The 142628-nt window shown below is 42.5% G+C and overlaps 6 protein-coding genes across 10 annotated transcripts in view; 3 read left to right on the top strand and 3 right to left on the bottom strand.

Annotated features, from left to right (window-relative positions):
• Positions 1–2389, bottom strand: part of FSTL1 (follistatin like 1) — a 22102-nt gene extending 19713 nt beyond the window's left edge. The window contains exons 1-2 of the mRNA XM_033173056.1: positions 2154–2389; positions 1985–2050 (exon numbers count right to left, since the gene is read on the bottom strand). Coding sequence (XP_033028947.1) covers positions 1985–2050; positions 2154–2372 — 285 coding nt within the window. The 5' untranslated portion in view covers positions 2373–2389. The remainder of the gene's footprint in view (positions 1–1984; positions 2051–2153) is intronic.
• Positions 2390–11658: 9269 nt separating this feature from the next.
• NDUFB4 (NADH:ubiquinone oxidoreductase subunit B4) lies at positions 11659–15777 on the top strand. Its single transcript, XM_033173804.1, has 3 exons — positions 11659–11897; positions 13815–13961; positions 15628–15777. Exons 1-3 carry the CDS (start codon positions 11706–11708, stop codon positions 15688–15690), a joined length of 402 nt encoding a protein of 133 aa, XP_033029695.1. The 5' UTR covers positions 11659–11705; the 3' UTR covers positions 15691–15777.
• A 2542-nt stretch (positions 15778–18319) lies between these two features.
• On the bottom strand, positions 18320–39837 carry HGD (homogentisate 1,2-dioxygenase). Its single transcript, XM_033173481.1, has 14 exons — positions 39645–39837; positions 34419–34490; positions 32844–32932; positions 31616–31721; positions 31040–31099; positions 29663–29754; positions 27201–27235; positions 26811–26890; positions 25857–25956; positions 23931–24055; positions 22465–22569; positions 22044–22170; positions 20302–20483; positions 18320–18756 (listed from the first exon to the last, which is right to left on the bottom strand). Exons 1-14 carry the CDS (start codon positions 39666–39668, stop codon positions 18616–18618), a joined length of 1338 nt encoding a protein of 445 aa, XP_033029372.1. The 5' UTR covers positions 39669–39837; the 3' UTR covers positions 18320–18615.
• A 3428-nt stretch (positions 39838–43265) lies between these two features.
• RABL3 (RAB, member of RAS oncogene family like 3) lies at positions 43266–54625 on the bottom strand. Of its 2 annotated transcripts, XM_033173552.1 has the most exons (8): positions 54529–54625; positions 53964–54055; positions 51906–52035; positions 50697–50811; positions 50319–50469; positions 48516–48587; positions 44995–45033; positions 43266–44026 (listed from the first exon to the last, which is right to left on the bottom strand). In XM_033173552.1, the coding sequence occupies exons 1-8, from the start codon at positions 54572–54574 to the stop codon at positions 43961–43963; spliced, it is 711 nt and encodes a 236-aa protein (XP_033029443.1). In that variant the 5' UTR covers positions 54575–54625; the 3' UTR covers positions 43266–43960. The 2 variants fall into 2 exon arrangements, with proteins under 2 accessions (XP_033029443.1, XP_033029444.1); XM_033173553.1 differs by lacking the exons at positions 43266–44026; positions 44995–45033 and having other exon boundaries at positions 48559–48662.
• A 217-nt stretch (positions 54626–54842) lies between these two features.
• On the top strand, positions 54843–63945 carry GTF2E1 (general transcription factor IIE subunit 1). Of its 3 annotated transcripts, none has more exons than XM_033173053.1 (6): positions 54845–54931; positions 55557–55723; positions 56663–57117; positions 57491–57692; positions 59863–60104; positions 62317–63945. In XM_033173053.1, the coding sequence occupies exons 3-6, from the start codon at positions 56670–56672 to the stop codon at positions 62745–62747; spliced, it is 1323 nt and encodes a 440-aa protein (XP_033028944.1). In that variant the 5' UTR covers positions 54845–54931; positions 55557–55723; positions 56663–56669; the 3' UTR covers positions 62748–63945. The 3 variants fall into 3 exon arrangements, with proteins under 3 accessions (XP_033028943.1, XP_033028944.1, XP_033028942.1); XM_033173051.1 differs by having other exon boundaries at positions 55557–55808; XM_033173052.1 differs by lacking the exon at positions 55557–55723 and having other exon boundaries at positions 54843–54931.
• Positions 63946–73869: 9924 nt separating this feature from the next.
• Positions 73870–140767, top strand: STXBP5L (syntaxin binding protein 5 like). 2 transcript variants are annotated; one of them, XM_033173002.1, is made up of 27 exons: positions 73870–74067; positions 84564–84661; positions 88071–88152; positions 93601–93701; positions 97610–97744; positions 98360–98423; positions 102385–102468; positions 104024–104147; positions 105760–105838; positions 106433–106587; positions 107686–107758; positions 108467–108614; positions 110585–110652; positions 111950–111990; positions 113711–113925; positions 114793–114965; positions 117231–117356; positions 118716–118867; positions 125459–125530; positions 131907–131975; positions 132383–132553; positions 133596–133835; positions 135629–135989; positions 137503–137668; positions 137821–137932; positions 139097–139317; positions 140118–140767. In XM_033173002.1, exons 1-27 carry the CDS (start codon positions 73885–73887, stop codon positions 140157–140159), a joined length of 3555 nt encoding a protein of 1184 aa, XP_033028893.1. In that variant the 5' UTR covers positions 73870–73884; the 3' UTR covers positions 140160–140767. The 2 variants fall into 2 exon arrangements, with proteins under 2 accessions (XP_033028893.1, XP_033028894.1); XM_033173003.1 differs by lacking the exon at positions 125459–125530.
• Positions 140768–142628: the final 1861 nt, after the last annotated feature.

The raw sequence follows: 142628 nt of genomic DNA, 5'->3' as shown, positions 1-142628 counted from the left end.
AGGGTGCAGGTTCCCCACCCCTCTTTTAGAAACCGTACACTTTTAGTCAGACTCTGATAACCTCTTTTTTTACAGGCTCCTCTCCTGCTGTTTTCTCTGGTCTCAGGGCGTAGTTTGAAAGCACATGAGTCAACCTCCTTGCTGAAGCTAAGCAAGTGTGCCAGGACAGAAGACTCTCTGGGAGCGACATGCCCATTGCTTTGAGTCCCACGATGGAAGAACAGCCAGAAGCAAATGTCATAGACAATTCTGTGTTTTTCATGTATCATTTTTCAAGTCATGTTTTAAAATATTCTGCCAGGCACTTGGAGAAGCTTTCACTTGAGAGTGGGGTAGAATATGGGGGTGGGGGAGTGGAAGCTGAGGAAAGGCTGCATTAGGGGTCATCCCTGGGGATACATTGCCCTGCAGTAAAAGCGCATGTTTTCCTCCACTTAAATAAGTTTGCATGTTGTTGTTGTTTTGCAGGGGGGACAGGACAAATATTACAATGACAACCTAAGTACCCAGCTTTCCCTTATCCAAAGCAAACTAAACTTGGTAGCAGCACCCTTGAACATACCATCGCTTAGAACTGGGGAGCCATATTTTGGTACCTTCTTCCGAAAGCCTTTATTTTTGTTACCGGTCCAGAGCCGAAATCACCATCTGCAGCTAATCTATAAGAAAGGGGCAGCAGGCAGCCCACTAGGGACCTCCGATCTCCATAATGCATATTCTGTCCTTTTTGCCCGCTAGCCCACAGCAGCTTGAGTTTATTTTCTTTAAATCACTTCCACATTTCCCAGCCGTAATCATCAAATATTTTGCCTCTGACCTCATTTTCAGGGAGGCTGCAACTCTGGGGATTCAGACACCATTCCTTCATTCCTGGTCAAACAAAACGTTTGGCTTTTGAAAGAGAGAAGAGTCTCAGGGAAAATACTTGTGGAGAAGCAGATGGTCCTCTAGCAGGGCTTGCAAAAAAAAATTTAAAAGCAGGGAGGTGGTGGCACCGCCAAGGCTTTCTGAGGAGACCTTTGAGACCTCATTTCGCTCACGAGGTCTCACCATGAAGCTGAGGATTGCTTCCCCCCAAAGGAAATAAGAAAAGCTGTTTCTTAAAAGAAAGGAAACCCATCTTCTCTTCTACATGGAAACATAACTACAGTGGTACCCTGGTTCTCAAGTTTGAATACCCCTGGTACTCAAACAACTTGGAACCCAAACACTGCAAACCCGGAAGTGTTCCGGTTTGCAAACATTTTTCAGAAGTCGAACGTGCTCCTTTTTGAGTGTTATGCTCCGGATTCGAGTGTCACGCTCCCAATTCGAGTACCACACTTCCAATCTGAGTGTTATACTGAGGTCTGTCTGGTTTTGCTATTTGTTTTACGTTTTCGTTGCTGCAGGCTCTCTCTTTTTGTTTTTGTCACTGTGTGGAACCCAGTTCAGCTACTGAATGATTGATTGCCTGACTGCAAGTACATCGTTTATTGCTTTCATTTTATGGATCCATGCTCTCGTCAGATAGCAAAATTCATGTTCAATTGCTGTTTTAGGGGTTGTTTTCCAAAGTCTGGAACGGATTAATCCGTTTTGCATTCCTTTATATGGGAAAGCGTTCCTTGGTTTTGGAACGCTTTGGATTCTGAACGGACTTCCAGAACGGATTAAGTTTGAGAACCAAAGTACCACTTTTGCAAAGTTGTTGCTTGCTGGAAAAATTCCTCCCGAGTACAGTACTGTGTCCGATTTTCTCCCACCCGCCTCCAGCCCTTCCCGCTTTTGTTTCTCCTCAGGAAGGCGGGCATGCGCTGCTGGGAGCCGGGCGCCTTTCCCGAAAACCGGCCTCTGGAATTCAAACCCCCCTCCTTTCCTCCCCAGACCCAGCGAAGTTCTTTCTGCCCGAAACGGTCCTCGGGGCGCCGGCTTGGCCGCGCCGAGAAGGCGGCCTCTCCCTCCTTCACTCCCTCCCTCCCTCCCGCCTCGCATCTCCTCCTACCTCCGCCCGGAGCCCCAAGACGGTCCCCGCCAGGACGGCGACGGCGAGGCTCTTCCACAGCTGCAACTGAAAGAGAGAAAGAGAGAGAGAAGAGAGAAGCTTAGTCTGCGCCGGAGGATGAGGGCAAACTTGCCTCGCAGCCTCCTGTCTCCCACAGGCCTCCCCTCACCATCTTTGCTCGTTCCTTTTCGGGCGACCCGCCGGAGTTGTGAAGGGGAAAAGGCGGCGGGCTGCTTGCTTGCTCCTTTTCCTCTCTCCCTCTGCGGGCTTGGGAAGGCGGCGGCCGCGGATGCTGAAGGGAAACGCAGCTCCTCCCCGTCTCCCCTCGCAGCTCCCCTCCTTCTTTTTCGCCTTCTCTTTCTTTCTTTCCGTCTTCCCTTCCCTCCATCCCGCCCACCGCCCCATCATCGCAGGCCAGGGAGGGAGGGAGGGAGGGTCGTCTGTGGCGCTGGCTGGCGGGACGCGGTGGGGAGGGCCGGCCGAAGAAGGGAGCGCTCGTCTGGCTCCAGGCGCGGAACCGGCAGCTCAGGCGGGAGAGAGGCGAGCTGAGCCGGGATGGGGGACCACAGGCGCCGCCGTGCTGCTCCGAGCCAAGTGGCCGGGGGGGGGGGGAGGAGAGATGGGAAGGCCTGGGGGGAACACCAGAAAAATTGAAAGAACAAAACAGATTCCCCCATTTTTTCCCCAAAGCCAGTTTTTTTCAGAAAAATTGAAAAAAAAAAGTGTGTGGAATATTCAAACTATATCAAACTGGTTTTGTTTTTTTTCAATTTGTCCAGGAAAAAACCCTGGTTTCCCCCCAACTTGTACGGGGGTTTCCCCAGCAACTTTGGTGGGAAGCATCTAAAATCCTGATGGACCCCCCCTATGACATATAATTCTTATTATTCAAAAAGTGAACTCCTATTCCAGGGGTCAACAACCTTTTTCTGCCATGGGCCAGTCCACCGTCCATTTTCAAAATAAATATGAACAAATTCCTATGCCCCACAAATAATCCAGAGATGCATTTTAAATAAAAGCACACATTCTACTCATGTAAAAACATGCTGATTCCCGGACCATCTGTGGGCCGGATTGAGAAGGTGATTGGGCCACATCCGGCCCACGGGCCTTAGGTTGCCTACTCCTGTCCTCCTCACTTGGAGGAAGCCTAAAAGGCCATTAACTTGATCTAAACATTCTCGAATTGATCGAGTATTTTTAAAAGATTGGAGTAAATTCTTAATTTATTTAAAAGACCACTGTAAACAGTTAAAATCAGTGGCAGGGATGTAATGACAGTTGTAATGTGGAATTAACTATGGTAACTATGGTTATATAATAGATGGACAATGGCAAAAGATGCAGAAAATTTAATCTTAAGTATGGAACTCAGGAGGGAGGGAAGGAGGTCCGAAGGTTCAAAAGAACCTTTTGTTTTAATGTTGGAAACGGTTGAAGTTAAAATGTATAAAATTGTGAAAAAACAATAAAAAATAAACATTCTCAAATTGCCCCCCTGAAAAATCAAATTGCCCCCCCCCCCGGGGGGGTGCGCTCCACATTGGGAACCATGGGTGGGAAGGAACTGCAGCAGGTCTGATTTGACCCATTCAGACCAGATTCCTGCAGATGATAGGCCTCTCTTATGCTCCCTTAAGCTGCCCGCAAAACTGAGGGGTTCCTCTTTTATAAGGGCCCGCACAAGGCATTTTGGCACCTGAGTCAAACCAGAAAAGGGCACCCCCTCCACACTGGGAAAGAAGGGGTGAGTGGAGATCAGGGGAGCCAACTGGAATAACATATTGAGGGGGCCAGGTAAGTTCCACCCTGCATAATCAATTGCATGATGCTGTGTGCACATGCCATCAATGCTCATCAGCTTTGGGGGGTCCTGGTCCCCTCAAATATTTTATTGGGAATGAGACCTCGGCCGAGGAGTTGGCTCCCATGGTGAAGATCTAAATCAGGAACAAGAGGAGGGGGAAATAAAGTTACACATCGGGATCTGCAGCCCCTGTGGATCCTGCCACCTGAAGCAGTCACCTCACTTTGTCTTTAAAAAGGTAAAGGACCCCCGGACATAAATCCTGGCTACACCCATGCATAAAACCATAGAATTCAAAGGGACCTCAAAGTTGATTCAGCACATTCCCAATCTACCAGTGTAGCATCCATGACTGGTGACCAGTCTCTGCTGAGAAACCTCTGTTAACAGACCAGTCTCTGCTGAGAAACCTCTGTTAACAGAGAGTGTGAAACGTTCCACCATTGAACACTTGTGGCCATCTGGAATTTTTCCTCATGCGTAATCTAAACCCCTTTCCCCTTCAATTTGAACCCATTGGTTTAGGTCCTAGAAAACAAATTTATTCCATTGTCTATGTGACAACCCTTCAGATATTTGAAGACAGCTATCATGCCAACTCTCATCCACTTCTTTTTCAGGGCAAACATACCAAGCTCCTTCAACTTTTCCTCATAATACTTGGGTCCCCATGCCCCTCACTATCTTTATCATCATCCTCTGGACAGGTTCCTGTTGTCTATCATTTTTAATCCATAGTGCCCAGAAGTGGAAACAATATTTCAAGTGAGGTCTAAGCAAAGTAGAATAGATTGGTACCATAACTGCTTGAAGACGAAAGAGCTTAGAAAATAAAAGAAAGAGTGGTGGACTTATTGATGCTTCCCTTCAAAAGGGAATTCAGACAGAAAAAAAGGAAATGGGGACACATTTTGAAGCAGGCTTCCTCAGCCTCGGTCCTCCAGATGTTTTTGGCCTACAACTCCCATGATCCCTAGCTAGCAGGACCAGTGGTCAGGGTTGATGGGAATTGTAGTCTCAAAACATCTGGAGGGCCGAGGTTCAGGAAGCCTGTGAAGGCTGGACATTGTTTGGTTTTGTGCAAAAAATAATAATAATAATCTTGATTTTAGAGGCACTGCAGAGACTATTGGCAATCCCGACATGGAGATTTTTCTAAATCTCATTTAATTGATTAGCCATTATGATAGCAAAGTTAAAAACCATTTATTAAATCATAAAACTTGGCTGTAAACTTTCACGTAAAATACAATATGACTTTTTAAAATAGTTGATGGAAAATGTTTGTGCTGAGATGATTTCTAGGAGAGAGAGAAAGCAAAGTATTATTCATTACTATTTTATTGCACTCCAGACATTTCTCACCATGAGCAAATATATTGGATTACCAGGTATGTCCATACTGATGCGGGAAACATTTTGATCAAGGGAAGTTTTGTAGAGTTTAACTGAAACAAAAGGGAAAACGGGAAGTTGGTTTAGTGGATGAAATCATGAACAAATTTAAACAAGACAGCATCGATATTAAAAATGCCTGAGGACAATGATAAAATAAACAGCAAAATATGTCTTTCATATACTTTCAAGCCCTTATATTAAAATGAAACACCTAATTCTGACCCTGAAATATATCTCATGGCTTTGATGTGCCTGGGACAAAAGTGATTTACAAATCAGCGGTACTTCGGTAACTACCGGTAACTCATACTAAGGGCATGCCAACAGTTACCTTCCTTCTGCTCTTTCCAGGCACAACCTGCAATTTAAAGTTCTGTGTTCTCCATAGGTTTGCCTGCAAAAACCCTCTCTTTAAAGCTCAATTGGAACAAATGTCAATCTGCAGAAAACCCAAATTGACATTTGCTCTGATTCAGCTTTAAAGGAGTGGGTTTTTGCAGAGAAAGCTTGGGGCAGCAACTAAAAGGATTCCATTGCTTTAAAGGACTACATTGTTACTCTTCCTTTACTAAATACAGTGTATAGAGTTTTGTTACTCTTCCTTTACTAAATACAGTGTATAGAGTTTTGTTCAATGGGCCAGCACTACATGGGAATTACTAGGGAAGAATCTCACCATCGTTTATACCACGGCAACCGTGTTGTTAGTGACAGACATGAAATGCATCTTTTATCATGGAATATTTCACTCTGTATATGTTCAGCTGTATGTCTTTTTAAGCATTACCCTTTTTCACATGGTAGCTTTAGGGCCAACATAAAGGTAAAGGGTAAAGGGACCCCTGACCATTAGGTCCAGTTATGTCCGACTCTGGGGTTGCGGGGCTCATCTCACTTTGTTGGCCAAGGGAGCCGGCGTACAGCTTCCGGGTCATGTGCCCAGCACGACTAAGCCACTTCTGGTGAACCAGAGCAGTGCACAGAAACGTCATTTACCTTCCCGCCGGAGTGGTACCTATTTATCTACAGTGGTGCCCCGCTAGATGAAAATAATTCGTTCTACGAATTTTTTCGTCTAGCGGTTTTTTCGTCTAGCGAAGCGGCAATGACAGCTGCGCTCCGCTAAACGGGAAAAAAGACGAAAATTTTTCGTCTTGCGAAGCAGCCCCATAGACTTTTTCGTCTTGTGGGGCAGCTTCCGCTAGACGAATTCCGTTCGTCTAGCGAGTTTTTCGTCTAGCGAGGCATTCGTCTAGCGGGGCACCACTGTACTTGCATTTTGACATGCTTTCAAACTATTAGGTTGGCAGGAGCAGGGACTGAACAATGGAAGCTCACCCCATCACGGGGATTCGAACCACCGACCTTCCAATCAGCAAGCCCTAGGCTCAGTGGTTTAACCCACAGCGCCACCTGCGTCTCATCATGTTACCAACATATCATAGCCAACATATTAGCTACCAATTCAATGTGTATAGTAGGAGTCTGAGAAAATTGTGTCGTCGTCCCCAATGTATCATTCTGATGTATCATTCTAATACTCTGGATTATGTTATGTTTTAATAGATTATGTTTTAATAAGGATGAGAGTGTTGGAGATATGTGCAAATGTGTATGGTAAATCCGGTCTTTGGGTGTTTGATTTTCGTTGTTGTGTATACTGTGTATATACGGACAATGACAATAAATCTTATCTTATCTTATCTTATCTTAAATTATCAACACTACAACAGTGTGTCATATATTAGATGGTATAAATGAATACAACACCATGTTGGTGTTAACTAAAGATAAAACTAAATATCCAAAAATGCATCACTCATTTCCGTATGCTGCTTTAACACAGTAAACTTTTATACAGATCTAAAAGGTGTCAAAATTAGTAGCTGCAAACTTGTTTCTTGCATGTGATTTTTTTTTTTAAGCATAAAAGATTTCAGAAAATGGCTCTTAAATACATCGTCATCAGTTGTAATGTCAAGGATATTCAAGAACAAGAAAATTCTATAATGGAGTCGAGATATACTTTTGTGTTGCTGGCCTCTGTTTTGAGATTGTACAAGGTTGTGTGCAAAAGCTAAGTCTGTCAAAACTCTTACTGTAGCAGTTTCAAGCTTTTTGCTAGGTAAACTAGATAAAGCACTTATTACACAGCAGGGCAACACTAAAAAAAGGAAAAAAGAACCAGATATATGATGGGTACACAATAGCATAAGCATCACTTGAACAGGTGTAAAACTGTATGAATATACATTTCAACTACTGTATTGTGCAAAAATAATAATTACTGGTTGCATTTTGGGAGGGGCTGTAGGATTTTAGTTGGTGCCTGATGTGAAAATCTTGAAAATAGAATTGCAGTAGAGACAGGGATGCAACAAGACAGATTTCATGTCTCTGAAATGGTTGCACTTTTCTGCAAGCAATCATGGCTAAAGAGAGGAGAACATGTTCTGAAAACAATGCAGCGGTTTGTATTACAGTATATGAACACATCTTCATGGTTCACTGCAAACAAGACGAACTCAACAGCAAGGTCAGCTGAGTGTCCAGGGAAGGGTGGAGATCAGATTAATCTTCCAGGGAGTAAGTCTATGATCTCATCTAATTAGCACACAATATCCCCCCCCCTATAAATCCTACTCACTGGGGAATGGGTAGTGCTGTTTATCTCATACTCCGGTTTGAGCCAACTGTGTTATTAGCTTTTGGCTGCTGCTACACGGTCTCCTCTTGAGCTCACCTTCTGAGCTCGCATTAAGGAGTCCTGCCTGCTTTAATCAGTGTCAGAATTATCTGTCCTCCAACGTAGATCCCAATGTCATCTCGAGCAGCACAACCTCGAGGAAGGCCTATTTTTAACCTCATGATAACTCTGCATTTCTCAGCGAGAAATCCAATCAGAAAGCAACTGTATGTGAAACAGAGGCCCTTGAAAAGATTTCTCATGGTACCAGGAAGGGAAAGAAAGAATTGTCCAATAACCAACCCAGAGTGTATGAAACACCATCCAATGGGGTTATTTATTAGATTTATATACCACCTTTTCCTTCCAAGGAGCTCAAGGTGGAGTAGATGGTTCTCCTCCTACCCATTTTATCCTCACATAACCCTGTGAGGATGCTTAGGCTAAGAGGTTGTGACTGGCCCAAGGTCACCCTGTGATTTGAGCCAGTGTGGTGTAGTGGTTAAGAGTGGTAGACTCGTAATCTGGGTGACCTTGGGCTAGTCACACTTCTTTGAAGTCTCTCAGCCCCACTCACCTCACAGAGTGTTTGTTGTGGGGGAGCAAGGGAAAAGAGAATGTTAGCCGCTTTGAGACTCCTTCAGGTAGTGATAAAGTGGGATATCAAATGCAAACTCTTCTTCTACTACTACTGGTCTCAATCTATCCATTCTTCTTTGGCAATCACTCGTAGCTGAGTAAGATTGTCTTCCATGAGCACAGTCTTAACAGTGAGTCCATAAGTGACTGTGGAGGCCAATCGTGGACCCACACGTCCTTTCACAGTGGGGACATAGGTTTCCGGGTGGGAGTTGATCACAGTGAGGGTTTTCTAAGCATGCCTTCTTCTTAGCTCATTTTTCCCTTTCGCCCTGAGTTCAAGTGTCTTCAAAGCCCATGACACCTTTGGTAAAGGCTGTTCTCCAATTGGGGCTCTCGCAGGCAAGTGTTTCCCAGTTGTCAGTGTTTATACTACATTTTTAAAGATTTGCCTTGAGAGAGTCTTTCAGCCTCTTTTGTTGACCACCAGCATTACACTTTCCATTTTTAAGTTTGGAATAGAGGAGTTGCTTTGGAAGATGACAATCAGGCATGCGCACAACATGACCAGTCCAACAAAGTTGATGTTGAAGAATCATTGCTTCGACACTGGTGATCTTTGCTTCTTCCAGTACACTGGCATTAGTTTGCCTGTCTTCCCAAGGGATTTGTAAAGAAATTTGGAGACACCCTTGATGGAATCTTTCAAGGAGTTGGAGATGGCATTTACAAGTGGTCCACGTTTCACAAGCATAAGCTATTCATTACGCCACATTGGCTCACAATGATTTGAATTTATGTTCACCTGCTCTTTCAGTGGTACAAGTTCTGCAAGGTTCATGGGGCATTGCTAGCAGGTGGCTGGGATTTGCACGCAGGGAAACTGGGCCCATGGCACACTACATCCATTCCCCGCCCGTGGCACATCCCAGTTTTAGCCATACCACTGGCTGCAGCTCAATAGTATAGGACCTTTCTACACAGAAGGTCCAGGTTCAATCCCTGGCCTATCCAGGTAAGGCTGGGAATGTCCCTAATCTGATACCCTGGTTTATGTATCTCTGCCTGTGTGTGACCTACTTATGCTCCTCCTGCTTCAATCCTCTTCTGGTCCTGGGAGACAGTGAAGCAGTAGAGGTGAGGGTAGGAGGAGGAGCAGGTGTGGAAGCACCTGACTCTGCACCTGTTTGGCTAATCTCTCCCTCCTGCATGCATTATTCACTCTCTGATCCTGCAGCTTCTCCTGCCTCTGATTCTCGTCTCTTGGCTGTTCCAGGCTCACCCAGATCACGGGTCCCCTCTTCTAAGTCAGTCCTCAACCCCCCTTCTCCCAGTGTCCACTCCTCAGTGTCCAGCCAGTCCCTGACACCCTTCCACAGCACATCAACAGCAGTATATAAATACTTGCCAGGGAGCCAATCATTCAGAGGAAAGGTCACACGGCTGTCTCTATCTCTGTGACCTCATGTTGCACCTCCTTAGAGCACACAAGGGGGAATATTTGGTGGTGATAACTATGGGAAAAAGGTACTTGGCACAATGAGATAAGCACAAATATAGGAAGAGCACATTGCTAATACTTATAGTTTCCAAAAAAAACAACAACCTTGCAGCAGGGCTGGGGAACCTATGGATCTCCAGATCGTTCTAGACTTGCACTCCCATTATTTGCAACCAGCTGGGGATGATGAAGGTTGCAGTCCCACAACATCTGGAGGCGATGTTGAGAGAAGAGGAGATGTGAGAGAAGTTTATAAAATTAAGCCCGGCATGAAGAAAGTAGATAGGGAAATTTTTTCTCCCCCATAACAGTAGAACTCATGGACATTCAATGAAGCTGGATGTTGGAAGATCCAGGAAAGATGAAAGAAATGGATGAGGACAGGACTCTTGTTGGCATCAATAAATTAAGCTGGGTAGGTATTTTCAAATATCAAAATACAATTATGGAGACAGCTTCATCTGGTGACATTCTGCATTACTTGTGTGCAGCACCTGATTTACTTTTGGGCTCTAACCCCTCTCTCACCTGCAAAAAGAGGACAAACATTTGCATATGACTTAAAGTGTACACAAACTTTATACAATTCTGAGTCTTTTTTGCAAGTGTGCAGATGGCTCAAGTCATGTGCACAAGAATTTGTTTATCTGTGGGTGTGGCCATTTCCCCTTTATCCTTCTCCTGATGGAAAGTTAATTTCTACACAATGCTGAACTGCTCTAACAGGGTCATGCAGAAGAGGCTTCGGTGTGATCTTGGCAGAAGCTGTCATCCTACCACCCGGGGGGTGGGGGTGGGGGTGGAACGGAGCACCACCCTACTGGATCCCACTGCCTCAAGCGGCTGCTTCAGTCTTCCTTGTGGTCGGGCCGGCCCTGCTTGGGATGCATGGAATCCACTTTAGACTGCTAGGAAAGTTAGTTCAGGCACTACCCTGCATGTCTGCAGGATTAAACACTGAAAGTGAAGAGCAGGACCGTGGTAGTTTCTCTCTAACAAAAGATTAATGTCTGTACATTTTGTCTTGTATCTCAAGTTCTACCACTGCTAGAAACTTACCCTCTTTTTAAAAAAAATTAAAATTAAAGCTGAGAATTGGGGGATTGTTGATTTTTTTGTGAGGGAGGGTGCAGCAGCAGTGAAGACAGATGCAAATAATTCCTCCAGTTCCTTTCTCTGCTATCTCCTTCTCCTTTTGCGCACCGTCATTCCTTATCAAGATCACTGCACAAAGACCACTTTCTGCCTCACCTATCTGAAATATTTACAGCTGACTGCTTTGCAGGGCTGTCGTAAGCTACCTCCCTCACCCTATAACATGGAATAGTATAGTGGAAATAACGGGCTTTGTTGGCATTAACAACTTGCAAAGAAGGGACAGTTTTTTTAGAGTGAATGTTTCATGAGAAATAAGCCCTGGATGTTTAGTTTATTTTATTTTAAGGGCACAAAACTCCTCTGATTATTCTGAGTGTAGGGGGTGTTGGGTGGAAAATAACCCAACCATAGAGAAATCTATTCTGAAACGAGCAAATCTCACTTTCTCAAAATGGCTTTTCCTCTGCTTTTTTAGGCTTTCGAACCCGGAAACCTCCCATGCAGGAAAACGAGGCCGCTCTCTCCCCTCCCTCCGTCCCTCCGATTTCTTATCTCTGTGGCAGAGGCGAGAGGCAGCGCTTCCGGGTCAAAGGGCCGGGGAGGCGGGGTTTTGTCCTGGGCTGCCCGTTCCATCCCAGCCGCTCTCAAGATGGCGGAGCCACCTTCATCCCGCTTCAAGTACAAGCCCGCACCCCTGTTCCCGCTCCCGCCGCAGTTGGACCCGGCCACTTATGACAATTCGCCGGAGAAGCGCGCCGCCGAGGCCGAGCGCATGGCCATCCGCTCCCGCCTCAAGCGCCACTACATGCTGGAGGTCAACAATCCCCACCGAACCATCATCGTGAGTGGCCGCGGGGGCAAGTGCGGGGCTCCTCCATCCGGGTTTGGGGGCCGTGGCGGCGGCGGCGGGCCAGGCAGCGCTTCCCTTTGAGTTTCCCAAACTTTGGGGTCTCCAACTGCGGTTAGACTACAACTCCCATCAGTCCTGACCGCTGGTCCTGGTAGCTAGGGACGATGGGAGTTGTAGTCCAACCGCAGCTGAAGACCCAAATTTGGGGAAGAACTGCTTTAGGGCCTTGGAGGCCCCTAAGCTCAGTTTAAAATGAACGCAAGAGAAGGGAACGGGGGGGGTGCGGTGGGGGGGGGAGAGGGGGTATTGCCTCTGGTGGGAAACACGCTGTGCCGTAGTTTGTCCACCTTTGGTATGCACCCTGCACTCTGCTCTCACCTGTGGCTCCTAGAAGCTGTCAGCATGCGACAGCGGCCACATCCTGGGAAACAGCTTTGACTGGCTGGCTAAACCAGGTGAGAGGAGCGATGGGTCTCAAACCCTCAGGGAGTAAGGGACTTTGGCTCCTGCGGATGGAGCAGACGAGACCAATAGTGAGTCCAGTGGTCAAATTGGTTTCTGCACGTGCTGTAAAGGGAAGTGAGGGGTAGATGGAGCTCATCCACCTGGGAAGAAAATCCATCTAGGAGAAGGAAAATTCTGATCCTAAAGTTCTGCTGTCTTGTGGGATATCTTCAGGAGAAAGAAAGGCTAAGGAGTGAGCCGTACACAAATCCAGAGTGGAGTCCCTAAGACGGTTGGTACGCCTCCTTCTAGCAACTCCTGCAGCCAAGCTGGCCCAAATATATTGCTCTGCTTTCCTTTTGACTACATCAATGATGCTGACAGTGAGGTCTTGTCATCTGGGCAGTCCAGGACCTCCATACACACTGCTCAGGCTTGAACCCTGGAGTGGACACTTTAGTGCTGCTAATGCAGCAGTTTGACTTCACCCCAGAGGTGCACTTCATTGTCTCTCGAGACAGATGGATGCTACACACGCACACATACACACACATTTAACATAACCAGAGGTAGGGCTGTAGCTTAGTGGCTGGGGACCTGCTATCCAAGCAAAGGGTCCCAGTGCGCAGCAAAAAAAAAAAACCCCAATCTGCTCACACATTTGCGGAGCTAAGTAGGGTCTGCTATGGTTTCATACTGGATGGGGGACTGCGTGTTGAGATTCCTGCATTGCTGGGGTTTGGACTAGATGACCATTGGGGGTCCGTCCCAACTCTACAATTCTGTGAATCCCCAGCATCTCCAGGACACCTGCCTGATGTTGCTGGGCTACAGCTCCCATCATCCCAGGGCTAGTGGTCAGAGATGATGGGAGTTGCAGTCCAGGTTGAGAAAGGCTGGCACATAAACAGGACTGAGCTAGATGGACCAATGGTCTGACTCGGTGTAAGGCAGTGTCCTATGTTCCTTTCTGTTATAATTCACAACATTCAAGCCTATAATTCCCACCTACCACCTGAGCCAGTGTTGTGTACTGGTTAAGAGTGGTAGACTCGTAATCGGGTGAACCGGGTTCGCGCCTCCGCTCCTCCACATGCAGCTGCTGGGTGACCTTGGGCTAGTCACACTTCTTTGAAGTCTCTCAGCCCCACTCACCTCACAGAGTGTTTGTTGTGGGGGAGGAAGGGAAAGGAGAATGTTAGCCGCTTTGAGACTCCTTCGGGCAGTGAAAAGCGGGATATCAAATCCAAACTCTTCTTCTTCTTCTTCTTCTGAAGGCTGAAGCAGCATAATGCGGGGGAAACCACCCCACTCTTACTATCTTCTCCATTTGCCTGTGGTGTGCACTTTGTGCCTAAGATGTACAGTGGATTACAAGTGTCAAGGTGAAAGCTGACATTACCTGGGTAGCGTTTGTTACAATGCACATTTGGGCAGATGTTCATTATCCTCTCTCTGCTTTAGGATGACCCTGCTGTGACTCGTTGGGTTTATGCCAGAATGTACAACCCCTATCCAAATTTCCGTGTCACCCCAAAAACTTCACTACTGGGAGCTGCTTTTGGACTAGGGCCCATTTTTTTCTGGTGGTATATCATCAAAACGGACAGGGTAAGGCTATAAGTATGTGATCTTAAACAACTGTATAGTATGAGATCCAGTAACTGGATTTACTAGTATAAATGGCTTGCTGCACAGGAACACTTTTTAGTTTCGTGAGAGGCATATCATAATGGGAAATATGCATTCTGCTTTATCACACCTTCCTCAGTCCCTTTCCCTTGTTATTTTTGTATCAATCTGGGGACTCTTGACAGTTGACAACAATTCTGATTTTTTTGGGCATCCAAAACACTGGTTTCCTTATTTCAGAAATGTTGTTCAATTAGCTTTTTTGTGGGAAAGCTCCTGATGTTCCTTTAGTGATGCACAAATAATGGTATAAATAAAAGGTGGCAGTTTATTGCAAAAAGAAAGTGGCTCAGGGGATTAAAAAACCCTGTAAACAGTTGAAATCAAAAACAAAGTCATCAACCTTGCTCATCCTTATAATTTTCATTGTGTAGCAATTGTTTTCCTGTTGCCATTTGTTATTTTTTAGTATTTCTTGCCTGCCATTGACCTTAAGATTCAGGGAACGCTACAACAAAGCAACAATAAAATTTACAATTGAAAAAAACCAAACACTTAATAAAGCACCAAAAACACAATGTAAAACGTAGACTAAAGGAAGTCCTTAACATAATATAACTCAGGTGTCAAAAGCAGATGAAGAAGCATGTCTTTAGCATATGACAAAAGCTGTACAATAATGATGCTAAACGTACCACTTTGGGGATGGAATTCCACAACTGGGAGGCTGCAACAGATCATGCTTTTTCCCGGGTCAGCACTGCCTGGACTTCTGATGGTGCAGAATTACCGAGGCGGCCCTCTCTGCTGATTTTAACATCAAAGAGGAGGAAACCTTTCAGAAATTTGGGGCCCAATTAGTTTAGGGCTTTAAACACTAAGGATAATAATATCCTTGAACTGAGTCCAGGAACAAATTGGGAACTAGTGCGGCTGCTTCAGAACAGGAGTTATATGAGTTCTAAATCAGGCGTAGGCAAACTTGGCCCTCCAGATGTTTTGGGACTACAACTCCCATCATCCCTGACCACTGGTCCTGTTAGCTAGGGATGGTGGGAGTTGTGGTCCCAAAACATCTGGAGGTCCGAGTTTGCCTATGCCTGTTCTAAATGGTACCCAGGAAGTAATCTGGCAGCTGCGTTTTGGAGCAGTTGGAGATTTCACACCATCTTCAAGGGCAGTCCCACGTAGAGTGCACTGCAGTAGTCCTGAAGGCGTCCCAAGGCCAGGTAATGAAGTGGCAATAGCTGGCTAATCAGCCATAGCTGAAAATAGTCACTGCTAACCACCAAGCCATCTAACCCTCCACTGATAACTGGATCCAGGAGTACCCTCAAGCTACAGCCTTCCTTTCAGAGGAGTGCAGCCTCTCCAAAACAGACCATCTCCCCAACTCTCGCATTCTAGAACTTAACAACACTTCTGACTTTCTTTAAATTGCCCTGAAATTTTTAAATTGAAAGCGGGTGTAAAAATATTTTAATAAAATAAAACGTTTACTCAGAAGTCTCATTACTTGGGCTTAGTATCAAGTAAGGGTTGCAGTCTTCTGCTAACTCTGTTGTCTTTGGGCATTACTTTTGTTGGAGGATTTATTTACCCTTGCTTAGATTGGTGATTTTTTTTCTGTTTTTGTTTTGCACAGGATAGAAAAGAAAAGCTCATACAGGAAGGCAAGTATGAGCGACCGTTCCCTATGGTGTATTAAGTGTACCTGTTTCTGAAGTGGCTTGTACTCTGTCTCTCACATATTTCAAAATAAATCTCAGTTTGAAACTGGTTTGTTTCCTTTGCATTTCACGTGCAACACCTACAATAAATCTTTTGTGTGTGTGCTGAAATTTATTGTGTCACTACAGCTTGCAATTCTGCTTTCAAAAGATGGGTTTTCAGATGTCTTCACATTTCCACAAATTACTGGCCAGGGTGGGGTGCAAAGGCCAGGGGCAGAGGAATATTGTTTGAACAAGTGAAGGGACAACTGGTGTGAGGCCTGGTTCTTAAATCTGATATTAGAGTTACCGCTACACAAGAGGCTACAGAATTCCATAACCTTCTGTTTTCACGATAATGAGGTGACCTCCTTCTTTACGCCTTCCGTGGAATCAGTTTGTGGAAATGTAGCTTTACCCATTTCTGATCTGAGACCTGAAATTAGGCTATTTTCTTCCCTTTGGTTTCAAAAGCATTTAGGTATGTCTGCTGTTAAGGTGTGGATTGTGCAATTGCTAATGTTTCAAGGATAAAATGGCTCCCATTCACTATTCACCAGGCTGCCACAGATTACAATAACCCCAACCAGTCTGGGAGTTGTAGCCCAACAACATCTGGAGGGTCACCGATTCCCACCCCCTGTTCTAGGCTAAATTACTGCCTTTGAAGGCTGTCCTCAAAACTGCAGTTAGTCCCAAATATAGCTGCTAGGATGCTACCTGGGATTGGGTGTTGGGTCACATCTCAGCGGTGCTGTAACAGGTAAATTGACTCCTAGTTCATTTTCTGATTCAAAATTCAAGTGCTGGTGATAGTTTTTAAATCCTTCTATGTCTGGGATGTGTGAAGGATCACCTCCATCCACATCAGCCTGCCCAAACATTTCCATCTTTAGAGGCCCCCAGGTGAGGTGGGGAGATAACAACAGGAGATATCCTGAGTAGTTGTGCCCCTAGAGAGGTTCACCTGGTGCCTGCTTGTCACCAGGTGCCAGGTTGTTTTTAATGGTAGCATATATTTTAATTAATGTTTCATTCTTGGTATAAAATCCATCATATTTTAAAAGTTTTTTTTGCTGTTAGTTTTAATTGTATTGTAAAGTTGCCCTAGAGCAAAATAAAAAAGAGACAACCGAGGGCACTTCCAGGGGGCCAAGTCAAACCACTGCATTAGCAGCACTGAAGTGTCCTCTCCAGGGCTCAAGCCTGAGCAGTTGTATGGGGGTCCTGGGCTGCCCAGATGACAAAACCCCACTGTCAGCATTCTAGATGCGGTCCAAAGGAAAGTAGAACAATATGTTTGGACCAGCTTGGCTGCAGGAGTTGCCAGAAGGAGGTATTCCAAGACACCATCCACCCGTCTTAAGAACTCCACTCCAGATTTGTGTAGGGCTCCATAGCCTTCTCTTCTGAAGAAATGTCTCCCTAGGTTGATGAGCCCCATCTGCCCCTCACTTCCATCTACAACATGTGCAGAAACTGCCAAAAATTGGATCCACTATTGGTTTCGCCCGCTCAATCCGCCATAGCCTGTTTTTGCATGCAAGGGAAGTCCATAACTCACCGAGGGTTTGAGACCCATCGGCTACCCTCACCTGGTTTAGGTGGCCAGTCAAAGCCATTTTCTGGAGTGTGGCCGCTGTCATATGCTGACAGCTTCTAGGAGCCACAGGTGAGAGCTGAGTGCAGGGTGGGCACCAAAGGTAGACAGACTACCCCACAAGGAGCACAATGTGTCCCCCACCAAGGTACCTACTACCCATCTACAGTATAAAAGGTAAAGGGACCCCTGACCATTAGGTCCAGTCGTGTCTGACTCCAGGGTTGTGGCGCTCATCTAGTGTTACTGGCCGAGGGAGCCGGCGTACAGCTTCCGGGTCATGTGGGAAACGCCGCTTACCTCCCCACCTGGAGCGGTACCTATTTATCTACTTGCACTTTGACGTGCTTTCAAACTGCTAGGTGGGCAGGAGCTGGGACTGAGCAACGGGAGCTCACCCCGTCACGGGGATTCGAACTGCCGACCTGATCAGCAAGCCCTAGGCTCTGGTTTAACCAACAGCGCCACTCGCGTCCCTTCACCTACAATATAACACCCCATAATGTTTATTATTTTTATTGTTTAATAAATAATAATTAGTAATGGTACAACAGCAGTTTAGCTTGTGCAGTGTGTTGAATATGATACAGGTGAAACTCGGAAAATTAGAATATGGATATGGAAAAGTCCATTTATGTAAGCAATTGTTTTCATTAGCTACTGGAGTTTAATATATATGAGATAGTCTCATGACATGCAAAGTGAGAGATGTCAAGCCTTTGCTTGTTATAATTGTGATGATTATGGCGCACAACTGATGAAAACCCCAAAGTTGAAATTGTTAATTTGGGGTTCTCATCAGCTGTACGCCATAATCATCACAATTATTACAAATAAAGGCTTGACATATCTCGCTTTGCATATCAGGAGTCTATCTCATATATAAGTTTCACCTTTTAAGTTGAATTACTGAAAGAAATGAACCTTTCCATGATATTCTAATTTTTTGAGTTTCATCTGTAGATCATGAGAAGGACTTGGGTGTCACTGTATGTCAGAAATCATCCATAAAGAAAGGCAAATTGCTAATATTCCTTTATTTTGGCTTAAGAGAGAGAGACTCAAAAACTATATTTCTGGTGCCAGAGAGACCAAGTACAAAATTATTTTGTTACACTGGGTTTTATATGATGGGCGGTTTTGGGGCGCTTTTCAACAAATATAAAGCTGCACTTGGCAAATCAAAATTTGTGGTAGTTCTTTTGTTTTACGCTTACAGGTCATTTGTCTTGTCAGCTGTCCATGAGTTAACTGCATGTAATATGGACCAAGGCATTGTTAACTGCTACACAGTTGCCTTCAGCTAAGCAGGAAAGAAAAATCAGAGTGACTGCGCATCACGATTCTTCGGATTGAAATGGCTCTTCAGGGTTTCCCAGCACTTGTAGTAGTTTTTATCTAGGCAGGTTTTCAGCCCCCATTTGGTGACAGCCAAGCTAAAAGAAGACTCAAACATGAAGGCCTGCAGGAAAAGTCACATAAAATGTTGAGAAAGAGAAAGTAGCCACAACCGATTAATTAAATGCAAACAGAAGTTGCTTTAACAAGATTTGAGAGAGAATCCGTTATACACACGAGACCTTAAATTGTATCTAGGTATTGACAAATCTAGCCTTTGACTACTCATGTTTACAGTTCTCAAAAGGTTGTCCAAATATAGAGATGAATATTCAGAACTGGGTTGACTCAGCCATTAGAAGTCTACTGAGAAGCTGAATTTTGCTTATCAGTAGAAACAACTAGACTTTGATATAGTTGTTTCTTGTTGCAATTATTTTTCAGTTCTATTGATCCCGACTTGATTTCAGGGATACATGAGTCACTGAAACACTATACCTTGATAACTGGAAATCCTTTTCACCACCCCGGCCAATCCAACTGCAAATAATATAAAAGCTGGGCATCTCATGATGCTGAATTTTAAGACTATTGCCATATTCAATTTGCGTAGTAAATTGGTAACAGGCACACAATTCTGCATATACTTTCAGTTACAGGTGGGTAGCCGTGTTGGTCTGCTATAGTCGAAACAAAATAGAAAATTCTTTCCAGTAGCACCTTAGAGACCAACTGAGTTTGTTCTTGGTATGAGCTTTCGTGTGCATGCACACGAAAGCTCATACCAAGAACAAACTCAGTTGGTCTCTAAGGTGCTACTGGAAAGAATTTTCTATTTTGTTTTCACATATACTTTGTCAGACTTGACAAATCTGAATTCTTAGAAAGCCTGAATTCTTTAAAAGCCCGAACTATTTACGAAAAGCAGCATGCCTTGGCAAGACCTCATACAGAGGCTCATACAGTTCATAAAACATCACGGATTATTCCTGTGCAAGTTAGTAAATGCATAATGCCCACAAGTGATTGCTGCTCTGCATAATCTACATCGCGTGGCTGCTGTGAAGAGAGCTTTGTTCACTACCTTGGGCTCCTTGGATGAGCCATGGAATATAAATGAAATAAAAAATGCAATATGTCTATAGTCTTGACATCTAACATATTCAAATTCCTTTGTAGTCTCAGGCTGCTTGGAAACCCTTTTTGCACCTCAGGTTTAAAAGGAAGAAGATGTCCCCCCCCCTTTTTTTCCATGTTGACTTGGGACACCCATTCATCATTGAAGCACCTTTGGGCTTCCTTAAGGCATTATTTTCATAGATTCAGCATTGTACAGTTGGAAGTGACCCCAAGGGTCATCAGCTCCTGCAATGCAAGAATCCCACCCACAGTCTTCCCTGGGTGGGCTCTTTGTTGCCTTCCTTTGGCAGCTTAAAAGCCACTTGACTAATACAGTTCATTCTCTGGCTAGCTAGACATTTTACTTCTCTCTCCCGGTCTTTTGACTGGTCAGAAGTTATTCCCCCTTGTGGATCATTTCCCGTGTAAAATAGGAGTGACTCTTGCTGCCCAAATGGGCAACTCTTACATTTTGCATCTCCACCCAGAGAGCAAGCTGGAAGAAAACCCCGTATTGCAGCTGCTAGGCTTCTATGTTTTACACTCCTACCATGGTTCCTTCTGCGATTCTCTCGGGCACCAGCTTGCTTGTGCTTGCCTTCTCAAAACAAGCACCATCTGGCCCATGGGGCGTCATCATACTGTGAAGAGTGGCACCTCCAGCAACAAATCCTTCTTCCTTTGCCTCATAAGTCCCTTTGATCAGGCCCATAAACTCACTCATGCAGTTCCCTGTGGAAATTAAAAAGGCGTAAATTCACAGCTGGTCTGCAATTTGGCCATCGTGGGAGTTGGTCAGCTATGTTGTAGAGGCTCAAGTCTGTCATAGAATTGGAGATATCTGAACCACATTACAGATGCTATGAGGGGTGGCGGTCCTTATCTGTCCATTATTAAATTAAGCTTTTCTAATTCTTTAATTCTTTAGAAAAAGAATTATAGAGATCTCAATTTCAACCACACATTGGGAAACTGTTTTAACTGCTATAACAAGGGTGTCTCTGGATCTTAAATTGAGGCTCATACAACAAAAAATAATATTTAGAATATACTGGACCCCATAATGTTTGTTTTAAAAAAGACTATCTAACTGTTGGGAGATGCAATAGGGATAATGCTTCTCTAAAGCATTTGTTTTTTTCATTGTCCTGTATTGAAAGATTTTTAGAAGGTAACTGAAACCATCAGCAGAACTGTACGGAACAACCTTACCTTTACATAGCAAAATATCCTCTTGAATTATATACCCAGCACATGGAACTTTACAAAAGGACAATATGAATGGACTCTCTGTGCCCTTACCACAGCAAAAAGACTGATACTGATGAATTGAAAAAATATATAAATGTGGCTCCCTTCTACGATTGGATTGAAGACTTATACAAACTCGCAACATATGAACAACTTGCATATAAATGCAGACTTGCCATAGACAAATTTAATGATTTTTGGAATCTATTCTTACAAATACTGTAATAGGTTAAGATCTGGTGAAGTACAATAACAACCTTAAAAAAAAAGCTTTTACAGTTGTTTTATAGAATGAATAAGCAGCAGGCCAGCTCTTCCTCTGTTGTACTTCCTTTCACGGTGGTTTAGAGGAGACTCTTTCTTTTATCCAGTCACCACTTATCCCCCTTTCCAGGTTCTGTTGAAGAGACAGCTAGGCTAGCAACTAAACTCTGCTAATGGAGGTCTTCTATCTGTTGTGCAGAACTGAAGCCTTTGTGGATATATCTGTCAGGGAACATGCTGAGGAGGGCTACACTGAGGAGGAATGGTGGGAGCCTCCCCCTGCTCCTGATCAGAATCCTGAATCCAGGAGCAGGAGGACAGTATAGATTTGGAATAGCGGTTTGCAGAGGTGCATAGTTCAGAAGGCAGAAGCTGGGAAGTACTGTGTGGGGAACAGCTAAGAGGAGAAGAACTGGAAGAGAGAGAGTTAACAGACTCACTGTCTCTGGAAAGCGTCCAGCCGCTTTGCCCAATGTCAAGGAGAGCAGATAAGGTGGCAGCACAGAAAGCACAATGGTTGTGAGAGCAGGTTGCAAGATGCGGGAGTGACAGTGGGGACTAGGGTAGAAGTGGGTGGAACCCTTAATTGGGAGCACCTTCACTCCTATGAATGGATTCTTTGTTCTCTCACTGTGATCATTAAAATTTATAACTGGTAAGAAACTCCTTTCGCTTTCTTCTGCTTATCTACTGCCAAAGGGGGCAAGGGGAGGAAGCCAAGTCCCTGAAGCCTACTGTAACAGTTTCACAGCAGAGCAGCGTAAGTGACAGACATACTGTGGTAATAAGGTGGACGGAAAGTATTGGTGGCCACTGCCCAGCGGGGTGGGAATATAACAAAGTCAGCAACTGCGACTCCTGGACGAGTTGACTTTGCCGTCAGGACAGTGAAAATAGAAGGATCCTGCAAACAGAAAGAAGATTGACAGGTTATTTAAACAGGACCAGGTGCTATATTGTATGAGACATGCAGGGCACACCTCCTAGACTACACCTCATTGATTCCAGTGTGAATTATATATTCCCGAGGTGGGGTTTTAGCCTCCAAATGTATTTATATTATTATTGCTACAGGACTACTCTCTCCCTTGATTCCAATCTTGCCTTTGACAGAAGGCTGGCTTTGGAAAGAAGTACCAAACAATAGAATGTCTCCTAAGGCGAGACTTCAAACTTACACAGGACGTCCAAAACTTACCGCATGGTCAAAAGCCACAGAATTAATGACCATGAAATTGCTGAGATTGTACTTGTATGGGGTGTAGTTCCCATGCCAGGCCACAACATTGAATGGAGAACAGCTCTATAAGATTAAGCAGAATGCAAGCACCTTTACTTGTGCAAAGTGTCTGGTATTTATGGAGGTTAGAGAATGTAACTGGTACAGTCTAAACACATTCCCCCCCTTAAATGTATATTTTATCTTTCTGTTACAAAATTGTACACACAGAAATTGTAAAACATGACATGACTGGGGGAAAATGGGTCACTAGGGGGGTAAAATACAAAACATATTATTTTGAATTAAATAATAACATGGTGATTACAGTAAACCAGCTCAAGAATCTCCACTATCTGCTCACTTGCAAACAGACAACCTCTGCCTGCTGCTACTCATCACTTCTCCTTTGTATTTGGGGCGGGGTCTTACCTGCATCCCTGATTCCTGCAATTTCTGACTGATCATCTTTGTCATGGGAGTAGGAACCTGATCATGGATTACGTGGTGGGCTGCTCACCCCCCAACAACCCGCTCCAAACTGAAGTCCATTGGAAGTTTCCTTTTTGGCTTCCCTTACCACCTAAACAGCCTGCCTTTAGAATCATAGAATCATAGAGTTGGAAGAGACCACAAGAGCCATCCAGTCCAACCCCCTGCCAAGCAGGAAACACCATCAAAGCATTCCTGACAGATGGCTGTCAAGCCTCTGCTTAAAGACCTCCAAAGAAGGAGACTCCACCACACTCCTTGGCAGCAAATTCCACTGCCGAACAGCTCTCACTGTCAGGAAGTTCTTCCTAATGTTTAGGTGGAATCTTCTTTCTTGTAGTTTGAATCCATTGCTCCATGTCCGCTTCTTTGGAGCAGCAGAAAGCAACCTTTCACCCTCCTCTATATGACATCCTTTTATATATTTGAACATGGCTATCATATCACCCCTTAACCTTCTCTTCTCCAGGCTAAACATACCCAGCTCCCTAAGCCGTTCCTCATAAGGCATTGTTTCCAGGCCTTTGACCATTTTGGTTGCCCTCCTCTGGACACGTTCCAGCTTGTCAGTATCCTTCTTGAACTGTGGTGTCCAGAACTGGACACAGTATTCCAGGTGAGGTCTGACCAGAGCAGAATATAGTGGTACTATTACTTCCCTTGATCTAGACGCTATACTCCTATTGATGCAGCCCAGAATTGCATTGGCTTTTTTAGTGCTCTTGTTCCCCTCACCTCGCCAAAACTCCCAAACATTGCAAATCTGCTTAACCAGATTCCTTTGCTCACTTTTGAACTTTTTAGCTTTGCCTCAGTGGTTATGCACGGAACTTGCATGGTTTAATCACAACAGAAGAAAGTCAGTGTGACGGACTGCATTTAACAGCTCAACCCTTAGAATGATATTGAATTAAATTCTTCATTTTCTAAACTGAAAACTGTAATGTCCTAACCTGCTGTGCTGTAAAGAGTTTCCCCTGGTACTTGCTGACAACTGTGTAGCCTTCAGCTACTTGGCGATCTTCATACCAGGCAACGGGCACAAGGAAATCTCGTGGGTTCGCCAAGCCATTGGCACCTGGGAAAGAATGGCACAATCAGGTCTTTGTAACAAATTGTATAACTTGGCACTGGGAATAAGATTCCAAATAATCTCCTGGACTTCCCTCCTCCCCTTTGTGGGTCGTATTGTTAATCATTTCCTCCTGCTCTTTTACATCTCCATCATGTCCAAAATTCATCATTAAACTACAAGTGTTATTCCAATCCTCCTAACAGTTTTAGCTGTTTACGATGATTTTTATGGTAAATTATAAATTTCCCCCATTCCTTATTAAAATGTTGGTCTTTCTGATTTTTCCAGTCATTTTTGCCATTTCAGCATAATCCATCAACTTAATCTGCCATTCTTCTCTGGTAGGGACTTTATCTTCTTTCCATCTCTGGGCCAATAACATCCACGCAGCACTGGGAATATCAGTCTATTCTTTGACAGCCTCAAAAAGAGCTTCTCTGTACTTGAGATGAAAACATTTTATGCTGTATTGCATATTTAGGTGTTACTGTAGAAAGGTTTTTTGCCAATGATTCTTGTGGAAAGTAGGGATTTCTAAGTAACAGAAAGACTTTCGTACCTTGCTTCAAAATGTGCATGTCCTCTAATAGCTGGGAACTATCTGGGAAATGTGAGCCAAGTCACATGCTTCATATTCCTAAACCCTGCAGCAAAACCTATTGGTAGCTCATAATGTTACCAGGTTATGTTGGTAGGATCTGGAAATATACCGGTAAATTGGCCTAGAAGACTCTTGAGGTCCCTTCCAATTTTATGATTCTATAATAATTGTAACTTTAAGAGGCTGGAATTCCAGAAGGCTGAACCATACCAGGGTGCAGGTCCACAGAATCTTAGCATTTGGTTTGTAACAGCAGCCACCAAGTGCTTCTTGGTCTTCATAAACTTTGAGTTGGCTCATCCACACTTTCTTTCGTCCCACTGCTTTCCTCCAGGGAAAACATCTCTTTAGCGCTCAATAAATGACAGTTTTGGCTTTCTCTGGACGGACCTTTGCTTCAATTGAGCACTAAAGAGTGGCTTTTCCCTGGGAAAGTGTGGGTCAAGTGGAAAACTGCTCAGACCCAGATTTCTAGCACAGGATAAGCGGAAGTGTAGATGAACCCTCTCTCTTGTTGCTTGTCTCCTGCATCTAATGTTCAGAGATATACCGTTTCTGAATATTCCACCAAACTACCATGCTGACAACAAATGAATTTAAATGCATGGATTTTGGTCTAAAACCCTTTTCAAAACCATCAAAGCTAATGCATATCACCACATCAGGTGCTATTGAATTATGCATTGGGTAAAGAAACATCTTTGTTTTGCTTGTCCTGGAATCTTCTGCCAACCAACTTCACTGAGTAACATGGCAAATTGTAGGCATTTGTACAAGCCTGAAATGTGGGGTGGGAATTCAACAGTACTGCTGCATGTGTGAACCAGCTTTCAATTATAGTAAATTAATACAAAATACAAAATAAAAAATTCCTTCCAGTAGCACCTTAGAGACCAACTAACTTTGTTTTTTTATTTTGTTTTTACTATGGCAGACCAACACGGCTACCTACCTGTAACTAGTAAATTAATATTTTACTATAATAAAAGATGGAGGAAGTATTATCTGAAACATCAATGTAGCTCTGAAATCCTTTTCCCTCTCTTCTCCCCAACCTCTGGGCCCCCCATTTTATATTGTTGTTACTAGTGTGAAGAAGAAATACAGTTTTTTTAAATTACTCTGTGTTTTGTGATGTTGTAATGATTCTAATAAAAAAGCATTATATTGTTATTGAAAGTAATAATAATAGTAAATAGTTACCAATAGGTCCCAAGTCTGGCAGCTCAAAATGTACCCCATATATCTCCAGGATATAGCCTCGAGTTTCTCCAAATACTTCTACACTGAACCGCATCCCTTGCTGGGAGACAAAGAACAACAACAACAAAAAAAAAAAACTATTAGGAAGCTCACCTCAGGATTATTGCTTCAGGCCATTAACTAATTGACCACACCAATGACTAAGGATGTGTCAATAGGACTTGGCCAACATTTGGATCACATTGTGTAGAAGCACAATGCAGCTTGCCTGACCTAGACTGATCCAAATAGCTAAATCACAAACATGGCACAGAAAATGTAGCTTTCTGCCCTAGGATGCCAGAATGCTTTTTAAAAAACCCATTGTGTTGCATTTTTTTGTTTCCAGTTACTGCATCATTCCAAAATGAGCCAAATATAATAATTTACCGAGGCAATCTGTAGAGGTGAGTCACTATAGTTTTCTTTAATGCATCATAAAATTTGGCAGAACAACTTTTAAAGAGAATGTGCTGATGTCAGAGCCGAAATAAGGGACAAGGGTAACAACATTTTCAATATTAATTGAATGAAATTTAAGATCTAGCAATGTCCAGGCTTCCTTCCTTCATAGAAACATGCCACAATTTCCCAGGGCAGATGTATTAGGATGTGGAACCTAATTCAGATGTGGACGCACACTGCAATGCTCATCTGGCCCATGCATGTCCCTCTCCAGGGCCTGCAGTCACATGCAGAAAAGGGCAGCTATTTCCAAAAACGAAGAATAGGCACCCATTGTACTGCATGCGGCCAGTATCAGTGGAGCAGCTGCACAGCTGTTGTGGTGACTCATATGTAGGAAAAGCAAAATACGAAGAGAACCTCAGGTGGCCAACGGCTGTGTGATAGGATCCTACAGGAGTCTTGCAGCACTAACAAGGGTGGGTGAGTGTTGTACTGTCCAGGGCTTACCTGAATAACACAGATCTCATTGGGCTCCACCAGCAGCTTGCCAAACTCTGTAGTGATGAGCAATTTGCCTTGCTGTGGTACTGGAGAAAAGAAGCACAAACATACAATATATGCTGTGGGACTGGAACACATTCCTATTCCCAGGCAACACTCCAAATGTACAGAGTTATTGTTATGTACCTGATCCTGCCTTAGGAGAGCCATTTGGAGTAGGTGGTTCTGTAATACTACAGAGAGCTATGATTCCATTGTTATCTACTTTCTCTCTGCAATCTTACCCTTTGCTCCCAGTCACCTCTGTGTCAATATTGCAGCATTAAATAAAACAGAGAGGGGAAAAAGAGTTGAGAAGAACAAATCAGAATGATAAAGGTCAGAGGGACAACTCACCAATCAGGAAGTCCCCATCGGAATTATAAAAACATCTATAGAGAAAAAAAAGGCAAGTAATTGCCGAGTGTTCAAAATTCAGGGTATCGACAACAGAATCTGCTCAGAAAATTCCACAATGCTGTGTGCACAGGTGTGGAAATAAATGTTGCTGGACTCTGGGTTGTTTTTCAGTGTCATTGTTTTCAGCTCAGAGGGATACACTGAGTACACTTCCATGACAGCCAGCGCCGAGAGGGTTAGGTTAGAATCGTAATCTTTGGCATCCTAGTTTTCTGTGTTCAGGGAACATGAGAGGTATTCCGGGTGTGAGGAATCATGTGAGGCCCCACTCTGAAGCAGCACAACTGGGTACAAGTTTACCAGCTCAATGTCTACCATTATGGGATGTCTTTATGAATCTTACCTAGTAAGTCGCTTACTAGAGAAGAGGTAGCGAATGTGGTGCTGCCCACAGATGTCTCTGAACTACAACTCCCATAAGCCCCTGCCAGCATAGCTAATGGTCAGGGATGAAGGGATGATAGAGGTTGTTGTAGTTCAACTACATTTGGAGGCATAGGTGCCAACTCCTAGGGGCCAAGGTCCCTTCACACACCCCCAATAAAATATTTGAGGGTGCCTGCCCCCTAAGCTAATGGGCATTGCCATTCAAAAGGTGTGTGTGCACCGCATCATGTGATCAATTATGTGGGGCGGGGCTTACCTGCCCCCCATATTTTATTCAAGTTGCCCCCCCAGCTTGGAGGGCAGAACACTGGCTACCCTTGTACTTAAAGACATAGTGATGTATGGAAGTGAGAGCTGGACCATAAAGAAGGCTGGTCGCTGAAGAATTGATGCTTTTGAATTATGGTGCTGGAGGAGACTCTTGAGAGTCCCATGGACTGCAAGAAGATCAAACCTATCCATTCTGAAGGAAATCAGTCCTGAGTGCTCACTGGAAGGACAGATCCTGAAGCTGAGGCTCCAGTACATTGGCCACTTCATGAGAAGACAAGAGAAGACTCCCTGGAAAAGACCCTGATATTGGGAAAGGTTGAGGGCACAAGGAGAAGGGGATGACAGAGGACAAGATGGTTGGACAGTGTTCTCGAAGCTACCAACATGAGTCTGACCAAACTGCGGGAGGCAGTGGAAGACAGGAGTGCCTGGCGTGCTCTGGTCCATGGGGTCACGAAGAGTCGGACACAACTAAACGACTAAACAACAACAACAAGCTCTGGTGCCACAAGCAGCATTCAAAATACATGCATGGAATAATGCATGGAATAGGATAAAGGGGAAAGAAAAGAGGGATAATCAAGGTCTTCAAATATTCAAATAAATATTTATAGCCTGCCCTTCACGACAAAAGCAATTCCATGGTGAGGTACAAGAAAAGCGAAAATGGCAATGTTTATAAAGAGAGGGGTTGATAAAAGCAGCATTAGCAGCAGAAACAGCAATGGCAAAAATCTATAAATCTAAATAAGTGTTGGAAATGTAAATAATAATAATAATAATAATAATAATAATAATAATAATAATAATAATAATAAATTTTTATTATTTATACCCCGCCCTTCCCCGCCAAACCGGGCTCAGGGCAGCTAACACCAATAAAATCACAACAAAAACATAAAACAATTCATTAAAATACAGATTAAAATACAATTTAAAATTAAATCTAAACTGCAGCCTCATTTTTAAGTAGCCCACCAAGAGAAAGAAGGTTATTTTTATCATATGTGGTGGTACTGTAGTAAGGTTAAAGCTTACTGGGAAATGATATATAATGAAATGAAAAGGATGTTTAAAATAACCTTTGTAAAAAAAAAACCCAGAAGCTTTTCTTTGGGAAATTATAGGGACAAAACTACCTAAAATGTAAAGAAACTTATTCATGTGTGCTACTACAGCAGCAAGAATGTTGCTTGCCCCAAAATGGAAAGAAGCAGAAGTCCTAGCAAAGGAAGAATGGATACAAAAAATGATGGAATATGCAGAAATGGCAAAACTTACTGGAAGAATAAGAAATCAAGATAACAAACTTTTTATAAAAGAATGGAAATGGTTTATTGAATATTTAGAGATAAATTATAAACAGATAAAAACATTGGCAGGATTATCGTAATAACCTGCAGTTTCATAAGAGTATATATTTAAAGAAGATTAATAAATGAGCAAATTAGGTTAATTTGTATAAGCAGAAGATATTAAAAATAAATTTAAGGAACCACAGAAAGAGGGGGAAGGGAGTCAAGTTTTGAAATGTCAAACATGATTGTAAAATTCGTGAACTATATAAAATTAGTGAAATGTATAAACTTGAAAAGCATAAATATTTCTTTTTAAAGAAACAGCAATGACAATACCGCAACCCACCCAATCAATTGCAGCACAAATTATAGCGAAACAATATTTAGTATTGGCCAAAACTGTGAAGGAAAACCTTCATTGCTCACGCATTGCTCACAGACCTGTTAATCATGGAGTTGTTACAGGTAAAGATGTGGATCGCAAGCCCTTCTCGAGACCTGGGTTCACCAGCGCCACACACAGTGTGCAATCCCTATGGAAAATAAGCACTTAACGTTAGCATAAATCACAGGTGCCTTGGATTAGTCTCATCCCATCCCCAAATTCTCTTCACCTTAGATAAACACTTTGCTATTGCTTTCAGTTTAAACAACTCTAACAACATTGAAATCCACTCATGATTGTGGGAATGTTGTGGATAGTAGGAGAGGATATATTGATTAAATATTATCCTTCCTCCCTCACGCTAGTGAGTCAAGTAGCAGAGCACATTTCCCTTATACACCAGGGAGCTAGTTTGCAGATTTGTTTGAATCTCTTTAGTTAAGCAATCCGGTCTGGCTTGCCCAGATTGGATTATTCCTGGTAAATCCCCTTTTAATCCCTCTCTAAAGAATAAAGACACAACAGTCTTTCTTTAAAAGTAACAATAAGTTTACTTACATTCAGTTCACAGCATGATCCCTGAAGGCAGGCTTTGGCTTGTAGTTACAGTTACAGAGAAAGGTGTGGATTCATCCCATATGGGGATTTATCCCATGTGCTGCTGGCTGAGAGCCAGCAGTGCAGTCCAAGAGAATCAAAAGGAGTCAAAAGAGCAAAAGAGGAAGATGGCTGCATGACTGGACCTTTTGTGGGGTCTCCCGGGGTCACGCCCACCTACCCGGTCACATGCAGGGAGAGGATGCTCCAGACCAGGTGTAACAGAAAGTTATACTGGCTGGAGTAACATCCCCCTGTCCGTGTCCACTCTAGGGAAACAAGAAATGCTGTATTTGACTGCTCCAATGGATTATATCCCACAATGAAGGCAATTAAAAGTGGTCACTCATTGAAGAGTTAGAAGAATACAGAGAAGTGTTTGATTTTTTTTTTTTTTTTAGGGAGGTAGGGAAGGTACATGTCAGTTTCAGAATTTCTCAGGACTAGGATGGGGGCTGGAGGATAGCATTATCCCAAGAACTCATACAGTTTCCCACAATTACATGTGAATTAAGAGACAATGGGGTTGATGTAGCCTGTGATGCCTCTGTTTTGGAAGCCCCTTGGGTTGTTTTTCTTTTTACATTGGCCTGTCCAGTTATTTCAGATAGACGGATAGAAAATGTTTGTGCATATTTCATTTACATAGAAGTATTACAGTATTTTTGTGTGTGCTCTTAATACCTACAAGCAGAGAGATTGAATACTCTTTCGTTAACAAAGTGTGGTTTGGAGCAGTTCATCTTACCTCAGTTTCCTCAGCTACAAAATGTACAGCACTATTCCTTGTTATAGTTTTCAGTTTTTAACTTACAGTTTAGTTTTTTTTAACTTACGGTGACAAAGTCCAGCTTTCTCTGAGAGGCCTTTGGGATCTCAAAAGGTTTCCATCGCAGCTAGAATGAAAGAGAGAAAAAAAAATTATTCTAAGAATAAATGATGATATCTTTAAAAGAACAAATGCTTTTTTTTAATGTAGGGGTCCCTAATTTTGCCCCATCCTTTTTTCTCAATAACACTCTTGGCCCACTAGGCTATACTGCCTCAAGTTTGACCTTGGCTCTTCCACGGGCACCTAGCTGAGCCCAACATTTTATAGTTCAAATCGGGGAAAATAAGAACAGTAAATGGACAAAAGCACAAAGATTCACAAAATGTTTAGGGTTATGCGTACCCCTGCATCCCCCCCCCCCCCGAAAAAAGCACTGGTTACGATTATTGTCTGTATAGAAGTGATCATGCTGAGGAGGGGTTTTAAATTCTCTTCCGGGAAACAAAGTTTGAGTTCACGTGTCCCTGGCTTATCAACTGTTGTCTTTGTGAAACATTGGCCTTCCTGTGAGAGGAGCCAAAGGTTTTGACTTTTAATGTTATCATTCTTCCTTGCACCGTTGCATGGCACCTGTGATTACCTGATTGGGTTCAGGCTCAGCTTCATCCCAGCTATGTGTCAGATAGCCCTGATGCACAGGCTGAAAGGGTTTGTGGCAAACAGAAGGCAGGATTCTATACAGCCAGCTAGAGAGGAAAACAAATTCAGAGAAGACATGGGCATTTGGCTGATTCAATGCCTCTGCAACATGCACTCCTCCAGTGCAGAATTTGACATTGTGCTTCGGACTGGGGAAGAACTGAACAGTCTCTGCTCCCATGAGTGAGATAGATTTTCTGGGCTGCAATTGCTGTGTGTGTTGAGAGGAGGCAGTAGCCTTCCACAGAGATCACCACCAGGCATTTCCAGGATGCTATTGCACTGTGATGAATGAGCATCAAAGAAAGAGTCTCTCTGGGAGGCAGGATACATTGAATCTGCATCACCGATGTGGCCATAGCTGTATCATTGTAAGCAGATTTCTTCCAGGGCATTCTACTCCTGCTTTCTTGCAGATGTGGACCTCTCTTTCAGGACTGATTAAGGGAGCAAGAGTTCTCAAAAGCTGTCCTATAAGCCTCTATTCTCTAATCCCTTACGGCAGTTGCTCAAAGGCACTCTCCGCAATTACAAGCTTGCATGTTCCAAGACTAAGTAAGCCCTTGTACTGGAAGCAGATCCCAGAGCAAAACATGGGGAGCCTCTGCATTGAAGCCAAGGAGTAGGTGTCCTATTGACACATTCCACAAGAACTTCTGCATGTGAAATTGAGAAGATCCATAGTTGAGAAGATCCATTTGGGGGTGCCAAATTTTGGCCTCAGGGGCCTCACTCACACAGTCAAACCTCAGTTGTAAAATGTAATCCATTCCGGAAGCCCGTTCGGTTTCCGAAATGTTCGACAACCGAGGTGCGGGTTCCGATTGGTTGCAGGAGCTTCCTGCACTTGAGCGGAAGCAGCATCAGATATTTGGCTTCTGAAAAATGTTTTTAAAAAACAGAGCATTTACTTTCAGGTTTTTGGCATTGGGGAGCCGAAACATTCCAAAATGGAGGCGTTCGGGATCCAAGGTTTGACTGTACTACCAAATATTACCGAAGTCTACTCCTAGTCTGTCACTACCAATACTAAAAAGCATCTGTGTCTGGAATAAAATTGCAGTGACTTGTAAGACACCATGCTGGGGCCAACAATATTTCACTATCTCCCCCTTGCTATACACATACACACACGTACATTAACTGATTTCCCCCAAATCCATGCATACCTTCTCCTGTTTGTGGGTCGTGGGCAGGTGAATGCTGACCCAGAAAGCTGCTCAGCATACAGACCATATGGGCAGATCTGAGGGCTATTCTAAACCAAAACAGACAAGAAGAGTTAAGTTCAGCTTGAATGCTTTCTTCGGAACCGTCAAATCAGAAAACCACGATCCTCCTGGGTTGGGGTGACAATGTTGAACTAAATCTTGTTGACTGGCTCCTTGGGTCAAGTTTGGAACTCCAGACATTACCATTTCCTACCACTCCCTGAGCACCAAAGCCTGGCTCAGTACGGAACACACAAGAAATACGGTTTCCAATCCAGAAGTTTACAATCAGGATAAAGAAAAGGAGTATAAAGTGAATTATACTTCATATCTAGACTGCCCCAGAATAATTGAAATATACAGTGGTACCTTGGTTTTCGAATGTAATCCATTCCAGAAGACCGTTCGACTTCCAAAACATTTGAAAACTGAAACTCAATAGCCGACAGCTAGGCTTTAGGGTCTTCCACTCAGTGGAAGCCACGTTTCCTGTTAGACTTCCGAGGCATGTTTGAAACCGAAGCAGTTACTTCGGGGTTTTCGGCGTTCGAAAACCAAAACATTTGACTTCTGAGACATTTGAAAACCGAGGTACCACTATAATCTGAAATAGGTTTTTACACTAGGCAGCCAGCAAACTCCCCATACTTCTGAGAGCACACATTGTACTATATATTATCCTTTGTAAATACGTTTGTTTGATTTTTGTCAGAAGTGTACATAGGGCTTGATGAAACAGGCCACCGCCAGAGGTGCATAAAAATTGCCTATCAGATTATGAAATGAATGCCATATATGTGTGGCACAGTGCTGCCACTGTCGCGACTAGACCAAACACAAGAGAAGCTTCCTGTCCTTCTCACACCACAGCACAAAGGCATGCGATTCTTTTTCGCCCTTCCTCTTCACCTCAACATCACTCACTCCTGGCGCTTCAGGTCCTTGGGTTATGTAAAATGTAGGAGTTTCTAATGTGGCTATTGCAGTAAAGTAAATTTTTTGGGGGGAGTGGGGGCACTGATTCAGCTCCTTGCTAAGGGCGCAAGGGATCCTAGGTGTGCCTCTGGTTTTCGTACATGGAGAGGGAATGTGGCTTGGGATATCTAATTATATGTTATGTACCAGATGTGTATTAGAACCATAGACTCATAGAGTTGGAACTTGGAAGGGACACCAAGGGTCATCTATTCCAACCACCTGCAAGGCAGGAATCTTAACTAAAGCATCCATGACAGGCGACCATCCAACCTCTGCTTAAAAACCTCCCATGAAAACCCCAACACTTAAAAAAAAGGCATGGAAGGGATGAATATGGATTGGAAAAACTGTCTCAAACTACAGTTTCTCTGCTTTAAACACAATCCCAGCCACTTTTTTCTCTGAGGGTGCAAAAATATCTATTTGCAAATAAATGGATGGGTTGGACCTCTAAGTAGTGCTGGAAATTATCATGGATGGCTGGGTCACCCCAGAGGCTGGCAGTGGCTCCCACTGTGAATAGCATTCTTCTCACATTTCAAATGTCACAAATACCTGTCCTTCTGGCAAGGCTCCAGGGCAGCGTGGATCTTCAGAGCTAAACTCATTACCAAATCCTGACATGTACTGCAAAACAAAAAGTAGTTTCACACAATGAAACCAGTGTCTATAAATAGATATGCTGCTTCCCTCCTCCAGCACAGACCCCCCGAGTGTCTCTGTTTTCCAGGGACAATCCCTGATTTAGAGAAGCCATCCTGGTTTCTGATATGATCCCAGAATTTCCCGCTTTTCTTTAGGATGTTCCTATTTTCATTGGAGAAGTGTTGGGGTGTGTGGAGTTATCTGATCCCCGAGCCGCCTGAAGGCAATCCTGTATAGGGAATTTTTTTTAAAGAAATGTTTAATGTTTAATAATGTTGGAAGCTGCCCAGAGTGGTTGGGGCAACCCAGTAAGGTGCATGGGGTATAAATAGTAAATTTATCATTATGGGATGGGATGTCCCTATTTCCATTGGAGAAATGTTGGAGGATATGCCCAGCAGACAGTCTTCAAAATGTGCTCTATGCATTTCCCATACACAACTTGTGACCCACCTGTAACAAACAGATCAGGTCTACTGGTTAAGTTAAAGGACCCCAGACGGTTAAGACCAGTCAAAGGCAACTATGGGGTTGCGGCACTCATCTTGCTTTCAGACCGAGGGAGCTGGTGTTTGTCCACAGACAACTTTCGGGTCATGCGGCCAGCATGACTAAACCGCTTCTGGTGCAATGGAACACCATGACAAAAACCAGAGTGCAAGGAAATGCCATTTACCTTCCCGCCACAGCAGTACCTATTTATCTACTTGCACTGGTGTGCTTTTGAACTGCTAGGTTGGCAGAAGCTGGGACAGAGCACGGGAGCTCACTCCATCGCAGGGATTCGAACTGCCGACCTTCCAATCGGCAAGCCCAAGAAGCTCAGTGGTTTAGACCACAGCGCCACCCGTGTAAGGACTGCTGGTGATCCACAACTGGCCCCCAATCCTACGAAAGTTTTCAAGTTTCTCAACAGATTTGCTACTACCTCCCACTATATTCTTAGAACTCACAAAGGATCTAAACTTCAGATTAAGGTGGGAGTTGATATTCCCTAGATAGCCACTGTGAGGCACATCTGCATCATTTTCCTCTTCCTTGCCCCAGGTCAGTGGTGAGGAATATCTCTTTTTCTGCTGGAGGGCTGTGTTTCCTCATGGACAATTTTCCAGGGGCCACACACCAGTAGTTGGCAAGGCCAGAGAGAAAAGTGGGAGGCACAATGGATGTGATTCTTACCTTTGTGCAACAGGTTACATTCCAACTGTGTAAAAGCTGGGAGGTTTGTACACCCCCCCCCAACCACATCTCTTGGTTCTCCAACCAGGCAAGCTTTTCAGAAAGGTTTCTGACTTTGTCACCTCTGAAGTAAACCCCACTGTTGCATAAATTTGCCATCTTAGTGGCCACGGGCAGGTTAATAATCAATGTTTAATTCTATACAATTCTGGGTTACAGGAGTCCTGTCAGTGAGTGTGGTGGGGTGAGGGAATTGATTATGGCTCCTCTAAGCCAGTGTTTTTCAACCACTGTTCCGCGGCACACTAGTGTGCCGCGAGATGTTGGCTGGTGTGCCGTGGGAAAATTACTTTATATATAGTCAATATAGGCAGAGAGTTAAATTTTTTACCATTTTCTAATGGTGGTGTGCCTCGTGATTTTTTTCATGAAACAAGTGTGCCTTTGCCCAAAAAAGGTTGAAAAACACTGCTCTAAGCTATGCAAAAATAAGAAAGAACCGTACTCACCATGCAAAATACAAGAATACAAAGAATCATTTTCCAGGTGCACTCGTCATCTATTTGAGTTTTTTTAAATGAAGACTTTTGTTATGCAACCCCGCCACTCTATAGTCTATGTAGACGCACAACAGCAGCACATGTCAAACACATCTTCATCATTTACTGGGGAAAAGAGCACTTGACCTTTCACATAATCATACTCATAGAATTGTAGGGTTGGAAGGGACATCAAGGGTCATCTAGTCCAACCCCCTGCAATGCAGGAATCTCAGTCAAGGCATCTATGAATAGATGGCCATCCAAGCTTTGCTTAAAAACCTCCAAGGAAGGAGAGTCCACAACCTCCTGAGGGAGTCCTTCCCACTGTCTAACAGCTCTTACTGTCAGGAAGTTCCTCCTGATGTTTAGCCGGAATCTCCTTTCTTGAAACTTGAAGCCATTGGTTCGAGTCCTACCCTCCAGAGCAGGAGAAAACAAACTTGCTCCATCTTCCATGTGACAGCCCTTGAGATATTTGAAGATGGCTCTTCAAGCCATCAGTATCGTATTTTTCGCTCCATAGGGCGCACCGGACCATAGGGCGCACCTCGTTTTTAGAGGAGGAAACAAGAAAAAAAAAATATTTTTTCTGGTTTTCCTCCTCTAAAAGCCCTGTTTTTTTGAGGATCAGCTCAAAGTTTTGCAGCTTTTTTTGCAAAGTGAAAAGCCCTGTTTTTTTAAGGTTCAGCTCAAAGTTTTGCAGCTTTTTTGCAAAGGGAAAAGCCCTGGTTTTTTAAGGATCAGCTCAAAGTTTTGCAGCTTTTTTTGCAAAGGGAAAAGCCCTGTTGTTGTTGTTGTTTTTTGAGGATCAGCTCAAAGTTTTGCAGCTTTTTTTGTAAAGGGGGAAAAGCAAAACTCATTTTGCAAAGGGAGGAAAGCAAAGAGGAAAAGACCCGTTTTTATGGGGTTCAACTCACATTTCTGCAGCTTCTTAAGAAAAGGGAGCCGTTTCTACAGTTTCCAGACAGATAATCTAATCAGCCAGTCACATGTCGCTGGGGAAACAAACAACCTCCCTCTGTAGCACATTCAACAATGGAGGCCTGGGCAAGGGGGCGGGGCTGAAAGGGAGCCAGGACTCTTATCTCTCTCCCTATCTCTTGCTGATCAGCTGCTGAGTGGGTTCCTTTCAACACCCCCTTTTCTCTTTGTAAAATAAAAAGCAGGATCTGCTTTTGGCCCCTGGGCAATTCGGCTCCAGGGACCACCATTCGCTCCATAGGATGCACAGATATTTCCCCTTACTTTTTAGGAGGAAAAAAGTGCATCTTATGGAGTGAAAAATACGGCACCTCTCTCAGGTCTGGTGTTGTTTTAGCAACCAATTTCCGCATTTGTCCAAAAGAAAAATGTCATGATTTCTAGTTTTTATTTTGCTTACTCATGTCATATTCGTACAGTGCTTAATGCAAATATATTTAAAAATTCACCTGGCAACATTTCATCTTTGGTTTGGCATTTTTCAAACAAAATTGGGAGATGAAAGTCTACCAGAGCATAAAAAATTAAACGATGTTCATTTATTCGAATGAGCTGAATATAAAGTTGAGTGCTCTCATTGGAAGCTCAGTTCTGGCCTACAAACCATGACCTTTCGTTGAAGAGATTAGACAGCAGGCATGGACAAATACTTTTGAAGTTGGATTTCATGAAGTGGAATATGATTAAAGTTGCTTCTCAAACGCTGCATAATGCATTTTCTGAAGGCCACCCTGGTGATGGCTGTCTTTGAAGAACTCCTGTTATTCTTTTACAAAATGTGGGAGGCATTCAGTGTGGGCCTACACATACAATGCAGGCTGCAAAGTTGAGAAAAATAAAAGGCTTTAGATATATAAACCATGTGTGTGTCTATCTCTGGTGCTAGAGCCACCCACAGTAGAAGCTCCATATTAATTCTACCTGTGTGTGGTGTCAAACTCCCCAAATATTTCCCCCCCTTTGGTGAAAAGGAAAGTATTTCAGCTGCAAAGGCTGTTTGTGATGCACCCTCCCTGCCTCCCAGTCCAACACATGCACACCATCTTCTCTGGAATAAGTAAAAGGTAAAGGTAAAGGTCCCTTGTATGGTTAAGTCCAGTCAAAGGCGACTATGGGGTTGCGGCACTCATCTCGCTTTCAGGCTGCTGGAGCCGGAGTTTGTCCACAGACACCTTTCTGGGTCATGTGGCCAGCATGACTAAACCGCTTCTGGTGCAACGGGACACCGTCACGGAAACCAGAGCGCATGGAAACGCTGTTTACCTTCACGCCACAGCGGTACCTATTTATCTACTTGCACGGGCGTGCTTTCGAGTGGCTAGGTTGACAGAAGCTGGAGAAAAGCAATGGGAGCTCAGTCCATCGCAGGGATTCGAACCACTGACCTTCCAGTCAGCAGCAAGCTGAAGATGCTCAGTGGTTTAGACCACAGCGCCACCCGCATGCATCCCCTTCTCTGGAATATTTCATACCCTCCAAGTGTTCTGATTTTCCAGGGACAGTCTTGGAATTATGATAGGATTGCCATATTTCAGGACACCCTGGTTGTTGAGCTTTATTTAGGAAGACCTCACAGAGTTACAATTCTTCCCGGCAAGCCTTAAACTACAGTGTCCAGAATTCTTTGAGGGGGAATATATGCTTTGAGTGTTCTTTAAAGGTATACTGTATCCTAGCCAGGCCAGGCGGCAAAGCAGGCAGCAGATTTCTGCTAGAGCTATTTTCATGGTGCAATTAAAAAAAAAAATCTTACAGCACAGCTGGAAAGTGCTTGTTCAGTCTGGAGACTTTAGAGTTAATTGAGAGTTATGCAAAAGCAAGACGGCGGTATCAGTACGATTGGCTGAAAGGGGAACATCCCCCCGAATACCAAGAGGACGTGTGCTGGGGGGGAAGGGATGTCAAATATGCATTTGGTAAAGAAAAGACAGTCTGGCTTGTGAAACTGATGGGAGTTGGGATCTGCAGTTAAAAGAAAAACCCACTTGCAACCCAGATTTAGACTGCCAAAATCAAAGTATGGGGAGAAAATGATTTAGTTAAATAGAACGACTGATGTTTAAAACTTTTCAGATCAGCAAAAATGGAAGGGACGTTTGAAAACTTGCAATTAAATGAACTGGTTAATAAAATAGTTGTCTCCTCTGTCCAAGCCAAACAGTATAAAGACCTGGCAGCAACATGCTTCCCCCACACACACCTGGATTTTAAAGCACATGAAAACATCTGGCTTCCATCCTGCACATTGAAAACGTTTGCAGCCAGGATTCCAAATGAGATTTAAACTTTTAAAGGGATTCCCACACCAGCTTGAAACAAAGTATTCTATAGACCTCCTAAGAAATCATATTTGTTATAAGGAAATTGGAAGGCAAGGAAATGTTTTAGCTCTTCCAGAGAGAGCTCTCGGCTCTCAGTGCCATGGCTGTCTTACCTTCAGCTCTGCAAATTTTTCCATGCTTCTTGTGTTAAAGGGGAGGTCACAAAAGCTAAGCCAGGTGTTTTGTCCAGTTGATAAGCCAGTAAGTTCCAGTGATGGAATATTCTTTACTTTCTTGCGGCGGTAGCTGAGGACAGTCTTGATCTGTGATCACAACAGATCTACCCTGCAAGTGAGACAGTCCAAGAGAAGTTTCAAACTAGTTACTCAACCAAGCCCGAGTTTAATAAGAAACAGGCTTCTCTGCTAGAGCAAAGGGAGGAATTGATCTTTGCAGATCAACAAACAAAAGGTGGAGAAAGAGGGGAGCGGAAGGGCAGCTTGTTCAGCAGTTTTTGTTCACTTTATTTTTCAGCTTACGTTAGCAAGGTACCAAGAAAATCTAAGTATGGATAGACATTTAATTTAAAATAGCAACAATGAATAAGGAATGTTTAGAATTATGACAAACATATGTACAAAAAAAGAATATCCCTTTTGAGCTATTGGCAAAATGCTTGGTTTTATATTGAAGGTAATTTTTGGGGGGCTCAGGGATATTGTGGTTGTGCCTCTTGTGAGACCATCGTTTTACATTTTCTTTAGCTGTTCCTTAAGAAAGTGTTGCGAGCCACTGTGAAATTGACCCTTTCTTCTATATTTAAGAGCAATCTATTCAGTACCTCATCTTTTTACAAAAAAGAGAAACCCAAACCCCAAACTCACTGCACAAATTATTGTTTAGGGTGGCAGTTCTGCGAGGGTACAGCGTGCCACACTGTTGTGGCAGGAGAGGCTAGCAAGTGTGGCAGGAAGATTCAAGGATAATCCAAGAAACATTTGAACATTTCAGGGTAGTATAGGATAGGATAGGGTCCAATTTTTGGTTTTTTTGTGGAATATGGATAGATACTGTTTCAAAATGAGAGCAAGAGAGCAAGGCTATTCTTTTATTATTATTACTATTATTATTTTGTTTTATATATTTAAGTTTATAATGTAATCACACCACAACACATCCAAAGTTACAAGATTCCCCCAAATCTCTAAACTCCCCACCTTCCCCTTCATGGGTTCTGTTGTTAAACTTTTCTACTGCATCTTTTAAAAAAAAATCCATTTTTTAAAAACTCTATTGTGTCCATATTTCTTGTTACAAGTGTAATTGCAATCCTGCTAATGTTTTCAACCGCTTACAGTGGTCTTCAAAGTAAGTTATAAATGTCTCCCATTCCTTATTAAAGTTTTGGTCTTCCTGGTTCCTGAGCTTTCTGGTCCGTTTTGCCATTTCGGCATAGTCCAACAACTTGATTTGCCATTCTTCTCTGGTAGGGACTTAATCATCTTTCCATCTCTGGGCTAACAACTTCTGTGTAGCTGTCATTGCATACATAAAAAGTCTTTTCTGTTCCCTTGGAATTTCAGCACCTACAATTCCTAACAGAAAAGCCTCTGTTTTTTTGTGTGTTTTTTTTTTTTTTGGTAAATGTTATTTTAAACTTTTTTTTCAATTCATTATATATCATTTCCCAGAATGCTTTTATTACCTTACACGTCCACCACATATGATAAAAGGTGCCTTCTTTTTCTTTACATTTCCAACAGATATTTGTACCTGCCTTATACATTTTTGCTAACTTACTAGGAGTTAAATACCAACAACAGTACATCATTTTCTTATAGCGTTCTTTCAACGTACAGCATGCTGTGAATTTCACATCAGTTCTCCATAACCACTCCCATGATGAGAGTTGAATATTATGCCCAAATCCCTCACCCAATGTATTATTACAGATTTAACCCGTTCATCCTTTGTCTACCATTCCAAAATCAATCTATTCATTTTCGACAAATTTAGTTTTAAATTTTAGTTTTAAATGGATACAGTTTCAAAATGAGAGCAAGAGCATTGGCTATTCTGACAGATATGGAAGATCAGAAAAGAGAAAGGGTTCTTTGTGTGGATAAGGAGATGAGAGTTTTATTTGTCTCAAGCTAGAACTAATGTAAATGAGATTACGAGGCAAAAGCAAGCTCACACCACTCATTGACTTTGTATGCATACTTAAAGTACATATGTAAGTGCAGGAGTCAGCAAACTTTTTCAGCAGGGGGCCAGTCCACTGTCCCTCAGACCTTGTGGGGGGCCAGTCTATATTTTGAAAAAGAAAATGAACAAATTCCTATGCCCCACAAATAACCCAGAGATGCAGTTTAAATAAAAGGACACATTCTACTCATGTAAAAACACGCTGATTCCTGGACTGTCCATGGGCTGGATTTTGAAGGCGATTGGGCCAGATGTGATCCCTCTGCCCAGAGGCTAGTTAATATTTTGGGAATGATTCGTGTTCTTTTGCAGCTGCATTGTTTTTTACTTTCTGGATGTCCCAATTGTCCCATGATGATATTATAAGGTACCTGTAGTTGTGTTCTACATTATAAATCAAGCACTGCTAGGGGCTGTTTCTTTTTGTTTTCCAGTGTATTTCTTAATTTAAAAACTTGGTGTGGTGCAAGCAGTTTTATTCTGAAAGTGTGGCTCAGAGGAAAAAAAGTCTGAGACCCCAAGATCTAGGGAGAAACGCTTTCCTCAAATTTGGGCTGAAAGAGCAATGTTGTGTCAACACAGCAAAACATGTTCCAGTCCTTAAAAAAAAAAATTATGAAAATACCAAATACATAAGACACACAATAAAACTCTTGTGAGGCATTTGTTTCTACAGCTGATGAAATTATATTTTATATGGGACAGTTTCCTTAATCCAACGCCCAATATCCAGCCAGAGGAGCACAATTCTGAATCATAAAAGTGCATGAGCATAATCTGAACCCAGGAGCATCCAATGTGACCGTGTTTCTGAATTAAAAGAGGAACTGATTGGTATTACTGTTCGTAATCAGTAACAGATGACGGGTTAAATCCTGCTCAGTTTGATCAAGCTTGCCCGTTCCCTCTTGTGAACAGATGCACAAAGCCAAAGGAAGCGGCAGGAGGGGGGAAAACAGGTCTGCTATCCTTCGCTGCATGCCTGTTTCTTGGAAGGTGTGTGCTGCAAAAACAAGCAGACTTTCCCCTCCTGCATCCCTGCATGATGAGGAAGTCCTGCTGTGGGGAGGGAAAAACCTGTTTTATGTAGACATGGGCTCCGATAGGGACTTCTCCATGGTGCAGTGCTGCAGGAAAAAATGGAGTCTGTGTGCTTTGCTGACCGTGGGTTTTTCCACCTACATTACTACACAACAAAGAAGTCGTGCCTCCCACAGTAAAAGGGAAAAGAATTACTGGTATTTAGAAAAAGCAGATCCTTGCAAAAGGGGTACTTTCACCTCTGCTCCCTGTGAATACATGCTGAGCATGAGTTAAATTCTACCCAGTTTTGCTGCATGCAGCTCCCAGGGGGAGTGTTTACCCAAGGATACTTCCCAGTGCAAAAGATACACAATGCATGCCATGGCTGAAAAGTGTTTCTGATGGACAGTGACTGGATTTAATAGGGCATTCTGATTATTAACTCATTTCTCAAGCTTCCCAGACACCTGCTCTAAGTATTCGAGTCCAGTACATAAAAGTATCTATTGTTCTTTGCTTAAATGCAAAAACTCAATTAAATATCCACCAGGTTTTTATTTTTATTTTTTAATTGTGCTTAGCAACATCATTTATTGTCAATGTAGGCTTTCCAAATCTCTTCCCGTTTCCCTCGCTTATTTTTTACATAACTCTTTACAGCTCATAGATATTTTGGGTAGGGAGTCCCTTAGCAACAGGATGAAATCAACGCCACAGCATCAGCAGGAGTATTGTTCAGTAAGCTGGAATGCTGATGTTTTCGTTGCTTATGAATCTTTGATCCTTAAATTATTTTTTAGAGTCCACCTCGGCACAACCATTCTGCTAGGGGTGGAAGCACAGGTTCATAAAACTTTCAGAACACAGAAAAAAATATGGGGTTTGCATTCAACCAAGTCATACTCAGAGGAGACCCGCGGAAATAAATAAACTTACCGGTAACTTGTTCACTTGACTTCAGTGGGCCTACTCTGAGTATCACTTGGAGGATACAACCCCATTTTATGGGGCAGCATATCCCACGGTGATGCTGCCTATCCAGTCAAATCATTGCACTATGTCCAAAAGATCTCGGGTTCTTTCCAGAGGTCTGGAAAGAGATCCTTCTGTGCATGCTCAGAAACACTTGCAGTGGAGCAGTCTTGGCGATTTATGTGCTCCAGAACTTGATTTTGTTAGCAAAAGGTATCTGCTGCAGTAAAAGGAATGTTGCAGTAAAAGCGTTCTTTTTCCACAGTCTCTAGTTGGCAAGTGACGGTCAGTCATAGTGAAGATTCTTTACAAAGCCGCCTCCAAATCTTTTTCTCTCTGGGAAGCTAGGAATCTGTCAGACAAAAATCTTTACATTAGAACTGGTTTATACCAGTGCTTTTCAACCAGTGTGCAGTGGCACCCTGGGGTGCCTTGAATGATGGTCAGGGGTGCTGTAGGCAACAATGGCCTCTGCCCCTCTTTCCTTCCCTCCCTCTTCTGATGCCCCTCTTGCATCTCTGCCTCTCAAAGCCTTGCAAGGCTGTTTGTTGCAGCAGCCCTGGCTATAAACTCCACAGGCGAATGGTGCCTCTGGGAGACGCTCTCTTGGGGGGGGGATGGGGGGAATCCAGAGACATGAGGCAGTAGCAGCGGCTGCCCGGAGGACTCCCAAGTAGAGGGGAGAGGAGGTTGAGGGAACACTCCATAAAGGAGGGTGCTCAAAAAGGGGTGAGGGGTTGCTGGTGCTGCAGGCAAGGGGTGACATAACTGGGCTCCTGAGCCTCACAGGGGTGCCGCAGAAAGAATGTAGTTGGTCAAAGGAGCTGTGGACTCAAAAAGGTTGAAAATCTCTGGTTTACACAATACTAGCTAAAGTACCTGGCATTGCCCAGTAATTCTTAGAAACAAAAAGAATACTGCCTTTTGCAATTTCAGCTGAATTTGGGGGAACCATATGAAGAATCCATTGTGTTGAGCTATTTCAATTGCTTTTGTTTGACGTGCTCGCTGCAAACAGCTGAAAATCTGTAAATTTTGATAATAACCCTGATTTGCAATGGGGGGGTTGAATAATTTCGACTGCAACTACCATAACCAGACATTACCTTCTGTAGATTTTTGGGACATACCTACTTGCTTTCCTTCCCAGCTCTTTGCTGAGGAGATTAAAAATTAAGCAAAGCAGAGGCTTTATCTCATTGGTGAGTTTTGCAATGACTTGGATTACATCAGTGCTTGTCCTTTTGACATCTCTTCCTATTTTTTCCCCCTTTGCCAAAGCTTCCAAAATGTTAACTGTTAAGGAGAGAGCACACATACCTGGTTACCATCTCGTAAGTAGTACCTCTTCTCTATGACCTGAAACAAAAATTAAAAAGGGAAGAGTGAGTGTCGTGCACTGGTTTATACAACAGATTTTGTGGCAGTCCAAGTGGTTTAAATAAGGATGTTTCCATATGGTCCCATTGCCCAGCCTGGCTGAGCACAATGAAATTCACACAACATTGCAGCCTGAAGCTGGTTACAATTAAGGAATTAAGGCAAAGGCTGAAGCAGCATGGCACTTTTTTTTTTTTAAAAAAAGAAAGACTTTTAAACACAGGCAGTAGAAGGGCTTCTCGATGAGAAGGTATTTTTCTCCCTCCAAAAGATTGCCCTGGATTTTTTCTGGGGCATTCTGGGGAGAACTTTAGAGAAAAGGCCAGTTTGATGTTGAAGTCAGGGTATCGGCATTAACTTTGCAGCTTCGACATTGTAAGCCAGCACACTGCCTCAAGAGGCTTGTGCCGAGAGGAGAAACAAGTCTCAAGGACTCCTGCATTCCTGCAGTGGTTGGGGAGAGTTAGCTTCCATGGGGGGAATGGATAGTTGGACTTCCTCCACCATCTGCTGGCTCCTGCTTCCTCTGGCAACACCATTGCCATCCAGCCAACATATCCACCTGAAGTGAGAGGCACTGTTCTTTTTTAATATAATTTTTATTAAATTTTATGTTTTACAATTTAAAATACTCATTTTAACATCCTTAAAATACCAATGACTTCCCTTCCTCTCTTTCCATAGTTCATTTTTCATATCCCTGCATATTTTACAAAAACTAAACCTTTCAGTATTCCATTATTGCATACATCAAACTTACCGGTATTTACACTGTTGAATTCATCTTAAGGCTGCCAGCATTTTCACGTGTACACAATTCCCCCCCATATATTCAATAAACATCTCCCAATCTTCTCTAAACATATGTTGTTCTCTTATTCTATATGTTAAGTCTGCAAGCTGTGCATATTCCATCATCTTAAGTTGCCATTCTTCTTTGGTTGGGACCTTGCTCATTTTCCATTTTTGGGATAATGAAACATGGGCCACAGTAGTGGCATACATAAATAACATTTTTTTTTTTTACTCCTGGGAATTTCTGTCTGAATTATCCCCCACAAAAAGGACTCTGGTTGTTTGTTTTTTTGGAAAAGTACTTTTAAACATTTCCCCCACAATTCATTATGGATTATTTCTCAATACTCTTTTACCCTTTTACAAGTCCACCACATGTGAAAGAATGTTCCCTCCACCTCTTATCTGATTCAGTCTTGTACATCTGAGCAAGCCTACTCAGAGTTAAATACCATCTGTAAATCATTTTCAAGAAGTTCTCCTTCAAAGAATAACACACTGTAAACTTCAAATCGCTTTTCCAGAGTTTTCCCCATAGGTTAAAGTCTATATTGCGTCCTATATCTATTGCCCAGTGTGTTATAAAGGCTTTGACAAGCTCGTCTTTTGTCAAGAAAAGAGAGGTGCTGTTCTGACAGACAGGCTGGCCCTCTCCATGGCAAGTAAAGGGACATCACGCCAACTTCAAGGAGCTGTTCGCATCCTGGGAGGACACCAGCACACCCAGGAATTGTGCAGTTATGGAGCTTTGAGGGCAGAGACTCAGAGGGCCTTCGTTTGCTGAAGGCAAGCAAGGCTGGTTCAATCCTAATATTAACAGAAATTCAGCCCTAGAAACCATTCTCTTTATCAGTCAGCAAAATTTGCAAACCAGCTTCTTATGACAACCTTTCACGTGAAGAAATGGCAGCACTAAGGAACCTCCAGATGAGAAGACATTAAGCCTGCTGACAATCGTGGTGTGGCTGTAGTACTTAATACTGCAGACTACATAGCAGAAGATAAAAGACAACGGAAGGAGCATGATGCTGCCAGAATAGTACGGGGAAAGCACCGAATGTGCTTTGCCTTTCTTAGTGCAGAAAGTATTGATCTGATGTGTAGAGATCTTTCCTATTCTACTTAATTCAAGAGAGTTCTGGAAGCTTCTCTGTGTGAAAGAAACTTCATGATGTTTGGGTTATTCCTCCTGAGAAGCTGAGTACAGCTGGTTTAAACCACTTCTCTTATCGAGCTTTTGGGAAGTTATATACAATGAATTTTAAAAAGTGTTCAAAAAACCTGAAGCCTTCCTCTTAGGCATTATGGCATCAGACATTCCAAGATGTATGCAACAACTGCAGCGAGAATGCTGATAACCAAAGGGTGGAAAGGAGAGAAAATACCACCAAAAGAGGAGTGGCAGGTTAAATTATTTGAGTATATGGAATTAGCGAATATGACAGAGAAGATCGGGGATCGGTCGACCCAAAAGTTTATCGTTGAATGGGACATTTATAGATTAAAAGAACATTGTCCCCACATCAAAGCTTTAGTACGTTTTGATTAGCTATTGCAATAACATAAGGCAAAAAGAACACAAACAACATTTAATATAGGTTAAGTTTATTGAAAAATAGATGCAATTAATAAGGAAACAAAGGACCCACGCTGAGGATGTCGGAAGTTGGTGGAGAAAGTAGTCTGCTTGTAATATTTTTGTGTCTTGATGTTGTATTTTTTTCTTTTTCAAGTTATGTTTTAATTGTTTGTATTGTTTATAAACTAATAAAGATTGAATTGAAAGCTAAACTAGTTCTCTTATCTCTTCTGTCAAGGTCATGCTGACTGTAATAGTGAGGCCAGAAGGAGCCTGGGTCATATTCTCTCTCTCTCTCTCTCTCTCTCTCCCTTTTCATTCTGGTGTGGTATTCCGTATATAGTGTTAAGGTTTAGACTTATTATAAGTTGTTGTAAGTTTAAATGAAATGTGCTGCAACTGGATTTCTTATGGACAGTGCTAATCCTGAATGTACTGGATTTGTGACCATTATGCTCATTTGCCTTCAGTAGCAGTAAAGCTCAGCTGAATGAAATGCTTCTTTGGGAATCCTGCAATGTGTTGTAAATTTTTACTCTGCTAACTATACATTGGAATCTGCTCTGGATCAATATTGAGTAGAATTTCAATGACACCTCATTGCCTTCTGTATATAGCTGTTGCATAGTCAGACAGGCAGAAAAATCTCAGAGCCTTAATTTAAAACCCAGAAATAGGCTGAATCAGAAATGGGTGACTTCTTGCCTGCAGCCTTCTTTTGCTTTCTGCTGTTCTCTTATCCTGCATTATTTCCTGGCGCTACCTGAACTCTTCATCTCCAGTCTTGTTAACCTGCCTATTTATCACTTGTCCAGTATGCCTGAACTGCTCTCACAGAATTCACCTCTCCCTGACCACGAATTTTTAGGTCCTCAACAGGTTGTCTCAGCCTGGCCTGCTCAGTTACTGTTCAACACTATTACTGTTCAAGCAGCTGTAAAGGAAATTCAGTGGCCTATGCAATTCACATCAAGTTACTCAAGGCTAATGCAATTCACATCAAGTTACTCAAGGCTAATGCTCTTCAATTTCTAGGCTGCAAAAATGAAAAAGCAATAGATATGCAGTACCTAAATGAAAGACTCACCTTGTCAAAGAATCTACTAAGCTTCACAGCGTTGGAGGAGCCTGCAGCCAGGTAGCGAGGGTTGGTGCAGTCCTGAAAACATCAACAGGTAACTTTCTCTTGAGAGTCAATGAAACCACAATCCTTAACAAGCACATAAGTTCTGAACTGCAAAACACAATCCTGTGCTCAATAGGGCTGGGCGATATATTGTCCAAAACATCACAATGTGAGGAAAACCGTGAAGCCAGCCAATGCCTCTACATAGCTCCATCCTTATTTCAGACATCATGATATATCGGTATATCACAATGTTTAGCTGGTGATATATCATGATGTTGAAAACCAAATATCGCCAGCCCTAGGGCTCAAACCGAAGCAATAGCTGTGTATTAAGAGTCAGTTCACACATGGAAATTTTTCTATGTGGACAATCAATTTCATGTAGAAAGACAGGAATAAACCAGTCATGCCCAAGCTTGGTATCCAACAATTATTTCTATTAGCCACTGAGAATATAACAGAAACGTCCTTGACCACCTGAAGAATGATGCTCACTTTCCACTGACCAAATGAAGCCTGCCTTGCCACTCACTCACAAAATTAATGAAAAGAACAGGTAACATTTTTTCTCCACAAGTTCATGTCCTTGAACATCTATATCCTGAATGAGGTAACTGTGCTCCTGAAGGACCAGGTGTGCAGCCTGGGAGTCATTTTGGACACACAGCTGTCCATGGAGGCGCAGGTCAATTCTGTGTCCAGGGCAGCTGTCTAGCAGCTCCATTTGGTACGCAGGCTGAGAACCTACCTGCCCGGGAACTGTCTCGCCAGAGTGGTGCATGCTCTGGTTATCTCCCGCTTAAACTACTGCAATGTGCTTTACGTGGCGCTACCTTTGTAGAAGATGAGATGGTTGGACAGTGTTCTTGAAGCGACTAGCATGAGTTTGGCCAAACTGCGGGAGGGAGTGAAAGATAGGCGTGGCTGGCGTACTCTGGTCCATGGGGTCACGAAGAGTCGGACACGACTGAACAACTGAACAACAACAACCTTTGAAGGTGACCCGGAAATTACAGTTAATCTAGAATGCGGCAGCTAGACTGGTGACTGGGAGTGGCTGCCGAGACCATATAACACCAGTCCTGAAAGACCTACATTGGCTTCCAGTACGTTTCTGAGCACAATTCAAAGAAGAAGAGAAGAAGAAGAGTTTGGATTTGATATCCCGCTTTTCACTGCCCGAAGGAGTCTCAAAGCGGCTAACATTCTCCTTTCCCTTCCTCCCCCACAACAAACACTCTGTGAGGTGAGTGGGGCTGAGAGACTTCAAAGAAATGTGACTAGCCCAAGGTCACCCAGCAGCTGCATGTGGAGGAGTGGAGACACGAACCCGGTTCCCCAGATTACGAGTCTACCACTCTTAACCACTACACCACACTGGCTCCCAGTGTTGGTGCTGCCCTTTAAAGCCCTAAATGGCTTCGGCCCAGTATACCTGAAGGAGCGTCTCCACCTTGATCGTTCAGCCAGGACACTGAGGTCCAGCTCCGAGGGTCTTCTGGTGGTTCCCTCCCTGAGAGAAGTGAGGTTACAGGGAACCGGGCAGAGGGCCTGCTTGGTAGTGGCCCTGTGGAACGCCCTCCCATCAGATGTCAAAGAAATAAACATGCATACTATTCTGGTTAACTCTGTAAAATTTGCATAACTGATCTGCAGATTGCATAAACACAATAAAATCTGATTTGAGAAAGGTATTCATGCCCTTTTTAATATTAAAAAATCTTAATCCAAACTGACAAAAATAAGGTAAAAAATACAAACCAGATTAATTTCTTCTGCACTGAAATCCTCAGCAAGGAAAGCAGTTCTGGTCAAGACATCACCGCGCTTCACTTCTGGGATCTGGTCCAGCTTGGTTCCTATGACAAGCAGCGGAATCTGGTTATCGGCAAACTGCTCACGGTCATAGTCCCTACACAACAAAAAGAGGATATGTGTGTCAGTAAACAATATTTTCCACTACTCATTAAAGACACTAACATTAACTGGGAGAGGACCACTGGTCCTGTTAAACAATAGAAAGATAAAGAGCAAGGGCCTGCTCCTCAACACACATTTTGGAAAGGGGGAGAGACACTCTCAACTTATCTCATCCCTCCATCACATTTACCATGATTGTCAGGTCCTCTGCACACTCACCCATTTGTCACCAGCACTCCTGATGGACCAACATCTCTGTTGAGAGCTTCCAAAGACCATCGATACAGGTTCTGGGAGGACTTCTTGTTGGTTAAGTCATGTACTAAAATTATGCCTAAATAAGTACAAGGCCACTCATAAATAAAATGACTTCTTCCAAACACCGTCTAAATTATGTCGAAAGACATTGCAGGTTGAGAACACAAGGCAAGGTTGAAAGAACCACACAACTAGTTTCACATACCCAAGGTAGTTTTGGTCTTTTTGTTACCTGTACAGCACCCTATGCAATTTGCTTTTGAAATCAAAGGGAGTCTCCAATTTACTATCCTTGATTATTCTCTTTTCTATTGTTCCAAGTCCTGTCCTATATTGGAGATATAACTGGGGATACATCCTTCCCTCACTTAATTCATTATGGACTACCTCTGAGAATTCCCTTTGATCAATGCAGGAATTTTGAAAGTCATTTTATTTAAGAGATGTTGCAACTTATGCAGATAAAATAAATCTTATACCACCCCTTTCCACCCCCAGCCAGATAGTTTCACTAGAACATTGCTACACATGTTGAGGACTCTAGTTCCTAAACAGGGAAAACAATACATGTTAACTATTTAATATATCCTTATCTGAAGAAGTGTGCATGCACACGAAAGCTCATACCAAGAACAAAATTAGTTGGTCTCTAAGGTGCTACTGGAAGGAATTTTTTTTTTTATTTTTTTTTTATTATACCCTTATAAGTGTTCTTCTCCTTCAGAGTTGGTGTTGCACATTTGGTTCTTTCCAACCATACAACTCCATGAACACAAATTATAAAAGGACTAGAGCTCTAAAGGGCCTAGTGCTAAAAGCACCCCGGTCTCTCAGTATGTGTGGTTTTGTATGCACTGAGGCAGAGGGTTGCCATAAATTTAATCTGTTTGCAAGCTTGTGTCAACCGGATTACAAGCACCATGAACACCTTTACACCCAGAAAATGATTTCAGAAAGCAATTTTAAGCAGATTTGCCAGAATGTACCTGTATATGGTTATCTACAAAAGTAAAACATTTTCATATCTAAATTCAGCCGAATAAGGAACCCTGCTTTAATATCAGAAACTCTCCCTTGCAGTACTTCTAGAATAGGTTCTGCATGAACCAAGTTAACAGGTGTTCTTATAGAATGAAAGTAATAGGAAACAAATCTTAATGTATACATTACCATTAACTGAGTTGTAGAACACAACACGTGTGCTTTTTACACTACTGGCACTGCCCACTGAACCACCAACATCCCATAATTCAATATAATAAGTCTTCTCTTCTGGGGTTCCTTCTTTGTAGTCATGAATCTGAAAATGAAAAACCAAGAGTGCCATGTATGTAGAACAAGGCAATACAGCAATACAGATTTCTACTTGAAGGCATATGGTTTGGTTTCAATCAATCAATCAATCAATCAATCTATTGTGCCTTTTGTAATGGTTTCGTCCATAAAAATAAATATAAGATTCATTTTCGTATTATCCTAACAACTACTTTATATAGGGCCATTAGCATGCATAGCACTTTGCCGCTCCTCCAAGGGGCTTCATGGAAAAGGTGGGTTTTGGAGAGGGGTTTAAGAGCATGAGAACTGACATGCTGGATCAAAATCTATTTGGTCCGACATTCAGCTTCCACTAGCAGCTAGCTACCAAAAGCTCAAGAACCAGGGGGCATGAAGATGACAGCTGTTCCATCTTTTTGCTCCAGAATTTGGCACTAAGATGCAAACTGATGCTTCAGATGTAAGTTCCATTTAGTTTTCCTGTCAAATAGCTGTTGATAGGCACCCCCATGACTTTTTCTAAACAAAAAAAAAAAATCATTTGAGGGGAAGGAGGCACTGGATCCATAGATCATGCGCTTGCTTCCATGGTTGCTTCTTCTAACATTTCTAGAGGACATAAGAAAGGAACTACTATAGGATCAGTTGAAAAAGCTGCAAGTTATCAGTATATGGGTGACATTTCATCCCATTCCTAGTCATCCAGATGTCTTAATTAACGGTCCAGTGGTTCCCAATTGGTGGTCCCTGTAACCCCCCCCCCACTGAGATGGTCCATGGCACCATTCTCCTAATAAAAACTACCACAGAGATCTCAAACTTTTCAAAAGTAGGGGGTCTATGGCTTAGCTGTTAAAAAACAGGGGACCCACAGTATTTAGCAAATTGGGAACCACTGTATTAGACAAAATATGTGAAGGAACACTACTTCTTTGAATACAGTCAGGGCAGTCTGTCAAAGGCAAGTTGAACTGCTCAGGGCTGTTCTTCAATCTCCTGCAAGATCTAGCATGTGGTCTGCCAAAATTTGGTGATTTGATGTATCAAAAGCCGCTGCAAGGCCACACCAGTTCAGCAGGGTACCATTACCTCAGCCTTCTATTTAACAAATTGCCTGGCTGGTATCCATAGGTGACCAGGAATTCCTTGCAAACATGTGACCAGGCTGGCAAAGAAGAGACAACTCTTTCCATTCCTCCTCCATCAGTCCACTTAGCAGCTGGTGGCAATTAGGGGAGACTTCATTTCCTCTGTCGCCAACACAAAACCATGGTCTACTAGCCTTTCAGCTGTTTAGAAAAAAAATTGGTGGGCCCATAACTTTTGTGGGCTTATTTATAAATCTGCATTGCTTTATCTACACCAGAGGCTTGATTGAAAATAGATCAAACTACTAATGTTTGCCTGCTTCAGAACTCAGCTTTCCTGCTCCCTACTGCAATAGCCTATTGTTTTACAATTCCCTTTGCATCCCAATTATGTTTTTACTTTGCCAATAAGCCTTCAGAACTTCCCTCATCTTTGAAGTGAAATATGTACCACCAAACAATGGGACGCGGGTGGCGCTGTGGTCTAAACCACAGAGCCTAGGGTTGCCGATCAGAAGGTCGGTGGTTCGAATCCCCATGACGGGGTGAACTCCCATTGCTCTGTCCCTGCTCCTCCCCACCTAGCAGTTCGAAAGCACATCAAAGTGCAAGTAGATAAATAGGTATGCTCTGGTGGGAAGGTAAATGGCGTTTCTGTGCGCTGCTCTGGTTCACCAGAAGCAGCTTAGTCATGCTGGCTACATGACCCGGAAGCTGTCTGTGGACAAACGCTGGCTCCCTTGGCCTATAGAGTGAGATAAACACCGCAACCGCAGAGTCATCTGCGACTGGACCTAATGGTCAGGGGTACCTTTACATTTACCTTTACCACCAAAAAATAGAAATTTATAGTTCCACCTACTCGGACATCAACAGAGCAGCCTACGGTCCAAGACGGGTTTCCCAACATCTGATTGTGACATAACAGGTGAACAAGCGATGACTTCCCCACACCTGCAAGAAAGGCAACAGCAAACTAAGCCTTCATAGTAAGTGAAACATCACTGCCTTTCTTGTAAATTTTCTGTGTAGTTTAAATTAAGGAGGAACAAGCAGATTTTGAAACTCCTAGTAGGATAGCCCTTAGAGCAGCCTTCCCCAACCCTGGGTATCCAGATGTCCTTTACCTTTTATACCTTTTACCTGCAGGGTGAGGACTAGAGATGGGAAGGACTGGAAAATAACCGGAAAAATTGGAGGAAAAGCCAGGTTTTTTCCAAATGGGAAAAAATCTGGTTTATTTCCACATTTCCTCGGTTTTTCCCCAGGCCTTCCCATCTCTAGTGAGGACTAAAGGAAGGTGATGTGCCCAACTCTGCTGCTTTTAATTCCCTTTTCTCATTCCTGCATGCATGAACCAGACCTCAGCTGGACAGACTGCCTAGGCTAGACCTCAGCTGCCCTCGTCCCCGTCCCCCCCAGCTCACCTGAATCACCCAACACCAGCACTTTCACCCTTTCCAAAGCAGCCATCTTCCCTTCTCGGAATAGTGACGCGCCCGCCAGCCAATAGCAGCTCCCGCTTCCGCTGTCAGTTTCTCTCTCAAGAGGTAGGAAAGCCCATCGCAGTTCGTCTCTTTCTCCCTATTGGCTGGCAGCTGCGCCGCTCGCCCCACCCAGCTTTCGCGTTCGTCATTGGCTCTCGGAGGGGGCGAGGCGGGAAGCTTCGCGTCACGGAGTGGGCGGGCCCCTCCGCAAGACTTGACCGTTACCTTACCTTTCGCCGGCGTCGCGCGGCAGTGACGCGGCTGCGGCGGCGACGGCCTGGCTCGCACACTTGGTGCGGCCTGGCGGCGGTGAAGAGACTTGCTTGTCCGGGGCTCCTCGCAGGTCAGTCGAAGCGGCCCTCGGAGGGGGGGAGGCCGAATCCCCGCAAGCCTTCCTCCCCACCCTGATGCAAGCTTATGACGTCCCACACACCGATTCTGCCCCCTCAGCCTCCGGGTTGTCCTTAGCAGCGGGAACATGTTGGTACCCTATCCAAACAAAAGATTGGAAGGCCTGGGGGAAAAAACCAGGAAAAATGGGGGGGGGCCAGGATTTTTCCGGGGAAAAACAGGGGGGGACTGGATTTTCCCCCAATTTTCCCGGTTTTTTCCAGGCCTTCCTATCTCTAATCCAGACCCCGCACAGCAACCCTGGGCGGCTCTCAACAGAACACCAGAAACACGACAAAACTTCAAACATTAAAAACTTCCCTAAACAGTTGCCATTTTTGTGAGGTTTTCTAGTTTCTCCACATGAAATTTAAAATCTCAAATGAGAAGACATGAAAGGTGGAGAAATCGTGAAGAGTATGCAGTAGAAGTAAATAATAGAATTATATCAAATTCCAGTATCTAATTTTGTGCCTGTTCAAGTAGAAATGGGGATCCCCCCACCCTGCAACTGATGAGTAAGTCCGTAGAAAATATAAAGCCAAAGTATAAACTTGTTGAACTTTATACTTTATTAGGCACTATATGAGGGGAATGGGGAAAAGATGAAGATTTATCAAAAGAAAATCAGAAGAAGATGGTTTGAAAGCCAGAGGAGTGTGGTATGATCAACAGTCCCCTGGAAGTTTGGTAAAAGGGCAGAGATGATGATGATTTGTCCAGGAGAAGATCCATGAATACCATAGTGAGAGCACTTCTAATGAAAACTAGATTGAAGAGGATCAGAGAGAATTGAATAACAAGCAGGAAAGGCAGTGTAGCTAGAAGAGGTGAGTATGACTGGAAATACTTGATTTAGCTGGGTAATGAGGAGATGTAGCTTAGGGTAAAAAAAAAAATAGATCAACTTTGTTCTCAAGTATGGAGGCAGGAAATACAGAGAGACAGATGAGATTCATATTAGATGTTATTAATCTTTTTCTACAAGATTGAAATATCTGGATGGGAGGAGTGGTTAAGGAAGGGTTGAGAAATAGAAAACGAGTCCAAACTAGAAATAAGTGATAGAGTAATGTAGCCTTGAATGTATGTAGATAACTCCATCTGCCCACAAAGCCAGTCAAGCAAGATTAACTTGAATGATGCGTCTGGCAAAAGGTTTAATAGATGTAAATAATAGGCTGTTGCTTATTTAGATAATTGGGCATTGCTGGCACTACTTTGTACTAAAAGGCAATTTCAACTTGAATTTGATCACAGCCAAATTAAGGCTGCTTACCTAGGAGGAAGTCCCATTGAACTCAGGCTGAGAAGACAACTACAGAGTTACATTGTAAGCCTGCAGATATTTCTGCCTTTTCATCTTAAAATCAAAAATTTCTGCAGATAAGGCAAAATTGCACCTAACTTTATCTTTGGGTGGAATATTCTTGAACATCCAGCACAAAGAAGCATAATTCAAAAACACTGGCCCCATTAAAGGTAGTGTAATTGTTTTTAAGATTCCATTTCTAGGTATGCATTTAAAACCCATCTGTGATGACTGGTGGTGTGTATCTACCATTTTATGGTAAAGCCGGTGCAATGGCAATACTGTTGCTAACCGGAAAGAGGAACACATAGTTGTGGTAATCAAAACTATTGGGTCATGGAGCTCATTCTTATAATTTCCTTCTGTTTGCAGACTTGATATGACAGACCCAGATGTTCTCACGGAAGTCCCAGCTGCTCTGAAGCGCCTTGCCAAGTATGTAGTACGTGGCTTCTATGGTACTGAACATTCTTTGGCCCTGGACATTCTAATTCGGAATCCATGTGTGAAAGAGGAGGACATGCTGGAATTGCTGAAGTTTGATCGGAAGCAGCTCCGAGCTGTTCTCAACACTCTGAAAGGTGATAAGTTCATCAAATGCAGGATGAGAGTGGAGACAGCCTCAGATGGCAAGACCACCCGGCACAACTTCTATTTTATCAATTACCGCCTGCTGGTCAATGTTGTGAAGTATAAACTAGACCACATGAGAAGGAGGATTGAGACAGATGAAAGAGATTCCACCAACCGAGCCTCCTTCAGATGCCCTATTTGCTTTAGCACCTTCACAGATTTAGAGGCAAACCAGTTGTTTGATCCCATGACAGGTAAGCTACAAGCATTCAGTTCATAAGCAACCCAATTGGGTTGGACAAATTATTTGGTGCTTTACCAGAGCATGTTGAAGCTAATTGGGAACAAACCACTTAACTTGTGATTGATCCATGTTAACAGATATTACCCTGGCAGTGGGGATATGTGGCTCGGAAGCATGGAAGTGTCTTACAGGCTTCATCTTGCCTATGTCTGGCTGAAGGAGATGAAAAAGCCTTCTGGAATTAAGTCTTAAATGCATTATTCCATTATCATTTTGCTTTTTTCTTTTGGTCTTCTGAGGGAAATGGTTTTAATAATAAATTATTCTACTTAAAATGCTGCTTAGTCGTATCTCTCTGACTTCATAGCAGCTTCTCTTCTTAGGAATTTTTCGCTGCACCTTTTGTGAGACTGAAGTGGAGGAAGATGAATCGGCAATGCCCAAAAAGGATGCACGAACGCTTGTGGCACGGTTTAACGAACAGATAGAACCTATCTATGCACTCCTCCGTGAGACTGAGGATGTTAACCTAGCCTACGAATTACTTGAACCTGAGCCTATGGAGATTCTCGCACTGAAACAGAGGTGGGCTTGGGGTACTGAACCTTCTGCACCTGGTACTGGTGTGTTGATATTCAAACATCATTTTGGTGTTGGATATGTTACGACTGCTCATGTGGTCCAGTCTTCCTTTGCACAACCTGTTGTGTGAAGAATCAGGGTACATTTAGTCTACAGCTAAGGGGAAAGGAGACAAACCGCTGAAGGAAGTAGAACACTCTAGTGTGGCACGTAAGGATTAGTTGCTTAGCAATATGTATTAACAATCACTTTGTTGTGACACTGGGATTGCTTAAGATCCTACAGTGAGAACACAACAGTCAAATTCCTATGGGAAGCTAATTTTTTAAGCAAGGCCTTAAGTTAGGATGGCTAACCTTTTTTTTTAGCTTGAGAGCAGCATTTACCCTTCACCAACCCTCCAGGGGAAAGTATGGCCTCCTCACACCCACAACACATTGCACACAACCCTCACCGTTCTCAGCAGATCAGCAGATTGCTTTCTTTCTGTTCACCAGTCTGGTGACTAAGGAGTGGACAATTACCATTCCCATTACTCTGATAAACTCCACCCAGCCCAGTTCTGTCTACCTTATTTGTTTATTTATTTCTGTTTCCACCACCTATGTTGGTGAGGCCTTGGGGAGTGAGAAAAAATTGCTGGGGGTGGGATGGGGCTGGATCATGCCCCTGAACTGAAGCTTAGTCTCCCTGCCCTAAGTGTTTGAAACTAGACTCTTCAGGAAAAAAGAACAACAAAAACATAACACTTGCTTTAACAATACAGCTTATATAAAGATGTCCATAATCCAATAACTTGTTCCAAGAAGAGATGCTAACCATTTGTCTTCTAATGTTATAATTTTTCTCAAGCTTATGCCCATTTGATTTATATGTAATAACTGCAAATATATTATGGCCTAATTCTTAGTTAAAAGTTCAGAATCCTGTTGGAAGATGATCCTGTCCACTTGTTACAGATTGCATTGCTGATATATTAAATTAGGCCTTATCCCTACACATGACACAAGACTAGGTGATAGAAGCCTGAGGTGAGGAAATGGATTGTACCAGACCTAATGTCCCACCCATGCACATGTAAAAAACCCCAAACTGCCTTTAGGTTTAAGAAAAACCCTAATACATCAGAAGATAGGTACTAGCCCAGACTGTTCCTTGGCTGTGCCAATTTATACTCAGAGGTAAATTAGTTTAACATATAGGAACTTACAGGAATCCTTCACCTATAGTTTGAAGTGATAACGGCTGTTCCATCACCTCAGAACTCTTCCACTTCTCCCTGCTGTGTGTGTTTAGAACAGACTTTTATTTAGACAATATTTGCCTATCACTAATAGTTCCATTATGTGTCTTTATTTGGTGGCGCTCCTCTTCATAATCCAACATTAATAAACATATAGTGATACTTATATCCCCCAGATGAAATTTCCATAAATTCCTGAGATAATGACACTGCTGAGAAATCTGCATGGTTTATGGGATCATTCTATTTATTTGATTACATTGATTAATCCCCCCGCAAAGCAAGGTTCTGTGAACCACCAATCGCGTAAAACACCAAAATCACAGTGCAAAACTCTTATGAAACAAACAATCCAAATCAGAGCAGAAGCAAAAAATAATAATTTCAACCGTAATCACACCTTCTAATAACAGCCACAATTTTTTCCTCGTAGATCTACAATGTAGAAAATGTAGAATGCTGTAAGTGTGATTTAACAGGTCAATTTATTTAAATCAGTGAAAATACCTGTGTTAGCACAGTGTTGTGTTTTATGGACTGGGGTGCAGTTGGCACTGTGGTCTAAACCACTGAGCCTCTTGGGCTTGCCAATCAGAAGGTCAGTGGTTCGAATTCCCACGACGGGGTGTCCCAGCTCCTGCCAACCTAGCAGTTTCAAAGCACACCAGTGCAAGTAGATAAATAGGTACCACTGTGGCGGGAAGGTAAACGGTGTTTCTGTGCACTCTGGCTTCTGTCATGGTGTCCCGTTGGGCCAGAAGCGGTTTAATCATGCTGGCTACATGACCTGGAAAGCTGTCTGTGGACAAAACTGACTCCTTTGGCCTGAAAGTGAGATGAGCACCGCAACCCCATAGTCGCCTTTGACTGGACATAACTGTCCAGGGGTCCTTTACCTTTTTTAAACACGTGTTTTATTATTGTCTACAGCAAGGAGCGGGCTGCCAGTGCTTTGGCAAACAGCAGTCTATCAAGTGGACAGCACAGGGAAGCCTGGTCTACAAAGGGACCCTCTTATGAGGACTTGTATACCCAGAATGTCATCATCAGCATGGAGGACCAAGAGGATCTGCACCAGCCAGCTAATGAAGGGAAGCCACCTAGAGAGAGACCAGTCTGGCTGCGTGAGAGCACAGTGCAAGGGGCTTATGATCCTGATGAAGTGAAAGAAGGTAAGAAAGCTAAAAGGCAGTGATTTATGCATAGGTAACCTCAATACTTGATTTCTGCAACGCCCATTATATGTGTGTGTTGGAAGCTCCACTTGGTACAAGATGCGGCAGCTAGGCTCTTGATGGGAACAAACTCTCACCAATACATATCTATCAATCAATCCTATCAATCAAATCATGGGTAGGCAAACTAAGGTCCGCGGGCTGGATCAGGCCCAATTGCCTTCTGGATCTGGCGTGCGGATGGTCCGGGAATCGCCGCGTGGATTGCCAGTGCGTGCATGCGTTCTTGCCCTCTCCCTCACAGTGGCGCCACCTCCCTCCCTCCTCCTGGCTTCTCCCCGCCCTGCCTAGAGGAGGAAGGGGGCTGGGTTTTGTTGGTGCCAGCAGCAGCAGCGCTCGAGCAGCCGCCATTTTTAAGCAGCCCCTCTCCGGAGCCCTTTCGTGCACCGCTCACTGTCCCTCCGCTGCTGCCAGCCCCTGCCGCTCGCAAGGCACAAGTAAGCAGCCACTGGGATTTGTGGTGCTCTTGCATCCCCCACCCCAAATATAGTCCCCCCCCCACCGGAACACTCACTTCGGGAACCCAAATATCCAACAGGGCTTCTGCGGCTTCTGATTGGCTGCAATCAGAAGGCGCGATTTGGTTTTTGAACGTTTTGGAAGGTGAACGGACTTCCGGAATGGATTCCATTCGACTTCCAAGATACAACTGTAAAAGGCTTTCTAAACTCCTTTGGCTAAAGCAGGGGTTGGCAACATGCGGGCCATGGGCTGGATGTGGCCCACGAAGACCATTTTAACGGCCCACGAGCCACCCCTGAACTGAGCTGCCCACTCAATGAGTCTCCCGTGCGCTGCGCTAAACCAGCACAGCATGGCACGGAGACTCACCGAGCGGTGCCGGAAATCGTGTCTGCACATGTCCAGACACCGAAAATCGCTTCTGCGCAGGTGCGATTTCCGGCGTCTGGGCATGCACAGAAGTGATTTCCAGAGCAGTAGACAAGCGCAGGCGCGATTTCCGGCATCGCACTGTGCCAGTCCAGCCCACAGACGATCTCTGTGGGAGTGATCCAGCCCATGGCCGGTAAACCTTGCCGACCCCTGGGCTAAAGTCATGTTGGTAATCTAAACAATTGGCCCTTTTGTCCAGAGGTGGAAACTATTTTGACTCCATGGGCTAAATTGAACAGGTGGGTGGGGCTGATCATCTTTCAATCACTTGGCAGTATTTTGGGGTCACATGATTCGCAGGTGGGCAGGGCCAACCACCTGTCAGTATTCCTTGCGCTCTACTCTCCCAGGGTATCTGGAGGAGGCTCACAAAGCCTTTTGCAAGTCTCCCAACACTCCCCTTTAAGTCTCTGATATCAGGAACTTAGAAGGGGAGGGGAAGAGACCTACAGAAGGCTTTAGGACAGCTCCTGTGCTTCTGTTAAGAGTACCACCACACTCGTCCTATCACACACAGAGACTGCACATTCACCATACATACAGCAGACATGCACACCTGTTTCTTGCCTCCCGCTTCCATTCATATCCTTGAGTGGCCCTAAACAACGTTCTGCTAGATTTCTGGTGATTTCAGCAGTGAGAAACACGTAGAAAGTGGCAGCGTGTTCTGGTGGCATGCCACTGTGAAGCAGAACATGCAGCAGTGGTTCAGGCAATTTCAGTGCCACTAAACAACTTGTTGCCACTGAAAGCAGTTTGGAGTGCTCCAGAGAGAGGAAGGTGAACTGCATTTGCTATTTTTTATACCCTTGTGTGTTCTCAGAATGGATGCAGGTGGTGCTGTGGTCTAAACCAATGAGCTTCTTGGGCTTGCCGATCAGGTCAGCGGTTCGAATCCCTGCGACAGGGTGAGCTCACATTGCTCTGTCCCAGCTCCTGCCAACCTAGCAGTTTGAAAGCACACCAGTGCAAGTAGATGAATAGGTACCGCTGTGGCGGGAAGGTAAATGGTGTTTCCATGCGCTCTGGTTTCCGTCATGGTGTTCCATTGCACCAGAAGCAGTTTAGTCATGCTGGCCACATGACCTGGAAAGTTGTCTGTGGACAAATGCCTGCTCCATCGGCCTGAAAGCAAGATGAGCACTGCAACCCCTTAGTCGCCTTTGACTGGAATTAATCGTCCAGGGGTCCTTTACCTTTTACCTTTAGTATCACAGCAGTAGCGTGTAAAATTGCTTCCATTGTTTTCTTGCAGGTGGTCAAGACACAGATATGTTACAGGAAGGGGAAGAGGGTCAGGCTTCCCTAGACAATAATGAGGAGGTGATGCAGGCTCTGCTCATCCACGAGAAGAAAACCCCCTCTGCCTCTGTAGCTGCCATGGGAGGTATCGCCCCATTATCTGCCACCAACGCCAGTGACTCTGAGAGCGAGACGAGCGAATCGGATGAGGACTCCCCTCCCCACGTGGCCACGGCTGCAACAACACTCTATGGGCTGACAGAGGAAGATGATGATGATGAGTTTGAGGTGGTGACGGAAGACCCCACTGTCATGGTGGCGGGACGCCCATTTTATTATAGTCAAGTAACCCAACGACCTGAGCTGGTGGCCCAAATGACTTTGGAGGAGAAAGACCAGTACATAGCTATGGGCCAGCGGATGTTTGAGGACATGTTTGATTAGCTCCCTTCTGCTTGTGTGCAGCATTTATAGATGATAGTCACCTGGAAATTCTGGAACAGAGCAGAATACTGAATTATATTCCACACATTCTTAGTTAATTCAATTGTTTTTTAGATTTACACAGAAAATGCCACATGAGCAATCAGACTGATAGAGGCGGCCAGCCAAAGATGTAGTATGAGAGTGTGAGAGCTTGCTGGGAAATCTGGATGCCCTTCCTCTCATATGTGTGTGCAGAGCTACGCTTAGACTGAAAGTTTCCAGATCCATTCATTTCCATGTACTTAATAATTGTTTGCTTTTTATCTGGGAAATAGGAATGCCCTTTTGATTGCTTGTTTTTCTGTCCTGAAAGAGGGTTGTAGAAGGCATTGTATTGAGTTTCCTAGATTCTGAGTCAGTGATAGCATCTCCTCTGAAAATAATATCTAAAGATGGTTGCTTCAGAATTGCATATGATCTGCTTGTAACTACTTAATGCCCTGCATACTTAATATATGGGTATATTTTATTTCTTACACCCAGACAAGCAGGATATATATTTTGTCCCCATGTACCATTTTCTTATAGATCCTATCGTTTCTAAAATAGATCTATAGCCGCAGAGAACATATGTACAATCATGTTAATCAATGGATAGTAGGCCACCACAGTGGTTGAAATAGCTTCTTGGAGAGAGGCACACTGGAGACAGGTAGACATTTTGGTTATTGCTGACTAGGAAGAAGTTGTCACAGCCACAAAAAGCAGGGTGAATTTTACAGTCTTGTAAAACTTGTCATTTTTGAAATTTATTTTCCAGGTCAGTGATTCTGTTTATTTGCTAACATGGGTGGATTCCTGTCTTTTCATGGAATCAGTTTACCTGCAGTGCTATAATTTTCAAATGAGGGGACTTGACTTCAAAATGTAAATTACCTTCAGTTCAGCCACTACTTCCAGAAGTGCTCTTATACTTCCCATTGTATGTCATAATCTAAAGATGGGCCAAAACTGTCAAAACATATTTCCCCCCCATGCTGGATAGTCCACGTTGAATGAAAAAAAAACTCTTCTCCATTCTCGGACTCTGCCCCAAAAAGTGATTTTGCCTAAGTTAAGACTCAGGGGTGGGGATGTTTTAATTTGGCACAAACCCAAAAGGTTTTCTCGATTTTGAATGATTATGCAGAACTTTGTTGTGTGTCAGTATTTAGCACAGAGCAGTCTATTTTATATATCCAGCAGTGCCTACACAAGCAAAGCCGATCTTGTAATGTTTTACGTTTTAAAAACATTTACAGCTTTTAAAAATCATTGTTTTTCTCATTTGGCATTATTATAGAGCAGAGTGGTAAAAGGACTGTGTATTTTAAAACTTTAGTATCTGCCACACGTGCTGTTTTAATTTACTGAAATGGTACACGTTATCGGTCCCTTAAAATCTAAAGCCGTTGTATACCGAACCTCTATGTTTTGTTAGTCTGTGAAGTTTCTCTTAAGATTTTATCTTCGGAAATTTTGATAGGTAATACAGTAGACACATGATCTTTAAACTATGGTCTAAATTTTTATTCCATCTTAAAATAAAAAGGCACAAACAACATGTTCCACTGGTTTTTCATTGATTAATGAACAAATTAGAGCAGTTCGCTTCTTTTTTTTTAGCTTAATGGGATAATACTTGTTGAAGAGTTCATGGCTCTCTTGAAGGTATTCCTACACAATGCCACAGTCTGTCTTTCATATTCCTTTGCTAGATACAACACCTTGTTTTGCCTGTATAAGACAAAGTCAGTGAATCATAGTAGGCTTTGGATTGTAATACCATGTTGCATGCAGACTTGCTAGGTAACTTGGCCTCGTTGCTGCTGGCTGGCTCATTTGCAATGTAGTGGGAAAACCCACCCAGATGGGCGGGGTATAAATAAATTAATAATAATAATAATAATAATAATAATAATAATATGCCATGGCCTGGCAATTGGAAACAAGAACTTGTCTACCCAACTTCTACCCCAGGTGAGGAGAGGATGACAACATGCATAAGCCCAAGGGATCACCAAACCATGGTTTATCATTGCAACCACATTAAAACTCTTGCATTACAGATGAGATCAGATCTGAAGCATAATTGTTGTATGAAGTAAGAAGTAGATTGTGAAGCTCTTTGAATGGTAAAAGTATCTGTCTCAAGGATGTTTTAGACAAGGAATGTTTTCAGTATGTGGATCCATGAAGAAACAAATATTATTTCCAACCACCTTTATTCCTCCACTTATTTCCAATCCTCTCTTAGATTGGACTATATGACATGACACTCAGTACTATGGAATTGCATCCAAGAAGAGTTTTCAAAATGGTCTTGTCTTCCTTAGGGAGGTAGTTAGTTACAGTTCTTGTAACCTGAACCTATGCGTGTCCAATGGGATTTACACTCAAGTTTGTGTGCATGGGTCATAACCTAAGAGCCTAGACCCTATAGATGTTTACTGAGAGATAATTTCTTGGGGTTCACTCCCAACATACAGTGCACAGAGAACTGCAGACTTAATACTGCAGATGAATAAAGCATGTTGTTACAGACTGATTGCATTTATGAGTCTTGACATTCTAATTTTAACTAATTTCTTTTGGGCATCTGGTGTCCCAAAGGCCCAGGCAGGGTAAGTTATAATCTAAAAATGAATAATTAAAATGTTTCCAGCAGTCAGACTTCCTTGAATATGTCTGAGCTGGTTTTCAAGGAGACTAAGAGAAAAAATGCTTCGCTGGTTCTTGGAAATCTAGTTCTTTAACACAGGAAGCTATTTTGTCTGGAAATGTCAAGTTCTTATGCCCTGTTTTAAAAATCTCTTCTCAGGAACCAAGCCCCCACACACATATGTTTTGCTTTCTGAAATATGATTCATGCTGCTCTTGGATAGGCTTCATCGTGTTGCCTTCATGCAGTGACAGCAATCTGTGCACTGCTACCAACTTTGCTGTAGCATTAGTACAATAGGCTATTGTTTGGGTGGAGTGGCAGGGAGGTAACGCTCAGGGATGTGGCAATATATAACAGATGCTGACATGCAGGTGCTGCTGTACTCAAGGTTCTCTTCGCCGCCCCCTCCTCACTACTTGAGTAAGGTAATGAAGCAAAATACCAGCACAAACCCATCATTAACTTTAAAGCTCTCATGCCCTTGGCCCACCCTATCTTTCAAAGGTTTTCCTAAACATTTATGCTCTACTTTTCCATCTGAAATGTTACTACAGTGGTACCTTTGTTCTCGAACGTAATCCATTCTGGAAGTCCGTTCAACTTCCGAAACATTAGAAAACCAAGGCACTGCTTCCGATTGGCTGCAGGAGCTTCCTGCACACAAGTGGAAGCCACGTCGGATGTTCGGCATCTGAAAAACGTTTGCAAACCGGAACACTTACTTCCGGGTTTATGGTGTTTGGGAACCAATTTGTTTGTCAATTAAGCCGTTCCGAGAACCAAGGTTCCACTGTATTGCTATTTAATGCATTAGTTGCTTAACGCGGGGCAGTCTAGGAGAGTTACAATCCAGTTGAGAAAAGACAACAATTGTTAAAATAACCCAACCACCATCTAATTTAAACACCATCTAATTTTAGCATAAAATACTATCTTCTGCAAGGGAAGAGGGAAACCTGTTCAGCAACCCAGAGCTGCGCTAACATAAAGCCCTGGCTCGGCTGGACCAAATTCCATCAAATGCCCAGTTTTAATCTGGCACCTAAAATACGTCAATGTAAGCAAAGACATGCGCCACTCATCATAATGAGCGTGGAAATTGCCTTCCAACAGCCTTTTCCAATCTGGTGCCTTCTGTGTTGATTGGGGATACCTGACGTTCAGTCCAAAATATCTAGAGGGCATTGGCAAAGGCTGCCTTATCCTGACTCAACCCAGTGACCCATCTATAACCCAGTCACTGGCAGCATTTCTGCATCACCCCAGGTAAGTCTTTTCACAATCTGACACCTGAAGCTGGAGGTAAGAGCTAGCTGTCTTTTTAGCTAGAGCGACTAGGGACAGAAGAAGAAGAAGAGTTTGGATTTGATATCCTGCTTTTCACTACCCGAAGGAGTCTCAAAGCGGCTAACATTCTCCTTTCCCTTCCTCCCCCACAACAAACACTCTGTGAGGTGAGTGGGGCTGAGAGACTTCAGAGAAGTGTGACTAGCCCAAGGTCACCCAGCAGCTGCATGTGGAGGAGCGGAGACGCGAACCCGGTTCCCCAGATTACAAGTCTACTGCTCTTAACCACTACACCACACTGGCTCTCCTACACCACACTGGCTCTGTACAGAATCCAGTACAGTGGTACCTTGGTTCTCAAACTTAATCCGTTCTGGAAGTCTGTTCCAAAACCAAGGCACGCTTTCCCATAGAAAGTAATGCAAAACAGATTAATCCGTTCCAGACTTTTAAAAACAACCCATAAAACAGCAATTTAACATGAATTTTACTAACAAGACCAGTGATCCATAAAATGAAAGCAATAAACAGTGTACTGCAATCACACAATTAGTACGGTAGCTGAACTGGGTTCGACACAGTCACAAAAACAACAAAAGAGCCGCAAAAACAAAAAACGCCAAAATAAATAGCAAAAACAGACAGACCTCAGCGTAACGCTCAAAACAAGTGTGGCACTCAACAAGGAAGCGTAACACTAAAAACGGACCATGTTTGACTTCCAAAAACGTTTACAAACCGGAACACTTACTTCTGGTTTTGCAGTGTTTGGGTTCCAAGTTGTTTGAATACCAAGGCGTTTGAGAACGAAGGTACCACTGTATGTTGCATGGTTTCATTTGAAGAATCAGGTATTCTTCAGAGCCCATGGGGAAGGGGGAAATTTGTTTTGGCACTGAGTTCCAAATCACTTGGCAGCCCAGTACTCAAAGAGCAATGCCCAGCTGTCTTCTCCAGGAGAGTGGGTGGGGATCTTCTATACCATAGAATAAGTGGCATAAAAATTGTTTACTAAGTAACCTGAGCTAGGAAATTTTGAAGAGGGCTCTCAAATTTGTGTAGAAGGAACATAAATCACTCACGATGTTCAGTAGATTGCAAATTTTCAATAATCCCCTCTTTCTTTGCGGACTCAATGGAATCGGGAGGGGGTTGAGGTGGATTTTCTTATCAGGTATGGGCATGTAGGCTTGGCACACAACTAGGAGTAAGTATTGACACTTGGAGAATGGCATCTTCAACATTTAGCCTGGAGAAGAGAAGGTTAAGGGGTGATATGATAGCCATGTTCAAATATATAAAAGGATGTCATATAGAGGAGGGTGAAAGGTTGTTTTCTGCTGCTCCAGAGAAGCGGACACGGAGCAATGGATTCAAACTACAAGAAAGAAGATTCCACCTAAACATTAGGAAGAACTTCCTCACAGTGAGAGCTGTTCGACAGTGGAATTTTCTGCCAAGGAGTGTGGTGGAGTCTCCTTCTTTGGAGGTCTTTAAGCGGAGGCTTGACAGCCATCTGTCAGGAATGCTTTGATGGTGTTTCCTGCTTGGCAGGGGGTTGGACTGGATGGCCCTTGTGGTCTCTTCCAACTCTATGATTCTATGATCTGGGATGGGAAATCTTGTTCAACAACCAAAAGTAGAAGTGGAAGTTGAGAACCGGGAGATTTCCAATTGGCTTGTGGTAGACCATTGCAGAGAGGGATTCCAGTCTGTGGGCATTAAGGAGACTTGAAACATTAAAGGTAGAAGGCTGTGTAATGAGGGGAAGCTAACCCGTTGTGTCTGGTGCATGGGATTTTAAAGAGATAAATAGTTTTATTTGTAGAGCTTGTAGTGAAAAGATGGCAAATACACCCAGCAGATTAAAAGTGTGGAGAGTCTGTCTTGTTTTGTAGGAAACTCTAAGGTTTTATTACTGCTTGAAAAAGACTATCTTAGAGCATTTTTAATCAACTTTAGGGGAAATGCTGTGGCCTAATTTTGTAACAGGGGCTTTCTTGGCATATAAGTGTGTCGCAACTGCAGCATTAATCAAAATCTGTTATGAAACTTTAGATTTGCCTCTATATTTGGCTTTCCATTCCCCTCTTTTTTGTTCCTTTCTTGATGCAAAGCAATTATCATGATAACAGCAAAGAATATGTGAGGCAGGGGCTAGATTCCAGAAAATAAATTAGGATGAAAGACTCAAACAGTCCTCTGCACATCTGTGCAGGCACTTAATTATTTAAGATGGATAATGAGAAGGGGGGGAAACACCTATCTCATTTTTCTATTTAAACTAATGTAGCAGGCTCTGAACAGGGCGGATTGGCAAATGCAAACCACAGAAGTGGTCTTGAAAAATGAGAATGGAAGCAGTAGGCAAATGCCTCACCCACAGCTTCAAGCTGTTCATAGAATTTTCATAATTTTTTTTTAAGACCAGGACAAATTGTTTAATTATCTAGCCTGATTTTCAGAGTTTTATTTATGCAGAAGGCTCAACTGGCATTTCTTGAAGGAGGTCTAGGAAGTTTGCTTGAATTAGAGGATATTCTTCACAGCAGGGATGGGAAACCAATTAAGATAGGTCCCGATTTGGCCCAGTCGTCCCACCTACCAGAATATACCCACCTGCTTCATACTGCTGACATAATATTTATTTTGATTATTTAATCAAGTTGTATTCAGCCCTTCCTCCCAAAGGAGCACAGGGCAGCAAACAAGAGACTTAACATCTTAAAAATAATTCCAGTACAGATGCAGATCTTAACTTAAAAGGCTTATTTGAAGAGGATCTTTAGTAGGCACCAAAGAGAGAATTCAAAAGCGTAGGTGCCTCAACACTAAAAGCCAGATTCATATGTGACATCAGAGGTGGGACAGATAAGGACGTGGCTGCAAAGGAACAATCACAGAATCATAGAACTGGAAGGGACCAGTTCTAGTAATCTAGTTGAACACCATACAATGCGGGAATCTTTTGCCAAGAGCTTAAAACGTGTTTGTGTTTGTTCCTTTGCATGTGGGGCTTGCAGCTTGCATATATATGGAACCATATTCATGGAAGGCAATCTTACTTGGCTATGAGCAACTGCCAAAGAAGAAGATATGGAAGAAGCACTGCTGAGAAATGAGCAAAACAAGTCTTTCTTTCCTTAAGAATTCCTTTGAGAGCAGCTAGGATAGCGTTGATCCAGCAGATGTAAGATACATAGACTTCAGTATCTCCAATACCAGGGGCCCATTCCACTTTTCTATTATTACTCACTTTTCTATTGCATTACTCAGTTGTATACCTAAAAAAGTGAAGTGTGAATGTGACAGGAGTGTTTGCAAACACCCACGGGAAATAATCAAATCGTTAGGCATTCTAAGGCAAGCCACCAATTGCAATATGGCAATAATGGTAACCTTAATGGGTAGAGCATCAAACTCTCATCTCAGGGTGGTTGGTTTGAGCCCCACATTGGGCAAAAGATTCCTGCGTTGCAGGGGGTTGGACTAGATGACCCTCAGGGTCCCTTCCATCTCTACAATTTTATGAATACTCAGAAAGTGCATCATATATGATGGTAACAGCACCACCACCAAATCAGGAACCACTTGGTACATTTTCTCTGAGGAGGATGTGAGAAAAAGGAAGTGTCAATGAAAGTGAGGCAACAGGAAATAGGTAAATGTGAAGTCTCAGTTGTTGCTAAGGCAACAGCATCCTAAACTGAGATTTCAAAAGCTCTTCCATAGTAGCTGCAGTTCAAGATTCCCTCTCATCTATTTTCAACACCCGAATTCTCTTGGTCACTACACACATAGGGTCTGAGATGACAGTGTTCTTGTAAGAGTAGTTGGTTAATTTATGTTGAGTACAGAGTAAAAAGATGTGATTTTGTGTACAAATAAATTTCTCCTCACCTTTATATTCACGCCATATTCTTGTTCCCTAACTTTTCGGTTTCACCCTCAAATTATCTCATTTTATATTTGGATAGCTTGTATCCAAGGTTCCCTTATAACTTTATTTGCACCAAAAATTCTCCAGCTGGAATTTGTGTCATGTCACTATTGGAGTAAAACACAAGGCCTTCTTCAATGGAATTAAATGGCTTCCCATTATTGTTTCATATTTAGAAAAAAAGAACTTGCATTTTTAGCAGCAGCTGGATAGCACAGCTAAATTTAGAAATAGCATTTAATTAAGGTTGCTATCCTAAAATATTTTTTTAAGCAGTACTTAATTCTGACTAAATACGGTTTACTAGAAGACAATAGGTTCCTTATTCTTCCTGTTCATGCCTGCTTCTAATGCTCCTCCTCTTTCCCCCCGGGTCGAGTTTTAAATTGCACACCCCTCATGGCAGGGTCCTGTCCTCGTCATGTGAAAAATATCATGCAAACGAGGCTGCGTAAATAAGTTTAGCATTGCAGCTTCAACACTTGGGAATCATTACAATTGGAAAGGAACCCAAAGATAATCTAGTCCAGCCCCCTAAAGATGTAGAGAACCCACAACCCCAAAACCCTTGCCATCTACTTAAACATCTCTAAGGAAGGACAGTCCACTGCCTTCAGAGGCTTGGAAATACTGATGTCAATTTTAATTTGCTTTAGTACCGTATTTTATTTTATTTTATTTTAAGGTATGTTTTTAAAGCATTGCCGTTTTTTCTTGAGGCACTTTTTCGTCTTTTTGTAAACCGCTTTGAGGGTTGTTGCTTTTTCTTTTTTTACAATCAAGCGGTGGATAAATTTTATAAAATAAAAAATTGAACAAAAACAAAAAAGGTCCTCTGGTGGACGAAGGAGGAGGAGGAGGTTGTTTCATGTGGAAGACCGAGCTTGGTGCCCACAGCCTGCTTTGCCTCCTACCTACTTGAGCCTCTCCCAAGTCTGAAGACGGTTCGGAAACTTAAGCTGGTGCAGAATTGCTTTTATTTTTATTTTATATACTGTGATCCTTTTATATGAACCGCCCTGAGACCTCCGGGTATAGGCATAGCTGTCAAGTCTCCCTTTTTTGAGGGAAACTCCCTTATTCCAAGCCTTTCCCCGCTGCTATCCCTGATTTTTGACAGCTATGGGTATAGGGCGGTATATAAATTCATTAAATAATAAGAAAAAGTCGAGTACTTTTCTCTGGCGCCTCTACGGGACCGGTTCCCTAAGTCGACCGGGTGCAGAAGGCCGGCGGTGCGCGCGCCCCCGCGTTCTCCCTCGCGCCGGGGCCTGTTCAGCGCGCACAACCCGCTCGGCGCTCCCCTCCTCCGGCCACCATTCCCCCCCCCCCCCGAGCGCGCTCTGAGGGTTAGGCATCCTCCTGGCGCGCCGCAGCGCTTTGCCGCCTCCGCAGATCTCCCCTGATTGGTCGGAGCTCCTGGTTTGTTTGGGGTTGCTTTTTTTTTCCCCTGAGGGGGGCATTGCAATTGGCTCCCTCAAATTTACGGCCTTGCTCTCTGGCCTATCAGAACATCTCGAGGGTCGCTCTCATTGGGCCTTTTGCCTCCCTCCGCCCCATCCACCCACCCACCCGACCCAGGTTCCTCTCCGTGCCTTGCGAGGCGCAATTGCCGGCCTGGTTGGTTGGTTGGTTGGCTGGCTGGCTGGCTGGCTGCGCGCGCTCTCCTTCGCCCTCCTTTCCCGACCAGGTAGAGGCCCACCCTCCGCTTCCCTGGTAGCGGGTGGGTCCGGAGGAGGAGCAGTAGCCGCCGCCTGTGGTTTCAGCACCTCGGAGAGCGGCTGGAGGGAGAGCCGCCGCGGGAACTGCAGCAGCGCTGGCGCGCAGGGCGAGGCGAAGGACTGCGTCGCCGCCGTCGCCGCCTCACAACTCCCCTCACAACCAGAGGGACGGGCGCTTTTGGCGCTGCCTGCCATTGCAGCTGTCCCGGCGCCAGCCTTGCAGTCTTGGCAGGAGAGCTCGGTGAGGTGGTGGCAGGCGCCTCTCTCGCCCACTTGGGAACCGTCCGGTGGGGTGTGCTTTCCCCTCATTCCCAGGCGCAGTTGTTTGTCGGAGGTTTGGGTTCCAGGTCGTCGTCGTCGTCGTCGTCCTGCCTGCACCACCACAGACGTGGCCCACAGAGACCTACTTGAGAGCCGCGCTTTCTAAAGCCAGGCCCTTCCTGCTCTGAGGGACACTCAGCCAACAAGTTACTTGCTCGCCCGTTCGGGCCTCCCGCTCGGCCTCTTCTCGCTCGGCGACCCGCTTCTTCGAGGGCCCCATTCGGACGCTTTTGCTTTCCTCACAATTCCCGAGAGACGATGGGTGGCTACGTCGAGATTAGCACGCCGTGTTTGGCTTCCCGGAGCCCGGCAGCGGCTTTAGCGAACGTTGCGGTTCGGGGTTGAGGAGGCGAGCGAGACCCGTCAGGACTGCTGGAGCCGGAGAGATACAGCCAGGTTGCCAGGGAGGGAGAATGCCGCCCAGCCACAACCGCGAGGGTTATTTGGATGTACCGGAAGCAGCTTGCTGAGGGGCAGTTGATTACTCACCCGAAAAGATTCCGAATGCAAAGGTTGACGGGGAAGATCGCGAAGGATCTGCAGCTGCTGTAGGTGGCAGGCAAGCTGCTATAGCAGCGGCGGGAGCCGACGCTGGAGCTTTCTATTTAAAACATACGCAGACGGGAGAGAAAGAATCACCGAGGTTCAGATAAAACCATCTGTTACAGAAGGTGGCCTGGGGCTTTGTAACACCAATTACTTCAATATGGAAATACATTTTTTTCACAAGAGGTGATGAAAGTCAACATGTCAGTGAGTTCATAGGCCATTAGGGCAGTTTGAATGCTGGCTTGAATTCTGATGGATAGTATTTTTAATACACACACACACACACACACACACTTACACAATGTGGATTCTTTATAAACGGCTTCCTGTGAGTAGCTATAAATCATCTCTTCTGAATTCCTCACGTTGGGTTTGCTGAATTTGTGGGATTCTGCTCTCCCAACCCTTTTAAAGAGTTTTGATAAAATGAAGTCTTTATATACTTCCGTCAGTAAAACACCATACTGATAATCCTCTTATTCAAAAGACCATTTTGCTGCATCACTGAAACATTTGAAAGGCACTTCATTTTGCTTTCCATTTTGGGGTTGCTAAATGTGAACCTCACCAAGGCAAGCAGTTTTTTCTCCTCTGCAAAAACCCCTTTCTAAGATTACTTGCTTCTTCTTCAAAATGAAGAAATTTAATTTTCACAAAGTTTTGGATGGTTTAACTTCATCCCCGAGTGGAAGCAGCAGCAGTGGCGGCAGTGGCACTGGGCCTGGAAGTGGTTCTGTGCACTCAGGAGGAACTGCAGGGACTCCCAGAGAGGAAATCCAGGAGACTCTCACTTCAGACTATTTTCAGTTAAGCAAGGTAAGAACAGCGTGTGGGGTTTTTTAAGCACAAGAAAAAATCTGGAGTGCTACAGTATATTAACATTAAAAGCCAAGTCAAAATGCCTGAAGGATGAAGTGGAACAACATCTTTTACTTTTTAACTACTGTTACATTAGAAGTTGGATCCCAATTATTTTTTCTTCCTGGTCAGAGTAAGTAAAAATGTCAGCATCATTAAGGGTCCTTATAGGACTTGGTCTCAGATATATATAGTAGATCATACTTTTGTATGACTGTGGGCTGTAGTCAAATTGAACTACGACTTAAAAGTGTTTACAAGTGTTCATCACAACTAGTTTATCATATTTATCATTCTTTTAAATTCTGTGAACACTGGGTGCATTCTCTGAACATTCTGTATGAAATATATTCACTTTTGGCCTAATTATAAGCTGGGATCAGCTAGAAGGCTTCTTTTTAAAATTATATTGGGTACAGGCCTTTTCATTTCGAAGCAGCATTACTGATACATTAATTATAGACTGAGTCTTTGTATTCTGTCCATGTTTCATAATACAGTAGTTGTTTTGCTTCTTGTATAATGAAGTCAATATTAGAAACCCAGCACCTATAATTGGCAACTTTAATAATGGAAAATAGTTGGGATCCATGTTTGAGCTGCTGACATGCAATCTGAATTATGTGGGAATTTTATCTGAAAGGGGAAAGCAGATTTGATTTTTTTTTAAATGTTATCCAGCATTCAAATATTTTAATTTTTTTGGTACAGGGTGAGAAGTTATTTTTTGTTCTGTGTTAATCATAGTTTTAGTAGTAATTTAGTAGTAAGATGGGGAAAGCAAAATGGAATGACGTCCTTTATGAGCATGTTTAGAAAAATGTACTGGTATATATTGTCCTTTTTCAATTTAGGATTTTTAGTTACTGTTAAGTGAACAATATTGAATTTTTATAACTGAGGTTTTCTTCACAGTATCAAAAGCATGTAAATGGGTACAAAATGTAACCATCCAAACACATTTGTTGTGCATTAGATGTTTCAGTAATGTGAACATTTGAAATAAGGTAGAGATTAAGTACTTCATCATATTTTTCAGATTTAGTATCTGGAATTGCCATTAGCCTCATAGAGAAAAGTATCTCTTATTTCATTTGTTATTGGGGATATTTACATTAGCCTTACAGAAACAATGATTAATGGTCAAAACAAAATCGAAAATTCTTTCTAGTAGCACCTTAGAGACCAACTGAGTTTGTTCCTGGTATGAGCTTTCGTGTGCATGCACACTTCTTCAGATACACTGAAACAGAAGTCACCAGATCCTTAAATATAGTGGGGGAGTGGGGAGGGGTATTACTCAGAAGGGTAGTGGGAATGGGTGATAGGCTGATAAGTGTGGAAAACCTGTTGACGATTCTAAACGGCTGCAATTAGTCTTGCAGGGAAAGGTAAGGGGTGAGATGGCTAAAGATAGCTTGGTTATGTATAATGAGATAAGAATCCAATGTCTTTGTTCAAACCAGGTTTCTCCATGGTTTTAAGTTTGGTGATTAGTTGTCCAACTAATCACCAAACTTAAAACCATGGAGAAACCTGGTTTGAACAAAGACATTGGATTCTTATCTCATTATACATAACCAAGCTATCTTTAGCCATCTCACCCCTTACCTTTCCCTGCAAGACTAATTGCAGCCGTTTAGAATCGTCAACAGGTTTTCCACACTTATCAGCCTATCACCCATTCCCACTACCCTTCTGAGTAATACCCCTCCCCACTCCCCCACTATATTTAAGGATCTGGTGACTTCTGTTTCAGTGTATCTGAAGAAGTGTGCATGCACACGAAAGCTCATACCAGGAACAAACTCAGTTGGTCTCTAAGGTGCTACTAGAAAGAATTTTCGATTTTGTTTTGACTATGGCAGACCAACACGGCTACCCACCTGTAAATGATTAATGGTGTTTTGGCCCTTATGGATCAATTGATTTGTCAGCTGTGCCGAATTAAGTGTTTACCCTTAATTGCACCATGGTAAAAGCTGGCTTAATTGGCTACTTCAATAGACTAATAGAACTAATATTTTTCCCCACATGGACTTTACATTAATGTGAAAAAGAAACTGAAGACATCCAACAGCTATATTGCATTACCAGTACAGGCCTTCTTTACTGAGTGACAAAGACACAGACTTTTTTAAAGGTGTCTAAAGATTAATCAGCTCCCTAATATCAAGTTCACATGATTCTTACATAAGAGATCAGAGGCCCTTTAATGGTGCTTCATCCCACACTGCTTGCTAAGCCACAAAATCAGTAGAGGCTAGGTAGTCTGCATTGGTGAATTTTGATTTTGAGCAGGAGAGGACCCCCATGGGGAAAAGCAGGTAGGATTTACTAATGGGTGTGTTTTGGTAAACATATTGATGTAAATTTGTGAGTTTTTCCCTGCCCCCTCTCCCTAAGTCCCTCATCCAAGACAGTTCAGTGAAGAAATGAATTGTGGCATATCTGTGGCATATTATCAAATTTGCAGATGTTGTCATCCCTATGCTCAGGGTTTTTTCCCCCAGCCGGAACTTACTGGAACTCAGTTCTGGCACCTCTCAGGTAGCCACCATTACTGTTATCAGAGAACAAGGGAGGAGCTCATGGTGAGTTCTGGCACCTCTTTTCTAGAAAAACAGCACTTCTTACACTTAAAAAAATTCCTATGAAAACCTGGACATTGTGCTGATTATCATCTACAAGACAAGGTTTTTTTATGTCAAATAGGTGAGACAGTAGCTAGACAGATAAGCTAATGGTAAGTTAACTTGGCAAATTCTTGTTTTTCAATATATATTTCCCCTAAAAGACTTATTGGGGTGGCGTGGGGGAGCTGACTTAATCCTTCTAATTCATTGTGGTACGGCTTCAGAGATAGCTTGAGTTCAAAGGTAGTAATAATTTTGACTTGAGTGACAGTGCATGTATACGTACTAAAGAAGATACTGTTCAAAACGATATCTTCCAATCCCTGCCACAAGATATGTAGTTTAGTACCTGTCCCTGCTAAATGCTGTCCTTATTTTGTTCCTGTTTTGGTTTTGGGTTATTGGGGATGCATTTTCAACATTTTGTTAGTGTGCCCTAATATATAGTTGAGCAATGGCCTTCAACTTTTGCAGAGCCAGGACATACATTTAATCTCAAAGGGCTCTATACAAACAAACCACTTTTAATTGTGTGTTATCATATATGCTATCTGCCCCATCCTTCCCTTTGAGTAGGGACTGTCTTGGCATATATGAAGTTGGAACAGGCTCCTGAGTTGATCTCAGCTGCCACACTTATCAACACCCTTGATGATCTCAATACAATGGTACCTCAGGTTACATACGCTTCAGGTTACAGACTCCGCTAACCCAGAAATAACACTTCAGGTTAAGAACTTTGCTTCAGGATAAGAACAGAAATCATGCTCTGGCGGTGCAGCGGCAGCGGGAGGCCCCATTAGCTAAAGTGGTGCTTCAGGTTAAGAACAGTTTCAGGTTAAGAACGGACCTCCAGAATGAATTAAGTTCTTAACCCGAAATACCACTGTAAATGCCCAAGAGCCAAGACTGGGTGTGGGGAGAAGGATGAGTAGTGAAGCAGATTCAAGCCACACAGGCTGTGTGGTGAATTTTGTTATCATTATTCTTTATTAAATTTGTATACAGCCCTTCATGGTTTTGGAAGGGGTGGAGCAGGTGGAAGGTGGAAAGCTAATGAGAGATGGAGAATGAAATGGAAAGGTGAGAGAGATTTTCTTCCTTGTGCTGTGTCCAAAACACAGGGTTGGGATGTGTGTGTGTAAGGATCTTTACCTTCAGAGTAAATCCCTAAAATAAAGTAAAGAAGAGGAGACTCTCCTAAGCTGTGGCAAACCTCTATTAAGAGTCCATTGGAGGGGAGAGTGCAAAAAAAAGAAAACTCAAAGCCAGAATTCCAGATTTAAGTGAGTCTATGGTTATGACAGCAAGACTGTGGTTATCACAGGGGTCCGAGCTCTAGGTGGAATGTAAAGTTTTAAAATGAAAATCAATTTGTGTGTTGTACTGTATTTTATTATTGTACAGTATTGTTTTTGGACTCCTCCAGACAACCTGTTTATTGAACATCCATTCTGATTTGCTTGTGCAAAGCTTATGTGGTGATTATATTTTGTCTGCTCTTAGTAATGGCTCCCTTGGCAGGACTGCAGTTTTAAACCTCAGAGTTTTCCTTACTACAGGACTTGTACAGCACTTATCTAAGAAAGTGTGATATTACATGTGTCTCCTCACTAAAATCAAACAAGCACTTATGTACAGGGGAAGAGCTTTCATATAAAAGGGTCCAAGTATGGTTTTCAGACAAGATTTACTTCATAACTCTTATTTAGAAATTAAGCCATGTTACACGCTATAAGCTTTTGAATTTGTGTATTCTTTACAGGAACACCTATACATCCATTGTAAAAAAAAAAGCAAAGGAAACACAGAAAAACTTTTAAAATGTGAGGACTCTTGCTTTGAGTTGCAGTAATTCCAAGGCCTTCCTCTAGCATATTGGGTTATTTTAGGTCCTTAAAAACATTTAACTTCCAACAGCTTATTGTCCCTTTCTGGTAATGGGGAGGCCCACAGTACACCTGCAGCTGAATTTTGCTGGGTAGACTTTAGGGATGGGACATATCTGGAAGAGCTGCCAACACTGGTTTAGATGTCCGTGAAGTCACCATCAAATAATTCTGATAGGGGATCAGGTCATGGTGCTCCAAAGGTCCTTGTCATCACAAGGAAACTCTGGAGCCACCGTGGAGGATCTGGCCCATAAGGTTCATGCTTCAGGGCAGCTCCCTCCCCCTGTAGTGCCCAGAGCACCAGCCCTGGAGCTGCCGTTACTAGAAGAGACGACCATCCTTTCCTACTTAAGATTTATTTGTTTGTCCTGGGGAAATTGTCAGGGCTGAGTCACAGAGTTGAAGATTCCCATTCTGCATTAAGCAGCTCTGACACACAGAAGGAGCTTATGATACTGGCATTAGCCTGCAAAAGTGAATTAAATGACTGAACCAGAATCGTACTGAGGACCTGGAATCAGGGTCAGAAAACCGAACTTGTAGTTCTGTGCTTTCTCAAATTCTGTCACAAAAGGCTTATTACACAGCTGATGCAGACCAGACTGGAGCTAGGCATAAAATGAGTGGATCATTTTGAGAGTGACAAAGAGGCTTGGTAGTGACATTTCTGTATGGCACAGTGAAGGAGAAAATGCTGTTCCTAGTTTTATGGACTTGTGCAGCAGGAATGTACCCCTGTCGACTCTCCTGGACCTCTCAACAGCTTTCAGTACCTTCAACCATGGTAACTTTCTGTATCACCTGTCTGAAAAGGAGTTGGGGGCACTGCACTTTGTTGGTTCCAATCCTATCTTGCAGGTAGTATTAAGAAGGTGATGCTGGGGAAACTCTTGCTCTGGACTGCAGTGCTGGGAGGCAGTTGCTGTGCATCATCATGCTATATGCTATGGGGTTTCACATGCCTTTAATATCTACATGAAAACACTGGGAGAAAGCAACTCAAGATTTGGGGCAAGGTGTCACCAAAATATGGGTGATGGCCGTTTCTCTTTCCCATTTTTGTATACACCAAGTAGAGCGAAGGTTGTTAGTAATGGAATAGAGGGAGGCTAATAATGTAAAGCTTAATCTAGATAAAATGGCAGTATTCAACCAGTTCTGGATGGGTTGCACTCTGCCATAAAGATAAGATTTTCAGCATGATGCCACTTGAGCCAGTTTTGCAGCTGGATACACAGCCAGATGGGTGGGGTATAAATAAATTATTATTATTATTATTATTATTATTATTATTATTATTATTAAATGGAGTTCATAGCACTAACTTCATTTCCAGTGCCATCTGTTCTCTCAAATGTCAATTCTTTTCTATTGGACAAAACTGAAAAGGGGGAGGGGGGATGTTTTCTTTCCTGAATATTTCTGGGAACATTTTTGCCTGGTGCCTAAAGATATGTAATGAAGGCACCAGACGAGTCTCCCTGGGGAGAGCATTCCACAAACAGGGAGCCACCACAGAAAAGACCCATTTCATGTTGCTGCCCTCCAGACCTCTCATGGAGGAGGCACACGGAGAAGGGCCTCAGATGATAATAACTGGATCTGGGTTGGTTCATATGGGAAAGGGGCAATCCTTGAGGTATTAATGCCAGAAATAACTGGGAATAGATTGCCAGATTGGCTGCAGGATCTTCGATAGCTCCAAAGCTGGCAACTTACTTCCACAAAAATCAAAGCCCAGCTAAGCTGTTACATACTGGGCCAGGCCTTGCTGCTCCAATCAGGCTTTGCCACCCCTAGTTGAGTACTTTCATACTTGAAGAAACTGGAAGTGCAAGGTGCTTGGAGACCTCTTGGAAGTTCTCTGGCATCTCTGTTGACCAAGGTCACTGGGACAGAACTTCATGGAGTTGCTGTTGGCAAGTTGATCAGGGCTAGTTGTTCAAGTCCAAAGATGCAATCTCTTTGCCCCTCTGTTCTTTCAGACTGAGCTTCTCGTTCAGCTGAGGGATATACATCTTCTGTGGTTCGCTCTTCCTCTTGGTAACCTTGGCCAGTCTTGGGGTTCAGGCATGATGTTTCTTTGCTTTAGTGTCCATATCTGACTCAATGAGTGGGTGATGACAGAAGGGGTGCCTCATTATCCCCATCGGTTAGCCCCAGCAGTGCCGCTTCCTGAGCAAGTTTCCAGTGTTCCACTTCCACTGGGATGTCCCCTCTCTTTGTGCCATCTGACACTATTGGCTTGAAGGGCCAATCTGCCCTGCAATTATTTGATACTTTGCCATTCAATTTCTTCTGTAGAGGTTTGTTGTGTGTATTTGCATGCTGTGGGTGGAGGCAGCAGATGGACAAGTTTTTCACAGCCCAGCCACCAACAGAGCTTCTTCCCATCTATGACAATCTATCTCAGTCAAAGAATAGTGTCTGAAAGATAAATGGTCTGTAAAATATACTGACTTGCTGTTGTTGACATCTGTCTGACTTGCAAGAAAATGAAGTGCACCTCTGGGGGTGATACTAAAATTTCCCCATGTTGTAGATTAGTTTCAGGCTTTACTTTGTGCCCCTCCTATACCTTTACTGTCCGGCTATTTTAGGCGTTTTCTGCAACGTGTTTCTCCCTCATCTTTGTTTACCTTTTAACTTGGCCTGCCTGCAGCTTTCCCTACTGAATTAGGACTCCCTTTGTGACTGCAACTCTCTGTAATTTAAGAGTTTAATCATGTAAACAACTCTGCAGCAAATGTAGAAGCACAAGCCCGGGAATCAATGCACTGGCTTCTTTGCCCTAATTTTGGTGGGAAAATATTATTGCATTGTACAACTATACCATATCACTCACATATAACATTGCTTATTTGTAAGGAAAAATACAGCTGAATTGGGTGAAGGTGGGAGATGTGGTCTTCTGTCTTGAACTGACAAGTAGACTGTGCATCCATTTATCTAAAAAGGTGCCTTTTCAAACCTGTTTACCCAGCCATGAGGGAAATGCACACAGAGTGGCAAAGGGAGGCTAGGAAATGGGGATTTAGGTTCTAGCTGCGTTCACTGCATGAGAGAGGGGCTGACAGAGAAGCAGTGCTCTTGAAGCATATATGAAAGTCTGTCTTGCTCATGTGTTTGGATGAGCATTTCCTGCACTACCTAATATGTTTTAATCCATTCTCAGTCTCATGTTGTAAAGAAAAGGTATCTGGTTATTTTGTTATGAGCATGCAGTACATGTCCTTCCTCCTCCAGAAGAGGCTGGCTTTAAAAAATGAATGAAAGAAAGGCTTTTACAGGAGGGAGGGACAGAGTCAGACATACTCAACTGCTGTTATGACTCCTTAAAGGCTAACAGTTTGACAGAGCTATCCAACCCTCCTGGGCAGAGGGGTGAGGTTGGATTAGGTGCCCAGCTGTCCTGGCTAAATTGGTCCCCTGATGGAGGGACACAAGCATCATTCTGTTGGTGTGGAACTCCCCCTTTCACCTGCCAAAAGTGTGGGTGGGCATGGCAATGATGCTTCTGGAAGGCACGAAGGCAGAGAATGTCATGGATGCTTCTGAGCTCTCTTCTTCAGACCAGGAGTGGGAGGAGAAAGGATGAGACTATGTCCACTTGATGAAGCCCCCGCTCTGTTTCCAGACATGCCTGGACCTGACAAGATGGGAGACTCGGGGGCTGTGGAGGATGATGGGGGCTCAGGGTACAGTCTGTTATAGAGCAAGAGAGTTTAGACAAGGAGGTGGGCCTGAGTGCCTCCCAGGGAGAGGTGTTGCATCAAGAAAAGGAATGAGACTCACCTCCCTCCTCCCAGAGCCATGAATGCCCACATCGAGAGGGATTCTTGTGAGTGTACTTTTTCCTCCTCTGCTTAAAAGCTTGGTGGGTAGGCAGGGTAACTTGTCGCAACAACATTGCAGCTCCCATATAGCCTTGGAATTCTTGTTGCTGATCTTGGACTTGTAAACCCCGACCCGTGTGTCTGTACTGGAAACATTACTGCTAACCCTTCACCTTGTAAGAGCTGCCGGACTCTATTTGGCATTTCCATGCCTCTGAGTCCATGCCATTAATCTGCTTTAATAAAGTATCACCTTCTTACTTATAAATAAGTGCACCTGCTGTTGTTGTTTTTAGCAGAAGCCAGGACAAGGAGGGCCTGGCCTGGCCTGGGAACCATTGGATCCCGATCTCCTGTATTCTCACAGGCATCATGAGATTGCATTGGGACCAGTCTTGCTGCTCACTTTTTGCTGCAGCTGCCATGAGCAATAGGGCTGCAAATGCAGCAGTGCCTCCAATCTGCTCCACAAAACCCCACCTACATGGAGGTGAAGTTAGGCTCGTGCCCTTAGTCGACTTCATCGGATGTGTGAAGTGTAACCCTGAATTTTCAAATGTATGTCCATTGACGGGTGGGAGATGTAGAGCAGGCTTCCTCAAACTCGGCCCGCCAGATGTTTTGAGACTACAATTCCCATCATCCCTGACCACTGGTCCTGCTAGCTAGGGATCATGGGAGTTGTAGGCCAAAAACATATGGAGTGCCGAGTTTGAGGAAGCTTGATGTAGAGCAACTTCAAAAGAACAGGCAGTGACAATTGCCTGAAAGCAAAATAGTTATAGAGAGCAGTTAACAAGGATGTACAGTGACCAAATTAAAATGGAATGTTACTTGACGTTAAGACACATGTCCTGGCGCTGATAAGCCAATTTAACATATGTGCTGCGTTAAGAACAAACAAAACTGCAATCTCAATTCAAGTCATGGTTGACAAAACTATAAACAGTCTGATAAATTGCAATAATTCAGCAGTTTCCTTTGAATCTCTATGCTCCAGTGTTCTCATTTTACAGAGTAGTTACATTGTGCCCTGTTCTAATTGGCTGAAATTTCCCCCTGAACCTGTGGCACAACTGCATTAGCTACCAAATAGTTTTCCGGCCCAGATCAAAGTGTGGTTTTGATTTATAAAGCCTTACGCAGCTCAGCACCCCACTGTCTCAAGGACCACCTCTCCCCACATGAACCAACCTGGACCCTGCATTTGTCATCTGAGGCTCTTCCTTGTGTTCCCTCCCTGAGTGGGGTGCAGAGAGTCACAACATGAGAACGGCCTTCTCAGTGGTGGCTCCCAATTTATGGAAACTCCCAGGGATGCACCACTACTGTGTATTGTTAAGTGCCAGGCAAATGCATTCTTGTTCCCCCAGGCTTTTGGAGCTTATTTTTTGTTTATCTTCTGGAGCTGAGCTGAGTCTGCTCTTTTCTATACATTACTGATGTATTCTGGGTTGTATTATTATTGTTTTTCCACTTTTAAAATGTTACTTGTAAGTTGCTTTGAGTTCTCTTTCCTGAAAATAACGATAATAGCAATAAAAATTTCTTCAGACTCCGCTGCCACAGGTTGTACTTTACCTTAATTTATCTGTATTTCCTTTTGAACTGAGATACTAAAGGAGCATCTATATTAGGGTATGGTAATATGTACAGTCATACCTCGGTTTTGCGAATGCTGCAGGTTACGTTTTTTCGGGTTGTGCTCTGCGCCGAACCTGGAAGTACCGGAACAGGTTACTTCCAGGTTTCAACGCATGCGCAGAAGCACCGAATTGCAACCCGCACGTGCACAGATGCGGCGCTGCGGGTTTTGAACGCTGCAAGTTGAAAACATGCCTCCCGCATGGATCACATTCGCAACCCGAGCATCCACTGTATGTAGATGTGTATATATATTATTATTAAATATTAGAATTTGGCTAGTTCATCTGTTAAAGAATATAATTAATTTGTTAAAAGATCTACACTCAGTTGACAGCCTATTAATTAGTTTGGTTATCCAAAGCTTTGTTTGCTCCAGAAATAATACTTAATGATACTGTAAAGCAACTACACTACATCAACTGAGTTTCTTTCTTCTTTTGCAGACAGTTCGCCATGGGTTTCCTTATCTTCCCACTGCCTTAGCTTTTGACCCAGTGCAGAAGATTCTGGCTATTGGGACAAGAACAGGTGCTATTCGAATGTATCCTTTGCTAGTGTACCGAACAGTATGATTTGCAGCATAATGTACATTTTACAATCTGTGCTTTTAGCTTGTTTTCCTGCATTTGTACATTCCAATAGCTTGAGGAAGGTATACTATGAAGAGCCTTCGCAGCCAGTTGGATACGTGCATTTCAATCTGAAATAAACAACAATAATAAAATGAGACCTGAGGTGTCACTAGTCTCAAGAGTGAAGTGGCAGGCTAAGAAAGATGAGGAGGGGGAAAAGGAGGAGGATGACATAGGGAGGGGGCTGAGATAGGAGGGGAGGCAAGTGCTTCCATCTCCCAGTTGCTTTGGATGGTGAAGCATGTCTTCCCTCTCAGTTTAGGGAGCACAGGAAAGGAATTTAGGGATGGAATATCTACACTGCCTCAATAAAGGTTGCTTGTTGCTCTTCTCTGAGGTTCTTTCCCCTACTTTTGCAAGCTCCAGATTAAAGCAGCATCAGACACAGTCTTTTTTCTTCTTTTCTACCAGTCTTTGAAATGAGCAATACATGTCATCTCATTGTTCAACTTCAGAGTTCATCTCTGATGGATTGATTGAGAGATATAAAAACTCTCATCTCTCTCTCTCTCTCTCTCTTTCTGTCTCTCACACAAATAAACACTTCGGGGAAGATTGACGATAAACTACCCCAAAAGTATGTTTGGCATGCATGCAGAGTGGTGATGGATTATTCATGAACTGGACTGAGCCCTTTTTATTGTCAATGGAGAAGGGAAGAGGAGGTCCTTGGGCGCAAACTACTCCACCCCAAATGTTTGACTGGTGTAAGGTTCTCTGTTGGTTGCTCATGAGTAAGCAGGCAAAACTCCAAGTTTCCTTTGAGAGTTTTATTGTGCAAACTATGTACAGTGCAGAGCTAATAAGTTCATGTCTGTATGAAGCATCGTCAGAATCCGGGAATGGCCCCTTCCAGTTCTGACTCCAACAAAAGAGCTTCGGTATACGGAAACCCCGCCTCCCATCCTTTCGTTTCACCCCTCGACGCCTTTGGGGCGCCAGAAGCTGCATGTGTCTTTCCTCGCCCCTTGAGCGAGAGGAGTGAGAGGGCTCTTCAGCATCCTCAGGGCCTTCTCCCTCCATACCCTGAAAAGCCTGCCCCTCCCCGCTCAAGCCTCGCTGCTCCCTCGGCTGCCAGAGGAGGTGCTGCTGGTCAGGTGGGAACAGGGCTCTCTGTAGCATCCCGAGAGCCCTTCCACCACCTTGTGCTGCGCCGGGGACAATTCCATGACATCCGGTATGAGAATGATGGGAGAGATTTTTTTCATGGGTCAGACTGGGCCTTTTTTTAATTTCTTTTTTGTTTAAAGTACAGTGGTACCTTGGTTCCCGAATGGCTTTGTTGTCGAACAAATTGGCTCCTGAATGCCGCAAACCTGGAAGTAAATGTTCTGCTTTGCGAACATTTTTTGGAAGCCAAACGTCCGATGTGGCTTCCGCGGCTTCCACTTGAGTGCAGGAAGCTCCTGCAGCCAATCGGAAGCTGCGCCTTGGTTTTCGAACGGTTTTGGCAGTCAAATGGACTCCCAGAACAGATTATGTTCAAGAACCAAGGTACCGCTGTATCTGAAAATTTGATATGGGCTTATGTAAGATAATTAAATCCCATTATGAATCACCTTAGGCACCTGTATTCCACCAACACCCCAACTGAGCTTCTGTTTTCAACAAAAGAATACTGTCTCAAGATGACCTTGATAAAGAGAAGCAGTAAATGCCACATACAGGAAATTCTGCCTCTGCAGATAAGCAAGTTAGAACTGCTAGGTATATTTAAAATTCAGGGTCTCATAGAGCAGTATTTCCCAACTTTGGGTCTCCAGTTGGTTTTGGACTACAGTTTCCATCATCCACAGTTAGCAAGACCAGTGGTCAGGGATGATGGGGAGTTGTAGTCCAAAAACAGCTGGAGACCAAAGGTAGGGAAACACCGTCCTAGAGCAAAGAAAAATGCAATTTCTCACTTTATTCCAAAGACAAATACTAGGCCAGCTTTGTCATGAAAATATCCAATGTTATGATGCTATGCAATTACGTACCAACTCCACTATATATTTTATATTCTGTGTTTTGAATTAATTCCTAAATTAGTAAAGAAAATAACTTTTCACTAGTCTTGTTTTAGAATTTGTCTTTATAAGTAATCTCTGTGTGCCTTATGCTCCAATAAGGAAACATTTGGAGGAGGCAGCTGCACTGGGAAACCAAGACATTTAAGTACAACAAAGCCTGTGACTTCAAAGTATAGGAGTGTACATTAGGGAATTCTCAGACAGGGCTTAATCTGCCCCAGGGAGACAGTGGAAGGAAAACTGTAAAATTAATGCTAATTAAACACACCTGGAAAAGGACAGAGCTTGCTTGAGCACCAGACAGGTATCCACACACAGAAAGTTGGAATTTATAAGAAGTGTTGATTTTGTTTGTATGTTTATTAAATTTCTACACTGCCCCTCACCCCAGGATCAAAGGGCGGTTTACAATATAAGAACACAAGAATACATAACACAGTAACAAACAAAAACAATACTCTCCAGTTTAATTGTTGTCGTTTAGTCGTGTCCGACTCTTCCTGACCCCATGGACCAGAGCACGCCAGGCACTCCTGTCTTCCACTGCCTCCCACAGTTTGGTCAGACTCATGTTGGTAGCTTCGATAACACTGTCCAACCATCTTGTCCTCTGTCGTCCCCTTCTCCTTGTGCCCTCAATCTTTCCCAACATCAGGGTCTTTTCCACGGAGTCTTCTCTTCTTATGAGGTGGCCACAGTATTGGAGCCTCAGCTTCAGGAACTGTCCTTCCAGTGAGCACTCAGGCCTGATTTCCTTAAGAGTGGATAGGTTTGATCTTCTTGCAGTTCATGAGACTCTCAAGAGTCTCCTCCAGGACCATAATTCAAAAGCATCAATTCTTCAGCCATCAGCCTTCTTTATGGTCCAGCTCTAACGGAGCCAACTGCTAATTGAATATAGCAAGGACAGGTCTGTCTTCAGACCACCGCATAGCAGACTGGGTTGATGATTTATCTTTCAAGGCTCAAGGAATATGTCTCTAGACAACCATAAGGGTTCACAAAATCTGCATTTATTGTCCTACCATTTGTCCCCCGACTATAGGAATATAAATGAATAAAGTGTATTAACTTCCACAAATATCAAGGGCTTCGCCAATGCAACATTGATATGGACAACAACTTCAGAGCAAAAAAATAATAGTACCAAACATGCCCACATCACATACTTCAGTCACACCTCCAGCACCTTTCTGTATTAAACAGTGCCAGTTAAAAATGGTTAACTGTGTTAACTATTTTGTTTTGCTTTTATTTCAGCTATCAAAAACTGGATTAACTGATCCTTAACTTTGACTCTAAACAGATTGGGCAGACCAGGTGTTGATTGTTACTGCCAACACGAAGGTGATGCTGCAGTTCTGCAGCTTCAGTTTTTGATCAATGAGGTAAGGCTATATTTACAAAAATGCAGATGTTTATTTAAACATGAGCAAAGCAATGTGTTCAAGTTTTTTTCTTTTTTCTTTTTAAGGGGGTGTCTGTGGGTGGAATTCCCAGTTTGAAAAAGCAAGTTTCCAGCATTTGTAGAATCTGAGATGAAAGGCAATACATGCAGGCACGCCTCTTTTGTGTGTGAGAAACCAGCCCCAGTCTACTCTTACCTTTCAATGCTTTTGGCCAATGAGTGCAGCCATAGAAATGATTCACATTTAGGATGTGATTAGACCAATAGAAGGTTAGAGTGAAACACTGATTGTTTAGACCAGTGGTTGCCTACTTCTTGGGGTCCAGGGCCACATTTGGAATTTTGAGAAGGTGTCGAGGGCACCAGTCAGAAAATGGCTGCCGCTAGGGGTGGAACATAAGAAGCTAAGTGCCAGAAAATCTAGGTAAGTGGCAGAAAATCTTCAAGGCCTTAGGCAAAGGTTCTGCAAGCAACATTGACATCACTAGGTATGGAGTTGAAATTCAGAACCTCCAAGGCACCTTTTTCAGAAATGCTCTCATAAGAAACTGCTTATTGCCAAATTAGACCATTGATTCATCTAGGCCACTATTGTCTACTGCGGCCTTTCTCAACCTTGGGTCCCCAGGTGTTGTTGGACCATAACTCCCATCAACCCTAGCTAGCAGGGATGGTGGGTGTTGTGGTCCAACAACATCTGGATACCCAAGGTTGAGAGAGGCTGGTCTACTAACTGGCAGCTTTCCAGGATTTCAGGCATGAGACGTTCCCAGCCTTACCTACCAGTACATTGGTTCCCAGTATGTTTCCACCCCCATCATTCTGCCTGGTCACTGAGGTTCAGCTCCGAGGGCCTTCTGGCGGTTCCCTCACTGCGAGCGAGGTTACAGGGAACCAGGCAGAGGACCTTCTCAGTAATGGCGCCTATCCTGTTGAACTATTGGTCTTTAGAAGACATCTGAAGGCAGCCCTATTTAGGGAAGCTTTTAATGTTTGATGTTTTATCGTGTTTTAATATTCTGTTGGAAGCCGCTCAGAGTGGCTGGGGAAACCCAGCCAGATGGGCAGGGTATTATTATTATTATTATTATTATTATTATTATTATTATTAATTATACCCCGCCCATCTGACTGGGTTTCCACAGCCACTCTGGGCAGCTTCCAACAGAATTTTATTATTATTATTACCTGAAGATTGAACTTGTTGGATTAGATGACCCTCAGGATCCCTACCAGTTCTACAATTTTATGATTCTGTGACATTTCACATGCAAACATGTGCTGCACCACTGCCCTTTCCACATACAGGGCTAGTTAGACAGGTGGAGCTGAGGCATCTGGATGCATAGATGAGATGGTGGCGTTTGAAGGAGGGGTTTGGATTTGTTGGACACTGGAGCATTTTGGGGCAGGCTGATCTGTCAATGTGTGTGTGTGTGTGTGTGTGTGTGTGTGTAGCAACAGAGCAGCTTTTGAACTAACCCCTGAAGGAAAGCACACACAGGACCTGGAGATCATCCAAGATGAAAGTGAAAGTGTTCCAGATCTTCCAGATGGCAACGTGATAGAATACCAATGGGCTACTGTTGCCCCTGGATACAAGCTCTCTAGGAAGAACAAAGAGGACTGCGTGATACAGATCTGTGCTATGGCCACCTGCCACTTTGAGATTGCCCAGTATCTCTTATTCCCCATTCTGTCTTGGTGGAGAAGTCATAGCCCTGCCCCCCCTTGAAAACACAAAGTGCAAAATAGGTTCTAAAGGGCAGGTAGGTGCAGAAATCAGGTGGTAATTAATACCAGAACAGCCCATCTCCCAAGGTATTGATCTGTTTCCCTGATGGATGTGAATGGCTAGGCAGAGCAGCTTGCCAGTCAGGATCCACCTGAGGTCAAATCCTCTAAAGCTGGAATGTAGTTAACAGTCCTTTGTCACAGACTTTGGAGCTCCCTCCCCGGAGAAGCTAGACTGGCTTCTTCCTTATTGTACTTCCTCAGGCAGGTGAAGATTTTTATTTATTTATTTATTTTGTTCCAACAGGCTTTTGGGAACTGATTGCATTTAATGAATGGTCTGGTACCATGCTGTTTTTATTACAGTGGATGCTCAGGTTGCGAACGCGTGAACAAAGCGTGATTTAGCACTTCTGCGTATATGCAAGTGCCGAAACCCGGAAGTAACCTGTTCTGGTACTTCTGGGTTTGACACATTCATATCCCACAGCGAGCGCAACCCGAGGTATGACTGTATTTGTATGGTTTAAATAGATTTCATATATGTATATAGTTTTACTTCTTTGTATATTTATACAGTCGTACCTTCGATCTCAAACGCCTTGGCTCCTGAACCAATTGACTCCCAAACGATGAGTGTTCTGGTTTTTGAACAATTTTTGGAAGCTGAACATCTGGCTCCTGTAGCCAATTGGAAGCCGCGCCTTGGTTTTTGAATGGTTCCGGGAGTCGAACGGACTCCCGGAATGCATTCTGTTCAAGAACCAATGTACGACTGTATTTATTTTCAAGAATAATATCTATGTACGAAATAATAAAAACGTTTTCAGCGGTACAGATATTTGTCACTTTTGAACTAGCAACAGTTATTGCAAAGGTTGTTGAATGCAACCCATTAAGTAACAATACAACAGATAATTATTTACTCCCCCACAAGACACCCCCCAAATATTTTCTTTCGTTAGCAATCCACACAATGCATCCTCCATAATAACACTTCAGCAAAACTCCATTGCAAGCAGAAGACAAAGAAGATGAATAAGGCCAGGAGAACCGTTTAGAGGAGGAGGAGTGCTGGGATAGCCTCTGTTTATTCCTCAGGGGGCAGACACAAGCAAGCCCCATTGGCTGGTTGGGTCCACCTCCTGGGGAATCCCCAGATCCAGATCTGCTAGCCAAAGGCCAATGGGCAGGCAGGACTGCAGTCCTCTTCTGCTGGCTACTGGATCACTGACCAGGCCCATGGCCAGGCCGCAATGCTGCCTGACGGTTTAAAGCAGGAATCCCCAACCTGTGGCCCTCCAGATGTTTTGGCCTACAACTCCCATGATCCCTAGCTAACAGGAGCAGTGGTCAGGGATGATGGGAATTGTAGTCCAAAACATCTGGAGGGCCGAAGTTTGGGGATGCCTGCTTTAAGGTAAGCGGACTTACATGGCAAGATATAAAAGGATAAGAACATTGCCAATAAGCACAATGAACATGACATGAATGCAGTGCTAAACATAAATACAGAGTTTAAGCATTTCAAATTTTTATGTAATATGAAGGAGGATGCTGGGTATTGCCTTCCCTATTAACATAAATAATAAAAGAGACTGAAGTAAATTTGTCTTCAAAGTGCCACATAAATCTCCTAATTTTGGGGTTTGTTCTCCATAAATGCAATATACCACACTTTGTGGTACCAGTAGGAAAGAGTAGCTCCAGTTGTGTTCCTCCAGCATTCAGCAATAGTTAGTCTTGCTGCCATTAATAAGTGACCAATAAGTGTCTCTGTCAGAGATGTCTAGGTTGTCGTCAACAGAAAGGTTTGAGTGTGGATTCATGATTAAAATTTGAGCTGTAATTTTCAGAATTTTATCAGAAGTACAAATCCAGAATTGCTGGAACCGTGGGCAAGTCCACCATATACGTAAATATGTGCCAGGGGTTAAGCATGTACTGACAATGTACAACATTTAACATACATTATTGAATTTGAATAGATGCTGTAGTAATTATATGTTTATTTATATAGTTTTGCTTTTCCTGGTATGCTCTGCGGAGGACCTTACGGTCCACAAACAATAACACCTTGAAGGTCCTGGGCCTCAAGGAGGTTAGACTGGCCTTGACCAGGGCCGGGGCTTTTTCGGCCCTGCCCTGGCCTGGTGGAATGCTCTGTTGCAAGAGACCAGGGCCCTGCAGGATTTGACATTTTTCCGTAGGGCATGCAAGACAGAGCTGTTCTGACAGGCCTTTGGTCAGGGCCCAGTCTGACCCCCCTCTTTTTTGTTATAAGACCCAGTGTGTTCCCATCCCCTATAGTTATAATCCGTGGGTTGCCATCTGATTTTATTCTGCTCCAAATTTGATTTTAATTGATTGTTTGATTTATGTTTTAATGTATCATACTTTGATGTTAGCTGCCCTGAGCCCAGTCCTGGCTGGGGAGGGCGGGGTATAAATAATAATAATAATAATAATAATTATTATTATTATTATTATTATTATTATCATCATCATAGCAATATTTAACTTTTTTAAAATGATTGTATTTTCTTTTTTTAGATGTGCTCTTTTTATATGTAAGCTGCCTTGAATTCTGTCAGGGAAGAAGGCAGGGTATAAATAAATAAATAAATAATAAAAATAAAAGTCCCTCTACTTTTCCATCTGTGCTGCTACATTAGATGTCAGGAGACCAAAAACCTGTAGATAGCTGCTATGGAATCGACAGACTTCAATTAAAGTATTTTCTGTATTGTTTTCTTGAAGTAACATTCCGCCTCTTCCCTTTCTCCTCTTACTGTCTTTTAAAATTCTTAATAAACTTCATAATTGGTCTTGAATGCATTTTTGTCAGACTCAGAGAGTTATTCCAGCCCCTCACATGCCTAGACCATTTGGCTTCATGATACTGTGTATTTTATTTCACCATACTGTACTCTGTTGCTATTTCCCTGCTTGCTGTCCACACCAGTGGGTGGAGCTTGACAGTTGATATCCTGGTGTGGTTGGGTTTTTTTTTGTCTCTCCCCTCAATTCCACCCCCCCCCTCTCTCTCACACACACACACACCCCACATTTGCTTTCAGGATTAAAATGCAGTTTGTGTGGTTGGTCGTTTTTAAAAAATGGATAATATTCTTGTGCATTTCTGATTTAACAGGATTGGTACTAATAAAAACAAACTGAGGATTTTTAGTTCTTTGAGTGCGTGCTGAGTGTTCTGTAAATTAAAATAATTCCTCTCTCCTAGCCTTTTCCAGCAGATGTCCAACTTCACATTAAAGCACCTGAGGATCTGATTGCATTGCTAAGAGGGGAGAGGGGAAATAAAATCAGTTCACCTCCTGAGCAATTTATTGCAGTTTTTTAAAAAAACCAAAAACCTCTCCAAGCATTTCTACTTCCTCTTTTCCTGTCTGCAGAATTCCTACCTGACATACATTGCAGATGCCAGACACATTGAAACCTCTATTTACTAAGCCTCTGAGAGAAGATTCCCCCAGCAAAATTACTGGCTTTTTGGCATAGCCTAAGCTGGCAAAAGGAGAAACTGAAGGTGTACTTAGGGCTGGCAGAAAAACTGTCACAAGCCATAGGAACTTGTCGTTCAAATGCAACTTGAAAAAATTGCTAGAACTCAGCCACTTCCCCATAATGTCTGCATGATTAAAGCAACACTTGTTATCTGTCGTTATTATAGGGTGCCTTGGTCAGTGCCAGTTCAGATGACATGCTCCACTTGTGGAATCTAAGGCAGAAACGGCCAGCAATTCTTCATTCGCTGAAATTTACCAGAGAAAGGTAAGGCATAACAAATTCTCACATTTAATTCCACGGATTTTGCTGTTGTATATTCTCTTAGTAGCTGAAACCTACCTAAACTATGTTTATGCAGTTAATCTTACAGTAGTTCCTGTACAGAACTGAGACAAAGAGCAGCCACTGCTCCTTTTCGCTGCCGCCATTTCTTTTTGTCATCAGGAGGCAGGTTAGGTGGGGGAGGTTTTGGCTTACACTATAGTATTTGGGTTTTGAAGTACAGTAGTTGTAATTGCCAGGTTAAATTATACTCGTAGGATGTATGAACATTTTTTTTCTACTGAGAAATCAGCTGGCTGTGGCTTCCGGTTTCAATAGAGAAGTGATAGGCAGGGGAGCCATGGGCGTAGCCAGGGGGGGCAGGGAGGGGCAGCTGCCCCCCCTCAATAAAAATACATAGAAATGTAAGGTTCTACCCCCCCCCCCAAGTAAAAGGCCTGCCTCCCTAACAAAAATCCTGGCTACACCCATGACTGGGAGCTGCTTAATTATTTCTTCTTCCCCTGCTGTTTGTCCTCACAAAATCACCCCTACCCTGAATAGCTTTTCTCTCCACAGGGGAAAAGATGTAGGGACTGGTAAAGCAAGGATTAAGCCCCCACACCTGCTCCTGCTGCTCTTCCACCTTCATTTGCTGCTTCTCGTACTGCTTTATAGTGTTGAAAAAAGCCAGCACATAAGTGACACATAAACAGTTTCTGGCACCCACGTATTGTCTAGTTGTTGCCCCATGATTTGCACTGTGAGAGAAAGGAAAAGGCAGGTGGTTCTTTACAACTCGCAGCTTCTAGGGGGGGGGAGGTATATGGAATCCTGCTTCCTCTCCTTTTAGTAGTCAGAATCTGATTTAAAATGCCCTTTCAGCAACAGCATTTTTATATTGCTTAAATTTCACCCAGGTATCCTTTGTAACAGACTTTAAAATGTATTCTTAATTTTTGGTAGCACTGTCTGTTTCATGTACCTAAAATTACAATTAGGGCTCAATTCACACTTTCACTTGCCCCCTATTTCTATCGGATTGTACACCAATTAATTCCCCAGTTCAGAGAGCTTTTCTCATTATTCCACAGTGTGCCTTGTGAAAATTCAATCTTACCTGCTGAATTGAAGCCTGATTAAGCAAATTTTCTCTTTGGATTTGCCACGCATCTGATAAGATCTGATTCAGCAGGTAAGATCCAATTTTCACAAGCCCATCTGCAAAATAGTGAGAAAAGCTTGATGTATAATACAGTAAAAAAGCAGGTCAAGAAAAAGTGCGAATAAGCCCTTAGTGTAATCCAGGATGGTTTCATTTCAAAAATCTCTCCTGTTACATTGCAGTAACAAGACTTAAGTCTTTTTGAAAGTAAAGCTCACATCTCTGGATAAAGGCACATGTGTACTTGCAAATTGAGGGCCATTAACCCAAATGACTTTATCATGAAATGAACTCAAAGCTCAGTGTTAAGCAAGGGGAGAGATTCTCCACTGATCTGTTGGTGGCAAGGGGGAAAAAATGTAGGTATAAAAGGACAATTCACAGGATACCAAGATCCAAGTTTGGGGCAAGTACTCTTTCATGAGAGAACCCTAGCAGAGATTTAAAATCACAAAACATGCAGGAAAGTAAAGCATGGAAATATATGCTGTTAAAATTTTAAAATATGTGCCCTTGTGAGTTCCTTTCAAAATTTCTGTTTTCCCTGAGCATAGAAAAAGACCACACCTTTGGTAAGTTAACAATATGCTTTACTGTACTTACAAACTTTCCAGAGATCAGATTCATGTGCTTCAGAATAGTTTGCACAGACAGTAAAATTTAGCTGTTACAAAGTGGTGAAAGTTCTTAAAATATTGATATAGGAACTCAAGACTGAGTGTCTGGTGAGAGCCATGCGGTCTGAGCTTGGAGAAACCAGCTCCACATCCTCACACACTAAGCTTCTCAGGTAGTTTGGGGAAACAAAGACTTGCTTACCTAGTCCCTCCCCATGTTAGCTAAGCCTTTCAGGACAAATTACTCTATGGTCTTAACTCCTTCATGCATTAATTAGAACTTAAACATGTTGGTTATATGAGGCTGCTTATCCCACAAGTTCAGTGAATGCAACTGAGAGGGAGGGTTTACATATTGATGTCAGCCTCTTATGTATCTGCATTGGGTTGCTATCATGGTTGCCCTATAAAGCAGTGTTTGGGGTGATTAAACAATGAAAAATGGAGGATCGGTGTGCAGGGTCAAGATGCTGAACTAGCCCCCATCTGCGAATTTCATCACTGTACTGCTGGGGCTCATAGTCTGAAAAATAAACCGCACTGAGTGGGGGGGGGGAGAACTGGTGGAGAGATGCAGTTTTCAAAGGGGAAGCCACAACCAGGGGAACGGTTGCACACTGCTCGTTGCTGCTTGCTTTATAGGAAATTAGCACAATCCACATTTCAGCAAACTACGGTACCTGTGCCATTGTCACATCTATTTTGCCCCAAGTATTATGCGATGGGCACAAGGCAGCAATTGGAAACTGGAGTGGTAGGCAAATTCACTTTGCAAAAATATGACCCAGCTCCAATTCTGCAGATTTAATTTTTTTTTATTTTTCCCTCAGTGCTAAGCAGGAATTTGTCACATGCGAAAGTACATAAGGGCATCCTACATTCCATGCTCATTTGTCCTTAATTGTTCAGCAGTTCGTGCCACACATTTTTTTAAAATAATGTTTTCATTAATCTGGGCAAGTTCTTCTCTGAAGCTCAGTAATGATGATGAGCTTCTGTGCCTGTAGCAGGCTCCCTCCCACACAACTCATTTCTTGCTCATTCTGACTTGGGTTACCAAGGCAATGAATTAGTTGCATATAAACAGAATCTCAAAGGAGGATAAAGTTTCTCGCCTGCAAGTTTCTCAAGGTGCATGAAGCATTGTGCTGGCCAGCTCCTCTGAAACGCCTGTGACCCACCTTTTATTGTTAACCATAGCTGTCAACTTTTCCCTTTTTAAAGGGAAATTCCCTTATTCCGAATAGGATTCCTCGCAAGAAAAAGGAAAAGTTGACAGCTGTGTTGCTAACCTAGGGTGAGAGTGGCAGTGGTTGCTGCTATTGGTACACCAGCTTTGTGGTCATAGGCTGATGAAGGACACAAAGCATCAAGGGGGGAGGCCACGCCATCTCAGCCTGCACCCTTGCTGTTCTCATTGGCTGTGGAACCCCAAATATAGTGTCTGATTGAGAGAGCTCACTGCCATTCTCTTACAAGTTCAATTTTTAAATATATATAATTACAATTTAAATGGTGTGCAGGCGGAGTGTTGGCTGCTAATGCAATGATCAATACTTTCTGTTAGGTCGGCCATAAAGAAAGCTGTCCTCATTTAAATTCTCTTGGTCTATTTTTGCAGGATTATTGTAAAGAATAAGATGTGGAAAAACCTGAGTTCCTTGGAGAATGGGTACAATTAAACAATGGCACAACTCTAACTACTGTTTAAGTTGCCATTTTCCTCCTTTGAAGTCTCCTCTTCCCAAAGGAGCTTTAGCATACTATTAAATGCAAACTATTAAACACATTAGTGTGTAATATATAGTGTGCAGCCAAAAGCAGATGTAGAACCTTCACCAAAATACTGAAGATACTGAATAATTATTTACTCCTTACCAGGAGAGCTTGTCTAGAACAATAATCTCATTTTTTCCTATACATACTGGAAAAGCTCCAATTTAACTGCTGCAACCTGGTATGATTTTTGCATGTGAAAACAAACTGAAGAAGTGTGCATGCACACGAAAGCTCATACCAAGAACAAACTTAGTTGGTCTCTAAGGTGCTACTGGAAGGATTTTTTTTATTTTTTATTTTGTTGTCACTGTATTTGTATCTGTAACTTCATTGTATTTTTCCAAATACAGAATTACTTTCTGTCACTTACCATTCCAAAGCAAATGGCTCTATGTTGGAACAGAAAGGGGAAATACTCACATTGTGAACATTGAGTCATTCATACTTTCTGGATACGTTATCATGTGGAACAAGGCCATAGAACTGTAAGTTTTTAATTCACCAGTTTTCTATTTGCTGGTGTTTTTGTGTTGTTGTTTTTTTAGATGAATACCAGTCTCTGCCTGTTATATGTGCTGCCTTGAGGTATATTTTTAATCTTCCTCACCCGGATCCATAAAAAGTATTTTCAACAAGTGTATTTTCATGTGTCTATTTCCATCCCAAGAAAAATCTTCATAGAATTAACAGAAATCAAGTACTTCCAAAAAAGATCTATGTTGACTTTGCACTGCATAATTATTGTTCATATAAGAAACAAACATAGACTTAAAGGTAGGGAAATGCAGGACTTTGCTTTGCAGAAGCCAAGCTGATTCTTCCTTGGCAAGGCTTATTCTTCTGTTTAATAATTCTCTCTTTTAATAATGTTTTCCACCAATTTGCCCATGACAGCTCCCCACCCTCATTTAATTCATTGCCTTCTGTCAAGTAGGTTGGTTTTGAGTATAATTGCCACTTTCCAGGATTATACTCAGTTCAGTTATATCACAATATCCACAACATTTGGGGCAACTTCCTTTAATATTGCCTACTTGGCCTACAAGGTAAAAAAAAATCCATTTTACTCAGTTTTTCATAGCGTTGGTTTTGATTTGCAGATCCACAAAGACTCATCCTGGCCCTGTGGTGCACCTAAGCGATAGCCCAAGAGATGAAGGGAAAGTGAGTAAGAGGAACTACAGTATTTTTCTTTTGTCACTCCAACCCTTTTCCTCCAAGGAATAGCCTTACGTAAGAATTATTGAACTCCTACAGCCTGGTTCACAAACTACAGCATAGTGAGACTTCATAAGCGTGTGGACTCCTGGAGAGGAATTTGCACCTGCTTTGCTTCTCCCTTCCCCCACTTTGCTTCCTTTTTGCTACTACCCCAGGCTGAACTAAGTCAGAGGGCTCATCCCACTTTGCTGTCACATGCCTAGAAAACACAGCTCCATGCAGTTTTAAGTTTGCCCTGCCACTTTCTCCAGGAAAAGCTACTCTTTGCTACTGAAATCGGAGTAAACCTCAATCCATGGAAAACCCATTTGCTGTTTGTGCTGGTTCAGTGGTAAAGAGTGTTTTCCACCCCATGTAAAAACAGCAGAACAGGCAGAAGTGTAGTTAATCCCAAAGTGCTGTTCTAACCTGGGCTTGTGCTTAAGCTCTCTCCCCTCACTAACTGCAAGCTGTAGCTAAGAACACTCAAAGTTTGGCTTAGCATGATGTGTGAACCAGGCTATACTGTATGTAGTATACTATAATATACTAAGCAATGTGCTTCAACTGTCTTCTGCAAGACAAAAACATACCATAATTTTATTTAACTGGAAACATTTACTTGTGGATTTTGTCATGTTTATATTAGTGCTTGATAAGACTTGATTTTTTTTTTGCAGTCAATTACATTTCTTGTGCTTATGAACTGACTGCTTAGTTAGCCAATATAATATTACAGTACAAATATTGATTCTAAACTGCATATACAATTCATAATAGAAATGTACCCTGATAATAACAATTTTACTGGGCATATTTTTTTTTTAAAAAAGTCTCAATAGTTCTTATGACCACCACTTTGCTGATACTGAAAAATGTTTTAGCTAGCTACCATCTGTTTCAGAATGGCATAGAAACCCTGTCAAAGAAAGAGAAAACCACATGATGGGTAGAAGCGGTATAATTAGACATTATTTGAATAAGTAGTGCCCATTTAAGTGGTTGGGACAATTTCTGTAAAACAATGTTGGGGGGTCTGCATGGCTTTTCTAATTTCTGACTTTCAAACTACAATTTTAAAAATTATATTAAGTCACTAGAGGTAATATTTTACGGATATGTAATAACTTTTTTAGGCTAGATAACCAACAAGTCCCCCACCCTCAAAGAGCTGCTGTTTTTAAGAAACTGCAGTTCCCAGCGTTCTTGGGAAGTCATGTGAACTGGATGTGCTTTAAATGTATGGGGTGCATCTGCCTGAAAATGCACTGGAAAGTGTTGGATAACGTTTGTTTGCTGCACTGTCATCTGATTTCCCGCAAGCATATCAGGATGAATCCTCCTGAATGCAGGTCATTTGGAAATGACCAAGGTCCCAGCACCACAGTCATAAACCTGTGAATAAAGCATAGGCTTGCTGTTCAGCAGATTGATCTCAAGAGTGCTATCAGAAGATGTAAATGGCTTGTCCTAAAGACTGCGATATATATTTATGATAAATAATTAATGATAAATAATTATAAAATAAAAGACAAAAAGGCAAGAATTGAGAGCTGTCCCTCTTTATATGAATAGGCTCAATGTTGAGTATCACATGTAGGCCATGGTATCTGAAGAAAATACGATGAATCATTTTGCTCTGCAACTACTTTTTTCGCCTCTCTCCCTGATTGATCTAGTAACAACTTCAGCCCTATTGAATACACATCTATAGATTTGAGAAAAAGATTAACAGTGCAGAAAAAGCAGGGTTCATCACGGAGACACATTTACGCTCTTAAACTGAGTCACCGGCAGATGACCACTCAGTAAACTGGAACGGGCAGCTGAAAATGTACCTTATTAACACAGTCATCTGCACTGTGATAAATTGACATGCAAAAGTTTACTGTTCTGGATTGGCAAATTTTGGGTTCTATTGAGTTCCCCTGACAAAGCGGTGAAGGCTAAGAGACTAAACCACAACTGGGGAAATAAGAACAGACCTTGACTGCTGTTCATTGTTAGTCTGAGGAGCTTCCCTTCAGGCAACAAGATAAGTAAAAAATGGGTAGTTTAGTGTGACGCAGCAGCAAATTGAACAGGGAGGAATGAAGTGACCCTTTGTGCAGGGTTCCTTGGTGGGAACTGGCTTGTTTGCTTGCACCAAGCAAGATTGAATTCCCTGTGATGCACAGGAGTTCAGCCCTCCTTTCTGCAGCCACATGCAATGTCAGGTGTAGGACAGGTGATGCTATTTCATGGGCCAAATGGGAGAGGCTTGGTTTAGCATTATGTGTGAATTTATCCAGTGTGTGCTAATCGAGTATGTCTGGCTTTGAGGTCTTAGGCTGGAGACAGGCAACACTTTAAGAGAGTCGGAAGTGGTATGATAGAAGCATTGCTTCCCATGGTGTACGTCAGGGATAGCTATTGTGTTGTCCACAAGATGATGTTGAAGTCCAACTCCCTTCATCCCTGCTCATGGACAATGCTAGCTGGGGAAGCTGATGGGTGTCAGAGTCCAACAATATCTAAAGGGCACCACATTGGCTACCCCTGGTGTACATAGCATTTTCTTGTGTCCCATTTTTGCCTCATGTAAAAGGTTATTGTCTGTCTCCAGCCTTCATTGTGACACCTTCCAGAGACACAACAGATAATGAATATTATGCAGCAAGTTCCATTCAGGTCTCACAGAGCATTTGGAAAGCAGAGTAACAGGTAAGGCAGAACCCAAGCAAATTATATTAGCATAGGATGCAGTGCTGTTTCCACTGAAGTCAAAACAAAACCTGTTGATTCCATTTGTCCTGTACCTAGATAACATGAGTCCAAGTGATTTTCTGTCTTGAGTGGTCTTGCCTTTGCTCCACTGCTTTCCCCTGGAAAACCCGCTGTTTAGGAGTACTGTAAGAACAAATGTCAATCCGAAGAAAACGAGATGGCCATTTGTTCCAATTCAGTGCTAAAGTTTGGGTTTCCCCGGGGGAAGGGAGTGGGACAAATGCTGGTTGGATAAGCCCCAAGTAAAATTGCAGCTTTAGTCATTATTCCTACTCAGTGTCTTCCGTTTATTAAGTTGAACTGTTGCCTGTAATTAGGAAAATAATTATGCATACCTCAACTTAAAACACCCATTTTCTTTTCTGTAAAAGAAAATTGTTATATGCATGAAAAGATGCTAAGGATATATAATGTAAACAAATAGTTAAACAAAAACAGCTAAAGAAGTATTCAAAATAAATGTTTCCTATATCGCCTATGCTCTGGCGACCTCTAAGTCAGTTTCCTCCAATGTGTTATACCCAGCGCAGCATTTGAAAAGGGTCTGGATCTGGAAACTGCAGCTGATGCAGGATTCAGTGGCCCAATTGCTGACTGGAGCAAAACAGTTTGAATAAATCTACACCAATCTTAGTGTGACTGAGCTGGCTACCAATTAGTTTCCAGGCTCAATTCAAAGTGCTGTCTTTGACCTATAAAGCCTTTTGCTGCTCAGTACGACCACCTCTTTCTGCATGAACCAGTCTGGACTCTCCTCTGTGTACCGTTTCCATAGGAGTTGTGGAAGGTGGCAACATGAGAACTGGCCTTCTCAGTGGTGGCTCTCTGCTTGTTGAATGCTCTCCCTAGGGAGACATGCCTGCCACCATCACTGTCTGTTTTTAGGTGCCTGGCAAAAACATTTCTGTTTACCCAGCTTTTTAGCCCTTAATTTGGAGGGTTTGTGCTCATCTTTTTTTGAGGGGTGGAGTGGAACTCCATTATAGGTTCTTACTTTATTCTTTTTTAATACTTGGATTTAATGTTGTTTTTTACACTGTAAGTCACTTTGAGACCCCCCCCTTTTTTTGAAAATGTGACAATGAAGTGTAGTAAATCATAAAATAATTATAATTTGAGAACATAATTGTTTTGTTTTCTCCTCTCCCCCCCCCCTTAGCTGTTGATAGGTTATGAAAATGGGACTGTGGTATTCTGGGACTTGAGATCCAAAAGAGCAGATTTAAGACTATACTATGATGAGGTAAGCTATTTATATTTACTTTAAAAGCACAACCCAAATGTTTGGGTGCGTTGAAAAAAATTCTATTAGTTAAAAGATGTCCATTTTCAAAAATGTATACAGTTACTGTAGTTGTGCCAGAGGGTCTAAATAGACCACTGTAAGCAGGTCAAAACATTAGCAGGATTTTAATCACACTTGTAAAGTAACGGAAAGTATGGATAATTTAGAAGGATAAAAATTGGATAAGTATTGATATGCAGTTGTAAATACTATCATTAGGACCCATGGGAGGGATGGGGAAAGTCAGGAGATTCAGAGTAATCTCAATATTTGGATTTAGAATTGTTTTTTGTTACACGTTTATACTTTTTAAAAATCAACAAAAATTATTTTAAAAAAATAAGTAGACTTGGTTAAGATTAGGTTGCTAGTCTGACTATGTATGGCAGTTTCATGTATGTTGATTCACTTCCTCTATGAATTGTTGGGAATTGAGATATAAAAAAGCTTATACAGGCTTCTCAAAGGAAGACGAGCATAACTTTCACTTTATTTGTATTGCCTTACTGATATTATTTAGGGACGCGGGTGGTGCTGTGGTCTAAACCACTGAGCCTCTTGGGCTTGCCGATCAGAAGGTCGGCAGTTCGAATCCCCGTGACGGGGTGAGCTCCCGTTGCTTGGTCCCAGGTTCTGCCAACCTAGCAGTTCGAAAGCACACCAGTGCAAGTAAATAAATAGGTACTGGCTGCAGCGGGAAGGTGAACAGTGTTTCCGTGCGCAGCTCTGGTTTCGGTGTTCCATTGTGCCAGAAGCAGCTTAGTCATGCTGGCCCCATGACCCGGAAAAACTGTCTGCAGACAAATGCCGGCTCCCTCGGCCTATAAAGCGAGGTGAGCGCCGCAACCCCAGAGTCGTCTGGGACTGGACTTAACTGTCAGGGGTCCTTTACTTTTACCTGCTCATGTCTGGTCAGAATTAAAATGCTGGTAAGAACTTTCACATCCCTAAGCAGTCCTGCCTACTATGTTTATTTTCAGGTAGGACCCTTTAGAAAATTAGTTTGAAAAGTGGACTACAGTCGTACCTTGGAAGTCGAACGGAATCTGTTCCAGAAGTCCGTTCAACTTCTAAAACATTTGGAAACCAAAGCACGGCTTCTGATTGGCTGCAAGAACATCCTGCAGCCAATCGGAAGCTGCGGAAGACGTGCTGGATGTCCGGCTTCCGAAAATCGTTTGAAAATCGGAACACTCACTTCCGGGTTTCAATCGTTCGGGAGCCGATTTGTTCAGGAGCCAAGGCGTTTGAGATCCAAGGTACGACTGTATAAATAAAATAGTAATATGGAGCTGATCTATATTAGCAGAATACTTGTGAAAAATGTTTCTTATGAGTAGCTTATTTTGTATCGTTTTAGTTTTATGTGTACATGTTCCCCAGAGCTAAATTATGGCATTTGGATGATAAAATAGAGAGGATATTTTAAGCTTCTGTAATTCTAAGGTATAATGGTTTTATTGTCAGATAGACTATTTTGGCTGTTTGCTAATATTTTTTTATTGTTTTTTAGGCTATTCATTCTATTGGATGGCATAATGAAGGGAAGCAGTTTATGTGTAGTCATTCTGATGGCAGCTTGACTTTGTGGAATCTAAAAAGTCAAAGCAAACCTTTCCAGATAATTGTTCCACACGGTAAGTTATGGGGTGTGGACACTAAACCCTATTTGGTCACACAGAACTGTGACCATAATCTTGAACTCCCAGATAGTAGGTAAATAGTGTGCAGATTGTTGTTTGTGGGGGCAAAAGAAGCAGTTTGCCACTGTACAGAATTGATTACCCTGATAACTCAATGAAATGCAATGGAAGGATTGCTACATTTGAGGTGGGATTTTCGTTGCACCATTTACCTCATTTTATGTCGTAGCTGCTTCACCTAATCTTGATTGCCATTATAAAGAATATGTCAGGGGAATGAATACCCCCACCATCTTGAAAAGAGATAAAATCTCCAGAAATAGGTCCCGTATGAGGTGCAGGCTGCACAAGCTGTTCTTGGGATATATCCCAGCAGAGAACCATGCACCCTTCTATTAGTCTAAATATCTGGGATAAATAGGTTAAGCTTTGCCTTCAGGTAGGGAGAATTGCAGCAGTTTCTGAGTTCAGGCCATAGAAATAGGTTAATCAGCACCTGTCTGTTCTTCCCAGCTCAGGACACCCCATCCATCTCTGGATGAACTCCCTGGCCTGGTTTCCTTTTGACCAGGTGTGGGGAACCTTTGGCCCTCCAGATGTTGTTGAACTACAACCCCTATCAGCCCTGCAAGCATAGCCAATGGCTAGGGATGGGAGTTGTAGTTCATCAACATATGGAGGGCCTAAGATTCTCCATATCTACAAGGTGTGACCGGAATGTTCGGTGAATGGTCACTGAAATCGGACAGCGAGAAATATTTGATCATACAATCGGCATTGGAAACACACAAAATGCTCACAATTGTGTACAGAGATGAAGCTGTAACTCGAATGACAATGTATGAGTGGTTTAAGTGTTTCCGTGAAGGGTGGCAAACCATCAAAGATTATCCTCAGTCTGGCAGACCGTTGATGAGTAGAACAGCGGCAAACTCATGAACAGAAATGAGTTCATGAGTTATTGATGCAGGATCGGCATTTGTCTGTCCAAATGATGGCGGAAAAATTGCATGTTCTGTGTGAAATCATTACTGAGTTTACTGAGTTGTCCCACCCTCCATATTCTCCTGATCTGGCCCCACTGGATTTCTTTCTTTTTCCAAAACTGAAATCTGCACTGAAAGGGCACAGATTTTCCAACATTTCACATGTCCAAGCTGCTGCTGTGACAAGGGAACTGAAAGCAGTACGAAAAGAGGACCTCTCCAGAAGTTTCCAACAGATCTATGAATGTTGTCAATGATGCATTGTATCAGAGGGGGCCTACTTTGAAGGTCTGTAAGGCATGTATATTCGAATATTTCTTGCTTTCCGATTTCTGTGACCATTCACTGAACTTTCTGGTCACACCTTGTATTTTAGACTGTAAATGTTGCCTCCTACCTGACACCCATTCCAGGCAAAATCTGGCTCATTGAATGGTTGGAATCTGCAGACAATCACTACGTGGAATGTTTTTTTTAACTCCACCGTAGGTTATTGTTTCCACCCTGGTTCTTAAAGAATAACCCTGAATTTAATAGCCAGTACAAGCAGTTGTGATTTTTGCAAATGCCCTGGCCTTAAGGTAAAATATATTTGCTATTTCTGTGTGAACTTTTAACAGGTAAGATTCAACGAGATGGGAAAAAAGTTGAATCTTGTAAACCAATTCTTAAAGTAGAATACAAGACCTGTAAAAATAGGTAAGTAGGATTTCCCCCCCACATTGCCTTTTACTGTGCTGGATGCTTAATCGCATGAGTAGCTGTGCTGAACCTCACATACATGCTGTTTCTGGAACACAGAGACTGGCAGAATGCTGTATGTTCCATGTCAACTCTCAGAAAAAACAACAACACAGTCCCAACTAGACTCTGCCCCATTTTAAAACATAGGTCTAGAGAACCTCTTTAAATCCTATGAATATGCTGTCGACGTCCCCTTCGTACCTTCTGGAATAGTTGTCCTAAAAGTTTCTGTATTTCAGGCCTTAAGGGGGAGGGCCCCTAGCCTCACTTCCCAGCATATTTCCACATGAAAGTGCTAGAAAATAATCTGCTTATCATGGGATAAATGGACTAGTGGCCTGACTTGGATCAGGCAGCTTCATAATTAAATCTTTTCGCTACTCAGTTCCAGAACCCTATAAAGATCAATGTGAGCCCTTAGAATTTAATCACAATTTACATACAGACTGCATTCCTCTTTTTGCAACTTGCAAAAATATTTGGGCTGAAAGTCAGTGCAAAAATCTGAAACAATCATTTTATTTTATTTTCCATTTCTTCCCAATATAGTGAGCCTTTTATCATTTTTTCTGGTGGACTTTCTTACGACAAACCTTGGAGAAGACCAAGTCTGACGATTATGCATGGAAAAGCAATTACAGTACTTGAAATGGACCATCCCATTGTCGACTTTTTAACTCTTTGTGAAACTCCGTACCCAAACGGTGAGTGTGTTTGTGTTACAATCTTAGCCAGAGGTCTGAAAGCAAGTAGTGACCTTGTACTCACAGTAAAGCTGAGAGACCAAAGATAGCTGGGGTGCAGTTGGTTGAAAAAAATCCTCCAATAATTCCAGTCTCAAAGGTTCTGCCACCCACAGTTGGTCTAGGATTTTGCAGAGCTGCCTCATTGTAGGCACATTTTTGTGCCTTGTCTATGGGAATGTGTGGAGCAGAGAGTTTGTTCATACGAATATTGCCAAAAGTTACTGAAGTGTCCCTCAGTTTGAGTGTGTGTATCAGATCTGATCTGTATGTGCCATAACAGCAGAGTTACCATAAAAAGTACTTCTATGTAGTTTGGGCCACATGTGGCAGTGGGAACAATGTAATAGGCTTCCAATGTGGATTTTCTGGATTGCATGGTGAGTACCTAGGCGGCACCACAGTTATTCAGTGCCCCACATGAATAAAAGGTGCTCCAATGAAAACTGGTTGGTTGGGCTTGGGCTTGGGAGAAAACTGGTTGGTTGGGCTTGGGAGAGCACATTGTTGTCTGAGACTCTGTCCTGCCGTGTTATGCCCCAGATCTTCCTGGATGCAGCACAAGTCAAAGGCATTGAGGTGTCGTTCCTTGTCTTTATACTAAAGACAAATTTATAAGTTCATAACAATCAAGTTTACAATGAAAACAACATCATCTCCCCATCAGTGTTCCACCCAGGCCTAACCTCTTAACCCACAGTTTTTTCCTTTTTAAAAATCATTTTATTAATTTTTCCAAACCATAATTAACAGCAGCATAAATTTCAACTCATGGTACAGCTCATAAGGCAGCTACATAACTTAGTCCAATAGTTCCCGTCCCAGTTCCCACATCCATACCCTTTCTCTCCCTTTTCCCATTTCCTTCCCCTTTCCTTCACAGTGAAGTCTTATCTGCATCAGTAGGAATGTAGTTTAATAGCATTTCTTTTAGTTTGGAAAACCCTCTTCAGCTATTCAGGACCCTGCCTAAAATCCTTCATTTTGTGAATGTATATGATCTGGTTATTATTTAATGTCCTAGTTCATTTATATATGTGCTTAATTCTTGATTCTTAGAAGTGCAAGAACCCTACGCTGTAGTTGTACTATTGGAAAAAGATCTCATTGTCGTCGATCTGTCTCAAAGCAAGTAAGTATATAGTCTGCAGGATGCTACCACTCATTTGAATGAAGGTCAGCTTTATTTATTTATTTTACCCAAGCTTGGAAAAATAGAATAACAAAGACAAGCCATCATGTGTTAAAAAAATAAACAAGCTCAGTTTCCATCTGTAATTGTGTAAAATCCATCTTTAAAGTACATAATTTAGAGTCTCTTGCTGTGTATGGTAATCACTTTTTATGTGCATTTCCAAAGCTTGTTGAGTTTTTTGTTTTCCATTTTCCTAATTAAAGGGAGGTGGGAATAAAATATTATTTTGGGATTAAAGTTCCAAGTGATGAATGTACTTCTTTTATTACATAAAAGTTTGTGACTCTGTTGTTTTCTCTATGGTTTTTTTCCATAACTTTCTTGCTTATCCTACGCTCTTTAGTCTTGCCACCTCAGGTCTTTGCAAAGAGTTGAAAGAGACTGAAGACCTGTCCCTCATTTTGTTGGGTTAACTTGGTTCCTGTCACCCTGATTAAATAGAGGCAAAACTGCCTCATAGTGGAATTTATGTTCAATTTATGTTTAATTTATCTTTTTAAAAGTTCTAATAAGCTGTAAATTTTTTTTAAATTCCTCCCATAGATTGCTAGTATGTTTTATTTTAGCAAACTTTATGTATTACATAATTTTCTGCCTTTAAAAGTGTGCTAATACAATCCCATAAAAAATATCTTTCTCAATTAGCTTTCCAATATTTGAAAATCCTTACCCCATGGACATTCATGAATCACCAGTTACCTGCACAGACTATTTTGCTGACTGTCCTCCAGATTTGATTCCTGTGCTATATTCCATAGGCGCTAAGCATAAGAAGCAAGGATACAGCAATAAGGTAAAAAGATAAAAAGTTAGGTGCATTTTATTGAAGCAGAACTGTATATTTATTGGCACAGTCTTCTGAGTAAAGCCTCCAAACAGTACTGTCTGCTTTACAGTACAAGCTTTTATAAAGAAAACTTATTAGTTGATTGATGTATTGCAGTTAGGATTGTGGCCAAGCAGGTTTCTTTTGAAAGCTGATTCCAAATGGTTTGTGCTTCTTCTTTGTTTGATTTACTGGGTTGAAAGATAGAACACAGAGCCATAGCTGTCAAGTTTCGGATTTGAAAATAAGGGATCAGCAGTCTCACCTATCCCGGGGACAGTCACATGTCAGTGGTGGGCGGAGCCAGAAGCAAAAGTGGGTGGAGCAGCAATGTAAACTCTAAGCGGGCTCGGGCTCGGAGCGGAGCAAAGAAGAAGGCAGCCATGTGCTCTGCGCAATGGAGCCCCATCGTCTTCTTGTCTGATCCCATCAAAACAGGACAGGAAGCAGCAGCTGCTCAAAGGCAGCCAGGCTCCGCCTGCCAGCTAACCCTATTGGCCGGCTGAAGGGCTCGGCGGCAGCGGATAGGGGCTGATGCAGGGGGAGGAATACAACCCCCCTGTAAGCATGGGAAACGGCTCCCACTTGCTTTGAGGGCTGAGGCTTTTCTCTCCAAGTAGGCGAGGTCATCCCACCCAGTCCCTGGCCAGCAGGGGAGGAGCTGCTTCCATTAAAAACGGGAAATTTAAGGGAAATAAAAAATAAGGGAGAGCAGTGGGAAACTGCTTGAAATAAGGGAGAATCCCAGGGGAAACGGGATACTTGACAGCACTGCACAGAGCATAGCTTCTCCCTCAAATATCAGGGGGATAGGAGGAACATATGAGAGAGAGAGAAAGCCCTTCTGGAGGTACATAGGAACCACCCAATTTAGGGCTTAAAAGTAAGCACTGGAATCTGGCTCTAAAGCACAAATACAGCAGCTATAGTTGAACAATGACCAAAGTTTATTTTAATCCCTCAAAGAATTATGTTAGCTTTACCCCTCAAACTTCCCATCAACCCTTAAGAAACTACAGGACCCAGAATCCTTTGTGGGGGAGAGAATGAGTGTGCTTTAAAGCAGGGGTCAGCAAACTTTTTCAGCAGAGGGCCGGTCCACTGTCCCTCAGACCTTGTGGGGGGCTGGACTATATTTTGAAAAAAAATAATGAATGAATTCCTGTGCCCCACAAATAACCCAGAGATGCATTTTATATAAAAGCACACATTCTACTCGTGTAAAAACACCAGGCAGGCCCCACACATAACCCAGAGATGCATTTTAAATAAAAGGACACATTCTACTCATGTAAAAACACGCTGATTCCCAGACCGTCCACAGGTTGGATTTAGAAGGCAATTGGGCTGGATCCGGCCCCCGGGCCTTAGTTTGTGTACCCATGCTTTAAAGGTATAGTGCAGAGCTTTCCAAACTTTTCATGTTGGTGAAACACATTTTAGACATGCATCATTTCACTACACAGTAATTCAATTTTACTAGCTAACCAGAGGTTAAACTAACCCCTTTCCAGCCCCAGGAGGAGCGCACACAACATTCACACGACACACCTACATACTGCAGATGACACACTAACGTGCTGCGACACACAGTTTGGAAAGCTCTGCCATAGTGTGTACACAGCCATGGAAGGTGTCCCCTCCATTGAAGCAGACTCTTGTTTTTCAAATACCTCTCTGCAACATTGTGATCCAGAAACCTGTTTTAATGACAGATGACATTTTGAGTATTCAGTGTCAGTACTGAATTTAAAAACAACAAGAGGTTGCTTTCTGTATTCCTGTGCAAAAGTGCCACTGAATCTACAATGAAATGGTTCGCATCCAGTCATTATATTTAAAATATACAACATATATACAGCTGTAAGTAGTCACTTTCCTAGAAATAAAATGCAGCATTTCAGTATTCTAAATGTAACTCCTCTGATGGTGTTTAGGAGTGGCCTATCAGTGGCGGAGCATGGAACCTCGGAGCACAGACGTATCCTGAAATTATCATAACAGGGTAAGGAAGCTGCTATTATAGGATGCTGCTTACTGAAGGAGTGGTGGGCCCATTTATGGATGCAACCAGTTTCTAATTTGCCCTTGATCTTGCCAGCTGTCCTCGGGGGTTGTCTCTGGTGATTCACAAATTGACTTCTAGGCTTCCTGTCCCAGTTTTCAGAGCTCAGTCTTTCCATGCTTTAATGAAGAGTTGAAAGATGTGAGGCAGCTAGGCTCTTCACAGCTGCCTAACAAGGACTGGCTGTCACAATGACTTACCAGCTGTGTTCAAAACAAAATAAAAATAAAATAAAAATCCTTCCAGTAGCACCTTAGAGACCAACTAAGTTTGTTCTTGGTATGAGCTTTCGTGTGCATGCACACTTCTTCAGATACACTGAAACAGAAGTCTGAAGAAGTGTGCATGCACATGAAAGCTCATACCATGAACAAACTTAGCTGGTCTCTAAGGTGCTACTGGAAGGAATTTTTTTTATTTTTTATTTTGTTTTGACTATGGCAGACCAACACGGCTACCTACCTGTAACTGCAGCTGTGTTCAGTCTGTCTCCCTCACCACAGGGAGAACGAGGGCCCCTCCAGTACAGGGTGGTGTACTGCAGGTGTGTTCCACAGCATGTGCTTAACACGGGCACCCCCAAACTCGGCCCTCCAGCTGTTTTGGGACTACAACTCCCATCATCCCTGACCACTGGTCCTGTTAGCTAGGGATGATGGGAGTTGTAGTCCCAAAACAGCTGGAGGGCCGAGTTTGGGGGTGCCTGGCTTAACACAATAATAGTGAATTCATGGTGGATTTAATTGTGCTTTATTAGTTGTTCTGCAGTGTTTCCTCATTATTGATGTGTGGATGGCCTTCAGCATGAAGTAGCAGGATATGCACTGATTGGAAAAGAAGCAGTGTGACTGTCCAAAACATTTGCTGCTGCGAACAGTATTGAAAGTGGGATTGCATTTGACTGCCCCAATAGCACCATGAGCACAAATCATCATGAATGTGCAATATATAGGACATCTATATATGTGACGTTTAGGCTGTGTACAAACTGGAGCTTTAAAGCACATGTGAAGCAGATGGGCGGGGTATAAATAATAAAATTCTTCTTCTTTCCCTCAAAGAATCCTAGCCACTGTAGTCTGTTGTAACTCTGAAGGGTTAAACTAGAATGCCCAGAATTCTTTGAGGGAAGAAATGTGTTTTGAATGTGCTTGAAAGCTCCAGTTTGTACACAGCCTTACTAAAAGGTTAACTGTTCTGTACTTTGTTCTAATTGACTTTTAATCTATTTTTTAAGTCATGCAGATGGAACAGTGAAATTTTGGGATGCTTCTGCCAGTAAGTGCCAAAACACAATTCTTAAACCACTAATAACTGCATGCTACAAATTTAAGGGAAATACTTGTTTAATTTGTTCATTATTGAAAGGATAGGATTAAACAAAATAGTTGTTTAATTTGTTCATTATTGAAAGGATAGGATTAATGTAACAAATGGAATGAAATTAATTCCTGACATTGCAGTGAGAATGTTGGTGGAGGGAGACCCACATCACTGTGTGGTTTCTGTGTCCAAAGCCATTTGTCCTCCTTTGCTTCCCACTTCATGCTCCAGGGTGACAAAATAAGAATTCATGAAATGTATATATTTTGATTTCTTTTTAATTTTAAACCAAAGATGGCCAACCTTTCAACATCTCACTCTTCTGCACAAATTTTCAAGGTAGAGGAATTCTGTTTTTAGGCGAAACAAAATAGGAAATTCTTTCCAGTAGCACCTTAGAGACCAACTGAGTTTGTTCTTGGTATGACCCCTGAGCAGCGGTTGTGTTCCCTAAAAATGCCAGTGCAGTGCTACCCCATCAGGGAAAGGTGCTTCAGTGTGAATTACACCAGCGTTACAGGAAAAAAAATACTGAAAATTCATTTATATCCCATATAAATGTGTTGATAATTGTTGCAAACAATTCAACAATAGACATATGAAGGGAGTTGTTAGGTAAGGCCTTTTGAGACGTTCTCCCTCTATCTGTGTGGCTTGTGTATTTTTCTGCATTCACCTTGTTGGCATTCCTTTTAGTTTCTCCTAGGTTTTAGGGTTCTTGCTTTTCTCCAGGATGGTCTGGTAGATTGGAGATCCTTCCCATGGATGAGTCAACCAGCAGTTGGCCTTGATCCTTGATTAAAAGGGGGAGGGAATGTCCTGAAGTATATTTAATGCCTCCCTTGAGAATAGGAACTTATGGTAAGGAAAAATCCTGGGTTTTGCACTTTTCAAATGGAGGCCGGTAATGTCAAGCTGGCCAGACATATATTAAACAACTGTGTCCAACTTGATGTGCTTACAAGAAGGGTAGGGTGATAGATAAAGATTTGAGCAACCTTTGCACATTTTATGGACTCAGAATTGTATGAATATCTTCAGTAAATATATTTTCATTCTTTTTATTGTAATCTTAAAAGGCATTACACAAAGAAGCAAAGAAAGTAAATGGGCGGGATTGAACTCAAGGTGTTGCATGTGTGGACCGTGGTCTGCTTGTACAACAGGAATGTGGTCCATCTCCTCTCCACCCAGTAAATCTGCTTTGGTGGTGTGGGGGAAACCCCAGAACAGGTTTGGAGGGAGTGCAGAGGGGGTTAAGTCCCATTGCATGAGCGGACCTTGTTCTGCACACACCTACTCCACTTAGTGCTACATTGGATTCCGTCATATACCTTCAAAATTTTTTAAGGTAGAGGATTCCTTATGTTGAAAGGTTGACCTTCTTTTTCATACGCCCTAAAATAGCAGGGCTCTATCCTGTTGCTATGTCTCTCTTTTTGATCATTTCTGGGAGCAGAGAACAGATAACGGTAGACATAATCTAGTATGAAACTCAATAATGCTGCATTTTGCACCATTTCACTGTAAAGGTAAAGGTACCCCTGACCATTAGGTCCAGTCATGGACGACTCTGGGGTTGCGACTGGAAAAGACTGCTTGTGATATTTACAAATAATGAGCATATATTAATCTAGTTTAAAGCAATATAATAGATGTCTTCAATATTCTCCAGTTACACTGCAGATGTTATACAAGTTAAAAACCTCAAAGGTTTTTGAAAAGCAGAAGTTAGAAGGAAAACCAACGCCAGAAAATGTAGAAGAGGATCCCTTTGCCATCCAGTTGATGTACTGGTGCCCTGAAAGTAGACTATTTTGTGTAGCAGGAGTCTCTGCATATGTTATTGTTTACAGATTCAGCAAGCATGAAGTTAATACTGAAATCTCAGTAAGTTTGCATGAGTTTTGCTTATATATTGCATTGCTTACTTCAAGGCTTGGTGGGGAGTTTTTAAACACATCAGATTACACAGTTGCATGTAGCATAAGTGAAAAGCTTAGATTTTGTTAATGAAGTAAAAGTTCAGATAGATGGGATGTTGCAACACAGAACTATGTTTGAAACATGCAGTGCAATAATGACTGCATGTTTTAACTTCCTCTATATAATGTATAAATATATACAATATAATATATGCAAGTGATTGTAACACCATTTCATGTGTACTACTGTGAACTGTTATGTAGGAAGGCCCTCGGTACAGATTGCATTTGAGCCAGTTGATTACTTTAAAAACAACAACCCAAAATCAAATTCTCAGATGCAAAACATTTTACTGGGTGGTACTGTCTTTCTTCATAATAACCTTGTGTTTCTGTTTCTGAGATAACATTACTGGCACAAAACTCACAGGAGCCCAAATTCATGGTGATGAATCTGTTGAACAACTGCTATAAGTACCCTCTATCTCATGCTTAAGAAGAGAGAGCAAAAAAGCCCATTGTTTTCCCCGAACTTCAGGTCTTAGGTTATAAGACTTCCCATTCTATTTGTGTTAGTACTTTAGATGAAAGTCAATTTCATCTTAAGTTGTTGTTGGGGGGCAGGTATTGGTTGGTTAATGGGCAAGTTCTGTGGATATTTAGTGTTGATGATATTTTCATTCCTCCCCTTCATTCTAACTGAACTAATACCTTATCAAATGAATCTCTTGAGAGCTGTACTAGGAACTGACCAGATTTATTCCTGCTACTTATTTTTATTCAGAAAATACTCTTGATTTCATAAAATAACTTGGGTTTTAATTTCCTTAAGTCTTTAGAGGTGCACCTCCAAAGTGAGGCCGAAGATATAATTAGTCCCGAGGCAGAAATGATTCCTCCATTTCCAAATGCCTCTTCCCCCCTTCCATCTTTAAAAGATCTCTCAGGCAGTACAAACACTGTGGCATCTGAAGGAACGATGAAGGACAGTATCCCATGTCTCAGGTAAATAATTTAGATGGTTGAAAGGTTTGTTTCGCTCTCCCTCTGTTCTCCTCTCTTCTGTCAAAGCTTAGGATATAAAATTCCTTAAGGCAGGCAGGGATTTTGTTTTGTTTTGTTTTGTTTTGCTTGGCTTGTATTGCACTGTGTACAACCCAGTAATGGCCAGTGGAATAGGGTGAAGTGGCATTCCTTTTGTGGCTTCCCAGGAGCCGTGCATTTAGCATTGTGGAGCCAAATTTATTGAACTCCCTTCCAGCTGAGGTCAGACAGGCTTCCTTGCTGCTTTTTTATTATTCCAGCAGGCATTTTAATTGATGCTTGATTTTCCAGTTGTAACTTATTTTTATTTTTTCATATCTAGCGCGTCTAAATAAATAAATGAGATAAAAATTATTGAAATTAAACAGGATGATGATGTATCAAAGATGATATATAAAGAGGCAGATAAAAATATAGAAAGTATAGTAGCCAAATGTTTTGACCACATAGTCTTCTTTGGTGGATCAAGCACTGGGCATTAGGAGGCAGGTGTGAGGGAGCAGTAACACACGGAGGCAGAGTGTGGGTTAAACATGGCCCCAGTTTTGATTGATTCCCATAGACTGCCTTGCAGGACATCTTTGGGAGAGGAAAAGGCTAAGGGGGTAAACGCTACACAAATCCGAAGTAGAGTACCTAGGACAGTTGGATGGCACTGTATACTCCTGCAACTCCTGCAGCCAAGCTGGTGCCAAACATTTTGCTCTCCTTTCCTTTGGACCACACTGGTGAGGCCAGGTGTGTGTGTCTTGTCAGCCCAGGAGCTGCAGACACATTGCCCAGATTTGCTTCCCAGGGAGGTCACTTCGGTGCTGCTAATGTAGCAAAACCAACACAGGGGATCACAGTTACATGTTACTAGTCTCTGTAGCCACAGCGGGCGCTGTGGTTTTCCAGTAGTTCCCTCTGGAGGCGCACTCCATTGCCTCTCGAGATAGACAGATGCCAACAACAATAACAACAACAACAACCATGGACTGGGGTTTTGTGCAGCATCAGACAAGGATCAACCCACCAGGCAGTCTGTTTTCCAGCCTGGTATTTTCACCTTGCCTGCCTGCTGGGTAACCTGAAGGAGTTGTTGACAGGTCCCTCCATGACATGGGGCCACTCTGGGAAGTCCTGCCGCAACCTCCATATAACCTTCATCCAGTAACCTACCGAGGTCACTGATTGTCTCCCAGAGCCTGATCAGGTCCCATGTAGCAGCAGTCCCACTGACAGGCAACCAGACTGACTTCTTGCTGCCTGCAGTGCATGACTTGGCCTGGGATGGCAAGCTTCAGTCAATCCAACCTCCTGAGTCAGTTTATCTTCAGGCTTCCATACATTAGGTACAGCAGAGACTTTTTTATTTTATTTTTTGAGAGAGAGAAAACCTTTGAGAGAAAAAATTCTTATAGCCTATGTAGATTATTTCAGATATTCTGCCCTAAATCACAGTCTCTTCTGAAAGCTATAGATGCTTACTAGGTGGATAGCTCAGTTGGTAGAACATGAGACTTAAATTCAGGGTTGTGAGTTTGAGCCCCATGTTGGGCAAAAGATTCCTTCATTGCAATGGGTTGGACTAGATGACCCTTGGTGATCCCTTCCAGCTCTACAATTCTATAGGCATAGAAGAGGAAGGATGCAAAGGCAGCTCCAGGAACACACTTAAGAACTGAATTCCCTCTCCACAGAGGCACGTTTGGCACCCACATTGCATAGTTTTCTTTACATGCTGAAGACACACCTCTTTGCCCTGGCCTTTATTACATTAGATATATATTTTATGACCCACCCTATTCTGTTGATTGAAATCTCTTTTAGTTTTTTCTAAATTACTATATTTTTAAATAGGTGTAACCTCATGCTGAAGGGAGGGTAAGAAACCTAAATCATAATAACAACTACAACCAATGAAAGTAGGATTGCCATATTTCAAAGAGTGAAAATCCAGACAGAAAATTTGTTGGGCTTTCTCTATCTTTTTTTGGAGCAAAATTGCAAAGAAATTGGACGTTTCTGAGGAAAGTTGGCAAAAAATACACTGCCAACATGGGTTGCCATATATCCAGATTTTCCCAGACATTTTACCTATTTCTTTCCTACATTCCAGATGTCTGCCAACCTTAAATGAGAGTAGAGGTAATGCAACAGGAAGTTCTCTCCAAGTAGTTTTTACAATTCTGTCTTCTGGTATAGCTTGGTCACTCTGTTCACAGTTTGTCCTTTTGCTCTTAGTGTTAAGACTCGTGCTGTGAAGATGCCTCCTGGTTACCAAGCGGTCCTTGTTATTCAGTTGGTGTGTGCTGATGCCGACTCTCCCCAACAGATAACCTGCCTAGCAGCAAACTCAGCATACGGCTTGTAAGTTAACCCAAAATATTTAAATTTAATAGGTTACATTTTCTTCAGGAGATCATGTTTCTGCCATTGTTGCTTCCACTACTTTGCACTGCAATGTGTCCTTTGGTGCTAGAGCTTGTTTTCCAGGGGAGGGGGGAAGCAGCAGGAGAATGGCAGAACTGCTCAGACACATGCCTTCTAGGCACAGGGCAAGCATAAGTGTTTCTGAGTCCTCTAACTATCAACAGAATTATCCCTTGGTTTGGTTACTAACTGAGTGGTGCCTGCTGCTGTTCTTCCAACAATCAAGTCCCATTGCTCCCAGAGAGGGACTTCTGTTCAGTATGTGGTGGCAAGAAGACCTGCATGTTAGCCACAGCAGGCTGCAAGTGGCCAGATGACTTCCTCTGGAGTGTTACAAAAGGAGAACATTTTTCTAAAAAAAAAAAAACTATCAGAGGCAGCACTAGAGCCCTACAGGTGAAACTCGAAAATTAGAATATCGTGGAAAAGTCCATTTATGTAAGCAATTGTTTTCATTAGCTACTGGGGTTTAATATAGGAGATAGATTCATGACATGCAAAGCGAGACATGTCAAGCCTTTATTTGTTATAATTGTGATGATTATGGCGTACAGCTGATGAAAACCCCAAAGTTGAAATTGTTAATTTGGGGTTCTCATCAGCTGTACGCCATAATCATCACAATTATAACAAATAAAGGCTTGACATATCTCACTTTGCATGTCATGAGTCTATCTGATATATTAGTTTCATATTAATTCAGTTGAATTACTGAAAGAAATGAACCTTTCCACGATATTCTAATTTTTCGAGTTTCACCTGTATATCCACAGCTACAGATTCTAGAGCAGGCTAAAGTAGACATGATTTGATCTGGGTCATGAACTGCCTGGATTAAATCAGGTGAGTCCATTTTGGAATCCGAGATCTGTGGAATTTTCCTTCATCCCTAATGGCAATGCAGCTTCATGAGGTGGGAGGAGATGAGTTTCTCTTGTGCTAGAGCTTCCAGTGCATTGAGGACATCCAAGGATGGTTCTGAGGACAATTCCATCTCCCATTCTGCAGCTTCATGGCCTCAGTCCCCCGAGCTGGAAAACTGGAATCCAGGCTCATGAAAAGCTGTGTATTGTATATATGAAATGCATGATCACGGTGAACAGACATGTTTCATTGTTCATTGAATGAGAGTTGGAGTGGTATTTCCACATCGCAAGAAGCATTTGGTTGGGGATGGGTGTAAATGGCATGAAGAGTCATGCATAACTCAACTTTTTCCTTTTACTGTGGATGGATCATTGCTTGAAGCAGATAATACCAAAGCACAGTGTCCTTGAAGAATGTTTCTTTCAACAGAGTTGCATTTGGAAACTGCAATGGTTTGGCTGTTGTGGATTTTATACAGAAGACCACACTGCTGAGCATGGGAAGTCTTGAGCTCTATGGGTCAAGTGATCCTTATCAACGCCAGCCTCGTTCTCCTCGCAGAAGCAAGCAGTTTACTGCAGGTAGGAAATGAAATGTAATTAGGAAGAACTTGGACAGCATTTTCTCTTGTTGCTTTCAGTTTTTGGAATGGGATAAAAATGTATGTGTGCTAGTTGAAAGAAAGTTCATAATGACATGAAAAGCATTGGACAGACTGCTTGTCATGTACTGATACTATTATTATTATTATTATTATTATTATTATTATTATTATTATTTTACCCACCCTTCACCCTTAGGTTGTGTAGTGGGTTACAACAATTTAAAACATGACATTAAAATTATTATTTTTTTTTTAAAAAAACACCTTATCCTGGGCTGCCACACCCCACCCAAGCTTCTGAGGGCAGTGGAGCTGTGAAGAAGGCCCTCTTGGCCAGTCTTGAGAGGATCTGTAAAGAAGGATGCAGCCTAAGCCATTTGGGGCTTTAAATATTAACATGAGTATCTTAAATTGGGCCCAGAAACAAAATGGCAACCAGCTGGTTTTAAAGCAGGGGTTACATAAGATCTAAATAAAATCCCAGCTAGTAATTTGGCCACTGTGTTCTGAACCAGTTGACATTTCTGGGTGATCTTGAAGGATGACCAAGATGATAAAAGGTCTGAAAATCAAACCTTATGAAGAACAGTTTAGAGGGTCAGGTATTTTTAGCCTGGAGAAGATCAGGCTGAGAGGAGAGAAGATAGCCATCTTCAGATACCTAAAGGGCTGTATTGTAGAAGATTGAGCAAGCTTGTTTTCTCTGGAGGGTAGGATCCAAGCCAATGGATTCAAGTTACAAGAAAGGAGATTCCGACTAAAAATCAGGAAGAACTTTCTGATGGTAAGAGGTGTTCAACAGTGGAATGGACTTCCTCAAAAGCTGGTAGACTCTTCTTCAGTCAAGTTTATTAAGCTGAGGTTGGATGGCAGTCTGTCATAGATGCTTTAGTTGAGACTCCCTCATTGCAAGGGTTTTGACTAGCTAACCGTCAGGGTCCCTTCCGACTCTACAATTCTATGATTAAGAAGTTCAGAACAGACAACTTTCATGCTGAGCTACGCTGTGCTCTTGGTTAGCATTTTGATCCCCCCCCCCGTTAAATCCTTCAGAAAGCGAAGAAATGTTTAATTTGCATTCTGCCTTTATTATCTTTTAAAACATTAGTTGAGGCAATGAAACAAACTCTGAACTTCTAATCATCGGTACCTAAGTGCAGCAATATGAAGATCACAAATTTCATATATAGTATCACTCTATATTGAGCTTTCTGAAGCTCTGTATAGAGCTTACTCTTTTGAATCAGGTATTTATTTACTTTTGTTTTATTTTGTTTGAAATCCACTCTTCAGCAAAGCTTCCAGGGTAGTTGCTGACAGGGAGAGAATACTGTATTCTGGATGCTTTGAAAAATAAAAATTAATCTGTTTTAAACAACTACATAATAAATATTTCTTTCAAGGTTGGATTCAAGCTATGAAAGCCTCCACTGCTTGTAGTCTAGCAGTGAGGTTTTTAAATAGTTATACTGCTGAATAGGACAAACACAAGAGACCCAACAGCTTTACAGGTAAACACAAATACACATATCCATTGGTGGATGGGATGAGGCAGAAGTAGGCTGCCCATAAGCATACATACTCATGCAGCCAAAACACACCCATACATTCTTTTGCACAAACGTGGAGAATATGGAGATATGTCAACACCACCAATCTTTTTTTCCAAGCTTTCCAGGGCTTCTACTCTTTACTTGCTGGTAGGGATGGAAGCAATCTCAAAAATGATAGAATGATCTCGATACAAATCCAAAGCAGACCTTTTAACATCACAGTAATCCAAGTTTATGCACCAACTACTGGTGCTGAAGAAACTGAAATTGACCAATTCTGTGAAGACTTACAACACCTTCTAGAAATGACACCAAAGAAGGATGTTCTTCTCATTATAGGGGATTGGAATGCTAAAGTAGGGAGTCAAGAGATAAAAGGAACAACTGGCAAGTTTGGCCTTGGAGTTCAAAACAAAGCAGGACAAAGGCTAATAGAGTTCTGTCAAGAGAACAAGCTGGTCATCACAAACACTCTTTTCCAACAACACAAGAGACGACTCTTCACATGGACATCACCAGATGGGCAGCATCAAAATCAGATTGATTATATTCTCTGCAGCCAAAGATGGAGAAGCTCTATACATTCAGCAAAAACAAGACCTGGAGCTGACAGTGGCTCAGATCATCAGCTTCTTATAGCAAAATTCAAGCTTAAACTGAAGAAAGTAGGAAAATCTACTGTGCCAGTATGACACAATCTAAATCAGATCCCTTATGAATACACAGTGGAAGTGAGGAACAGGTTTAAGGATTTAGATTTGGTGGACAGAGTGCCTGTAGAACTATGGATGGAGGCTCGTAACATTATACAGGAGGCAGCAACAAAAACCATCCCAATGAAAAGGAAATGCAAGAAAGCAAAGTGGTTGTCCAATGAGGCCTTACAAATAGCGGGGGAAAGAAGGAAAGCAAAATGCGAGGGAGATAGGGAAAGATAGAGGAAATTGAATGCAGATTTAAAAAAATAATAATAGCAAGGACAGACAAGAGGGCCTTCTTAAATGAGCAATGCAAAGAAATAGAGGAAAACAACAGAATGGGAAAAACCAGAGATCTGTTCAAGAAAACTGGAGATATGAAAGGAACATTTCATACAAAGATTACCATAATAAAGGACAAAAGTGGAAAGGACCTAACAGAAGCAGAAGACATCAAGAAGAGGTGGCAAGAATACACAGAGGAATTCTACCAGAAAGATATGGAGGTCTCGTACACCCCAGGTAGTGTGGTTGCTGACCTTGAGCCAGACATCCTGGAGAGTGAAGTCAAATCGGCCCTAGAAAGCACTGCTAATAACAAGGTCAGTGGAAGTGATGATATTCCAGCTGAACTATTTGAAATTTTAAAAGATGATGCTGTTAAGGTGCTACACTCAATATGCAAGCAAGTTTGGAAAACTCAGCAGTGGCCAGAGGATTGGAGAAGATCAGTCTACATCCCAATCCCAAAGAACGGCAGTGCCAAAGAATGCTCCAACTACCACGCAATTGCGCTCACTCTAGCAAGGTTATGCTTAAAATTCTACAAGGCAGGCTTAAGCAGTATGTGGACCGAGAACTCCCAGAAGTGCAAGCTGGATTTCAAAGGGGCAGAGGAACCAGAGACCAAATTGCAAACATGCGCTGCATTATGGAGAAAGCTAGAGAGTTCCAGAAAAATATCGACTTCTGCTTCATTGACTATGCGAAAGCATTTGACTGTCAGGGTCAAGTCAGATGAGGAGGAGTGGTGGCAAGCCCCTCCCTGACAGGGCAGCACCCACAGAGGAATCTGAGGAATTCGTACCTGGGGAAGACTGGTGGCGGCATTCCTCAGAAGAGGAGGAATCTGACAGGGAGGAGGAGGGAAGACCAGAGCTAGAGGAAGAAGTGGGGCCAGGAGCAGGTCCCAGTCAGGAGGGGAATCAGCCGATCCCCTCTCCTCCTCCCTTCTCAGCTGTAGAACGCCGAGCTGAGAAGCAAAGGCGGCAATTAGAGACAGCTGTAGCTCATAGGAAGCGTGGGAGTGAACCGGCTTCTTAAGGAAGCTAGCTGCCCTATTCTACAGTGTCTGCAACAATTGTGCTGGGCGCGTGGTTGCTTTTGCTCATCTTGTTCCTGTGTTCCTGGCTTGTTCCTGACTCCTGGCTTGTTCCTGACTGACTTGGCTTGTTCCTGACTTGGACTGTCTCTGACTTCGGCTTCTCTTGACCCCAGTACTGATACCTGATTTCGGCTGGCTTCTGACCTGGATTGTTGACCTTGGCTTATCTCATCCTGACTGCTGCGCTGCAGCACACCAACTTGTTGGCGCCCTAACATTGACTGTGTCGACCACAGCAAACTATGGCAAGTTCTTAAACAAATGGGAGTGCTGATCACCTCATCTGTCTCCTGAGAAATCTCTGCATGGGACAAGAAGCTACAGTTAGAACTGGATATGGAATAACTGATTGGTTCAAAATTGGGAAAGGAGTACGACAAGGCTGTATATTGTCTTCCTTCTTATTTAACTTACAGGTGAAACTCGAAAAATTAGAATATCATGGAAAAGTCCATTTATGTAAGCAATTGTTTTCATTAGCTACTGGAGTTTAATATATGAGATAGCCTCATGACATGCAAAGCGAGATATGTCAAGCCTTTATTTATTATTATTGTGATGATTATGGCATACAGCTGATGAAAACCCCAAAGTTGAAATTGTTAATTTGGGTTCTTTGCATGTCATGAGTCTATCATATATTAGTTTCGCCTTTTAAGTTGAATTACTGAAAGAAATGAACCTTTCAACGATATTCTAATTTTTCGAGTTTTACCTGTATATGCAGTATTCATCATGCAAAAGGATGGACTGGATGAATCCAAAACTGGAATTAAGATTGCTGGAAGAAATATCAACAACCTCAGATATGCTGATGACACAACCTTGATGGCAGAAAGTGAGGAGGAATTAAAGAACCTTTTAATGAGGGTGAAAGAGGAGAGCGCAAAATGTGGTCTGAAGCTCAACATAAAAAAAACTAAGATCACGGCCACTGGTCCCATCACCTCCTGCCAAATAGAAAGGGAAGAAATGGAGGCAGTGAGAGATTTTACTTTCTTGGGTTCCATGATCACTGCAGATGGTGACAGCAGTCACAAAATTAGAAGATGCCTGCTTCTTGGGAGAAAAGCAATGACAAACCTAGACAGCATCTTAAAAAGCAGAGACATCACCTTGCTGACAAAGGTCCATATCGTTAAAGCTATGGTTTTCCCAGTAGTGATGTATGGAAGTGAGAGCTGGACCATAAAGAAGGCTGGTCGCTGAAGAATTTATGCTTTTGAACTATGGTGCTGGAGGAGACTCTTGAGAGTCCCATGGACTGCAAGAAGATCAAACCTATCCATTCTGAAGGAAATCAGCCCTGAGTGCTCACTGGAAGAACAGATCCTGAAGCTGAGGCTCCAATACTTTGGCCACCTCATGAGAAGAGAAAAGACCCTGGAAAAGACCCTGATGTTGGGAAAGATGGAGGGCACAAGGAGAAGAGGACGAGATGGTTGCACAGTGATCTCAAAGCTACCAACATTAGTTTGACCAAACTGCAGGAGGCAGCGGAAGACAGGAGTGACTGGTGTGCTCTGGTCCACGGGGTCATGAAGAGTTGGACACGACTAAACGACTAAACAACAACAACAAGGGGGAGAAGGATCAGTTCTCTTTCTTTTCCAGTTTTACAAATCTCTGCAGAAGTTTGTATTTGTTTGTTTTTTTGTTTTAAAAAACCTTCTGAAAAGTCATCAAGATTTTAGTGCGAATTATTCATTTGTAGCACACACTTTTTGCAAGCCATTTCCTCCGTTTCTCACTTGCAATTAGCCACAGTACAGCAATTATTTTCTGTCTTCCTCCTCCTGCCCTCCATCAAGGGCTAGTGACAGCTTCAGGGGCTCATTTCCATTGGGGAAATGGTGTGGAGGAAAGGGTTTAATACTGCACAAGTGTCACAACCCTGATGCAAATCCATGACTGTTTACAAAGCTAGCAAGAAAGCTGAGTGATCAGTTATGGATATCGTGCGTTGTGCTTGGTCCTCAGGATCACTTTTCAGTGGCACAAGGATGCAAACTTGGTATAACAGACAGGTGGGGTGACCAAGGTGCAAAGCAGAATCCATGAATATATGAAACAACCTTAAATCTCCCAGGTCAAGTCAGATGTAGTAGTTTTGTTTGTTTGTTTTTGGCACTTACATCCCACCTATTCATCAAACTCCACTGGACAGTTTCTACTACAGCTTACCTGGTGAAACTTTAGAGCAGCAATTAAGCTACTGGGAAAAAAGGATGAGATGAATTTTGGAACAGCAAAACTCTCTAAGCCAGGGGTCGGCAAACTTACCCGGCCTCGGGCCGGTTCCTCCAGTGCAGATTGCGCGGCAGGCTGGAGGGCAGGGGAGTGCACGCACACTCGCTTTTTTTGGCGCACTTCCGGGTCGGTGCAGCGCCAGAAATAGCATGTGCGCATGCGCAAGCGTCATTTCCGTCGCACTTCCAGGTCGGCGCAGTGCCAGAAATAGCTGGTGTGCGTGCGCACGGGCCTCCGCAGACCCGGAAGTGTGCCGGAAATGATGCTTGCACATGCACACAAGCTATTTCCGGCGCCATGCCGACCCAGAGATGGGCAGCCACGCCGGTAAGAGCAGTGGCGGGGGTTGTCATGGGCCAGATAATTGGCTCGCTTGGGCTGTATCCAGCCCATGGGCCTTAGTTTGGGGGCCCCTGCTCTAAGCCTTTCATAAATGGCTTAAAAAAAAAACATTACATACTTGTACTCTCTTTTACTGGCTCTCCAGTATCCATCCCACATTTTTTAGTTCTTAATTTATTTGGTGTGTCTTCTGACTCAGAGGGGCCTGTAAAGGTAGGCATGAAGGTTCCGTCACCTGGGCTTATGTAGATACTCTTATAATTTCCTTTCACTTTGGACTGTTTTTTCCCCACTCTTTCCTCTGCCTGCTGCTGCTGCTGACATTCTGGCATGTTCCCAAGACAACTTTTGCATGCGTGGCCTGTCTAACTTTTATCCTGATTTAACGAAACGGATCCGTACTTCCTATCAGAGTAAGTTCTCCAAAGAATAGGACAAGTGCTTTGTCAGGTGTCAGGTATTTGACTGACTCAGATGTGTTTCCATCCTGCATGCATGCCATTTCCTCCTTTTTGGATGACGCGTGAAACATGCCTTGTTATACAGTGGTACCTTGGTTCTCAAACTTAATCTGTTCCGGAAGTCTGTTCCAAAACCAAAGCGTTCCAAAACCAAGGCGCACTTTCCCATAGAAAGTAATTCAAAAAGGATTAATCCATTCCAGACTTTTAAAAACAACCCCTAAAACAGCAAATTAACATGAATTTTACTATTTAACAAGACCATTGATCCATAAAATGAAAGCAATAAATGATGTACTTCAGTCACACAATCAATCAATCAATCAATCAGTAGCTGAACTGGGTTCCACACAGTCACAAAAACAAAACAAAAACACAAAATAAATAGCAAAAACAGACAGACCTCAGCGTAACATTCAAAATGGAAGTGTGGCACTCAAATTGGAAGTGTTACACTCAAATTGGAAGTGTAACACTCAAATTGGAAGCGTAACACTCAAAACAGAGCACGTTCGGCTTCTAAAAAATGTTCTCAAACCGGAACACTTATTTTCGGGTTTGTAGTGTTTGGATTCCAAGTTGTATGAGTACCAAGGCGTTTGAGAACCAAGGTACCACTGTAGTAGTAATTGTAACTGTACCATCTCTAGATCTGACTATGATTCTAATTGAAACGGTGATGAAATTTAGCAGAAATTGTTTTAATTTTCATTCATTCATTTATTTCATGAAATTTATACATTTGATTGTGAAAAAACCACCTCATAGTGCTTCACCCAAAGAAAATTGCTAGAAAAGCAATGGATTTTCTATTGTGGTTTTTGTGGATGGTGACAAAAGCTGTGGAGACCGGGCACTTGCGAGAGCCTGCGTAGACTGCCTCTCTAGGCTGGGCATTTGCAAGTGTCCTTTGTGCATTGCTGCGAAAATGTGGAACCATCTTCAATATTTCTGTAATATGCATGTGTGTGTGAACATATGTCGCAGAAACCCTGGCCCAACGAGGGTTGCAAGACATACGTTAATGGATGTTTAAATATGTGTGCATGCTGGTTCCCCCCCCCCCCGCTCTGTTTTTCCTTTCCTTCTTCCAAATTAGTGGCAAACCCTAGTTTGCTGTTGCATGTGAATGGGGTAACCTACCACAGTACAGAACACACAGCAATCAAATTTGTTTCTGCATGAAGTATGAATCTGCCTTCAGTACTTCTGGCAACTGAAGAGAAGCTTAATGCTCTTTGTGCATTAAAATCTCTTTTTATATATTTTAAAAAATGATATACATTTGAATGGAAGTTGAGAGGTTAGTACTTTGTGCAGATGTACCACATTTTGGGCACGTGTACCACCTTCTCCTTCAAATCAATACAAAGGGAAGCTGTTCTTGTACAGCACTGGTTTGCAGGCCATTGTGTCAATATCACATCCTCTCTCATCAGGACAAAGTTGTCACAGTAGGGGCATTTTCCTGGCTAACTGGGGGCTTTTGGGGGGATGGGGAAGGACTGCAGCATGGCAGGAAACTGTTGAATGTTCCTTCACTGTGCACTGCAGTCCCGGTGAAAATTGGGGAGTCCCGCATACATACTATTTTTAAAAAACACCTTGGCATTCACTTAAGAGCACTCTTTCACCACACCAGCCTTGCTGCCATCTTGTACCTCCCCTTTTTCATCCTGGTAGGCAGCAACAATGGATGGCTGGAGGTCAGGTGAGCCCCCGCTGTCTCGTTACTGGTGTCTTGTCTAGTTCGTCTCTTGACTCGTCGGAATGGATTAGTTTTAACGTGAATACTGGGTTGTAGCCTTCTGCATGAGATGAAATCTCTCGGGGCTTGTCAGAAATTCTTGAAACTTCAAATATATACATTCAAAAGTCGTTTCTCCTACTGAAAGTATTATTCTGCAGAAATATTGTGCTAGGGATATTTAGGGAAATTAATTTTCGTTTCTGAAATTATTTTCTCTGCATATCTTACCTGGAAGCATACATCCTTGGTGAAAGACATATGAGAGGCACCTAACTTTGTCTTAGTGGCTTGAACAATGCTTTCTGAGATAAGCTGAGTGTTGCAAGCTTTGCTTAATAGTTGTAATGTAGCTTGTTGCTTACTGTTTTTCACCAAGGTTTGTACTGTTGTACCTTGGATTACTTGGTCAAAGCAAGCATGTAACAAACAGAGTAATTGATCTCTTGGTGAGCCAGGCCGAATTGTTAAATATTCTGAGCACAGTTTAGTTGCCTTAGAATTGCTTCACACCAAGACAATGGGAGAAAGAGAGGCGATAAGAGGAAACCTTGGAAGAAGGGGATGGGAAGTCGGTTTAGGAATAATTTTTGAATGTATGCATATTCTTTGATATCCTAATAATGCCACTTCTTATTTACTTTAGAGATCATTTTTTGTTAGCACTGTTTTAGTTTAGGTTTTGTTCATACAGAATTCATCAAAAACATGAATCAAATCAAATTTTAAAAAACGGAATATTATCAGGTATCCAAACTGGTATATATATGAAAAAGAATTGCTACACACTGAGGAAGATCCTAACATCCAGCTGAAGGAATAATAGAAGGAATTGTCACAGTGTCTGCTAGTAATTGCAGGCATGCTTTGAAATGACTATTTTGGTGTTTCTGTTGAAATTTATACTGTGTTTCTGTATGGTAATAGCTGTTTGTTTAAATATTCCCCCCATGGGTGAAATTAATTACTATTGTTAGTAGTTAAGTGATGGTTCAATGCCAACAAAAGTAACTAATCTCCTTTTGTAGGAGCGTCCTTTCAGAAGGTAGCTGCAATTACCACTCAGCTACATGAAAAGCAGTTTAACTTAGTTGTTTAACTCTGAAATAATGTTCATGTTTACTCAGAAGTCTGTTGCACATGTTTAGTAGACCTTACTCAGTAGTAAGGATGCGTAGAATTTTAACCTAACTACTGATTAGGATGATGGTGCTGATACCTCCTTTATAACAGCTTCCATAAAAGTATATGCAGAAAATAAGTTACTACTGAAAATAACTTCTTCATGAAATGGCTGTAGAAATCTCTATTTTTCCTTAGCTGCCAAAATCAGGGGAGAACTGGCTTATAGACTGGGTACCTCCAGGCTGGTTGTATGGGGCTATTGTCCAAGAGTAAAATCCTTTAGCTCCTACCCTTGTATTTTAACCACATTCATTTAGGACTGATCTCTCCATCACATATCAAAAGACTCCAGGGTTTCGTTTAGAGTATCAAATGTAACAGTAAAAATAGTCTTTCTGCAGTTATTACCAGGGATCCATAGGACAAGAGCATACTGCCAAGAATTAATGGTTAACTTTAATGGACTGTGTTTTGCCTGTGACTCAAATATTACAAAAGTGGCTCAAATTATTCCTCTCCCCTTCTCTCCAATGGCTATCTGGTGAATTGCTGGCTGGATTCATGCCTACTCTCCTTATATTTAATTTTGTACACCTGCAGCTAATAAATTTTGCCTGGTGCCTAATCCCATGACAGGGATCACATCAGTAACAAATGATGGAGATGAATAAGGGTAATAGCTTCTAGAGAAAACAGCACATCATTTAGTCATTTCATTTATGGGACTCCTTGTTGAATAATTTATCTAGCCATTGTGCAAATAAATAACATTTAGGAATGCATGAATCCCATAGCCTTTGTTTTCAACAGTTAGGAGATTTTGAAAGTTCCTAACAAGCATGGTTAAAAGAGAGAGGCTGTGCAGTTACTAAGTAACCACGTCTAGTTTTCAAACTGCTAAAATTAGCGATAAATACTTAAATGTCTGAGGGGATTGAAACAGAGCTTAATTTGTACTAGGCACAGCTGCAGAATTCCTCTGCTTTCATTGTACCAAGAGGAAATAGGAAATTGAAGAATAGGAAATTGAAGATTTCCCCCCAAGTATGTGCAGATTCCTTTTAATACACCAGTTCCCACATACAAGTTCCCACATACCAGGGAAGGTAGAATGCAGGCTTTACGATTTAGTTCACAGAATTATAAGGTATTTGAACTTCTATTTCAACCATTTGCAGATGGCAATGGTTCATGGCATTACGGATTCTCGTCAAGAGAGGTGCAGTCCATATATCCCTTCAAACTCTGTCATGATGCAACCAACCTCAGGTTCCCAGACAACTAACCTCTCTAGGGGGCTGTAGCAGAAAAAAATGCAGTTTTGTTGTCTGAGCAGTCAATTTGCCTTGCTTACTGGAAACGTTTTGCTAGATCATGACTTTCAGAGTCATGAGTGGAGTGAAAGGTGTTTGGAACCATGGATCATCATCACCTCTAGGTGATGGTTTGGGACTTATTGTGGCATTTTTCTCATGAGATCAGGGAAAGTGATGGGTGACATGTAGAGAATGCCTTGTAGACTTCTTGTTGAAGTCTGTAAAGTGCACCAGCTGACATTCACGGGAATGTCGGATTTGACATGAATGATGTGCTGTGAGAAGTAAGGCTGCATTTTCAGAAACTGAGAGCTTTGCTTTCATGAGAGTTTAACTCCATCTGCTTTCATCTAGCCACATCTCAAACATCTAGAAAGCCATTTCAATTTTGGATAGCTCAGTTACATAGAGCGTGGTGCTAATAACACCAAGGTGTCACAGGCAGTGTTAGGAAACTGATATATGAAAGCTAGGAACTAAATGGCACCTTAGACCTAGGTTATGGGCGCAACAACGGAATGTCTAGGTGTGCTTTTTAATAGCAATACAAAGCTGAAAATGAATGAGCTGCAGCTAAAATATTATGTTCATTTTTCTTTTTCTCATAATAAAATTTTATTATTTTTTCCTTTAACAATTTCAACAAAACATATGTAACAATACAGCCCTCAGCTCTGCCGAGCTCATGACTTCCCTCCCTCCCTTCAACAGATAAATTGTTTCAGTCCATTCGTGCACTTCAGTCTTTTATCTATAGTCCACATTGTAGGATTTATTTCAATCCTGCTAGTGTCTTTAAATTTTTGCAATTGTCATTTAGATAGATAATAACTTTACTCCAATCTCTATGGAATTTCGAATCATCCTGATATCGGATCCTGCAGGTCAGTCTGGCCATTTCCGCATACTCCATCATCTTTGTCTGCCATTCCGCAATAGTAGGTAACTCTTGTAATTTCCATCTTTGGGCCAGCAAGGTTCTCGCCACTGTTGTGGCGTACATAAATAGTCTTTGGTCTACTTTTGCAATTTCATTTCCCATCAAACCCAGCAGTAAATATTATGTTCATTTTTCACAAGGTCTAGTGCTTCCCCTGCCCACCCCCTAATATTCTTAAGAGGGTCTCTTCTCTGGTCTTCAGAGTAACTGGAAATGGGGAGGCGGAAAAAGGTCCTCCTTTCCTTCCACTCTGCAGTTTTAATCTGAAATCTACTCAAATTCCCTATTGCAAAATGCACCTGAAACAATGGGAGTTTCGAACACTGGTCAAAGGTTTGATCCCTGTATGGGGCAGCTGCATATTCCTGCACTGCAGGGGGGTGGACTAGAAGATCCTTGGGGTCCCTTCCAACTCTACAATTCCATGATATCTAATTTGTAACCCATGCCCAAGCAACTTGGTCCAGCAGCATCCAGGTTATTTGTTTCAGTGTAGTATAAGTAAGCTGACTGTCAGTAAGCACAGGTTTAATCTGTCCAGGATAAGGAGGTACGTTTTATTTCTTCCCCACCTCTAAACTGTGTAACAGCACGAGGACTGAAATTACTGGTTCATAGAATAGGATAAGCAGTGTCAGTGTCATATTTTATGTGGTCTTTCTTTTCGTTTGCAGTGGTCAGTGAACTGTGTAAGGCATGCTCCAGTTGATGAACTCCCCCCCCCCATCCAAGTGTGTTAATGTTTCACAGCTTCATCAAGTGGCATAACTGAGTATATTGGGATTTCAGGATCTTGTAAGGAATCCTTGGGACGAAAAAGCTCTTGTGAAAAGGAGTAATGGCAGTTCAGGGATGTAGTGAGCATCTGTTTCCCACCAAATATGGAAATCAAATGGACAGTTATGCCTCTTGAATACATACATGATTATGTAGAGTTTAATATTTGCTCCATACAGCTTGATTTTTTTATTTCATATTGGAGTGTGTAAAGCATGTGGCCAGATCTCTATTATATTTGTATGCTTTTTTTGGCTGGGGGGGGGATATGTGAACAATCCCTTTGATTTTTTAAAATGTTTTTTAAAATGTTCCTTTTTGAACAAGGTATTTGTGGGCAAAAAAACTGTTTCCATGCTTGTTCCCACCCTTACTGTCCCTGGATAATTGATTATATAATATTTTAATTGCATTTCCCCCCAGGTCTTACTGAGCTATCAGATGGTCCAGTGTCATTGGAGCTGGAAAGATGCAAGTCTCCCACAACTTCAGGTAAATGTGCTCTAGTATGTCAGCAGTTTGTGATGGCCACTCTCTTTCTTGCTTGTGAGATGAAGCACATCTCCACTGTTGAAATATTATATATTATGTTCACTTGGAAATATATTAGTAATAGGAATAGCAATATTATTATAGCTACACACACACACACACACACACACACACACACACACACAGAATCCTGTAAACTATAAGGTGCTTTGGAAAGGTATGAAATAACTTGCTCAATCCTGTTTATTTTATTTTTCAGGTTATTTTATATTCACTTATATTTATTTGTTTTATTTAATCCCAGACTTGTGCCCGAAGTGACTCACAGCATAGTGGATTAACAGCAACTAATATAACAATTAAAAAATCTGTAGTGACTTTTCTTATTTTTTTTAATGTCACTACAGATCACATAAACGGACACTGTACAAGTCCAACTTCCCAAAGCTGCAGCTCTGGAAAAAGGATGTCTAGTGCAGATATTTCAAAAATAAACCGCCGTGGTTCTGGAAAGCCTCCATTTAGGAAAGTGCAATCTGCTGCTTGCATGGAGATTTCTTTGCCAGTCACTACAGAAGGTCAGTAGACATATGCATTTGGGAGCTGCTGTTTTCACCTTTTAAAAATTTATAATTGATCTGTGTAGTATTTTACTACACTTTTTGTGGTAGTAGCAATTATACTGCTGTCTGACGACAATTATTAAATAGGTAATTCTTCGGAGGTATGTGCATGTGTGACATCATACAAAGGTGGCCAGTTAATGTGGAGGCTCCATAATGTGACAAGTAAAAAAGAAAAACTCTGAGAGGGCTTTGAAAGCACAAACTGGGGCTGGTGAATGCATTGAAAGACCCTTGGCAACAATGAGTTGTGGCACTGGGGCATTGTTTTTGTATTTTAATGCGGTTTTTAAGGGGTTATTGTTCTTAGATATTAAAGAATTTGGCACACAAGTTTAGCCTTCTAGAGTTTCTAATAAGTACTCTCTCTTTTGGGATTATTGTAAGTAATCGGTTTGTGAGATTATGAAGACAAACAGGCTTGGATGTCTTTTCTGGAACAATGCTGTTTTATATGCTCTGCAAAGACCACCTGTAATTTAGATGCGTAGGCTTAGAACTTACTTACTTACTTATTTACTTATTTACTTACTTACTTACTTACTTACTTACTTACTTATTTATTTAACTACCCTTCATCCGAAGATCTCAGGGTAGTCCACAGTGTAAAAATGGAGAATAAAACCACAAAATACATAATAAAAACAAGAACGAAACAAACCCATAATCCCCTCAATGCATTTAAAAAGACATCAACTGTTAATCAGCCAAAAGCCTGGTTGAAAAGGAACATTTTTGCCTGGTGCCTAAAGTTGTATAACCAAGGTGCCAAGTGAGCCACCCCGGGGGAGAGCATTCCACAAATGGGGCAACTGCAGAAAAGGCCCCGTTATCGTGTTGCCTCCTTCAAATGCATCTGCAGGTACACAGCCTCAGGTAGCAGCTTTTATACCTTGGAGAGCTGCTGCTAAACGGTGAAGGCAATAATGGACCAGATGGACCCCATGGCCTATTCTCAGAATAAGATGTGTTCATTTGTGTTGCTCTCTTTCGACAGAAAACAGAGAGAACTCCATCAGCCATTCTCGAAGCTCCAGTGTCTCCAGTATAGACAAAGAATCTAAAGAAGCAATTACAGCATTGCATTTCACAGAGTCATTTTCACGAAAAAATGACACAACAGTGTCTCCTTGCCTTTGGGTTGGTACAGGCCTCGGTATGGTCTTGACGATATCCCTTAACCTGCCCACTGCGGATGAACTGAGGCAGACAGAGCCTGTAGTCATTTCTCCAAGTGGTAAGAAATCTTGATTTCCTGGCTTTCTTGAAAATATGTAAAAATACGCCACCAAGCACAATAACTTGTTAAACTCAGGATATGTCTCACTTTGGTGCTGTGGAGGGGCAATGTGGTCAGAAATCTGATGATTTAGGCTTTGTTCTCACTGAAGTGCTAACCCTACATCTGAGCTGTACCAAATCCTTACTTCAAGACCATGGTAGTTTTCTATGTTCATGGAGTTGTTTTGTAGGGAGAAGGATTAATTAATGTTACACTCCGCCTTGCAGCCCATGCAAATCAGTGAGGAGCAAGCTCTCTTATAAAGCAAATGTTACTTTAGATTATCTTTGTTTCTTATTTATAAACTAGACTTTAAACCTCTTCTGCCTTGTGGGATATTCTTCAGGAGAATAAAAGGCTAACCCTGCACAAATCTGGAGGGGAGGATGGATGGTGTCTTGTACGCCTCCTTCCGTCAACTCCTGCAGCCAAATGTATTGCTGTGTTTCCCTTTGCACCGCATCAGCAAGGCCAATAGGGAGGAGTCTTGTCATCTGGGCAGCCCAGGACCTTCATATACACTGCCCAGCCTTGTGCCCCAGAAAAGTCACTTCAGTGCTTACAAATGCAGCAGTTTGACTTCACCCCTGGAGGCACACTCTATTGTCTCTCGAGACAGACGGATGCCAACAACAGATTAAATATTACTTTCTTTGCCCGACCAGAGACGAATGGTTGATGAAGATGATGGGCTAATATGGCGAAATGGCAAAAATGACTGGGAAAATCAGGAACCAGGAAGATAAGAAACTTTAATAAGGAATGGGGGGGGGGATACAATTTACTTTGTAAACATCTAAAAACTTTGGCAGGATTTGAGTAACGCTTGCAATGATTAAAAACTAAGGAGAAAATGGATTATCTTAAGAATATAGAGGAAAATATATGATGCAGTAGAAAAAGTTTGATAATGGAAACCATGGAGGGGTGCAGGGAAGTCTAAAGATTCAGGGAATCCTAAATGTTGATGATTATGATTAATGTTTGAATTCAAATGTAAAATTGAATAAAAAAGATTTAAAAACAAATAAAACTATTACTTCCTTTGGAAGTAGCAACTGCAGTAACCAGCTTCATCTTCTGACTATTACTAGCTGCAAGTTTGCTGATTGGCTATATACAGTGCTGTTTTTTTCTAGAAAAATAAAGTGCCAGAATTCTCCATGAACACCTCCCTTGTTCTCTTACAATTGCAATGGAGCTAACCTCAGAGGTGCCGGAACTGAGTACCAGTGAGTTCCAACTGAAAAAAAGCCTTGGCTTTTTCTTACAACATTAAGAATAGCTTCCTATTTTTTGAAGGAAAAAAAGACTCTCACTTTGTCATATTTGGAGGTAGCAGGTGCTAAATTCCTATTCTGCTCATTCCAGGAAACATGATGCCAAGATCGTGCTCCTCCCTTCCCCTCCAGTTGCACATGAGAAGTTAATGGCATGGGTGGGAACTATTCAGATAATTCAAAGAAGTGGTAGATTTTCTGACCAGCATAATCTCTTGAGCGCTGCCAGCACCCAAACAGCAGGTTGGGATGCGGCTTCCTGGAGTTGACTCCCTCAGGTTTTAGATTTATAAACCAGCATGGCTGTTCTAAATCATTTGTCTAATCATTTGTCAATGTCATAAGGCAGCAGAATAGGAAGATGCACATATACTCAACAAGTGACTGTATAAAGTTAGTTAATGTGTGCTGGCACCTTTATAGCTAATTTGGGGGAGTTAATCAATTATTTTGAATTATGTTTCCTAGGTACCGTTCTGTCACTGAAGGGAGCAGTGTTAACGTTCGGTTGCTTGAGCTGCACAGGGACCCTAATACACCCACCCTATGAAACATGGAAAGATCCAAACAGCACTGACGAAAGTGAAAGAACAAGAAAAAGAAAACTTGTCATGCATTCTCCATGCTCATCCCAGGACATGGGAGACCACCAGTTTGCTGTTATCTGTTCAGAGAAACAAGCCAAAGTTTTCTCCCTGCCTTCCCAGATCTGCCTCTATGTTCACAATATCACAGACACCTCCTTTCTCTTGCGAGCGGATGTGGTGACCATGTGTAACAATGCTTGCTTGGCATGCTTCTCTGCCCATGGGCATATCATGATACTGAGGTATTTAAAATTATTAAGTGAATCTAATGAGAGCTATTCCCTATCGAAGGGAAGAGAAAAATGGCCAGCACAGTTAGGGGTGATGTATATTTGCTTATCAAAGGAACCTCTAAAACAGGATTCCAAGAACCTCTCAGGATGTTTCTGGGGGGAATTTACTGCTGACATGTCTGGTCGATCTGCGTGTTTCCAAGCCCTGGAATAGGGCAATTAGACAGGATTGCATTCAAGCACTCTCTCCCATTCATCTTGGTTCTTTACCAATTTGAGGGCAGTGGGAAGATGGCTGAAATGCAAGCGATGGAAGATATGAAACAAGTCCAATAACACAGCGATTAGAGAGCTCACTTTCAGGCCTACTTTGTGACATTGATAGTGATGAAAATGTCTTTTTTCTTTGCTATTGTTTTAGTTTGTTGGCCTGTAGAATTGTTCCAAATGCTTTAGAAGGACTGCAATTCTGGCCTACAATTTTGAGTTGGTGGAACACTTGGTAGTCTACTAACACCCAGTTTACTAAACATTTGGTGATAAAATCACTGGCATCTGCTCCAGCTTGGATGATGCCTTGGCTCATTGCAAGGGCAATATTTAATCATGCTGTGATGGATGCTTCTCAGCTTTTTTGTCTCAGTTGCTTGGACAGCTACCATCTGCATGCTCAACATTGTGGCCTGTCAGAGTTGCCAATTAAGGGAACACTGTTATTTGTTTGTTTGTTTATATTTACACTCCATTGATTGTACAAAAATATCAAAGCAGTTTACAAAAATATAATAGAAAAAATTACAACCATACTTTAAAACATACAAAAGTTTATGTAATATTATAATATTAAAACAGATTGAAATTACATCAATTTTGTAAGCATCTTGCAGTAGTTCCACTCATTCCTAGAGGAGCATTGCTGGAAGTCACTGCTGTTCTAACCCTTGGCCTTTGTCCCAGGTTCTGTCTTGCCTACCATGCTATTTAAAACATGCCTTTTAATATCTCAGTAGAACTTCTGAGAAAGATAATCTAGAGGTTTGGGCGGAAGTGTCATCATGTTGCTGATATGCACCTGTACCTCACATTCCCATCCTCTAATCTCAGAATAGGGGCAGAAGTAATAACAATAACAATTTATTATTCATACCCCGCCCATCTGGCTAGGTTTCCCCAGCCACTCTGGGCGGCTCCCAGCAGAATATTAATAATATTTTGGAGGCATTTAGATAATTCACACAGATAGCAGCTTTGCTACCTGTGGGGTTTGGATATGCTTTATGCAAAATGTTCATCATAAGATGAAATTTTACCTGGGGCTACTGTAGCACCTGAATGAACCTGACCATTGGTTGATTTACAACCTAATCCTATACAGGAGCAAGTGGCACTGTGTTCAGGGGACATACTCCCAAATAAATACACGTTGGATTGCAGCTGCTTTGATGGCAAAGTTGAGAATCTGGACTGCGGGGAATACCGTATTTTCTATTCCAACATATAATGTATGCTTGTTTCTTTCCAGTTTACCCAGCCTCCGCCCATTACTAGATGTTCATTATTTGCCTGTAGCAGACATGAGGATTGCTCGGACCTTTCGTTTTACCAACGAAGGACAAGCATTGTATCTTAGTTCTCCCACAGAAGTCCAGAGATTGAACTACAGCCAGGAGATGTTTGACAATCTGCAGGTGAGTCTGGAAACCTCGTCAAACACCGTGATTGGAAATGTCTAGAAATGGGCAAAGAAAGAAATCAGAAATTCTGTTCCCGAATGTAGTATGGTGAAAGTACTTACCTTCTGGTATGTTGTTTTGCCTAAAATTGATTTGTTTTTGCCTAGGACATGCTTGGGGAGTTGTTCATTCCGGTGGAAACTCCTGAGGCTCAGTACAGAGGCTTTCTGAAGGGGCTGTTTGGTGGAACTGGAGGCACACTCGACAGGGAAGAGCTCTGTAAGTGATCTTCCCCCTCTCACTTGCATCAAATACAAAACCAAGACAAAAGGCAAAGAGAGCTAATAGTGAAGGATGCATTTGCCTGCAGAATGGAAGAAAATGAAATTGGCGGCCATGCCAACACACCTTTTTGGATGCACTGCTGTCCCTGTGCAACAAAATGGGATAATTTTGGTGATACAGTGGTACCTTGGTACTCAAACTGCTTGCTCCCAAACAAATCGGCTCCCAAATGCTGCAAACCTGGAAGTAAGTGTTCCGGTTTGCAAACTTTTTTCGAAAGCCAAACGTCTGACGTGGCTTCCACTTGAGTGCAGGAAGCTCCTGCAGCCAATTGGAAGCTGCGCCTTGGTTTTTGAATGGTTTTGGGAGTCAAATGGAACGGATTAAGTTCGAGAACCAAGGTACCACTGTACTATGCTGGACACCACTAATTTAAAACAGATCTTCCAGAAGTTGGTGTGTGTTAGTGTGCCAAGGGCTGTGGCCAGGGTTCTGCATAGATAGGAAAGAGAAATGGCATCCCTTGTCACTGTTCATAAGTTGATCTAACAGTTGAACAGGTAAGACTTTCTCCAAAGATTCTTGCTACCTTTTTTTGTGTGGTTTTTTTCCCTAAGTGTGGGGAGGAGGGAAGTGAGCCTCTGGGGAGACAGAGCTGTGTCTCAGTTGAGTATTTTAGTGTGGTGTATTGGTTAGTGTGTTGGATGAGGACCTGGGTGACCAGGGTTCAAATCCCCACTCAACCATGAAGCTCATTGGTCTTTGTGCCTATTGATGTCTCTCAGCCTAAGCTACAGGGTTGTTGTGAAAATAATATGGGGTGGAGGAGTACCATGTATGTCACTGCTCATTGGAGGAAAACAGAGGATATAACTAATTAATAAAATGAGATAATTATCCCTTCAGAAGATGGAGCTGCTTTTGCATGATGGCCCTAGGCTGTTGAACTGTCAGTATAGCATTTCAGCAAGAGGGCATGAAATAACATGTTGGCTGTATTGAATAGATATCTGGAAGGGAAATCTTCTCCCCCCCCCCTTTTTTTTTTTACAAAATAGCGTCAACAAATGGGGGGAAAGATAGTATAGAAACCAGGGCAAGGGATGATTCAGGAAACATAAGAAAACCCTCTGATTCAGTTCTGAATTCCCTTTGTAGTTGGCGAGGCTACGGCAGGAAAAGCATCTCGCAGTCTTGCTCAGCACATCCCTGGATCAGGTGGCGTCGAAGGGGTGAAAGGAGCCGCAGGAAGCGCAATCGGAGAGTTGGCTCGTGCACGGATTGCTCTTGATGAGAGGGGGCAGAAACTGGGGGAGCTTGATGAAAGGACGGCAAGAATGATGGCGAGTGCAGAAGCTTTCTCCAAACATGCACATGAGGTGAGTGGTAGTCCTCGAGTGAGGAGTGAGGAATGAGGTGTCAGTTTGCATTTCTTGGTGCACAAAGTATTGATCTGATGTGTAGAGATCTTTCCTATTCTACTTAATTCAAGAGGGTTCTCGAAGCTTCTCTGTGTGAAAGAAACTTCATGATGTTTGGGTTATTCCTTCAGAGAATCTGAGTACAGCTGGCTTAAACTGGTTCTCTTATCTCTTTTTGTCAATATCATGCTGACCATAAAAGTAGGGCCAGAAGGAGCCTGGGTTTCACTTTCTCTGTCTCCTTCTGGTGTGGTGTTCTGTACACAGTATGCTTAGTGTTAAGGTTTAGACTTATTATAAGCTATTGTAAGTTTAAGTTAAGTCTGCTGCAACTGGTTTTCTTATGAACAGTGCCAATCCCCAATGTATTGGATTTGTGACCATTATGCTTATTTGCCTTCAGTAGCAGTAAAGCTCTGCTGGATGAAATACAATTGCCTCTGGCCTATTTTTTGGAATCCTGCAATGTGTTTAAGTTTTTACTCTGTTTTTACATTGGAATCTGCTCTGGATCAATATTGAGTAGAATTTGATGACATGAGGCTTCTCATCTAGACATCAGTGGGGTAGATGGAGTGTGTATTGGCCAGTAATAGCCAGTGTCACATTGTTTGCCTCAATTCATTTTCAGCTACCAAATGTTAACACCTCTTGTGGGTGGAAGAGGTGTACTCTGCTACAAAATATTGGGAATCAATGTTGAACTGTGACTTCTTAATTTGTGTCTCTCAAATAATATTGCTTTTTCACTCCTGTAGGTAATGTTGAAATACAAGGACAAAAAATGGTACCAGTTTTGACTTTTAGCCATGAAGCAACACTTCTGTGTACTGACAACAGGTGTCAAAGGACCTTGAGGCCTTATTCTAAAAATCCAGTCATTGGGCAGAAGCAGCTCCTTGGAATCCCTTTCATACTAGATGATCAAGCAAGAACTTTTTCAGAGACCTACACATGGTGGGTCTTTGTAGTCAAGTCTACACTGAGTCTCTCTCCCCCCCCCCCACTCCACAACCTGGAACAATCATCTTTAACAGGTAATGATTTCACTGGAATTAGGTTTGAACTGTGGGGAGGACTGTTGATAGTTTAAAATGTCCTGTACAAAATAGATTGTTAATGCATTTAAACTTAAAACTTTGCATGACTAATTGACTTCTCATACAACAAAGGCGCAAAAGCAAAGCATGTTGTGACTGAAGAAAAGGGATTTACTTCTAAGTTCCACAAAAGAAATAAGCAGCAAAACTTTCTTTTTAAAGCAAGAAGTCAGTACATCTCAAGCATGTTGCTCTCAACAGACAATGCCCTGCATTTCTCTCATTTGACATTCCTTTTCTGTAGACAATCTTAGTTTGAAAACACTTGTGCATTTCATTAGTAGAAAAATAAAGTAAGATTAAACTTCTGTGGCCAAATTATGGTGCTTTATTTATGCAGCGGTCTACGTTAGTCAAAGCCCAATAGGACATCATATAGCTGTAAGAAAGGATAACCTTTCCTGGCGATTGGAAATCGCAGCAGGATTGTATAAATACTAGCTGCTTTCCTTTTCACTGCTAGTGTTGGAAAATATAGGAATGAAGCAGTTTAGGCCAATAAATTAACCCCACTCATTGCTGTGATCTGTAAGCATGCCCAACACTGAGGGAGACTGATGACCCAATAAAGGAAATCAGAAGGTGCCTTGGAGGGAGTCTGAGGTGAGGATTCAGGACCAGGTTCCAGCATTTCAGGGGGTTGGACTAGATGACCCTTAGGTTCCCAACTCTGATTCTATGGGCAGTGCCCCTGCAGCAGAAGCCAAACATCCAAGTTGTCTCAGCAATGTTCTAGAGCAGCTGGCTGAGGTTTTTTTTAATAGCAAGGCTAGGTGATCAGTGACTGGTATCACGGTCAGGGTCTGTTTTCTGCTGGGGCCTTTGGGATATTGGGGTTTCCAGCTGTGGGGATCTCTCCTCAGGGCGCTTGTTTGCCCCCAAATAGTCTGGACCAGCCATCAGTCCAATTTTTTTGGGGGGGGGGGAGTCCAAAACCATGGTTGTTTGTCCATTCTGCTGGCTTGGCCCACTATTTATTATGAAACCTCTTTAGTTTGCTAATCAACCACCAAGTTTGTATCAGAGGCGGTATTAGGGTAGTGCAACTGGTTCGGTTGTACTGGGCTCCACAACAATGCTATAGATCTGAGTGCGAGAGGGAGTGAATTTTCATGTCAAACAAGATGCCACTAAAAATTGGAAACCCGAAGTCTACATAAATTGTTTATGATGCACTCATGCAAACAAAGTAGAACCTTATTCTTTTTTAGTTAATCATGAGCTTTCTAATTAATAATAATAATAATAAATTTTATTTGTACCCCGCTGGAGACTGGCTCAGGGCGGCTAGCATCATAACTAACACAATATACAAAGAACATAAAAACAGGCAATCAATTAATTAAAATACATCTTAAAATTAGTTCAGAGCAAATTAAAATCTGGACAGATGGCAGTCCACGGGTAAAATTGAGAGTGATTAATATTCTCTAGGGCCAACTGTTACTACTAGGAGGCCTCTTTAATGCTTGTTCTTATACAGAAAGGAAAAAAATCAGACTGAACCCCGACCAAAGGCCTGGCGGAACAGCTCCATCTTGCAGGCCCTGTGGAAAGATGTCAAATCCTGCAAGAACCTGGTCTCTTGTGAGAGAGTGTTCCACCAGGCTGGGGGCCACGGCCGAAAAGGCCCTGGCTTTGGTCAAGGCCAGTCTAATTTCCCTGGGGCCTGGGATCTTCAGGGTGTTATTATTTGCAGACCTTAAGGTCCTCCGTGGGGCATACCAGGAGAGGCGGTCCCGTAGGTACGAGGGTCCTAGGCCATATAGGGCTTTAAAGGTTAAAACCAGCACCTTAAACCTGATCTTATACTCCACCGGCAGCCAGTGCAGCTGGTATAGCACCAGATGAATGTGCTCCCGCAGCAAGCACCCCGTGAGCAGTACACATAAGAAATTATTGATAAAACACATCTAAAACTCACATGCACACATAAAATTATAAATACCGCAATGACCACTCCCCACATCAAATGGGGTGTGACGTTTGTGTGGTCGCGCGCATCTAACAATATATCATGTGGCCTACCTGTCAAAGCACAGTGCTAATCTTTTTTCCAAGTAACGCTCCAGCGAAGGAAAGTGATATAAAAAATCTGTTTATTTTTTACATAATAATGAATAAAGTTTCTTATCATAGTTTACAAAGCAAACAATTCATTGGTTAAAA

The sequence above is a fragment of the Lacerta agilis genome, chromosome 16, assembly GCF_009819535.1.
Source record: "Lacerta agilis isolate rLacAgi1 chromosome 16, rLacAgi1.pri, whole genome shotgun sequence".
Lineage (NCBI taxonomy): Eukaryota > Metazoa > Chordata > Lepidosauria > Squamata > Lacertidae > Lacerta > Lacerta agilis.
The sequence above is the reverse complement of the archived record's forward strand: the minus strand, read 5'-3'. Positions and strand labels throughout refer to the sequence as shown.

What these genes read in the sequence shown, in the direction of transcription:
- NDUFB4 (XM_033173804.1), top strand. Translation starts at nt 11,706, where the DNA reads ATGGCGGAGCCACCTTCATCCCGCTTCAAGTACAAGCCCGCACCCCTG. An exon ending in ATCCCCACCGAACCATCATC is followed by an intron (nt 11,898 to 13,814) that starts GTGAGTGGCCGC and finishes TCTCTGCTTTAG; the next exon opens with GATGACCCTGCTGTGACTCG. An exon ending in ATATCATCAAAACGGACAGG is followed by an intron (nt 13,962 to 15,627) that starts GTAAGGCTATAA and finishes TGTTTTGCACAG; the next exon opens with GATAGAAAAGAAAAGCTCAT.
- HGD (XM_033173481.1), bottom strand. Translation starts at nt 39,668, where the DNA reads ATGGAAAAATTTGCAGAGCTGAAG. An exon ending in AACAACTCCATGATTAACAG is followed by an intron (nt 27,236 to 29,662) that starts GTCTGTGAGCAA and finishes TTTTCTCTATAG; the next exon opens with ATGTTTTTATAATTCCGATG. An exon ending in GCCAGACTTGGGACCTATTG is followed by an intron (nt 24,056 to 25,856) that starts GTAACTATTTAC and finishes ATTCTTTCCCAG; the next exon opens with GTGCCAATGGCTTGGCGAAC.
- RABL3 (XM_033173552.1), bottom strand. Translation starts at nt 54,574, where the DNA reads ATGGCTGCTTTGGAAAGGGTGAAAGTGCTGGTGTTGGGTGATTCAG. An exon ending in GTTCTACAACTCAGTTAATG is followed by an intron (nt 50,812 to 51,905) that starts GTAATGTATACA and finishes GTACTTATTTAG; the next exon opens with GCATAATTTTAGTACATGAC. An exon ending in GGAGTGCTGGTGACAAATGG is followed by an intron (nt 50,470 to 50,696) that starts GTGAGTGTGCAG and finishes TTTGTTGTGTAG; the next exon opens with GGACTATGACCGTGAGCAGT.
- GTF2E1 (XM_033173052.1), top strand. Translation starts at nt 56,670, where the DNA reads ATGACAGACCCAGATGTTCTCACGGAAGTCCCAGCTGCTCTGAAGCGC. An exon ending in GTTGTTTGATCCCATGACAG is followed by an intron (nt 57,118 to 57,490) that starts GTAAGCTACAAG and finishes TTCTCTTCTTAG; the next exon opens with GAATTTTTCGCTGCACCTTT. An exon ending in TCCTGATGAAGTGAAAGAAG is followed by an intron (nt 60,105 to 62,316) that starts GTAAGAAAGCTA and finishes GTTTTCTTGCAG; the next exon opens with GTGGTCAAGACACAGATATG.
- STXBP5L (XM_033173002.1), top strand. Translation starts at nt 73,885, where the DNA reads ATGAAGAAATTTAATTTTCACAAAGTTTTGGATGGTTTAACTTCATCC. An exon ending in ACTCGACAGGGAAGAGCTCT is followed by an intron (nt 137,933 to 139,096) that starts GTAAGTGATCTT and finishes TTCCCTTTGTAG; the next exon opens with TTGGCGAGGCTACGGCAGGA. An exon ending in TCTCCAAACATGCACATGAG is followed by an intron (nt 139,318 to 140,117) that starts GTGAGTGGTAGT and finishes TCACTCCTGTAG; the next exon opens with GTAATGTTGAAATACAAGGA.